We start from the raw sequence: 119587 nt of genomic DNA, 5'->3' as shown, positions 1-119587 counted from the left end.
ATATGTAGTAACCGATGGAATTTCAAGCATTAGCTATCCCTGTGAGCGGGTATGGTACACTCGTGCTTCTATAGGTTGGTAACAATGTTAGATTACGTGGCAGTTTTTTCAAAAGGGCTTTATAAATTAACAGAATGGAATGTTTCGATCTATGTGACGTCATAGGCAAAGATTTTCATATAAATAAACAATGACTCTTTTTTACTTTTGTTGCAGGTTGGCAGCGTTGCGGAACTGAAGATATATCTTGGGTATTTGCGAGACAGATGGAGGCTTGACAGCTGCTTGGGAACAGACAGCGGAGGGAGCTGTGTGACTCTATCGAACTGTTTTTATCGTGATGACCTAATGAGCCTATTGATTTCCATCCCCACATCTATTTATATGCACACTCACACTGTGTTGCTGAAAATACCACCTGAGAAGGCATGGGTCTCTCCTTTGTCTCTCTGTCCATCTCTCTCTCTATGTCCCTCTCTGTCGCTGTCCATCTCTCTCTCTGTTGCACAACAATCTATTTTCCCCACCTCTGGTTTTCCCTCTCCCATATCAGTCTTTCTGTCTCTCACTCTTGTCTTCTCTCCTTCAGGGCTCCCTTAAATATTCCCCTTGGTTGGTTAGTTCTTGTGAATTTTGGTACATTGCCACTTGAGAATTTCTTTTTGTATGTATATTTGAAGGGGAGGGTTTTCCTGAAAACAAAAAAGGGTTTTACAAAATATATAAATCCTATAGTGGAAAGGGGTGTTTTAAAACAGACATATTCATGTAATATAAGGACCCCTGGCACTTATTTTGCCAGGGGTCCTTATATTTGTATTTCAAATGTGGGGTTGTCTTTGTTTTTATATTTAATATCTTTTGTTTTCTATTTGCTACCGGTCAGATGGAAGGAGTATAACACAGGTTCTCTTCAACACAGTGTGAAGGGGAGGCCTTCTACCAAACAGACCATCAATGAGTGCTCTGATGTATACCAACTTTTCCACAGTTTGACAACACAAAGAAAGTCATGACATCACACACACTACTTCTTAACTCATAGTAGAAATGATCCTTTGACATAATGTAATCATTAGTTATATATACTGTACAGAGAGGACAATCCTCAGTCATGTTTTTTTTTAAGCAGTCAAATTAACTACTTTTTGTTTCTTTATTTCTCTTAATCTTTTGCTAATTCATGCCTATTTGCTTTGAATATTTATGCCTTATTGGGATGCAGGTATTTGCGTAGGTGCTTCTCCTCAGTGCCTGAATTCAACTAGTTCTAGTGATTGATCCTATGTAGGTTATGTCAGCATATAATAAGGATTCCCCTTTCTGTACCCATCAAACCAGAAATGTGGCTGCTGTAGCTACAGTAAGACATTTTGGGAATCATTTTCAGTTTACAGGGGGAGGTTTATTTATACTCATGTGTTTTATCTTGTGGAAATAAAAGCCCTCTGATATGAAAATGTGGCTCTACTAATATAATTTCAACACTCAGGAAATGACAGCAGCACAAGCAAACTGATATACTTATTGCTTAGTTTGCAGCATTTTTAAATGTAACCAGGTACCATGTAACCACAACATGGGTTCAATCCATAGACTAGGGTCAACCTGTCTTATTTTGTGATTGATAATTGCTTTAACACATATACATATTTTACTCTTTGCTCTAGTAAGCTCACATACTTCACAGTTCAAACTGTTGATAGTTCTCTGTGATGCTGTGAAATTTCACTGCCTCACATATATTTTGGTTCCTTTTCCTGGTGGACTGATGGTCCTTATATTTGCCAGATAAGGTTATATAACACCAGTGGAAGCTGCTGAGGGGAGGACGGCACATAATAATGGCTGGAATGGAGCAAATGGAATGGCATCAAACACACGGAGTTGATACATTTCCACCTATTTCGCTCCAGCCATTACCACATGCCCGTACTCCCCAGATTAAGGTGCCACCAACCTCCTGTGCATTGTCATGCCGAAACAGGAAAGGGCCTTCCCCAAACTGTTGGAAGCACAGAATCATCTAGAATGTCATTGTATGCTGTAGCTTTAAGATTTTCCTTCAATAGAACTAAATGCCTAGCCTGAAACATGAAAAACAGCCCCAGACAATTATTCCTCCTCCACCAAACTTTACAGTTGGCACTATGCATTCGGCAGGTAGCGTTCTCCGGACATCCACCAAACCCAGATTTGTCCAGACTGCCAGTTGGTGAAGCGTGATTCATCACTCCAGAGAACGCGTTTCCACTGTTCCAGAGTCCAATGGCGGCGGTCTTTACACCACTCCAGCCGACACTTGGCATTGCGCATGGTGATCTTAGGCTTGTGTTCGGCTGCTCAGCAATGGAAACCCATTTCCTGAAGCTCCCGACGAACAGTGCTGTGCTGACGTTGCCTCCAGAAGCGTTTCAAAACTGTGAGGTTCTGTGACTACCACTTCGCGGCTGAGCCATTGTTCCTCCTAGACGTTTCCACTTCACAATAACAGCACTTACAGTTGATTGGGCCAGCTCTAGCAGGGCAGAAATTTGACTAACTGAGGAAAGGTGGCGTCCAATGATGGTGCCACGTTGAAAGTCACTGTGTTCTTCAGTAAGGCCATTCTACTGCCAATGTTTGTCTATTGAGATTGCATGGCTGTATGCTCAATTTTATAGACATGTCAGCAACGAGTGTGGCTGAAATAGCCGAATACACTAATTTAAAGTGGTGTCCACATACTTTTGGTGATGTAGTGTAGCTCATTTTAACATAATTATTAGGCATTGTGTTCTGTTGGCGTTTGACAGGACAGGTCAAATAAAGAGGTGTGCTACACATTACCCAGCAGGTGGCAGTGGATGATCATGGTTGAGGCTGCCTTGGTCCATTACTGACCAAAGGATTTACAACCAGGGGCCAAAATGAGTAGGAGTGCTGATTTAGGATCAGTTTTCCTTATAGATCACAATTAATAAGATTACATGGACAGGGTGGACCTGATCCTAGATCAGTACTCTTACTCTAAGATGCTTGTTACACATAAGCCCCTGAACTTGTTTACATAGGCAACTGAAGTGACTTTTGATAGTACAGTGGGGAGAACAAGTATTTGATACACTGCCGATTTTCCAGGTTTTCCTACTTACAAAACATGTAGAGGTCTGTCATTTTTATCATAGGTACACTTCAACTGTGAGAGACGGAATCTAAAACAAAAATCCAGACAATCACATTGTATGATTAAGTAATTAATTTGCATTTTATTGCATGACATAAGTATTTGATACATCAGAAAAGCAGAACTTAATATTTGGTACAGAAACCTTTGTTTGCCATTACAGAGATCATACGTTTCCTGTAGTTCTTGACCAGGTTTGCACACACTGCAGCAGGGATTTTGGCCCACTCCTCCATACAGACCTTCTCCAGATCCTTCAGGTTTCTGGGCTGTCGCTGGGCAATACGGACTTTCAGCTCCCTCCAAAGATTTTCTATTGGGTTCAGGTCTGGAGACTGGCTAGGCCACTCCAGGACCTTGAGATTCTTCTTATGGAGGAACTCCTTAGTTGCCCTGGCTGTGTGTTTCGGGTCGTTGTCATGCAGGAAGACCCAGCCACGACCCATCTTCAATGCTCTTACTGAGGGAAGGAGGTTGTTGGCCAAGATCTAGCGATCCATGGCCCCATCCATCATCCCCTCAATACGGTGCAGTCGTCCTGTCCCCTTTGCAGAAAAGCATCCCCAAAGAATGGTGTTTCCACCTCCATGCTTCACGGTTGGGATGGTGTTCTTGGGGTTGTACTCATCCTTCTTCTTCCTCCAAACACGGCGAGTGGAGTTTAGACCAAAAAGCTCTATTTTTGTCTCATCAGACCACATGACCTTCTCCCATTCCTCCTCTGGATCATCCATATGGTCATTGGCAAACTTCAGATGGGCCTGGACATGCACTGGCTTGAGCAGGGGGACCTTGCGTGCGCTGCAGGATCTTAATCCATGACGGCGTAGTGTGTTACTAATGGTTTTCTTTGAGACTGTGGTCCCAGCTCTCTTCAGGTCATTGACCAGGTCCTGCCGTGTAGTTCTGGGCTGATCCCTCACCTTCCTCATGATCATTGATGCCCCACGAGGTGAGATCTTGCTTGGAGCCCCAGACCGAGGGTGATTGACCGTCATCTTGAACTTCTTCCATTTTCTAATAATTGCGCCATCAGTTGTTGCCTTCTCACCAAGCTGCTTGCCTATTGTCCTGTAGCCCATCCCAGCCTTGTGCAGGTCTACAATTTTATCCCTGATGTCCTTACACAGCTCTCTGGTCTTGGCCATTGTGGAGAGGTTGGAGTCTGTTTGATTGAGTGTGTGTACAGGTGTCTTTTATACAGGTAACGAGTTCAAGCAGGTGCAGTTAATACAGGTAATGAGTGGAGAACAGGAGGGCTTCTTAAAGAAAAACTAACAGGTCTGTGAGAGCCGGAATTCTTACTGGTTGGTAGGTGATCAAATACTTATGTCATGCAATAAAATGCTAATTAATTACTTAAAAATCATACAATGTGATTTTCTGGATTTTTGTTTTAGATTGCGTCTCTCACAGTTGAAGTGTACCTATGATAAAAATTACAGACCTCTACATGCTTTGTAAGTAGGAAAACCTGCAAAATTGGCAGTGTCTTAAATACTTGTTCTCCCCACTGTGTGTTTCTCACCAGGCTCTTCAGTTGAAGAATGTGGACGTTGCCAGAGTGTATGCAGAGAATGCCATCCGTAAGAAGAACGAGGGCCTTAATTGGCTGCGCATGGCATCTCGTGTTGATGCTGTAGCCTCCAAGGTCCAGACTGCAGTCGCTATGAAGGCGGTGAGTCTATTCCCTCTACCTAATAATAACAACAGTGTGCTGTCATTTAATTGTATTTCACTCATCAGTCAATGTCATCTTTCTCTTGACCCCCAATCTCTACTATCTTCTCTATTGTCTACTTTCATGAGCATGCACTCTGTCCTACTTTCATATGTGGCTCTCTGCTTATCTGATCCTTTCTGGCTTTTTTCCCCCTAGGTCACAAAGAATATGACGCAGGTCACAAAGGCACTCGACAAGGCACTGGGTTCCATGGACCTGCAGAAGGTGTCTGCTGTCATGGACAAGTTTGAGACACAGGTCCAGAACCTGGATGTTCACACCTCTGTGAGTGGCACAAGTTATAGAAAGTATTCCTCATGTGTATAACTGTTGTACTCCTAATCGATTTAAATCATTACTTCACCTACCTCTTATTCACTTGTCACCTTCTTTCCTAAGACCTCTATTTCAATAGGCCTCAACCATTATACTCCTAATTAACTAACCATTGTTGTTCACTTAACCCTCTATCTCACCATGTATTACTGTACCTTTCTGGATAATCATATATGTTGCGTTAATGGTGAAACAACAAACCCACTCACTGTTCCCATCCTGTAGGTGATGGAGGACTCGATGAGCTCGGCCACCACGCTGACCACGCCCCAAGACCAGGTGGATGACCTCATCCTCCAGATAGCAGAAGAGAGTGGTCTGGAGGTGATGGACCAGCTCAGCCAGGTGCCTGCAGGAGCCACCTCACTGGGAGAGAGCTCCTCGCGCTCACAGCACGAGAAGGAGGACCAGCTGTCCCGCAGGTACACTAACAATCCAGCTTTCACTGGCTACTGTGTGATATTTGGCTTGTTTTCTAAAATAAGGAAATGTGATGATGACAAGGCAACCTAAGCTATTCTCAAATGATTTTAGACTGTGAAGTAGTGTAGATTCTGGCTAGATGTGTTGGAGCTTTGATAGACCCCCTTTTTAATTATGCAGGTGATATTCCATGGACTATAGAAAACACTTTAAAAAAAATAATGTTACAATTAATGACTGTTTATAATAAATTATTTATTTGTTTAACCCTTTCAAGCAGGGAGCACTATTGAGACCAAGGTTTCTTTTTCAAGGGAAACCTGCATGACAAGATCAGCAGCAATTACACAAAAAAAGTTACACAGATACTAAAATCAATGCAGGAGCATAGGAAACACACAACAAAAAAACACAATTATAAAAACACCAACATTCGTCATTGAAGAGGTCCTCTATCAAAAAATCTGAATGCGCCGATGTGTTCAACTGTAGGGTATTCTGAAAATTGTTCCATAAGTGAGGTGTGAAGAAACGAAAAACTGTAACTAAATATGTAGTAACCGATGGAATTTCAAGCATTAGCTATCCCTGTGAGCGGGTATGGTACACTCGTGCTTCTATAGGTTGGTAACAATGTTAGATTACGTGGCAGTTTTTTCAAAAGGGCTTTATAAATTAACAGAATGGAATGTTTCGATCTATGTGACGTCATAGGCAAAGATTTTCATATAAATAAACAATGACTCTTTTTTACTTTTGTTGCAGGTTGGCAGCGTTGCGGAACTGAAGATATATCTTGGGTATTTGCGAGACAGATGGAGGCTTGACAGCTGCTTGGGAACAGACAGCGGAGGGAGCTGTGTGACTCTATCGAACTGTTTTTATCGTGATGACCTAATGAGCCTATTGATTTCCATCCCCACATCTATTTATATGCACACTCACACTGTGTTGCTGAAAATACCACCTGAGAAGGCATGGGTCTCTCCTTTGTCTCTCTGTCCATCTCTCTCTCTATGTCCCTCTCTGTCGCTGTCCATCTCTCTCTCTGTTGCACAACAATCTATTTTCCCCACCTCTGGTTTTCCCTCTCCCATATCAGTCTTTCTGTCTCTCACTCTTGTCTTCTCTCCTTCAGGGCTCCCTTAAATATTCCCCTTGGTTGGTTAGTTCTTGTGATTTTTGGTACATTGCCACTTGAGAATGTCTTTTTGTATGTATATTTGAAGGGGAGGGTTTTCCTGAAAACAAAAAAGGGTTTTACAAAATATATAAATCCTATAGTGGAAAGGGGTGTTTTAAAACAGACATATTCATGTAATATAAGGACCCCTGGCACTTATTTTGCCAGGGGTCCTTATATTTGTATTTCAAATGTGGGGTTGTCTTTGTTTTTATATTTAATATCTTTTGTTTTCTATTTGCTACCGGTCAGATGGAAGGAGTATAACACAGGTTCTCTTCAACACAGTGTGAAGGGGAGGCCTTCTACCAAACAGACCATCAATGAGTGCTCTGATGTATACCAACTTTTCCACAGTTTGACAACACAAAGAAAGTCATGACATCACACACACTACTTCTTAACTCATAGTAGAAATGATCCTTTGACATAATGTAATCATTAGTTATATATACTGTACAGAGAGGACAATCCTCAGTCATGTTTTTTTTTAAGCAGTCAAATTAACTACTTTTTGTTTCTTTATTTCTCTTAATCTTTTGCTAATTCATGCCTATTTGCTTTGAATATTTATGCCTTATTGGGATGCAGGTATTTGCGTAGGTGCTTCTCCTCAGTGCCTGAATTCAACTAGTTCTAGTGATTGATCCTATGTAGGTTATGTCAGCATATAATAAGGATTCCCCTTTCTGTACCCATCAAACCAGAAATGTGGCTGCTGTAGCTACAGTAAGACATTTTGGGAATCATTTTCAGTTTACAGGGGGAGGTTTATTTATACTCATGTGTTTTATCTTGTGGAAATAAAAGCCCTCTGATATGAAAATGTGGCTCTACTAATATAATTTCAACACTCAGGAAATGACAGCAGCACAAGCAAACTGATATACTTATTGCTTAGTTTGCAGCATTTTTAAATGTAACCAGGTACCATGTAACCACAACATGGGTTCAATCCATAGACTAGGGTCAACCTGTCTTATTTTGTGATTGATAATTGCTTTAACACATATACATATTTTACTCTTTGCTCTAGTAAACTCACATACTTCACAGTTCAAACTGTTGATAGTTCTCTGTGATGCTGTGAAATTTCACTGCCTCACATATATTTTGGTTCCTTTTCCTGGTGGACTGATGGTCCTTATATTTGCCAGATAAGGTTATATAACACCAGTGGAAGCTGCTGAGGGGAGGACGGCACATAATAATGGCTGGAATGGAGCAAATGGAATGGCATCAAACACACGGAGTTGATACATTTCCACCTATTTCGCTCCAGCCATTACCACATGCCCGTACTCCCCAGATTAAGGTGCCACCAACCTCCTGTGTATAACACGCTTGCCTACATTCATCTAGTGTAAACAGGTCACTGTGTCATGTTGTAGATAACTTTTGAAGTATGTTTAGTCTTTCAGTCAGAGGCAGACATAGACTAATTGTTGTATACTGTACATGCCTTAGTGCCTAACTTCAAAGAAACCTCTAATTTGTCACCATGGCCATACTGGAACAACTGTCTACAGTAGGTGTGGGTGGAAATCTACCCAAGAGCTTTTTCCCTGTGTCTTTTGTGAGTTATATTATAACAGAGCTGGGAAACAAAACACTGGGCTGCCTTGTGGCTCTTAACATCAGTCACTGCTAAATGTCAGGAGAGCTTTCCAGATCAGCAGGTTGTCGGCTGAAATGCTTTCACAGAAGACCTCCCTCTTTTCTTGGAACCTATGAGTCAAAGTGCTGTAGGCCACACTGCACAATAGATGACTGCACTCATCATTAAATTGAAAGTGGCTGCACTCACTATGTATGATAGTTTGAATAGCTGTCTCACTAAAAATACTGACTGGACTCACTTAACCTTTTATAAAGTAGGAGACACATCATGCCATAAACCCATTCATCTTATGTGCTGCACTGGCTGTTCTGAGAGAACGGGTTCCCTTACATAATACAAATGTTGGTATCAAATTTCACAATTGTATTTGTTGTGTACGAATGTCCCATCAGCAGTACTTGGCAGCGACCTGGAACTGGATACCATGCAGTGTGTGTGTGTGTTATTGGTCACTGTGCTTTTGCTCAGTGAGGAAATATGCAGCGGGCAAAAGATCAAGACAATTTGATGTTGTTCCTGCAGTGGCCCATCAAGCTTCTAAAGATAAAATAATAACGGTTACAAAACCTCAAGATGCCTATTAAGTTCAACGTAGATTTTCAATGGAACACAGACGATGTGTTATTCTAGAGCTCACCAGACATCAAACATCTGGAACTAGAACAGACTAGCTTGAACACTTTCCAGTGTTATACAATATATAAAAAAAAAAAATGTTTTTCAATATAACTGTCTTACATATATTTTATTAACAATAACACATTTCAATTAAAACAAAAAACATATGTATTGTTTCATTATCTGACACTTGTAAGTGTTTTTCTTGGTGGTTAAGGCACGACAGGAAAGCCACCATTTTCATAGAATGACCCTGTGTGTGTGTGTGTGTGTGTGTGTGTGTGTGTGTGTGTGTGTGTGTGTGTGTGTGTGTGTGTGTGTGTGTGTGTGTGTGTGTGTGTGTGTGTGTGTGTGTGGGGGTGTGTGTGTGTGTGATGTCAGAATAACTAAATAAGGGAAAAGACCATCCTTCAACCATAGTGAACCGCAGTAACTTTTAATTGTGTGTTTGGACTATGTGTTTAACTTATTCCCCCATTTGGCTTTCATCAACATACTGTAACATGGCCACAGCATTTTGCAGTGGGTCCTCCCCTTTATAAACAAGGCAATAGTAAACATGTCGACCTCCACGAATGACGCAGCGCGTTGTCTGAGATATTGCTTGGGTTAGTTAGATTCACATCCCTGAGCATGTGTGCCAAATTTCAACACTCTGAGTCAAAGAGATCAAGATATATAAACATGTGCCCGTTATAGCGCCACCATGTGGTCGATATGAATGTTCTTGCAGATGTTGAGTCTTGACAGTGTTTGCAACATGTGTACCAAATTTTGTTACAGTTAGAATATCCTTGACTGATATATATGCATATATGTGTCAGTCCACTCCCACGTGAATGTTTATTGGTCAATAGTGGCCACGTTGTTTTAGGTAATAGTCTGGAAAATATTGCGTTGAGAGACTGTTGTCTCTAGATGCCACTTATCAAGTTTCGTGCAGATCGGCCATTTGGAAGAATCTATGTACCGAATTGACTTAAGATCACCCGAGGTGAGGGGCGTGAATTTTCAACATTTACGTTTTCAATCTATTGTTACTGATTGGCCATCATCTGGCCAATCAGTGTAATTGTGTAAATTCCGATCTCTGTCGCAAGACCCCGGTCATATAGGGCCGTCATCAACAGTGTTTCCTCTATGATGCTGAGAATGCGGCCCATATAGGGAAGAAAGAACACCCCCGCTTTCAGATTTTCAAATGTGACGTAGGTGCTTATTTGGTAAGGGAACTAGAGAGTTAACGCTGGGGGCTGCTCTGATTGGATTAAGGGAGGGTTTAGCGAGTGAGTGAGAGGAGAAGCAGAGGAAACGACCGTGGTGACAGTTGCTATCAAGTAAAGACAGTAAAAACCGTAACGTGAGGCGAGGGTTCACCGAGGTAGACATTTTTTTGTTAGCACGTTAAAAGGAATCTTGAATCGATATAAATATGACAGTACATTTTTGCTCGGAATTTAAGTACGGTTAATTTGGATGGGGCGGGTGATGTTTAAATTCCGGTAGAAAAAGAGCAAGAACACGGGTGATGCTAAATGGGTGCCAGAAGAAATTTAGACCGGGCTGCCTACCTAGCTATTATATCAGGGGATCTGATAAGTTTTATCGCATTTTGTAAAAGGGAAGCCGTTTAAGACGGACTGGGGAGGTCGCAGGCTGGGCAAAGGCGTGTATTTGCGGCGCCCCTCTGCCCCCTGTCCGTCAAAACAATGAGGACGCTATTTCTATTCTGTTTTCTCTTCTTGATAAAGAGAGGAGCAGACTGTTCAACGGCGGTCCGGTCCCTGACAGACATCAACACGAACGTGACGGCCGACAGCAGCAGAAGGTATATACAAATCGGGGACGGGACCTCCCAGGAATTTGAGTTTCCCGAAAACACTAAGGGCGTGATTGTAATCTTCAGTCAATACCGGAGCACCGCAAGTAGGAAGGACCGCGAGAGCTGGAAGCAGACGGTCAAGGTACGCTCCCTGGACCCGGAGGTTCTTTCCATTCTGAATGTAAGTGACAGTGGGCATACAGGGCCCTTTAAGAGTTACATAATCAGCATACGGTCTGGGTGGCCAGGTCGGGCACAGCTGCTCATCCAGCTACTGGACTTGGACCAGGATTCTGGTTCGGTCGTAATTGAGGAAAGGACAGACTACTCCATCAAGGTGGCGCCTGGCAGTGATGACCCAGCCGCCCAGCTTATACAGTCGGGCGGGCTGTCCCACTTCTCAGAGAACCCTGTCCTATTTGCCTTGCTGCCACTCATCTTCATCAACAAGTGTGCTTTTGGGTGCAAGGTAGAGGTAGAGGTGCTGAGGGGTCTCCTGCGGAGGCCTGTGCCCCTCATCTTAGGGGTCGCAGGTCAGTTCCTGGTCATGCCACTGTACGCATATGGCCTGTCCAGGCTGGGCTCCCTGCCCAAGGCCCTCTCCCTGGGCCTGGTCATCACATGCTCTGCCCCAGGTGGAGGCGGAGGCTACCTCTACAGCCTGCTACTAGGTGGCGATGTCACTCTGGCCATCTCCATGACACTAGTGTCCACAGTGGTAGCTGCAGCAGCCATGCCCCTGTCCTCTGCCCTGTACGGCAGGTTACTGGGGGTCCACGCTGCCCTCCATGTGCCCTTTGTCAAGATCCTGGGCACCCTTCTTTTCATTGCCATCCCCATCTCCCTGGGCATGCTGGTGAAGCTACGTCTGCCCAAGCTGACCCGCGTGCTGCTGGCACTGATCCGTCCCTTCAGCTTCGTGCTCATCGTGGGCGGCATCTTCATGGCCTATCAGATGGGGGCGTCTATCCTGGCCAATGTGAGACCTCAGATAGTGGTTGCGGGGGTGACTGTGCCCGTGTTTGGCCTGCTGCTGGGGTTTGGGATGGGGAAGCTGGCAGGGCTGGCAGTGCCACAGAGGAAGACGGTCAGTATTGAGGTGGGGGTGCAGAACAGTCTCCTGGCGCTGGCGGTTATGCAGCTGTCGTTCCGGCGGGCGGAGGCTGACTTTGCGTCCCAGGCACCCTTCATAGTGGCGCTCAGCAGCACCTCTGAGATGCTACTCATTGTCCTCGGCCATTTCGCCCATCGAAAGTTCTGTGCCCCGAGTGCTCCAACTGACACCTGATTGTAGGTAGAGTTTCTGTTCTGAACCAAACCTGTAGAGGTCCCACAGATTTGGCTACAAATTACATCGAACAAGATGAAAACAATCAATGACATTGACACTGTACATAGGATAGGGAATGGACATTTACGTTTTCTTGAAACCAAAGGCCTTTCTTTTATGCCATTTTTTTATTAGATTGTACTGATAAGTACCTAATGTAAATAGGCAGAAGAGAAATACCTATAACAGGAAAGATATTTTTCTATCAGATTTCTTTTTTGTAATTGAAATGATTGATTTGTGTCATGTTTACAAGAGGTCAACGTGTCTTAGGAATGGGAACGGTTTTTAAAACGGATGGAAAATGTGTGGTGTTTTAAAGTACTGCTACTGATTGTTTTTTTTTCTGGATTAAAAGGTGATTATCTAAGAATCCATGTACTTGAATTATAAAGAGAAGACAAAAAATAAAAGCATTCATAAAAGGAGCCTTGAGTTTGTCCAAGTCTCTGTAGACATCCGTGTTGCCTCCCACAATTTTAAAATGCTCCGGCTTGTCACTGTTGCATAGGATCTGGTATTCGAGACTAAGTTTGTCCAAGGAGGATTTTTATTTAAAAAAGGAATCTTCATACTGAGCTGTACTAAAGTAAAGATTGTGCTGCAGCACAGCTGAGCAATATAGCCAGTACTTTTGTGTCTGAGATTATTTGCTTGTCATATTTGTGGACTGATTAACATAGGTTTCTTTGTGTGTGCCAATGTGAGTACATCTGCATGTCTCTTTGCAACACCACATGTTATGTGGTTACCTTTTTAAAGAGGGTCAAGATCCAATGTTTATCAACCTTTTTACTGCTGAAATGGAGGTTCTAGTTTACAGGCAAGAAATACTTATTTTTTGTGTGTAGTTCATAGGTCATTGTGTGAGAGCGCATGTTATGACTGAAAGGAACATGATTTTTGGTAGGTGTTGGTCTTGAAATATTCGCATACAGTTAGAATCGCTGTCTATGTACCCATGTTCTGGCTAAAGCAAAGCTGACGCCTGAGGGCAGGGAGAGTGTTTTAGAAAAGGCATTTATCTAGGAGCGTGCTTTTCCTGTTCAGTAAGTATTTTAATTACTTTGTTTGTGTCTGCATTTGTAATGGGAAAACAGCATTGGAGCTTGGTTTTGGCCCAAGTTATGTGAGTGGGCCCTGTAGCGTAGTGCTCAGCTCTATGAACTGAACCCAGTTGTTTGGTGTAAGAAGAGGCTTTGTCAATATTGACCTACTTCAGCTGCTGAGCGAGGTGGATTTTATTATTCTTTCCTGTAAATGAGAAGTGATAGTTACAACAGGAAATTGAGATGACTCAACTACCCCCAAAATGAGCCTTTTTCCTGTCAATTATTGACACCTTTCCATAACAAGGAGTGAAGTTTCATTTTGATTATTATTTTTGTATATATATATATATATATATATATATAGTCAGTTGCAGACAGTGAAAACCTGGAATATTTTTTGTGGCAAGTTCATTTTGTGTTTTTCCATTACAAAATGCACACATACTGAAACCCTTGTGATCCACTGTAAACACTGGCTATTTTGTTTTCTGATTGCAACTAACCCCTAAAACTAATGGAGTAACACATATTAAGCCAAGGGTAAAAAATAACACAGGGCTCTGTACTAAGAGCATGTTCTGGACCCTCCTGTGCAATGTCATAAGCCTTGCATATCATTACGCTCAGATGCGCAACATATCGCCCATTTAATTCATATATCTGCTGTTAGACCTATTTTTAGCTAAAGGTATTTTAAGGATTTTAAGCTTTGTTTGAAAATGATCCACACACTGAGCTACAATCATGAAATTACCAATGGGAGAGTCATCCATTTTTTCAATGCATGTCTCTTTCCTTCTCTCTTTCACTGCCACGCACCCCGTCTGTAATATAAATGAAAGGCTCTAAAGCTGCACAGCCTCACTCTCAATGGTAAGTTGACCTTTAATAACCACAGATTTCATACAGACCAAGACATAGGGCCTACACTATTTCACAGATACACACAATATACCCTCATTTACCTGGTATATTTATCTTCTTGGCATTACGGAGCCATGAAGTTACCATATGAGCTGTGTGGTTTGTAAAATCCGACTCAAACTGTTTGTACATTGTACGTTGACGGACTGCCTAAAGTAATAGTGTCACTTCTATTGGGGAAACATTTGAAAGTACCTGACGTGAGTGCAAGGACAGTGTCACGTCCGCTTGAGCGACAGTTCAGATCGTTTGCCCCAGGTAACTGTGTCCGCTGTACTTTACAGGTTGACTGGTGATTTCCTGACACTGTTCAAGGCAGCTACAGATTTAAACTTCCTATGCTGCGGTTTAGTGACACAGTAGGAAAAAACACTTAATGAGACAGATGGGATGACATTTTAACTAGTTATTTTCACCTCCCATGAGCAGGTTTCCTGCTGCAGTGCCAGGGTGTCCAGGATAACATAAGCGGGAATCCTACAAAATATTTTCATTCATGTGTGCAAGTATCTCCAGTAGGCCTATTCACTTGAACCACAAACAAGGGAAGACTGTCTGAAGGGCATAAAATTCTCAGATCTTACATTAAACCATTTGTGAACCACGACTGGTCTTATCTGGTCCATCGATGGTATGGATCGATGTTCTAGCAGCATTGGTGTTGTTAGGATATATACATTACTCAACAAAGATATGCACACAGAGAAACATTCTGTTCAATGGCAACTTGTTTACTATAAACCAGCGTTTCCTAAACTCGGTCCTGGGGACCCCAAGGGATGCATGTTTTGGTTTTTGCCCAAACACTACACAGCTGATTCAAATAATGAACTCATCATCAAACTTTGATTATTTGAATCAGCTGGGTAGTGTTTGAGCAAAAACCAAAACGTGCACCCCTTGGGGTCCCAAGGACCGAGTTTGGGAAACCCTGCAAGCAATGTGTCTGCTTAGAGTAATGCACTAAAGTACCTCTCATTATTGTTGTTGCAGACACGCATCATCCCAGAGACAGTGTAGCTCTAATTGGACTAGTTGGTGCCATTTACCTTCAATGGATCGATCGTGTGCATTAACACCTGGGCCCCAGATCTGCCAGTCGGCAAGAGAAAGACTGAGACAGTGAAATGTTAGCCTTGCCAACCCTGATATGCATTGATCTGTTTGTCCCCTGTTCTGTCTGAGGATATTGCTCTTTAGATGGTCATTCGTAATGCCTCTTTTTTCTTATTTTTTATTTAACCTTTATTTAACTAGGAAAGTCAGTTAAGAACAAATTCTTATTTACAATGATGGCCTACCAAAAGGCAAAAAGCCTCCTGTGGTGACAGGGGCTGGGGTTAAAAATCAATAAAATATAAATATAGGACAAAATACACATCATGACAAGAGAGACAACACAACACTACATGAAGACAGACATAAGACAACAACATAGCAAGTCAGCAACACATGACAACCCAGCATGGTAGCAACACAACATAACATTTACATTACATTTAAGTCATTTAGCAGACGCTCTTATCCAGAGCGACTTACAAATTGGTGCATTCACCTTATGATATCCAGTGGAACAACCACTTTACAATAGTGCATCTAACTCTTTTAAGGGGGGGGGGGGGTTAGAAGGATTACTTTATCCTATCCTAGGTATTCCTTAAAGAGGTGGGGTTTCAGGTGTCTCGGGAAGGTGGTGATTGACTCCGCTGACCTGGCGTCGTGAGGGAGTTTGTTCCACCATTGGGGTGCCAGAGCAGCGAACAGTTTTGACTGGGCTGAGCGGGAACTGTACTTCCTCAGAGGTAGGGAGGCGAGCAGGCCAGAGGTGGATGAACGCAGTGCCCTTGTTTGGGTGTAGGGCCTGATCAGAGCCTGAAGGTACGGAGGTGCCGTTCCCCTCACAGCTCCGTAGGCAAGCACCATGGTCTTGTAGCGGATGCGAGCTTCAACTGGAAGCCAGTGGAGAGAGCGGAGGAGCGGGGTGACGTGAGAGAACTTGGGAAAGTTGAACACCAGACGGGCTGCGGCGTTCTGGATGAGTTGTAGGGGTTTAATGGCACAGGCAGGGAGCCCAGCCAACAGCGGAACGGGTCACCGCCTTGATGTTAGTTGAGAACGACAGGGTGTTGTCCAGGATCACGCCAAGGTTCTTAGCACTCTGGGAGGAGGACACAATGGAGTTGTCAACCGTGATGGCGAGATCATGGAACGGGCAGTCCTTCCCCGGGAGGAAGAGCAGCTCCGTCTTGCCGAGGTTCAGCTTGAGGTGGTGATCCGTCATCCACACTGATATGTCTGCCAGACATGCAGAGATGCGATTCACCACCTGGTTAATATAACAACAACATAGTAGCAACACAACATGGTAGCAGCACAAAACATGGTACAAACATTATTGGGCACATTACTGTTCATTGTGTTATTTAATTAAAAAATAATTTGCTTTTAGTTTGATTTCTTAAAATAGCTTATACCTAAATATCAGTTATTGCTAGAGGGATTACTGACAGTGTCAACTATTATTTTCTAAATTGGATAGCTGAATCCAGATGGTCTATGATCAATCTTTACACTATCTTAAATATAGATGCCAGCTATATTAGTCAATCATTTAAAAAATAAATAATTTAAGATGATAAAAAAGCTACGTTTTTAGCCTTGAACAAAGCTTTAAATTCAGGGGTTGTTTTTGATTGGCCTGGTATGTCAACAGAATACCGACCGTGGATTGGCTGCGCAAAACCAGACTCAGACCAATGAGAGTAAAGAGCGCGCGGGACATGGAAGTAGCTCGACAACAACATCCGACCATGTCAAAAAATGATTAGCTAGTTAGCCAGCATATCAAAAAACATTCTCAATAACTTGCTAGCTAGCTGACTCACTTTACTAGGAGGTGAAAATGCTTGTTCTTGTTGCATACTAACGTTAATTGCCATAATCATGTCGCTAGGTGCGTCAAGTATGTGTCCCACTCAGAAAAGGACACTCTCGTGTCTGCTCGGTAAGTTGGCTAGCTAGCTAGCGGTAGCTTTGCACCACAACCACAAGTAGCAATATACTACCCCATTCGTAGATGCGAACTGCTTTAGCGCCTATTGACGATAGAAGCGGTGCTAATTAACTATCTGCGTCTCCAAACACCTGTGTGTAAACGGAAGACGGACGCCACAAACGTGTTTGTCATCATTGTCACTGAAAAATACTGTCGACTGCAATGTTAAAACCAGGTGCATTTTGCATTTAAGAAATTATTTTGATGTGATAAAAGTAGAGGGATTTATGTTTCTAGAAACGTACCGCAATTGAGAATCGATTGAGTATTTGGCTGTTTTGGCAAGTTTCAGAGCTAATTCGCCTTTATTTAACAGAACATGTAAGGTCATTGGACTATAAGGAGTAACGTTAACGTCACCTCAATAATGGACTAAATTAGCCGATCTACTTGCCAGGTCTTCCTCTCTCCTCCCGTTCTATTCTAATCTCTTCCATTCTCTAGTTTATCTAACGTTATTCCGTAGCCTCAACTTGATCTTGACCCATGTCTTGACTCAAAACCCTAATCAATCCTTCATTGTCAAAGACTTTACCTGACTTACAGATTCTATGATGATAAAAGAACACAGTGTTGATCCTCTCACAGCAGGGCGTGTTGGGAAGAGGCCAAAGCAGGAGAATGCACAGGATCTGCAGGAGGCAGCAGTCCAGCTGCTGAACAGACACCAGAATCTCTCAGATCTGTTTCTGGAGGTGGGGGTGAGTGAATGATTCAAGTCTAGACTGGGATGGAGTCAGTGGACTGTGGTAGCAAGCGGCACTATAAATAACATTTTGTGCCCTAAATTAGACTTGTCAGATTTAGACAAGTTACTTACTTTATACTTCTTCTAGAGTACAAATCCTTGCAATTTAATTTTCAAGGAGTACTCGGGACAGAAAAAAGCAGCCAGTGAAAGTCCCTCACCTACAATTGGGGGTTCACTTCTGGGTGAGTTTTCAGGATATCTCCTCCATCAAGGTAAATACTCTCAATGTGTCAGTGGAGTATGTACTAGAATGCTACAATGTGTGTGTGTGAGATAATTATGTAGAAATTGATATGTGTGTTTTCAGTGAGTGAGTTGAGGAGGAAGGCTGGGGAGCTGGGGGTCCCGGTGGCAGCCCTGTCAGTGAAGATGGTGGTAGAAAGACTGTTGGACCTGACCGGCCATATCAAAGGGGACCGAGAGCAAGTGCTGCTCAACTCCACTCAAAGGGTTTGTGCTGGGAATAATGTCTGGATATGCATCTATGTCGATGTTTGTTGTCCCCCACAATTAAATTGGCCGTCATTGTAAATAAGAATTTGTTCTTAACTGACTTGCCTAGTTAAAAAATGAAATTATAATCGGGGACAGGTCTGTGGATCTGTCGCCGTACGAAAGTCATGCGATATCTCAGACAGTACTGGCTCAATTTTGACGAAACTTGGGTTAATGATGCATCTTGCCATAGAGATTTGGCATTTACAAAATGACTCTGATTGGCCCAAGGTGGAAGCTATAGTAGTTAACTGAAATTTGTTAGTCACAGGATACCTCAATTGGCCCAAGGGGGGTGGGTGCTGCATCATTTGTGTGGTACGACATGTTTACTGTTGCCTTATTTCAAGTATGATTTTTCATCATCCAACATCTAGGCCTATAGGTAGGGGTGAAAGTAAGCCTGTCCAGTATGGAGTCCCAGCAAAATAAATAGTGGAGGTACAGTGTTCTGGTAAAACACAACCCTATCACAATAATTAAAACAAAGATGTCTGGAAAGCTGTAGGTTATTATATCATAATTTATCATTATCGCTTGTCAGTTGCATGAAACATTTTGGAATGGACTTGAAAACAGGTGGTATACGCTCCAAAATGTGGTGTGGTTCCATGTGAACACTAACATTTTACCAAGGCAGAGATGACTGGCCAGGGCCGAGACGCGCACAGACAGCAGTGGACACATCAATCAATTCAGGTTACAAGTGTATGTATCAATGAAGGGATTCGATTAAACCCCCTGAACTGGGTAAGCGTTGATTGCATTAAATTTGGAACTGCCTCCCGGGTGCGAGCAGGGTGGCTTGTTCTGGCCGACATGGCGAAGACGGCTCGAAACAAAAGTGATGGAGGTTAATCGCATGGAGTAATGAGTACGATTCTGTGTTTTCATGTGCAAAAGTGATAGATTTTGATAAAAACACTTTTTGGCTTTCATAATGATATATATATATTTATATATATATATTTTCATCTTTGACATACCTAATAAACTGTATACCACTCTGTTCACGAAAAAGGATCGCTCCTACAGACAGTCACGTGGCTTTGGCTTGCTATATAAAGCAAGCAGGCAGACAGACATCAAGGCATTCGATTGAACGTTAGAATGGGCTAAAGGAGTGACCTAAGCGACTTTGAGCGTGGTATGATTGTCGATGCCAGGCACGGCGGATCCAGTATCTCAGAAACAACCACCCTGTCATGGGCTTTTCATGCACGACAGTGTCTTGGGTTTACAGAGAATGGTGTGACAAACAAAAAAACATCCGGTCAGCGGCAGACCTGTGGGTGAAAAACAGCTCGTTGATGAGAGAGGTCGATGAAGAATGGCAAGAATCATGCACGCTGACAGACGGAACACAAACAGACAAATAATGCCGCAGTATAACAGTGGTGTGCAGAATCTCAGAAGCACAACTTGTTGATCCTTGCCACTAATGGGCTATTGCAGCAGATGACCACACTGGGTTCCATTCCTATCAACTAAAAACAAGAAGCAGCAGCTCCAGTGGGTACGCAATCACCAATGCTGGACAATTGAGGAGTGGAAAAACATTGGCTGTGCCAACGAATCCCAGTTCCTGTTGCGTCATGCTGATGGCAGAGTCAAGATTTGGCCTAAGCAGCATGAATCCATGGCCCCATCCATCCTGGTGTCAACGGTACAGGCTTGTGGTGTACTGGTGTGGGGATTGTTTTCCTGGCTCACATTAGGTCCCTTGATACTAATTGAGCAACGGTTGAATGCCACAGCATATCTGAGCATTGTTGCTGACCAAATCCAATAGAGCAAGGATGGGCAACTTTGATGGGGGTCAGTGCACTGTTGTAGATGCTGGATTTATTTTAGAATGGACAATCGTGCCTGGTGTTTGAAGTGATTTGTTTGACAATCAGATGAAAACATGCCTGGTCGTGTTCATGCCACATTAAAAGGTTTTACGGTTAAATTATATGTATTTACTACTAGGCCCATAAAAATAATTTGGTGGTCCCGTACCAGGAAGAAATTACATCTAGTTTCAACCCTGCCTATAAGACTATTGTTTGAGATGTTTTACATAGCCTATGCCTTTAGGAATGTTCACTGTCCTCTGTCCAGGTCCAGCTCTCCGTGCTTTTCCAATCAACCCGTGAGCTTCTCTCTCTTGAAGCCTTCTGCTCTAAACTCTTCTGGCAGGAGTACTGGAGGGATCAGGTGAGTGTGTGCACACAAACCAGACTCTTGTCTTTATACTGCCAATGCCATACCTTTGGGTTTTGGCAATTTGAGCCTATTGTAGATTTTTTGTTTCATATATCTGTTTGTGTGTACCTGACAGTTGCCTGACAGTTTTTTTCCCATCAACTTGTCCAGTGATTTTTGTTGTCAACAGTTAGAAAGTTTGCATAGAAAATAGATGCGACAATTGCCTGTTACGGTGTGTTTCCATTGATCTGTCTTGTGTCGATTTAAAAACATCTGGACGTAATGTCACAAAACAAAAGTTTCTGCAAAAACCTAGGACCCTGGAGTGTTTCCAATATCCATTTAGGCAAATTGCACATTAATAAATTGGTGACAGCCTGTATGCCCTCCCACCTATCTGATTCATGTTCTGCAAAAGCTAACATGGATAGAATGCAAGAATTGATTTGCCAAATTCTAATAATTCTCATGTGCCAACGTATCGCCATGGTCCGTGCCATGGGGAAACTTGCATCCAGAAAAGTAAAGCGAACCATTTCATTAATTCTTGAAAGTCAGGACAATCCTTGTCCTGCAAATAAAATACACTTTTTTTTTTTATAGTTTAAAAAACTTATATAGCATGCAGTAGGCATGTATAACTAATGTGAAGTCGAGCTTTATAGTTACGTGATGACATCACGTCTCCTGCGTACCTTCAGAATAATACGAATATTTTTATTTATTTTTGAAATGTTATTTTGTTTCGTCAGAGAAAATATGTGTAGTGATGTCATGTTTTGTTATTGTAATTTATAATAGGAAAAAAAATATACACTGCTCAAAAAAATAAAGGGAACACTTAAACAACACAATGTAACTCCAAGTCAATCACACTTCTGTGAAATCAAACTGTCCACTTAGGAAGCAACACTGATTGACAATAAATTTCACATGCTGTTGTGCAAATGGAATAGACAAAAGGTGGAAATTATAGGCAATTAGCAAGACACCCCCAAAAAAGGAGTGATTCTGCAGGTGGTGACCACAGACCACTTCTCAGTTCCTATGCTTCCTGGCTGATGTTTTGGTCACTTTTGAATGCTGGCGGTGCTCTCACTCTAGTGGTAGCATGAGACGGAGTCTACAACCCACACAAGTGGCTCAGGTAGTGCAGTTCATCCAGGATGGCACATCAATGCGAGCTGTGGCAAAAAGGTTTGCTGTGTCTGTCAGCGTAGTGTCCAGAGCATGGAGGCGCTACCAGGAGACAGGCCAGTACATCAGGAGACGTGGAGGAGGCCGTAGGAGGGCAACAACCCAGCAGCAGGACCGCTACCTCCGCCTTTGTGCAAGGAGGTGCACTGCCAGAGCCCTGCAAAATGACCTCCAGCAGGCCACAAATGTGCATGTGTCAGCATATGGTCTCACAAGGGGTCTGAGGATCTCATCTCGGTACCTAATGGCAGTCAGGCTACCTCTGGCGAGCACATGGAGGGCTGTGCAGCCCCACAAAGAAATGCCACCCCACACCATGACTGACCCATCGCCAAAACGGTCATGCTGGAGGATGTTGCAGGCAGCAGAACGTTCTCCACGGCATCTCCAGACTCTGTCACGTCTGTCACATGTGCTCATGTGCTCAGTGTGAACCTGCTTTCATCTGTGAAGAGCACAGGGCGCCAGTGGCGAATTTGCCAATCTTGGTGTTCTCTGGCAAATGCCAAACGTCCTGCACGGTGTTGGGCTGTAAGCACAACCCCCACCTGTGGACGTCGGGCCCTCATACCACCCTCATGGAGTCTGTTTCTGACCGTTTGAGCAGACACATGCACATTTGTGGCCTGCTGGAGGTCATTTTGCAGGGCGCTGGCAGTGCACCTCCTTGCACAAAGGCGGAGGTAGCGGTCCTGCTGCTGGGTTGTTGCCCTCCTACGGCCTCCTCCACGTCTCCTGATGTACTGGCCTGTCTCCTGGTAGCGCCTCCATGCTCTGGACACTACGCTGACAGACACAGCAAACCTTCTTGCCACAGCTCGCATTGATGTGCCATCCTGGATGAGCTGCACTACCTGAGCCACTTGTGTGGGTTGTAGACTCCGTCTCATGCTACCACTAGAGTGAGAGCACCGCCAGCATTCAAAAGTGACCAAAACATCAGCCAGGAAGCATAGGAACTGAGAAGTGGTCTGTGGTCACCACCTGCAGAACCACTCCTTTATTGGGGGTGTCTTGCTAATTGCCTATAATTTCCACCTTTTGTCTATTCCATTTGCACAACAGCATGTGAAATTTATTGTTAATCAGTGTTGCTTCCTAAGTGGACAGTTTGATTTCACAGAAGTGTGATTGACTTGGAGTTACATTGTGTTGTTTAAGTGTTCCCTTTATTTTTTTGAGCAGTGTATATATATTGATCATAATTTATATGAAAAACACTTTACATTATTTGTCGCGAATAAAGTTAGACAAAAGAGAAATCCAGCCCTGGCAAACAGACAACATTTATCTTTAGAACATTTCTCCTATAGCTACCGTTTCCATTACACATATCTCAATGTTATTTTTTTGTGACATTGACACAGTTTCACTAGACAAAAGCAATCAAAACCTGCCTAGTGATTTCCTTCCCTGTTCCTTGTGTAGAAACAGCCCATGCTGGAGGTGGTGTACCACTTACACACTCAGAATATCCTCTCTCTGGAGTACATGTTGGAAAGGTATCTGACATTCTAGCTGATAGCTACCCACTGTTATACAGTGTATGAGATTCTGTGTGTTGATTCAAAAGCATTTCAGATTGAAATGAGGTATGTGGGATAGAAACACAATCTCTATTAATTGCTAGGCTATTAATCTTCATATTTCACATGGGCTCTTATTGCAGTGAGAATGGGGTGAGGTCATGGTTGATGTCTGAGTTGAAGGCTCTGTGTGGTAGGACAGCTACTGAGGAGGGAGATGGAGTACCTCAGCAAGTTCTATCAAGTAAGCCTTTACAGTAGTGTTTCATCCATCACGTTGAATCAGTACTATGTATACACATCTATTCTTATCTGGCAATCACCTCACCTCAGTCTACCAGTGTTGTGTCCATATGTGCTCTTTCTATACGTGCAAATGTGTATTGTGTTGCAGCTGTGGTATCTGTGTTGGTGCGAGCTGTTTTTGAGGAAACCCAGGACTCCACAGCAGCACCATGCAGGAGGCTGTCCCACGTGTGCCGTTCAGTGCTGGATGACATGCTCTCCTGTGAGTATACAATCCCTCTCATTGCAGCTCAAAGCTGCGTTCAATAGACAGAGGCTCTATCTTGTCCAACTGCTAAGATTCTTTTGTTAACCTTTTGTGATATTATTTTTGTCCATTCTTTTTAAGGGGTACTGGATACTTTGAATTGCAAACAAACCCTGCAGTCTGGTGAAACAACAGCTGAATTATGGTAAAGGAGAAAAGGCTGCCAACCAAACGGAGTTATAGAACAGGCATAATAATCCATATTCACTCTTTTTATGTCTCTCTTTCTGTTTGAAAAGGGTACAGATGTTTGATGCTTCCTTGTGTGGTGTGTCTGTATCACCTGATGCACTGCGCCGTTTCTTCACCCACTCTCTCACACACACTCTCACCTACAGACCGAGACTCAAAGGTAAGATCACAGAACTTATCATTGACATCTCTCTTTAATATAGCTTCTCTTGTAAAACAGCCACTTATGTTGTCAAGTTTTATCTCATCCTGTCATCTGAGTGTTCTCCTCAACCTGTATTGTCTAGTATCTGATGCCATTGCCATGCAAAGAGAGTGGGGCTTTGCTAAAACCTGCAGACTGTTGACCTCCTTGTTTCGTAAGGTAAATGACTTGTGCTTTGCTCTACTCTGTTCTAAAGAAACATGTAGATACCTTTTGTACATCTATAAATAGATTAACCTGTCTGGTTAATGTGAGCTGCTTCTCAAAATATGTATTTTCTTATGTAGTTATTTGTGTGAATGTACATGTACATCAGAACGGGAATGATAATATCCCAGTGGGTGTGATTTATGACATCATGGTGTTTTCCAGGACATTGTGATCTTTTGTGAAAGTACGGTAGGATGTGTTCATTGTATTATTAAGATTGACATTTGAAACATGTACATTTTTCTTTGTGTTAACTGTCAGGAATTGTGAATTTGCCCAAGGTGTGGGAATGCTGGATACAAGGATAAGGCGAACAAATTCTATATTTAAAGGTTTATTAGACAGACATATGCATATGGGGCGACAGACACGTTCCTCTGAGAGGTTCATAGTAATCTGCCAACCTACTCAAGGGCAGGCATAAATACTCTTTCTTATCTGTTCGTTCTTCAAGTGTTCCAGGCCCCTTGCCTGATGACTCAGAGCAGTGGAAGAATTCAGTCTGTTTGCTACATACAGTGCCTTAAAGTATTCACACCCCTTGGCCTTTTGCACATTGTGTTGTGTCACAGCCTGAATTTTAAAATTGATTAAATAAATATTTTTTTGTAACTGGCCTACACACAAAAACCAATGTCAAAGTGGAATTGTATTTTTAGACATTTTACAAATTCATAAAAAATGAAAATCTGAAATGTTTTGAGTCAATAAATAATCAACCTCTTTATTAGGGCAAGCCTAAATAAGTTCAGGAGTAAAAATGTGCATAATAATTTGCAAGGCCTCACTCTGTGTGCAATAAGTGTTTAACATGACTTTTGAATGACTATCTCTTCTCTGTACCCCACACATACAATTCTCTGTAAGGTCAATCAGTGAATTTTGAGCACATATTCAAACACAAAGACCAGACGTTTTCTAATGCCTCACAAAGAAGGGCACCTGTTGGTAGATGGGTAAAAAAAGTCAAACAGATATTGAATATCCCTTTGGGCATGGTGAAGTATTTAATTATACTTTGGATGGTGTATCAATATACTCAGTCACTACAAAGATACAGATGTCCTTCCTAGCTCAGTTGCTGGAGAGAAAGGAAACCGCTCATAGATTTCACCATGAGGCCAATGTTGACATTAAAACAGTTAGAGTTTAATAACTGTGATAGGAGAACTGAGGATGGAGCAACAATATTGTAGTTACTCCACAATACTAACCTAATTGACAGAGTGGAAAGAAGGAAGCCTGTACAGAATCAAAATATTCTAAAACATGCATCCTGTTGTCAAGGCACTAAAGTAATACTGCAGAAAATGTGGCATAGCAATTCACTTTTTGTCCTGAATACAAAGTGTTGTGTTTGGGTTAAATCCAATGCAACAGTGAGTATGACTCCAATTTTCAAGCATTGTGGTGGCTGCATCATGTTAAGGACGGGCATTTTTCAGGGTAAAATGGATTGGAGCTCAGCACAGGCAAAATCCTAGAGGAAAACCTGGTTCAGTCTGCTTTCCAGCATACACTGGGAGATTAATTCACCTTTAAGCAGGACAATAACCTAAAACACAAGGCCAAATCTACACTGGAGTTGCTTACCAAGAGGACTGACTGTTCCTGAGTGGCCTAGTTACAGTTCTGACTTAAATCTGCTTGAAAATCTATGGCAAGACCTGAAAATGGTTATCTAGCAATGATCAACAACCAATTTGGCAGAAGAGAAGAAGGGACAAAGAAGGGACAAAGTGGGACAAAATAAGGACAGAAGAAAAGGGAAAGGGGACATTAAGGTGAAGCAGTCCTCTAAAGACACAAAAGACAATAATACAAGAAACAACACTTCTATTGCCTCTCCCTCTACGATACGCACTTCCGGTTTGGTTTGGAGCGAGTAGTTGCATTCCGCTTTGCTCCACAGGTAGTATTACAGGTAGTATTACATTTCATTTCATTACAGTACAACAGTTTGATTTGTTTGATCTTAGCTGGCTACATAGCCGTCTTTGTATCCAAGATAATTGTGTAGTCTAGAGTAATTGTCGAGGTTACCTAGCCAGTTAGAGGTTACCTAGCCAGCTACACTTTCAAACAAAGTCAACAACGCAGCCACTGCTAGCTAGCCTATTTCACCAGCCAGCAGTACTATATCATTTTAGTCAATAAGATTTTTTTGCAACGTAAGCTTAACTTTCTGAACATTCGAGACGTGTAGTCCACTTGTCATTCCAATCTCCTTTGCATTAGCGTAGCCTCTTCTGTAGCCTGTCAACTATGTGTCTGTCTATCCCTGTTCTCTCCTCTCTGCACAGACCATACAAACGCTTCACACCGCGTGGCCGCTGCTACTCTAACCTGGTGGTCCCAGCGCGCACGACCCACGTGGAGTTCCAGGTCTCAGGCAGCCTCTGGAACTGCCGATCTGCGGCCAACAAGGCAGAGTTCATCTCAGCCTATGCTTCACTCCAGTCCCTCGACTTCTTGGCACTGACGGAAACATGGATTACCACTGATAACACTGCTACTCCTACTGCTCTCTCCTCGTCTGCCCACGTGTTCTCGCACACCCCGAGAGCTTCTGGTCAGCGGGGTGGTGGCACTGGGATCCTCATCTCTCCCAAGTGGACATTCTCTCTTTCTCCCCTGACCCATCTGTCTATCGCCTCCTTTGAATTCCATGCTGTCACAGTTACCAGCCCTTTCAAGCTTAACATCCTTATCATTTATCGCCCTCCAGGTTCCCTTGGAGAGTTCATCAATGAGCTTGACGCCCTGATAAGTTCCTTTCCTGAGGATGGCTCACCTCTCACAGTTCTGGGTGACTTTAACCTCCCCACGTCTACCTTTGACTCATTCCTCTTTGCCTCCTTCTTTCCACTCCTCTCCTCTTTTGACCTCACCCTCTCACCTTCCCCCCCTACTCACAAGGCAGGCAATACGCTTGACCTCATCTTCACTAGATGCTGTTCTTCCACTAATCTCATTGCAACTCCCCTCCAAGTCTCCGACCACTACCTTGTATCCTTTTCCCTCTCGCTCTCATCCAACACTTCCCACACTGCCCCTACTCGGATGGTATCGCGCCGTCCCAACCTTCGCTCTCTCTCCCCCGCTACTCTCTCCTCTTCCATCCTATCATCTCTTCCCTCTGCTCAAACCTTCTCCAACCTATCTCCTGATTCTGCCTCCTCAACCCTCCTCTCCTCCCTTTCTGCATCCTTTGACTCTCTATGTCCCCTATCCTCCAGGCCGGCTCGGTCCTCCCCTCCTGCTCCGTGGCTCGACGACTCATTGCGAGCTCACAGAACAGGGCTCCGGGCAGCCGAGCGGAAATGGAGGAAAACTCGCCTCCCTGCGGACCTGGCATCCTTTCACTCCCTCCTCTCTACATTCTCCTCTTCTGTCTCTGCTGCTAAAGCCAATTTCTACCACTCTAAATTCCAAGCATCTGCCTCTAACCCTAGGAAGCTCTTTGCCACCTTCTCCTCCCTCCTGAATCCTCCTCCCCCTCCTCCCCCCTCCTCCCTCTCTGCTGATGACTTCGTCAACCATTTTGAAAAGAAGGTCGACGACATCCGATCCTCGTTTGCTAAGTCAAACGACACCGCTGGTTCTGCTCACACTGCCCTACCCTGTGCTTTGACCTCTTTCTCCCCTCTCTCTCCAGATGAAATCTCGCGTCTTGTGACGGCCGGCCGCCCAACAACCTGCCCGCTTGACCCTATCCCCTCCTCTCTTCTCCAGACCATTTCCGGAGACCTTCTCCCTTACCTCACCTCGCTCATCAACTCATCCTTGACCGCTGGCTACGTCCCTTCCGTCTTCAAGAGAGCGAGAGTTGCACCCCTTCTGAAAAAACCTACACTCGATCCCTCCGATGTCAACAACTACAGACCAGTATCCCTTCTTTCTTTTCTCTCCAAAACTCTTGAACGTGCCGTCCTTGGCCAGCTCTCCTGCTATCTCTCTCAGAATGACCTTCTTGATCCAAATCAGTCAGGTTTCAAGACTAGTCATTCAACTGAGACTGCTCTTCTCTGTGTCACGGAGGCGCTCCGCACTGCTAAAGCTAACTCTCTCTCCTCTGCTCTCATCCTTCTAGACCTATCGGCTGCCTTTGATACTGTGAACCATCAGATCCTCCTCTCCACCCTCTCCGAGCTGGGCATCTCCGGCGCGGCCCACGCTTGGATTGCGTCCTACCTGACAGGTCGCTCCTACCAGGTGGCGTGGCGAGAATCTGTCTCCGCACCACGTGCTCTCACCACTGGTGTCCCCCAGGGCTCTGTTCTAGGCCCTCTCCTATTCTCGCTATACACCAAGTCACTTGGCTCTGTCATATCCTCACATGGTCTCTCCTATCATTGCTATGCAGACGACACACAATTAATCTTCTCCTTTCCCCCCTCTGATAACCAGGTGGTGAATCGCATCTCTGCATGTCTGGCAGACATATCAGTGTGGATGACGGATCACCACCTCAAGCTGAACCTCGGCAAGACGGAGCTGCTCTTCCTCCCGGGGAAGGACTGCCCGTTCCATGATCTCGCCATCACGGTTGACAACTCCATTGTGTCCTCCTCCCAGAGTGCTAAGAACCTTGGCGTGATCCTGGACAACACCCTGTCGTTCTCAACTAACATCAAGGCGGTGACCCGTTCCTGTAGGTTCATGCTCTACAACATTCGCAGAGTACGACCCTGCCTCACGCAGGAAGCGGCGCAGGTCCTAATCCAGGCACTTGTCATCTCCCGTCTGGATTACTGCAACTCGCTGTTGGCTGGGCTCCCTGCCTGTGCCATTAAACCCCTACAACTCATCCAGAACGCCGCAGCCCGTCTGGTGTTCAACTTTCCCAAGTTCTCTCACGTCACCCCGCTCCTCCGCTCTCTCCACTGGCTTCCAGTTGAAGCTCGCATCCGCTACAAGACCATGGTGCTTGCCTACGGAGCTGTGAGGGGAACGGCACCTCCGTACCTTCAGGCTCTGATCAGGCCCTACACCCAAACAAGGGCACTGCGTTCATCCACCTCTGGCCTGCTCGCCTCCCTACCTCTGAGGAAGTACAGTTCCCGCTCAGCCCAGTCAAAACTGTTCGCTGCTCTGGCACCCCAATGGTGGAACAAACTCCCTCACGACGCCAGGTCAGCGGAGTCAATCACCACCTTCCGGAGACACCTGAAACCCCACCTCTTTAAGGAATACCTAGGATAGGATAAAGTAATCCTTCTAACCCCCCCCCCCCCCCCTTAAAAGAGTTAGATGCACTATTGTAAAGTGGTTGTTCCACTGGATATCATAAGGTGAATGCACCAATTTGTAAGTCGCTCTGGATAAGAGCGTCTGCTAAATGACTTAAATGTAAATGTAAATTTGACAGAGCTTGAAGAATTTTGCACAATCCACGTGTGGAACGCTCTTAGAGACTTACTCAGAAAGACTCAGCTGTAGTTGCTGCCAAATGTGATTATAACATGTTAGAACATTGATTCGGGGGGGTTGAATACTTTATCTAATCCAGATATACGGAACAAAAATAAACTTCAGTCAGCTGAAGACCCTGGTGAGGATGACAAGCACGCAGATGAGCTTCCCTCAGACTGTTTCTGACAGTTCTATTTTTTTATATTTTTTACAAATGTTAGATTTTTTTTCTTCCACTTTGACAGACTATTTTGTGTAGCTCGTTGACAAAAATGTACATTAAATCCATTTTAATCTCACTTTGTAACACAGCAAACTGTAGAAAAGGTCAAGGGGTGTGAATACTTTCTGAAGGCACTGTATTTCAGTCTGAGACTGCCGTCATTGAAGTTGTTTGTGGGGATGTGAAAATGAGGGGTTGGATCAATTCCAACCAATAAAAGTATCAAAGTCGATGTGTTTTCTGACTCTGGCCCAACCCGTCGGTTTCTAGGAACAGGGAGAACAGTTAGAATGTGGTTGTGTTCTAGAAATTGTCAGGAGGTACTCGAATCCAGACTCATTACGGAGAAGAAACTAATGTCTGTGGGTGTGGCTTAGCGTTTGGCCAGAGAAGGGAGTTTGGGTAGCCAGGCAACCCCTGGTCAAAACATGAATCAAGGTTGTCGGGTCCACTTGGGTAACAGAGTGAGCCGTATAATAGATGTGTATATCATTTGACACCACCGATGACAGAATTTACAGCTATTTGCCCTTGGTCTCAGGGAGGTCACCTAGGATACCAGGTTCTGCTTTTTGGTGATTCCTAACATCTTGGAAGTCACTCGGGCTGAGTTCAGATTTAAGAGGGAACATGGCTCCAGTCCATTTAGTAATTGACCTGTAAAACCGGTCTATAGAATAACAAGTGTAAACTTTTTCTTTTGCAGAGATGTGACTTGACTGTCTCTGTGGTGTAATACAACATCCAGCCCTTTCTCTTTGTCTTAGTTGGCAGTGATATTCAAGGTAGAGGAGCTTCTCTCTCACCTGCAGCAAGTATTGGAGACGCATGAGGTCAACTGGCAGCATGTGCTCTCCTGTCTCTCCACCCTGCTGGTGTACAATCCAAACACCCAGCCTAGCCTAAAAGGTACGCACAAATCAAAATAAAAGTTTATTCATCACGTGCACAGGATCCCCAGTGGGTGTAAATGGTACACTGAAATGCTTACTTGCAGCTCTTCCTTAACAGTGTAGAATAAATGTAAAGTAGCAGCACACACACACACTTAAATGTCATAGGAGTGTTGTTGGAAATAATTATTTTTCTCTGTACCTCAGAGCTGCTGTCCAGGCTCCTAAGCTCAGCGTTTGAGGGGTATGACTTGGAGAACATGATCACTGCCTTCCTCCTGGCCCGTCAGGGTGCGCTTGAAGGGCCTGGTGTTTTCCCCTCCTACAGCGAGTGGTTTAAGGCAAGTCCCCTCAGCTTAGTCAGTGGCTACTAGAATATTATTTATTGGTCCCCTTCTTATGTTTGGCTCTTTTCAATAAAGTTGGCTTCTCTCCTGTCTTCCTAGATGTCTTTTGGTGGTGCTAGCAGTTACCACGGCAACAGTAAGAAGTCTTTGGTGTTCCTGCTAAAGTTCCTGTCGGACCTGGTGCCCTTTGACCCCCCACAGTATCTGAAGGTCAGGTGACAGACACTGTTTAGCTCTACTTTAACACTTTACTGCTGGTCTGGGCCCAAATCTAAGTGTTTCTGAATGCTAATGTCTCTGGATTGTCTGGTCTCTCAGGTCCACATCCTCCATCCACCCTACGTGGCAGTGAAACACCGGGCCCTACTGCAGGAGTATGTATCCCTCACCAAGACCAGACTGGCTGACCTGAAGGTAGGGCCTAGATTCGCTGAACCAGTATTTGATGGTACATAGACAGACTGAGAGACATAATACAGTTATTACAATGTAACTAACTCGTACTGGTTGATGTGTCATACCACAAACCCTCTCATCATGCAGCCCATTAATCTACTCTCCTACAGCTGTATAAACAGGGTCGCCATGTCTCTGTCTGCAGGTCTCAATTGAGGAGATGGGCCTTTATGAGGATATCTCTGGAGCAGGAGCCTCAGTGCAGGTTAGAGTGCCTTCTGCTGGTTGTTTATGCATTTGTGTACTGTCCCTTTTCAATTGTTTTTTATATGTGCTCATGAATGTGTGTATCACTCTTTGTATCTGTTCAATATGCCTTCTCAGCCCCAGTGTCAGGCACGTCAGGATGTGGAGAAGGCAATCTCGTTGTTTGGGAGCACAGGAAGGATATCTGCCACTGTCATGGAGGCCAGGTACACTACAGCATGCTACATAACTCTCACAAATCACCTATTGAGATCAGTGTACTGCATGACCTACTTATCCTGTTGTCCTACACTGTCTTTATGTTTTAAAACACTCATACTCTTTTCCTACTCCAGCATTTTCAGAAGGCCTTATTTCCTGTCTCGTTTCCTCCCTGCCCTCCTAACCCCACGTGTGGTAAGTGTTATGCTCTCTTGCTTTAGATTGCATGGATTTGACTGAATGGTGTGTTTACGGGGTCTGTCCAGATATTGTATTCTTTGTCTCTGTCCATTTCAGCTTCCTGTGAAGCCTGACGCCAGGATGAATTTCATAGATTCTCTTAAAAAGTATTTTCTGGCATTCACACTCAGCCATACAACCACTCACCACACAGTTTTCTGTCATATCTTTGAGACTGATACAGATGTTTTTTGTATATTGATTCCAGTTTTGTTTTCTGCTGTCTACTAGAGCGGAAAAGATCCCAGCTGCCCAGCACTCCTCCTACATAGAGTCATGTCAGAGAGAGAGACAGAGGCAACAGGACAGTGTGTACCATCACATTATACCATGTTTAACACCCTACGCATTTTAATATAATCATATATTTAATATTAGCTTATTCCACCCTAAGCACCACTGTAGTCATATATTTCTGTGCTTTTGTCCATGATTGAAGAGCTGTGTTTTACTTGTGTGTTATCAGGTAAAGGAGTCACTGTGGTGAATGATGATGATAACCCACAGGAGGTTCTACAGGTCCAACTACAGGAACATAGAGCCCTGCTAACAGAGGGGGGCAGTGACGGAGGTGAGCAGACTGTAACACACACACACACACACACACACACCAAAGCAAACCTAACTTATCTCATTCTCTCTGGCTTTACAGAGGTGTCAGCCCAGCTGGCCAGGATCTCTCACACTCTGAGTATTGTGTTCCCTGAACGTGCTGAGGAACTGGTCAGCCAGGCAGTCATCAAGCTTCATGTAGATGAGTCTACTTTCTCTGAGCTGCACAATAAAGTAGGAAGGAATGCGAGGAACTTCTGTATTTCTTTCTTTCTTCTACTGTTTTCCCCCTGCTCTGTCTCACCTTTTCGTTCCCTACTCTATTTGTCTGTCTGTCAGGTTATTTGTGCTGGCCACGCTCTCTGTCTCTCTCACACTGTCTGCTTATCTGCCCTGTCTTTGTTCAGGTGGTGAACATGATCCTGAGGAGCTTCTGCCAGAGCCTTTTGAACGCCTCCAGAATAAGCCCACCAAATAAGTGAGGAACTAATCATGTCACTTAGTAAAAATCTGAGAGATGTATGGAAGAGTGAGATTGTTTTTAAAGTCTATCAAATCAAATGTTATTAGTCAGATTGTCGTGTGTATTATGTGCTTGTTAAAGGCGGTGTGTATGTGGTCAATCTGACGTCTGCATTGGGTGTGCAGCATTTACAGTGGTACGGCCTCTGCAGAAGTCAGGGTATTCATACTTCTTGCGCTTCACAGAGCAGCGCAGAGCTGTTGAGCAGAGCTGTTGTGAAGGAAGTGAGTTTGTGTTTATACAGGACCTCCTGCCCCTACCTACCGTCAACCAATCATGACAATGCGGCACTATACGGAGCTCTCCTCATTGTTAAAAAATGTGTGAGGCACATGGCAATGCGGTACGGAGCTCAATTTGGCTTCTGCGTACCTCCGGATTTCCCGCAATTGCATCATACCCTCCATACGGAGCCTCCGACCACATTTTCGGATCAGGCGTAAATGGGCTCTTAACCTCCCAGTGTAACTAACACAAGTCAGCATAAAACTGCACTACTCTCATTTGAGTTTAATGTGACCTGTGACCCAAGACAGAGCCCCTGGGCATCCCAGTTTGTCAATATCCTGCTGGGACACAGACAGCTACTCACTGCCCTCCTGCACCGCATGTGGGACCTGCTTCACAACCAGGTATCCATCTCCATTTAATTTTTACTGCCTCTTTCTTTCTCTCGCTCTCTCTCCTTTTTACCTCTTTCTTACCCCCCCTTTTCTAACTACAGTCATCTTCTGTCCTTCTCTATAGGGGGTATCATTGAGTGCTGCACATGTGCTTGGACTGGCAGCCTTTGTTGTGCACCTTCATACCTCCCAGGCACAGTGCCCCAAGGTGCAGCTGTGCCCACCCCTGCTGCCCGGCCCTGTGTCAGTACCAGAGGCACTGACCACTGCTCTACCCTGCACCACCCAAACCAACATGCTATTCTGTGTTAGGTGGGTGAGACTGGAGAGGGACCCTCAGCATCTAGGATTACATAAAATAATTATACAGTATATTATAAACAAAAAGGCACAGTTAACTTTAGTTCAATAGGACAGTGTTATCATAAGATGTATTTATGTGGACAGCTTTGTTTTTGTTTGCCAGGTTCTGCGTGGCTGCAGTTTGCTATGGTCTCTGCAGGAGTGAGTCACTGTGTGATCAGCCGCAGCAGTATAATCCCTGCGGCCTCTATAAAAAGGTATGCACGTTATTCTTTCAGTGTCACTGAAATTATGCTCTCTCTTATCACCCAGCCACACTCTGAGATGCCCTTTATGCAAGCAGCAGGGGGCTGGTGTTTGAGCAGAATGTCACATACAGTAGGGCTGCAGTTGTACCTCTCTGCTTGACTGCACTGATCACTGTCCTGCGTATTCCTGAGTGTGTGTGTGTGTGTGTTTTTTGTATTTGGTATTTGTAGCTGCTGTACCTAATTCCCAGACTAATGCCAGATATGAGGAGGTTGCCCATTGAAGCGAGTGGGGAATCGGAGTATGTGGGGGCAAACAAACAGGGTGAGGAGGAGAATCGTGGGTTGTGGAAGAGTGTTACTGACACAAATACGACCTGGAAGAAGTCAGCCTGGGCGCTATGGAAACACGCCCCCTTCCGTCTCCTAGGAAAACTCCCAGAATACCAGGTGAGGATAACTGTCTATACATTGGCGTAAAGCTCCACCAGCCATCTCAGCACATTGACATATCTGCTTCTCATTTTCTTGGAGAAGTTCTAATTTTCTTCTTTTTCTAGTTCTCATTTTCAGAGTGGCTGGCAGCTGAACTCAGAGTTCAGAGGAGTGAGGATGCCCTGTCTGACCCAGATAGGTGAAGCACATGCCTAAATATGCAGCGCATACACACATTAATATAAAAGTTTGGTACATGACCAAAAGAATGTGGACATTTGCTTGTCTAACATCTCATTCCAAAATCATGGGCATTAATATGGTGTTGGTCCCTCCCTTTGCTGCTATAACAGCCTCCGCTCTTCTGGGAAGGCTTTCCACTGTATGTTGGAACATTGCTGCTGGGACATGCTTCCATTCAGCCACAAGAGCATTACAGGCTAACTACACCGATCGCGTTGCAAAATAAATGTCAATCTTTATTATTCAGTTATTGCACCCCCACTGCTCGTGCGCGCCAACGAGCGTCTGCATTGCCAAGGACTAAAATAGAAGTCAGTTCTATTTGTGACGCAGATCGCGCTGCAAGTCCTGCCTCTCCCATCTCCTCATTGGTTTATAGAAGCAGGTACCCACATGCCATCTCGTCATTGGTTATACCCACGTGGGTGGCTGAAAGACGAAAAAGGTCGGTGGAGGTAATGCACCTAATTTATGAAAGTTGCCAATCGCAATATAAAGTCAAGAGAAGAAAAGGCCTGGAAGGAGGAGAGATGACTAGAAACGATTCGGTTGAATGTTTTATGTGTGGATTAATTGGTGGAGTGGAGGACCTTGTGCATTTCAGGTAAAATAACAACTCTGTTTATATCCCAGAACAAATTAGCTAGCAACAGCAAGCTAGCTAAATAGGACAAATTAGCTAGCAACAGCAAGCTAGCTAAATAGGACAAATTAGCTAGCAAGTGCAAGCTAGCTAGCTAAATTGCCATAAATGTTTAATGCTTTTCGACCTGTCTGGTTCCACTGGTTGATAAGGACTTCTTTAATGAACACTTCACCGGTGATCTTGTATCGTTTCAGGTACAGGCCTTGGGTCAAGGAATATTGCTGCAACTTCAGACGATAGATTCATCATAACCTTTAATGAAGGAAACAAAAAGTGAAATTAACATTTCCTGGTTTCAATAAATGTTTTATTTCACATAGATTTCCCTAAGTAAGCATGTCCCTATTATTTTTTTTTTTTTTTAAATATATATATTTTAGTTTTTAGGAAAAAGCTGGATATTTCACCTAGATATCCATAATATGACAACTAGAGGTCGACCGATTTATGATTTTTCAGCGCCGATACCGATTTATTGAAGGACCAAAAAAAAAGGACACCTTTTTTGGGGGGAATATATATAAATTTGTAATAATGACATTTACAACAATACTGAATGAACAATGAACACTTATTTTAACTTAATATAATACATAAATAAAATCTATTTAGTCTCAAATAAATAATGAAACATGTTCAATTTGTTTTAAATAATTAAAAAACACAGTGTAGGAGAAGAAAGTTAAAGTGCAATATGTGCCATGTAAAAGCTAACGTTCAAGTTCCTTGCTCAGAACATGAGAACATATGAAAGCCGGAGGTTCAATATTCCCAGTTAAGAAGTTTTAGGTTGTAGTTATTATAGGAATTATGACGTGTCGACAATTTCTCTATACCATTTGTATTTCATATACCTTTGACTATTGGATGTTCTCATAGGCACTTTAGTATTGCCAGCCTAATCTCAGGAGTTGATAGGCGTGATGTCATAAACAGTGCTGTGCTTAAGCATTGCTAAGAGCTGCTGGCAAACGCAGTAAAGTGCTGTTTGAATGAATGCTTACGAGCTTGCTGCTGCCTACCACCGCTCAGTCAGACTGCTCCATCAAATATGAAGTCATAGACTTAATTATAATATAATAAACACAGAAATACGAGCCTTTGGTCATTAATATGGTCAAATCCGGAAACTATCATTTTGAAAACGAAATGTTTATTCTATCAGTGAAATAAGGAACCGTTCCAAATTTTATCGAATGGGTGGCAACCCTAAGTCTAAATATTGCTGTTGCATTGCACAACCGTCAATGTTATGTCATAATTATGTAAAATTCAGGCAAATTAGTTCAGTTTGCAATGAGCCAGGTGGCCACTGAACGCAAGAGAAGTGACACAATTTCCCTAGTTAATATTGCCTGCTAACATGAATCTTTTAACTACATTTGCAGGTTTAAACAAATATATACTTGTGTATTGATTTTAATTAAGGCATTGATGTTCATGGTTAGTTACATTATTGCAATGGTTGTGCTTTTTTCGCAAATGCGCTTTTGTTAAATCATCACCCGTTTGGCGAAGTTGAAGTAGGCTGTGATTCGATGATAAATTAACAGGCACCGCATTGATTACTAGCAACGCAGAACAAGCTAGTTAACCTAGTAATATCATTAACCATGTTTAGTTAACTAGTGATTATGTGAAGATGGATTGTTTTTTTTTTAAAGATAAGTTTAATGGTAGCTAGAAACTTACCTTGGCTCCTTGCAACAACAAGGTCCTTTTGACGCAGGTGGACAGCCTGCCACGCAGTTTCCTCATGGATTGTAATGTAATCGGCGTCCAAAAAGGCAGATTACCGATTGTTATGAAAACTTGAAATCGATACTAATAAATGAGCCCTAATCAGTCGACCTCTAATGACAACTGCGGTGTACAACATGGAAGCTTATCAGGTTCTGATCATCTTACTATGCTTCTTCACCCGAGATTTGCCCCGACTGCTAATCAATCAGCTCTTTATTCTCCAGGCTCTGCTTTGTCATCAAAATGGACAAGCTTGCAGTGAGTGACATGTATCCATTGTGATTTTCCCTGCTGACCTTGTTATGAGCAAAACTTGACAAGGACCTTCCCATTTTGGCCCTGATGTGTCTGTAGGGTAGGCTTCAACCCATCATGAGAAACAATCAACAACGACCAGAACATCTTCCTTTCCTTTACATTTGGGCAGCGTGATGTAGTCAAGCTGTAGATGTCTGAAGGGTCCTGATGGGGGAGGTGCTCGTAGTGTATGTACTTTCACTCATCCCTTGGTGGTGTTTTCCATACAAATGTTGCAATTTGCCACGACAGCCTCAGCCTCTTTCTGCTTCAGGATTCCACCATTTGCCCACAAAACGATAAACTATCTTGTCCACACCAATGTGTCCCAAAGAGTGGATCTGTGTCACCACGTAGGGTAAGAGTGCATTTGGCGCTACACATCTCAGGCTGTATTTCCACACACCTTCTTGATTGAGTTTGCACCCTGCAGCCATCCATTCCCACACTTCATCTTTTGGAGCTCTGCTTTGCATGTCTCTAATGTGTTACAATGTATCCACGGTGTATTTCCTAATCAGTTTAGGTGACAGAGGTGTTCTCTTGGCAGCCGCCTTGGCAGCTCTGTCAGCCAGGTCATAACCTTTACTCTCGTCTGTGCAGATTTTTTCCATGTGATTTCATTTTCAAGATTGAACTTGTCCAGGTAACTGGAGAGCATTCAGTAGAGCCATCACTTCTGGTCCATTCTTCACAGGAGCTCCCAGTGATGTCATGAATCCTCTGTTTTTCTATATTTTTCCAAAATCATGGGTAAGGCCGAAAGCATACCTTGAGTCTGTGTAGATATTAGCTGTTTTTCCTTCAGCCTGTTTACATGCTTCTGTCAAAGCCACCAATTCCGCCACCTGTGCTGATGTTCCTGCAGGTAACGAGTCTGTCACTATCACATTGTCCATTTTAGTAACTGCCCAGTCTGCCTTCCTCATACCCCCTTCCACAATGCTTGAACCGTCTGTGTATAAGATGTACTCAGGGCTTTCCAATGGATGACTTTTAGTAAACCCATCAGAGAGCTGATCAAAAACCAACTCACAGCAGTCGTGTTCAAGTAATGTAGTATCTGGATTACATGGTGTGCCACGTTGTATGATGATGTTAGGAGCCTCCAACACAGTGGACCACTTGTTCCAACGAGCCGCTGCGACCTGTGCAGCTCGATTCATTGTCAAAAGAGTATGAACAGCATGTGGACACTTGATGGTAAGATGTTGGTTGAGAACAAGCGATGCCACCATCGACACAGCGACGTAAGTAGCCTGCATAACTCTGTGACAGGGACCCCATCCTAATGCCTCATCATCCTGTTTTTTCGAATAGTAGCCTACAGGTTTCTCTTCTGCTGAATGAGTAATGTTGTTGGTTTCACTTGGAACCTGCACAACTCAGATAACAGCAGGTTTATTATGTTGATTGATGTCTATCCATTCGAGACAGCATGTCGACGATGTCGCCGTAGTTTTGTCTCTCCCAGTCAGTAGTTGTGGAAACAAAAGTGTTGCGCTAATCATTGTGTATGGATTGCATCAACTAATGTGTGATTGCCCCATTTTTGGAGGAGGTGAGTGCATCACCATCTTTCATGATGGGTAACCCAATGTCTAACCTCCTCTGCTCTGAACCTTTCTTCAAATTCAACAAACGACTCTTTCTGTTTTTGAACACATTTGGTTATCTCTCCCCAATTGGTGGTAGAATTGGTCAGACCCTTAAGGAAAACATGTATTGCTCTCCATCCATCGGCCACATCTTGCTCTTCACCACCCACAGCTCCCTTTACCATTCAAGTACGCCATGTTCACGGTTGTTCAAAACAAAGGCTAATAACTCTAACCCATCATAAGGATGTAGATTGTATAGTTTCTTATCGCTTTAAATGGTCCCACGTCTTCATACCCACATCTCGTGGATGCTTCAAAGTCTTTGACAACTCATCCAACTGTTTTGGAGATGCTGATTCATGTGATTACTGTCACCTGGGGTTTCTTTACTCCCTTTAACAGCCTGTGTTCTGGTTGGCATAAGACATCGTTTGTCACCGCTGTCAGAATCTGTTGACTCAAAGCCAGGCAGTGCTGATCAGATGCTTGAAACCTGATCATCTTGCGTAACTCAGCATGAGGGTAGATTGAGGGAACAAAGGGCCCACAGGTGGGGGCAAACTCTGCCACCCTTGCCTCCTGTAATTGTTGAATTTTGCCTTTTTAAGGTTTTTCAGTTCACCAGAGCCCTCACTCACTTTATCTCTCTGCAATGTCCTATCATGATTATGAAGAAAGAATTTCTCATCTCGTTTTATTACTTTGTGTCCATCGTGTCTTTGTTAATGAGTTAGACATTCTGTATTTTCCCCCAATCTTTTGTATATCAGACAGATTCCATGTTCCAGCTTTGTCAACAATAACGGAATATTTATTTATCTCTTGCCTACACTTCAATCCAAGGTAACGCCAAGTAATTTAGTCTCCTCAACTTGTTCAACAGCCACACCATTCATTACCATATTCAGCTGAGGTCTAGAGCTTAGGGAATGATTTGTACCAAATACCAGTTTTATTACTGGCCACCCATTCCAAAACTGACTGCAACTCCTTTTATTTATTTTTGTATTTTACCCCATTTTCCTCACAAATATCCAATTACAATCTTGTCTCATCGTTGCAACTCCCCAACGGGCTCAGGAGAGATGAAGGTCGAGTCATGCACCCTCCGAAACATGACCCGCAAAATCGCGCTTCTTTACATCCGCCCGCTTAACCCGGAAGCCAACTGCACCAATGTGTCGGAGGAAACACTGTTCAACTGACGGCTGAAGTCAGGCCGCAGGCTCCCAGCCCACCACCAGGAGTCGCTAGAGCATGATGAGGCAAGTGAAGTCTCCCCCGGCCAAACCTTCCCCTAACCCGGACAGCACTGGGCAATTGTGCACTGCCCTATGTGACTCCTGGTCACGGCCAGTTGTGACACCGCCTGGGATTGAACCCGGGTCTGTAGTGATGCCTCAAGCACGGCGATGTAGTGCCTTAGACTGCTGCGCCACTCGGGAGGCCCTGCAGCTCCTTTTTAAGAGTTTCAGTGACTTCCTTAACTGTGGTTGCCGACACGTACAGTGGGGCAAAAAAGTATTTAGTCAGCCACCAATTGTGCAAGTTCTCCCACTTAAAAAGATGAGAGAGGCCTGTAATTTTCATCATAGGTACACTTCAACTATGACAGACAAAATGAGGGGAGAAAATCACATTGTAGGATTTTTAATGAATTTATTTGCAAATTATGGTGGAAAATAAACTTTTGTTATTGACCAAATACTTATCTCAATACTTTGTTATATACCCTTTGTTGGCAATGACAGAGGTCAAACGTTTTCTGGAAGTCTTCTCAAGGTTTTCACACACTGTTTCTGGTATTTTGGCCCATTCCTCCATGCAGATCTCCTCTAGAGCAGTGATGTTTTGGGGCTGTTGCTGGGCAACACGGACTTTCAACTCCCTCCAAAGATTTTCTATGGGGTTGAGATCTGGAGACTGGCTAGGCCACTCCAGGAACTTGAAATGCTTCTTACGAAGCCACTCCTTCGTTGCCCGGGCGGTGTGTTTGGGATCATTGTCATGCTGAAAGACCCAGCCACGTTTCATCTTCAATGCCCTTGCTGATGGAAGGAGGTTTTCACTCAAAATCTCACGATACATGGCCCCATTCATTCTTTCCTTTACACGGATCAGTCGTCCTGGTCCCTTTGCAGAAAAACAGCCCCAAAGCATGATGTTTCCACCCCCATGCTTCACAGTAGGTATGGTGTTCTTTGGATGCAACTCAGCATTCTTTGTCCTCCAAACACGACGAGTTGAGTTTTTACCAAAAAGTTCTATTTTGGTTTCATCTGACCATATGACATTCTCCCAATCTTCTTCTGGATCATCCAAATGCTCTCTAGCAAACTTCAGACGGGCCTGGACATGTACTGGCTTAAGCAGGGGGACACGTCTGGCACTGCAGGATTTGAGTCCCTGGCGGCGTAGTGTGTTACTGATGGTAAGCTTTGTTACTTTGGTCCCAGCTCTCTGCAGGTCAATCACTAGGTCCCCCCGTGTGGTTCGTTTTGCTCACCGTTCTTGTGATCATTTTGACCCCACGGGGTGAGATCTTGCGTGGAGCCCCAGATCGAGGGAGATTATCAGTGGTCTTGTATGTCTTCCATTTCCTAATAATTGCTCCCACAGTTGATTTCTTCAAACCAAGCTGCTTACCTATTGCAGATTCAGTGTTCCCAGCCTGGTGCAGGTCTACAATTTTGTTTCTGGTGTCCTTTGATAGCTCTTTGGTCTTGGCCATAGTGGAGTTTGGAGTGTGACTGTTTGAGGTTGTGGACAGGTGTCTTTTATACTGATAAGTTCAAACAGGTGCCATTAATACAGGTAACGAGTGGAGGACAGAGGAGCCTCTTAAAGAAGAAGTTACAGGTCTGTGAGAGCCAGAAATCTTGCTTGTTTGTAGGTGACCAAATACTTATTTTCCACCATAATTTGCAAATAAATTCATTAAAAATCCTACAATGTGATTTTCTGGATTTTTTTTTCTTCTCATTTTGTCTGTCATAGTTGAAGTGTACCTATGATGAAAATTACAGGCCTCATCTTTTTAAGTGGGAGAACTTGCACAATTGGTGGCTGACTAAATACTTTTTTTGCCCCACTGTATATGGTTGAATCATCAGCATACATGGACACAAAGGCTTTGTTTAATGCCAGTGGCTGGTCATTGGTTAAAATAGACAAGAGTAGAGAGCTTAGTGAGCTTCCCTGCGGTACACCACACCCTACATGTTTGACATTAGAGAAGCTTCCATTAAAGAAAACCCTTGGAGTTCTATTAGATAGATATGAATCTACGATATGACTGAGGTTGAAAAGCTATAGCTCTCTCAACAACCGGTTATGGTCAATAACATCAAAGGCTGCACTGAAATCTAACAGTACCGCTTCTACAATCTTCTTAATATCAATTTCTTTCAATCAATCATCAGTCATTTGTGTCATTGCAGTACATGTTGAGTGCCCTTCCCTATAAGCATGCTGAAAGTCTTGTCAATTTGTTTACTGAGAATTAGCATTGTATTTGGTCAAACACAATTTTCCCCAACAGTTTGGTAAGAGCTGGCAGCAAGCTGAAAGGTCTGCTGTTAGAACCAGTCAAGGCCGCTTTTTTCTTGGGTAGTGGAATGACTTTGGCTTTCCTCCAAGCCTGAGGACAAACACCTTCCTCTAGACATAGATTAAAGATGGGAGTGGCCAGAGTTGTCAATGCCTGGAGGTTTGTCATTATTGATCGATAACAATAATGTTGCTTACTGGTATGTAACAGAGCTTGCGTGTGTATCAGACAGGAGTATCAACAGTGGGCGTGTCAGCAGCAATACCTGCCATCTCCTCTGGACAAGGGGGGCTGTGCAGGAGACTTAAGGACAGCCTGCTCACACATTCTCAACGCTGTCATGGACCAGAAGACAGTATGGTCAGCATGATTTGGCTTATGGCCTCCTGCACCTCAGATCATCCTGATTATTTGAATAATAGACATTGTTGAGTTGTTTAGTCTTTATTGCCTCTCTTTGTGTCCTTAGTGCTCCGACCCTGGAGAACACTGATCACAGACCCTCGGAGGCAGGCACCTGTCTCCCAGACATTTTCTCCAGACTTCAGGTACAGTACACAGGCCTTTTGATTGATTGGGTATGTTAGTTTGTTTCTGTACATGATTCCTGTTAATGCTTCGTATTTCCTGCATATGTTTTGCACTGATTTTCATGTGTGTGTGTCCTATGATGTCTTTATAGGAGATTGTCTATGAGATGGAGCTCACTAGTCGCTCTCAAAGGACTCAAGATAAGGGACATTTCTTATTGGATCTGATTTCACATAGATGCTCTGTGACCTCTGACCTGCGGAGTATCAGCAGTGAGCTTAGCATTCAGCTAACATTACATACATGGAACAGGTAATGTACAGACATCCTCTATACTAGGGCTTTGGCGGTCATGACATTTTGTCAGCCGGTTAATTGTCATGCAAAAGAAACATGACAAGAAGAACATGTATTTCAGAAGAACAGAATATGAGTTGGCCTACTATATGTTATCTGGCTATGTGTCCTGCTGTAGGCTTGTTCACTTAGCAGACAAGATATGCTTATAAATCCCGTCCCATTATTTTATATTACGATTTTATAGTATGAATATAAGAAGAATATTATTTTCCTCAGGCTGCACATGCTGTTCTCTCACCAACTGATCATATTTTCACCCATCAGATTATTCTCAATTTAATCTCGTCTTTACTAATATGTCAAATTTATTTAGATTTAGAATGTGAAAAAATAAATTTAATCTGTATGCACTCGGAAAGCAATTAGAGGCTGCTTTCTCGACGGTTGGTTTTTCAATCATGCCGTAAGCTACTCTGGTGATTTCATTCCACACATCAACCACTGTTTGAGGAGCATGGAGCCTCTTGCGATATTTCGCCCAAACTCTGTATGCCATGGGCTCTCCAACCTCGTCCTTCCAGCTACCCAGTGCTTAATTTGGGAAACCAATTCATATCTGTTTTGGAACATTGATAGTAACATGTTTTCACAAGGAAATAGGGATAGGATATTTCAATAAACTGTTGACAGCTCCTCTCTGTGCGCTGAAGAAAGGAATGAAGGAAAGAGGGGAGGAGATTGATACGTGCGGTGGTGAGATTTTCTGTAGCTAAAGGTAATGTGTCAGCCTATTAATTCTGAAAATATAAAAAATACCCTATTGCTAGGCTATTGAAAGTCAAATACAAATTCACTATGATTGTAGACTAACTCTGTCAGCTGTCCGGCTAGACCAAATATGTACCAATTATGTACCATCTTAAATATTTTTTTTAATGTTTTTTTGCCATGCATAATATGCGGGTAGGCTATGTATTTTATAACGGCACAATCATTATTTGAATTCAGTTTTTTGGGGGGCGGGGTTCATGTATAGGCCTGTGTGTATTTATAAGCTCTAATATGCGTATGGTGTTTAGAATTTATCATCACCTTAAAGAAAGCGCTGTCCATTTCGTTGTTAGGCTTTGAAACAACATACCGTACACAACGACCATGTTTTCCACTAAGTTTCAAACTGTTGTTGAACTTCTCTCTTCAAATTGATCAATCACAATGAGCACAATAGTCATGAGTCTTGCCACCACTACTGTCACCACAACAGCCCTACTCTACACCAGTGATTCCAACAGCCCTACTCTACACCAGTGATTCCAAACATGGTCACCCCAGGGTTGCATATTTTTGTTCTAACTTAACTCACTGAACTGATTTAACCCTTGATTAGTTGATTTAGGTTTGTTAGTGCTGGGCTAGCAAAAATATGCAACACTGGGTGGGTCTGAGGACTGCTCTACACCATAGAGATCCACTGTACTACAGTGTGAACGTGTGTGTATATTAACTTTAACAAAACGTGTGTTTGTGTATCATAGGGTGATACTGGCACTCCCTGCAGTCATGTTGGTTACAGTGAAGACTGGCGGAGGGAAGAGGACTCTGGACTGTGAGACCCTCATGGAACATATCAACCAGTATCAGGTATGCCACAATGGGGGTTGAGAGAGGGAGGTTAGATTAATGAATCATTCATTCAAGCTAATGTATTGTAGCTACAGTCTGTGTGAATCAATCTGTAGTTCACTTCTCATCTTGACCAAACCACCTACTATAGATGCGTTTTCCCAGATTTGATCATTATCGTTATACAATATCTCTTTGTGTATCAGAGGAAGGGCTGTTCCCCAGCTGGACTGCTGCCCTACCACCTCACAGCACACTTCTTAAGAGTAAGTTCCACTCACAGATTATTAACTGTACTGCTCTAGACCTGGGTAGACAGTGTTAACAACATATTGTGATGTTTATCATATGAAATAATTTCTCATAGGCTGTGGTCATGGCCAGTGTGAGCTGTGACTGTGCATCAGGAGAAGTGAATAAGGCCATGTCCCTGATCAGTCTTCAATGTCCACTGCTCCTCGTCTCTGCCGGGGTACCGTACATTATACTTCCAGGATCACTTCTGATTTGTTTATCTGAGAGTTTTAATGTATGATGCTGACTCAGTGTAATTTGTGTGTGTTGGGCAGCACTGGTGGGGCCGTCTCTCCCCTGTATTGGTGTGTCTCTGGCATCGCCTCACTGACGGACAGCCCCTGCCTCAGCAGCTGCAGGTCCTGGCTGATTGTCACTTGTGGGTCTGCAGGTAAAACAGGATAATGCATATATGCCTGTGTATATAGACAGCATTTACTGATAATACTCCTTTACAAACTAAATATGTTGACTTTCATTTCTGTAATTTTTTTGCTCAATGATTGATTGTGTTTTTTGTCCTGTCTCCTTGGCAGTTCAAAGGATGGAGTGTCATGCCCTGTCCCCTCTGCCCCGCCCCTGCTCCTGGCAGCTTGTCTGCACTGTGTATGGGAAGGCCAGGCGAGTGGCAAGGGCATCAGGACAAGCCTGGAGATGTTGGGACAGCTGACAGAGCAGCACAGTCAGGTAAGTACACTTTCCCTATCACCGAGTGTTTCAAACTCAACCTAGATGTTTGTTCAAAAGGTTCACTAGCCATGTTTGTAAGCTTTGATGGAGTGGACACAACACCGCCAATTGAGAAAATATATTTCACACCACATAAAGGAGGTCAAAGTGCACAGAAAAAAAATCCCCATTTACATAGGTTTCTTGGGATATATAGGTTTCTTGGAATATATTATTGGAATGTATTGGCAGTTGTGACACATTAGTAAGACACTGACACTCGCATGCTCAGAACTAACCTTTGGCCTCACACAAACACAGTTTCTTGTTCGTGATTCAGGAGTAGAGACACTCAGATGATTAGGGAACCAACTTAGCAGTTTTCTATTAGAGACGTGATCATTGTCACTAGACTCCATTTTGTCATTAGTTAGTAGACACCAGGGAAACTGCCATGTAACCTCAAATAATTTGTGCTGCCATTTGTCCCCAGCTGCTGGTGTTTCTGCTGTTCCTCTCTGTGACTGACCTCCTCACAACTTTTCTCACGCCCCAGGTACATTTACATTTAGCAGACGCTCTTATCCAGAGCGACTTACAGTTAGTGCATTCATCTTAAGAAAGCTAGGTGAGACAACTACATATCACAGTCATAGTAAGTACATTTTTCCTCAATAAAGTATTTATTAGCCAAGTCAGTGCTAGTAGGAAAAGACAAGTACAAGTTTTTTTGTGGGATAGGGGGGGGTCGCTGTGGGATTTAGTCAAGATACTGAAGAGGTGGGTTTTCGGAAGATGGGAAGGGACTCGGCTGTCCTGACGTTAGAAGGAAGCTTGTTAAACCATTGGGGTACATCATTCCTACACCTTAAGGCCAGGAGTGTTCCTGGCTAGGGCACATGGGAACTCCTAGCCCAGTGGTTCCCAAACGTTTTTTGCCCGCGACACCATTTTTTAATTAATTGTTTTTGTTGTTGCCCCCACCATGTAAAAAAGTTGTTGTCAACTGTCAATGTTTACTTTTTTAATTAGGGCTATGACAGTCTATTACAAATCAGTCAGACCGTACTTTTGACAGTATTTTAATCTGAAGGAAGTATGGTTTGAAGTGACAGAAATGCATCAAAGGTATTGGCAAGTTCAGAAGATCATCAGGCAATAATTTTTTATGAACTTCTGTGTAGAAAAGAACATCATCATTGATGTTCTGTTTCCTCTCCAGTCTGTTCTGAGTCCTGCGTGGCTACAAGTTCCTGGGAGTCTTATCTTTCAGTGATAGGGCCGTATGTTGTAGCTTAAGCTGTTGAAAAGATAGAGCCACATTTGTAGGAAGAAAACAGAAACCGCTCTGTTTATTACAACTGCATCTAGCTGCTACTGGAGTGACGTAACCCCGGTTCTATGAACCAAACGTGTTTAAAAATAATAATAATTTCAGAGTTTCTCTTGCGATCCCATTTTCAAATCAGGCGACCCCTAGTTTGGGAAACGCTGTCCTAGCCCTACATACTCAACAGTGTAACAGTAACGTATTCAACAGACTAAAACAACTTTTCTGCTAACAAAACATCACAATTACAACGTTTCATACAACTTTTGTGTGACATGCTACATAGAGGGTGAAGGGCCTACAGAGAGCTCAGGAACTCTGTAACGATATCCTGACTGTCCTTGTGGACTCTGCTGACTGGCTGCTACTATTCAAGTCACCTTGCTCTGGTACAGTATATAACTTGCTTATTTACAGTAGCCTCTAGCTTTGAATATGTCCTATTTTGTGTCTCTGTGATGTTATATTTGGTATTTTATAATATTTTGTTTTTCCTATTCAAGAAAAAGGGCTATACCAGCCTGTGGCCATGGTAACATCAGATGAATACACAAGACTGATGCCTTTAGCCTTTTACAGGTATATTTACTTGGTGGTCAAACTGTCAGTGTTGTCATCCATTTTCTTGTTTATATGTGAGTTCTGTATGTGTATTGTGTTTCCCTGCCAGCCTGGTCCCCCATCTTAACTTTGAGGTATTGGAGAAAACATTGAAGGCCCCAGGGTTCCTCCACACTGCTGTGCACTGCTACTCCTCCCTTATCAAGCTCTTTATGGACGGCCAGACTCCCTGCCCTGTGACCGAGCATCTGACTGACCAGGTGAGCTTATTTTGATATGCAGAAAAAGCAAAGATAATCATGTTTATTCATCACACTGTCACTGTGGTTGACTGGTATGTGGTCACCAAACTACTGACAGTGGCGTTTTTCTGAATCCGGGTTTTGGTCTCGCAGATGGACCCCTCATATATTCTGACTAGGGCCCAGCAGGTGCTTCTGAAGACTATATCTCTGACATCCCCAACCTCACTCTCTCAACATCAGCTGAACCAGGTAACACATTTGTGCACTGACCACCCAGAGTAAGGCTGATCTCAGTCTGTATTCCATAGAGTAGGACTGGGTTGTGTAGTACTGGGTTGAAATCAGATGAATATGATACATTTATTTGATTTTCACATACATCACACAACTACAGTCTATGATTTCTTTCTGGGCTTTACCTCGCATCAGACTCCGTTTTTTACCAATGGCTGTCAAAACCCAAAATAATGATATACCCTGATACTTCCTTTTGAACTACACAATACCCTACCTGTGACCCTTTCTCTCTACTGTTCCTAGCTGGAGGCCTTATGTGTTGATCTGGACCCGGAGGTGGCAGCAGCTCTGGTCTTTCACCTCAGCTCTTCCAGCCTCAGCCCAGAGCTGGACTTCCTGTGAATGGATGGATATGGGGCTACAGGCACACCACAGACTGTTAATGACACTAACTTGGCTTCCTTCATGAACAAGATGTATAAAGATGATTAGTATGGGTGCGAGAGGACTTGGTCTTTGTCCTCCAATGAAGAATATACTTGGATAGCTACATTATAATGTTGCCTTTAGGTTACGTGGTTGGCAGTTGTATTTTAATTCTGTGTGAGTGGAAGGGATTGTGGTTTTGGGAGCGCAGTGTATATTCAGCATTGTAGAAAGATACCTGTACACAGAAGAGCCTGATCACTTGTATAGCTGTTTAAGTTTCACCAGCCCTTATGAATGTTGTAAGGAATAAACTTCATCAAATATCTTAATTTAAAAAAAGCATTTATCCATTTTCCACTATCAAGTATGCTGTGGGTTTAGAGCAGGTATGGGAAACTGGTGACCCCCCCCCACATTTTTAGGAACACTGGGGTCTCAACATACTGAGTTAGAATAGTATTATATACAAGGTGCAATTTTGTAATTTGGTTGTGCATCAGCAGTTTCTCTAGTTATGTCAGTCACACAATTAGCCCATGTCAGCAAAAAATAGAATGTGCTGGCCGCTAGACCAATCTAAATGTGTGGTAATCATGGTCGATTTACCGACCGGGGGGCCACTGTTGATTTTGTTGCTCACTCAGATATTTCAAAACTGCAAAAGTTTCTCTCAACCCTATGGCAAAATGGGTGGAATTGTAGGAAATTAGCTGTAAAACACAACATTTTTCTCTACGCCTCATGGCAAAATGTGTAGAAATGCACTCAAACTTCTCATTTTTGCATATGTGGGTACGCAGACCTGCGAGTCACTGCAGCCCCTCATGAGAGGTGGTGGAAAAAGTAAAGATACCTTTTAATAGATAATGACTCAAGTCAGTCACCCAAGTATCAAAAGTAAAAGTACAAATATTTAAGAAAACCAGATGGCGTTCAAAATGTAACGAGTACTTTTGGGTGTCAAGGAAAATGGATTAAAAAGTACAATATTTTCTTTAGGAATGTAGTGAAGTAAAAGTTGTCAAATATAAATAGTAAAGTACAGATACCCCAAAATAACTACTTTACACCACTGATGAGTTCATATTTTTCTGTGGCCCCAGTCAGTTTCCTATTCCTGGTTTAGAGCATGAGCAGTACAAGTCAAATCAATTGTTATTGGTCACACATATTTAGCTGATGTTATTGTGGGTGTAGTGAAATATTTGTGTTCCTAGCTCCAACAGTGCAGTAGTATCTAATACTTCAACAATACACACACATCTAAAAGTAAAATAATGGAATTAAGAAATATAAGTTAGGATGAGCAATGTCTGAGTGGCATTGACTAGAATACAGTATATACAATCGAAATGAGTATGTAAACATTAAAAGTGACCAGTGATTCCATGTTCTGTTCAATTAGTCACTACCCATTACCATTCTATATCAGACTCCTTATATAGAGGCTCAAGGGACGTTGTGGTCTTCGCAGCTCCTTGTTGGTCACGGACCTAATCAAGTCTATCAACCGGTGTATGGATTCAGTTCCCCAGTCTCTGATGGTCCGTATGTTGGTTGTTGGAGGGGCTGTCAATGTTTCCTCTGACAGCTGCTAGTGTGAGGGGATGCACCTTGGCTGTTGAGGTTGTGGGCCTTCTCAAAGCGCTCCCCACACAGTTCACATGCAAATTCAAGATCAGCCTCTGCCTTGTTTGGCCATCTTAAAGTAAAGACAAAAAGGCTTAGTGAGGGTGCCAAATACAAGCTTGCATTCTTGTGCCCCTATCCATCCCTTCCATTATTACAGACTCACCCAAATCATACCACATAATCAAAGGCTTGGCTAACTCCTGACAGACTCACCAGTGCTTGAGCCCCTCACAACACAAATCAGCAGAACCTTGCCTCCTGATATGAGCTTAATCTCCCCCTGTAGTGGCTTAACCCCTGAGTGGCACATCCAGGTGTTTCCTCTGCTTGAAGGTCTGACCACATTGGTCACAGATGTAGTTCCCCAACTCTATAAAAAGGAGAATGGTCTAACTTAATACCAACACACTGGCAGCATCCCAAATGGCAACCTATTCCCTTTATAGTGCATTACTTTTGATCAGGTGACCAATCAGGCTTTCTAAAGTAGTGCACAATATAAGAACTAGGATACCTTTTGGGACAGACACATCTCTCTGTCTCCAGTAAAAGCGCTGTGTCCAGTCCAAACCTACCCGTGTGAATGAGTTGGACCTGTCGCTGCAGGTAGCGGTCAATCATGAAGACTTTGTTGCAGCCTATGGTGAGGGCAGGGCCGCTCGCAGACCTCTTCATAGTGCTCCTTAATTTGTTTCTGTACCCCAGAGACAAAACGGTAATGTACCAACAGACATGTTCATAAGAGGATTAACAGTGCTGTAAGGAGCACTTGAATCTGACCTTCATGCCCTGCTCCTTTTTTTACAGATAAGCAGCCTGGGTATGGACATTTGTAGATATTGGGCAGCTCCTCTCTGAAAAACAAACATGGATGCCCCTTTTCCGATAGTAATAAGAGATCTTTCTGTCCACTGATGTGTTACTATGTATTATTTTGGTTTGATATGCAAAATAGCTAGAACCAGGGCATCATGCACCCCAAAAATATGCAGGGGGCACAAAGTACTTGGATGGCGGGGGGATACCTCTATCTAAGCATACCTCTTGAGCTGTCTGTATCCTCCGGACTGGTGGGTAAAAAAAACTACAAAACTAAATATGCTTCTCTGCTAAATTCTGGGTAAAAGATTGAAAGGAATGTCAGTTTTATTCAGTACATTTAGCTATTGCTTGCTTTTCTAGTCTACCAACCTTGCCAGCAGGCATGCCAGTTAAGATAGACAAGCTAGCTACTCTAACTTGATTGATAGCCTGAAATGTCATCTTGGTAGCTAGTTATGAGGTTGGGAGCCTATCTGGGCTAGCTAAAGTCAGCTTCATAAAATTGCTAGGTGGCTAGTAGTATTACAGAGAAACCACAATTATTTTTAAACAGGACAAATCTGAAGGGGCACGTGACCCTGTGCCCCCTATGGGCATGTCGCCTCTGGCTAGAACCCACATCAATCCACTCGCTACTTCTCTAGGTATGGCTCAAATAATTCATCAGAGGATACACTTTTCCTTTTCTCTTCAAACTCATCCTCGCTGGACACGTTCCTAAGATTTGACACAACAGCCTATAGTTTAACCAATCTTAACTTTCCAGCACTGTATAACTTGAACCATGTTTTTCATTGTTGATTCACCTGGCCTGTCCATGAGCAGGGCTGGTGCAGGAGAGGGTGTCTCCTCACCAAAGAGAATTTCTAGGGACAAGAGGGTCAAACAAATTAATTTGAACTGGCAACAGACAATAAGATGGTAACCACCTGCAAAGAGCCATACATGTCAATGCAGTCAAGACTATACTTCAGTAAACACTGAAATGTAATACTGAGTGTTCTGTTTCCCAGGGTAACTTTGGAGGTACCAAAAGCTGTCTGACCATCTGCACTGGTGGTGGTAGTATCAGTGTGGACGGCGCTCTGAGTCTGTGGGGTGGCAGCTGGACTGGGCTGGGACATGGTGGTGTTGGTTCCCTCTAGGCTGCTCCTCACCTTCCAGTAGGGGATCACGCTCAGTGTGTCCAGGGTTTGCTCTGGGCTTTGTGGTCTGTGTGTAACTATGTCCATCCACACACCCCCAGACGGCACTTACTGAGCCCCAGCACTGCCTCTCCAGCACTTCTTTCAGCTCAGGGCAAGAGCGGCAGTCCTCTGCATGGTGGTGGGCCCAGGATACCAGGCTGTGGAGACACTTGGAAAGGAGGGGATGGAGGGTGTTGGGTTGGAGGTAAAAGAAATGGGACAATTGGTAACAGTGGTTATAACTGTGAAAGCCATCTCTGCCTATCAAAATCTGGTAATCATCTTGTCCTGATGGAATGTATCCACTTACACAACAAGATGGGATCCACTGTTCATTGAGAGCCCTCTGAACTCTTCCTGAAACCAAAATCAATATCATGTTATAGTTTCACTGCTGTTTTGGGCCAGATTTGCAGACTAGCTCATTGTTGACCCTCGTAGTTTTGCAATCGCCGCTCTCTACATTGTGACATTACAGTTGCTTGCAGTTTCTCATCTGTCTCTGGTGTGCACATTCAGAGGGCAAGATGTTAACCCTCTGCATAAATGAGCAAGCAGTATTGTGTGGCACTTGTAGCATTTTGTGTGGCAGGTCTTGCAGACAAACCGAGTGACGTGGATCACGGTTCAGTGGCACACCATCTATGCCCTGAAAGTCTATGTATAAAAACAGTGGCGACTGGGCTGGCTCTGTCTGGATCCCCTGGCCACTTGTCGAAGGCATGCCGCAGCCTCCGAGGTGAGAACTTTCCATGACAAAATGCAGTGCTGAGTCTGCCCATACCTGTAGGATCAGTCAAGGAAGTAGGTTGCATTTTAGAATGTTTAACAGCTGATACTTCACCTTATGGAGGTAAAACACCTGACAACAACCTATCATTGACCTCAAAATCTAGACTGCTTGTCAAGACTTTTGAAGGGGAATCACAGGATTTCTTTGATCTATGCTGTGGACGCTCCTCCCCTTCTGTCGCCACAGCTGACACTGCTGTGCTCAATTGTAATATTGTAGATCTGTCACTGATGGTGAAGTTATCTTTGCAGCATTATTATTGGTTCTTCCTCGCCGCCCAAAATGTTTCTTGACCCCCGCAACTAACTGAGTCTGGCTTCTCTGTCCTGCTGCCACATCGGAAAACCGCGCACGCCTCACTCTCTTCTTCATAACACAGTCCTAAGAGAATACGGAGGATCCTAAAGGAAAATCCTATCAATAAAATGTGGCAGTAGCTTTCAAAGTAACTTGAGCATTAAATGGGAGCTATTCATAAAGCTGTTTATTACCAAAGTTGGTTTGAAAGCTGCAGCTGCGACTTCCAATGAGGAGAACACTATTCGCCTCAAATTCTATCAGTCATATGTAGTTTAACCACTTCGTTGGTGGTTTAGTAAAATATACAGTCTTTTTAACAGTAACACAATATCGTTAAGCACGAACTGGTAACGGTTTATATTGTAAACAACAAAACCCGGAAGTAGTACGAAAATAATAAACATCAAAGAACCACCAGACTTCAGAGTGCATATCCGGAACATTGATTGGCCGCAGTTGGCGTTGCGTTGCTATGAAGCCCCTTCAAAATGCCATGAAAATGGCTAAAGTGGCTATACAACTGGACGCGGGGAACCGACAAAAGGTATTATAATGTCTATATTTCAACAGATTTACAATTTCAGTGGCAAACGAGTTATATAGCCAGGAGATATATGCTTTATCGTTGATGTAAACAATCCACAAAATAGGCGGGGCTATCCGATGCCAGCTGCAGTCTATAGTGTGTGATTGCGGCCTGAAATTCGGAGGTTTCTTGCTTGTGGGCATTCCTGCATTTGCAGGAACTTCCCATTGGTTCCTGCTTGTGTTTAAGTAAGTTTTTATATTCTAGATTTCCCTGATTGCCCATGGGATTAAAATGGGGGTGAAGAGGGAAATAAACGTTTTTTTTTCCCGTTTAGGCTATGCCATCGTTGTAGTATTATACATGTGCAACGTTTTATCTTAAAATGTATGTGTAATCTGATGCGTTGGAGAACAGATGGGTGCTTTTAGCAACGCGGGTGTATTTGCATACACTAGTGTAGCCCATTCTAGATGCTTAGAATGCCTGACCTTAGATTTTAGCTTGTTTACACCTAGCTGCACTGGGGTCGGGAATGCAATTGTGGTCACATTAAAACACCTGTAATCAGATTACAGATACTTTTGAAGAAATGTATTACTTTATTTTATCTTTATTTAACTAGTTAAGAACACATTCTTATTTACAATGACGGCCTAGGAACAGTGGTTAACTGCCTTGTTCAGGAGCATAACGACAGATTTTTACTTTATCAGCTCGGGGATTTGATCTAGCAACCTTTTGGTTACTGGCCCAACGCTCTAACCACGAGGTTACCTGCCGCCACCGAGAAAAAAATATTTGTTCCGCCTTAGCGAGGATGACCACTATGATTATGAGCAGGAATATCCTTTTGTAGGTATGTCTTCCAATGGCAAGGGTTTGGCCTACAGTCGATACGCATATCAAGTTATTTATCTGCATAGCGCATTGATGTTTATCACACTGCTGATCTTTCGTTTAGCTATTTGCGCCTTACAGATTGTGGTTGTTGTGGATGGCTGTTCATAAATGGATATGGCTATTTTTAACTAATAATGGTTGAATTTAATAAGTTAAAGCTGCCTATCAATCATTGTTTTTGCGACCAGCGGGCATCCAATGAAAAATGACCTCTTGCAACAAGTTTGAGGGAGTTCAGCTCAGGTAAAACAATTTTGCTAATATACACAGTACCAGTCAAAAGTTTGGACACACCTACTCATTCAAGGGTTTTTCTTTATTTTACTATTTTCTACGTAGTAGACATCAAAATTATGAAATAAGACATGGAACCATGTAGTATATTTGAGATTCTTCAAAGTAGCCACCCTTGATGACTGCTTTGCACACTCTTGGCATTCTCTCCACCAGCTTCACCTGGAATCCTTTTCCAACAGTCTTGAAGGAGTTCCCACATATGCTGAGCACTTGTTGGCTGCTTTTCTTCCACTCTGCGGTCCAACTCATCCCAAACCATCTCAACTGGGTTGAGGTCGGGTGATTGTAGAGGCCAGGTCATCTAATGCAGCACTTCATCACTCCCCTTGGTCATATAGCCCTTACACTGCCTGGAGGTGTGTTGGGTCATTGTCCAGTTGAAAAACAAATGATAGTCCCACTAAGCGCAAACCAGAAGGGATGGCGTATCGCTGCAGAATGCTGTGGTAGCCATGCTTGTTAAGTGTGCCTTGAATTTTAAATAAGTGTCACCAGCAAAGCACCACCATACCTCCTCCATGCTTCACGGTTGGAACCACGTGGAGATCATCCGTTCACCTACTCTGCTTCTCACAAAGACACGTCGGTTGGAACCAAAAATCTCCAATTTGGACTCATCAGACCAAAGGACAGATTTCTACCGGTCTAATGTCAATTGCTCGTGTTTCTTGGCCCAAGCAAGTCTCTTCTTATTGGTGTCCTTTGTAGTGGTTTCTTTTCAGAAATTCGACCATGAAGGCCTGATTCACGCAGTCTCCTCTGAACAGTTGATGTTGAGATGTGTATGTTACTTGAACTCTGTGAAGCATTTATTTGGGCTGCATTCTGAGGTGCAGTTAACTCTGCTGCAGAGGTTAAGTTCATTAGAGTTAACTCTGGTTCTTCCTTTCCTGGGGTCCTATCTTCTGTGTACCTCCCCTACCTTGTCACAACACAACTGATTGGCTCAAACACATTAAGAAGTTAAGAAATTCCACAAATTAACTTTTAACAAGGCACACCTGTTAATTGAAATGCATTCCAGGTGACTACCTAATGAAGCTGGTTGAGAGAATGCCAACAGTGTGCGAAACTGTCATCAAGGCAAAGGGTGTCTACTTTGAAGAATCTCAAATTTAAAATATATTTTGATTTGTTTAACACTTTTTTGGGGGGGGGGTTACTATATGATGTGTAATTTCATAGTTTTGATGTCTTCACTATTATTCTACAATGTAAAAATAAAGAAAAACCCTTGAATGAGTAGGTGTGTCCAAACTTTTGACTGGTACTGTACATCCATATTTCCAAGTCCTATTCTTGAAGGTCAAGGGGTATTACATTAATTGGAATGACTGGAAATCTGACAGACTTATTGCACATCGCGTTGAACAACAAAGGAGCTAATTGGCTGTGGTGGTTACTGCTAGCTAGCATGAGGACGAAAAGGGCAGTTTTCCAGGAAAAAGAGCAGTATTTCAGTTTTTTTTCTATGTATTAGTGTGGATAAAATGTAAATAGTCCGGGTGTATTCATTTTTCAGCAGTCTTATGGCTTGGAGGTAGAAGCTGTTAAGGACCCTTCTGGTCCTAGACTTGGCACTCTGGTACCGCTTGCCATGTGGTACCAGAGAGAACAGTCTATGACTTGGGTGACTGGAGTCTTTGACAGTGATGTACTGGGCCATACACACTATCCTCTGTAGCACCTTACGGTCAGATGCCGAGCAGTTACTATACCAGGCGGTGATGCAACCGATCAGGATGCTCTCGATGGTGAATCTGTACAATGTTTTGAGGATCTGGGGACCCATGCCAAATCTTTTCAGTCTCCTGAGGGGCATAAGGTGTTGTCGTGTCCTCTTCACAACTGTCATGGTGTGTTTGGACCATGTTAGTTTGTTGGTGATGTGGACACCAAGGAACTTGATACTCTCGATCCGCTCAGTCCCATCGATGTTAATGGGGGCCTGTACGGCCCTTCTTTTCCTATAGTCCACAATCAGCTCCTTTGTCTCGCTCACATTGAGAGAGGTTGTTGTCCTGGCACCACACTGCCAGGTCTCATCGTTGACTGTGATCAGGCCTACCACTGTTGTGTCGTCAGCAAACTTAATGATGTGTTGGAGTCGTGCTTGGCCACACATCATTTGCGCCAACGTTTTGGAAACATAAGGAACGTGTCTTTTATCATCGAAAATGAATACAAAAAATTACTACACACCTTTATATGGTTAGGGTTCCCAGCACGGCCATGTTTCCATGTTCCAGCACTTGTTTATGGAAGACAGTCGACTACCTGTGCTAATTAGCTATCTGCGTCTTCGAACATCTTTGTGTAGACGGAAGATGGACGCCACAAACGTGTTCTCACTGAAAAATACTGTCGCCTGCAACTGTGTTAACCTTAAGTGTATATTTTGCCATCGTGAAATTATTTTGATGTGATATGAAAGTAGAGGGCTTTATGTTTCTAGAACCGTACCGCGGTGCATAAAAATGATGGCCCCCATGCACTTACCACAAATGCCTTGTTGGCTAATTTTGCCGTATTACACATTGCTCTCGGTAACACTTTTTTTGTGGACCTCATTCATCTTTCAATCACCCACGTGGTTATGAGCCTAAAAACCAATGAGGCAGGACTTGCAGGGCGTCTAAAATAGAACCAAGTTATTTTTTTAGCCCCTGGCTACGCAGACGCTCGCGAGCAGTTTGGATAAAATTATTGAATAACGTGTACATTTTTTTTGCAATGCTCGCGCACGCAACACGGCCGGTATGGTCAGCATTTAACGTTAACAAAACTGCAGGAAAGCAGTGCATAGCTGGTGGTGAAGGACACTGTCTACCGGTGTCCTAGCTAGCTAGCTACCGGTGTCACCCCGTCACCTGTCTGTGTAACGTTTCCGCAGCGCTAGCTAGCACTCAGTGACCGCGTTTACATGCACACAGTATTCCGGATAGTAGCTCATATCCCGCTTATTCGGGATAAGCTGTTTACATGCACCTTTGATATCCTGCTCATGAGTATCCCTGTATCCATGAACAGAATATTCCTTATAAATACAGTGCATTCGGAAAGTTTTCAGACCCCTTTTTACGCATTTTGTTATGTTACAGCCTTATTCAAAAATGTATACAAACTTTTTTTTTCTTCATACATTTTTCTTGGTCACTTCCCTTGGTCAGGGAGGTGACCAACAACCCGATGGAGCTCTGTCAGGGTGACCAGAGTTCCTCTGTGGAGATGGGAGAACCTTCCAGAATGACAACCATCTCTGCAGCACTTCACCAATCAGGCCTTTATGGTGGCTAGGCAGAAGACACTCCACAGTAAAAGGCACATGACAGCCCGCTTGGAGTTTTCCAAAAGGCACCTAAAGGACTCTCAGACCATGAGAAACAAGGTTCTCTGGTCTGATGAAACCAAGATTGAACTCTTTGGCCTGAATGCCAAGCGTCACTCTTGGCGGAAACCTGGCACCATCCCTCCGGTGAAGCATGGTGGTGGCAATGTCATGCTGTGGGGATGTTTTTCAGCGGCAAGGTCTGGGAGACTAGTCAGGAATGAGGCAAAGATGAACAGAGCAAGGTACAGAGATATCCTTGATGAAAATCTGCTCCAGAGCACTCAGGACCTCAGACTGGGATGAAGGTTCACCTTCCAACAGGACAACGACCCTAAGCATACAGCCAAGACAATCAAGGAGTGGCATTGGGACACGTCTCTGAATGTCCTTGAGTGGTGTAGATTGATGACAAAAAAAACAATTTAATCCTTGTCAGAATAAGGCTGTAACGAAACAATGTGGGAAAAGTCAAGGGATCTGAATACTTTCCGAATGCACTGTATATGGGTTAAATGGAATAGTAACTGAAATATGGACACTGACCGTAGGCCTTTAACCTGACATGTAGCGTAATATATTATTAGCTCCTGCAGAATTATGCATTTCTTACAGTGAATTTATACAACAAAAATGTATTTTGTCTCAGGAAAAGGAGTGGAGAAATATGATTTCTTTCTTTCAGCATCTCTTGCGACAATGCGAGGGTAATGTGTTATCTTTGAAGCTGTTATCCAAGCAGACAGTATTTCAACCACAAAATATGCACCCAAGACTAACTGCAGTCTTATCAGAAATGTCTTGTCATTTTTCTCAGCTTTGCTATTCCTATAAAACCAACCCATTAAAAATAGTTTTCTTCACATTTTCCAACAAGCTGTCAGGCATTCCCTTGGCAGCAAGAGCCTCTCGGCGGATGCTGCAGTGTACCCAAGTGGCGTCGGGAGCCATGACAGAAAGACATAGTGGAGTGGTAACGCGCGTGCAAGCAGTTGCTCCCGACACCACTTGGGTACACTGCAGCATCCACTGAGAGGCTCTTGCTGCCAAGGGAATGCTTGAAAGATGTTTTGAACACTATAGTGAAAGTGATTAACTTTGTTAAAGCAAGGCCCCTGAACCCTTGTGTATTTTCAGCACTATGCAATGATATGGGCACCGACCATATAACGCTTTGCAACATACAGAAGTGTGCTGGTTATCAAGGTTTTTTTAAATTGAGAGATGAGCTTAACATTTTCTTTACTGACCATCATTTTCACTTGTCTGACCGCTTGCATGATGACGAGTTTCTCACACGACTGGCCAATCTGGGTGATGTTTTTTCTCGCCTGAATGATCTGAATCTAGGATTACAGGGACTCTCCGCAACTATATTCAATGTGCGGGACAAAATTGAGACTATGATTAAGAAGTTGGAGCTCTTTTCTGTCTGCATTAACAAGGACAACACACAGGTCTTTCCATCATTGTATGATTTTTTTTTTTGTGTGTGCAAATGAACTCAAGCTTACGGACAATGTCAAATGTGATATAGCGAAGCACCTGAGTGAGTTGGGTGCACAATTACGCAGGTACTTTCCCGAAACGGATGAAACAAACAACTGGATTCGTTATCCCTTTCATGCCCTGCCTCCAGTCCACTTACCGATATCTGAACAAGAGAGCCTCATCGAAATTGCAACAAGCAGTTCTGTGACAATTTAATCAGAAGCCACTGCCAGATTTCTGGATTGGGCTGCGCTCAGAGTATCCTGCCTTGGAAAATCGTGCTGTTAAGACACTGATGCCCTTTGCAACCACATACCTATGTGAGAGTGGATTCTCGGCCCTCATTAGCATGACAACCAAATACAGGCACAGACTGTGTGGAAAATGATTTAAGACTGAGACTCTCTCCAATACAACCCAACATTGCAGAGTTATGTGCATCCTTTCAAGCATACCCTTCTTATTAACCTGTGGTGAGTTATTCACAATTTTTAATGAACAAATAAGGTTTTATATGTAAGATGGTTAAATAAAGAGCAAAATTATTGATTATTTTTTGTTACCTGTCCTATAAGAGCTCTTTGTCACTTCCCACGAGCCGGGTTGTGACGACAAACTCACCCTCATTCTTATGTTTAATAAATGTATCGTATAGTGTGTGTGTGGCAGGCTTACAATGATGGTAAAAAAAAACATTTGAGAGTGCGCTGACCCTGGTGCTAGAGGGGTTACGCAGCTGGAGGTCGAATGTTTGAAGGGGTATGGGACTATAAAAAGTTTGGGAGCCACTGTTCTAGGGCAACAAGTTATGACAAAAGAGACACTGCATGTATCACACTATAGTTGACAAATAAATGGCCTACCAAATGTCGGAAATTATAATATAGCTTACCAAATGTCGGAAATTATAAGCATAAACTTTAATTTAAATGTAAGTAGATTAATTATGGTCTGCAAAATGATTATGGTGGATCGAACTGCACAGGTAATTGCGGGCTGCAATCACACCCTTCTCTGCAGTGGCAACATGTAACATTTTTTTTCACTGTGTCATCATCACTGTAAAATTAAAAAATTAACTGCTGCAATATCATTTGTTACAGTAGTTGCCCTGTTGGTATTGATAATGTTCTATCTATACGTTTTAATGCTATTATGTTTCAACTGTTGGAAGTTTACAGCTGACTTTTTCTCTCTAGGAAGCTTACTGTGAATACTTGAGGAGTATCAACTTCATCTCCCACGCACTTCTGGAGGATGCTGAATCAAGGAGTAAGATGAGACCTGGGCTATATTCCATTATGCAAAACTAAATAAAGGACAATTCATACATCTCCTTTCATTCAAGATGTGCTCTGTAAATGAGTTGTTGTGATGCTTTCAAGATGGGACTGCAACTACATCTTAATGGCAGTCACTGGCTGTGTTTATTGATCATTTCTTCACTAACTGCTATTTTATTTTCTCTTTCCTCACCCAGAGGAGGAGGAGATGGTAGCAGTAGAGGTGGAAAAGATGTTGAGGCTAGCTGAGCAGTGTTTGGAGCGAGTCAAGTCCTTCGTAGGAAAGAGAGATGAACCCCCTACCCCTCCCTCTTCCACCACCACACCAACCAACTCAGCAGCACTCAGCCTGGCCACAGCCTTAGCCCCATCTGTTGCAGTAAACCCTGGAAAGATTGGTAAATATATTTATCCTCAAATTTTGCTATGTTTTTCTTATGACTTTTCCCAGAATGTATCATCCTCCTGTCCCTCCAGTTTTGCCACAACCACAAGAGAAGATCATTGACTCTTGGCCTAAATATAACCCCAGGCCTGGACACCGCAGAGTTCTCTCTGAGGGTGGAGGGGATGTCTCCCTCTTCCTGCCCCCAGAAGTCTTCCAGAGGTTGCAGACAGTGGAGTCACAGGACACCAGGATGTGAGTTATCATAGAAACTGAGGACTAAACAATCAGGGTGCAAATGGGGAAATATAAATAGCCCTTCAGTGACAGCCTTCATCAGAAGTCAATTGGAGAATGGTTGTCAATGTAGAACGTTTTTACATTGTCAAAGAGGCAGGTGATTAAGTAATCTACATGTAGAATGCGGCACCCTTGTGAAAACTAAGCGAATTGCAACAACACTGCCTGAATTCAAACAATTCTCCCCCTCTCCTAGCTTTACTCCCCTCACCCACTTTTTTGTCGCCCCGTCCCCTCCCACGTTTGCATCTTTTTACTCTCGGTTTTGAACACCAGCTTCAAACATCTGAAAATACAATATTTTTGGTTATTTAAAATATATTTCACATCGGTTTAGATGTACAATGATTCTCTACACTATACTTGCTTGTTTTGTCACAAACTGACATTATTAAAACCAGGAAATGGCAGAGCGAATTCTACTACCCAAGTCTGCCATTGTTGATTCTGCTCCTGAGGAGATTACCAAGCCTCTGTGAGACACTGATGGAAGAGAGGGAGGGTGCAGCTTTCAGAATGCAATTTTGTATCGGTCCAAAATATTTGTTTTGTGAATAAAATTCCACTATTACTGCAGAGACACTGAGTGCACAAAACATTAGGAACACCTTCCTAATATTGAGTTGCACCCTCTTTTTCCCTCAGAACAAACCCATGTTGACTCCAATGCTTCCCACAGTTGTGTCAAGTTGGCTGGATGTCCTTTGGGTGGTGGATCATTCTTGATACACACGGGAAACTGTTGAGTATTCAGACCCCTTCCCCTTTTCCACATTTTGTTACATTACAGCCTTATTCTAAAATGGGAAAAAATTATCCTCAGCTATCTACACACAATACCACATAATGGCCAAGCGAAAACAGCTTTTGGGACTTTATTTGCAAATATATTACAAATTAAAAATATCTCATTTACATAAGTATTCAGACCTTTTGCTTTGAGACTTGAAATTGAGCTCAGGTGCATCCTGTTTCCATTGATCATCCTTGAGATGTTTCTAAACTTGTTTGCAGTTCTCCTGTGGAAAATTCAATTGATTGGACATGGTTTGGAAAGGCACACACCTGTCTATATAAGGTCCCACAGTTGACAGTGTATGTCTGAGCAAAAACCAAGCCATGAGGTTGAAATAACTGTCCATAGAGCTCTGAGACAGGAATGTGTCGAGGCACAGATCTGGGGAAGGGTACCAAAACATTTCTGTAGCATTGAATGTCCCCAAGAACACAGTGGCCTCCATCATTCTTAAATGGAAGAAGTTTGGAATCACCAAGACTGATCCTAGAGCTGGCTGCCCGACCAAACTGAGCAATCGGGGGAGAAGGGCCTTGGTCAGGGAGTTGACTAACAACTCGATGGTCACTCTGGTAGAGCTCTGGAGTTCCTCTGTGGAGATGGGAGAACCTTCCAGAAGGACAACCATATCTGCAGCACTCTACCAATCAGGCCTTTATGGTAGAGTGGCCAGACAGAAACCACTCCTCAGTAAATGGGACATGACAACCCGCTTGGAGTTTGCCAAAAGGTCCTTGATGAAAACCTGCTCCAGAGCGCTCAGGACCTCAGACTGGGGTGAAGGTTCACCTTCCAACAGGACAACCAGCCTATGCACACAGCCAAGACAATGCAGGAGTGGTTTCGGGACAAGTCTCTGAATGTCCTTGAGTGGCCCAGCCAGAGCCAGGGCTTGAACCTGATCAAACATCTCTGGAGTGACTTGAAAATAGATGTGCAGCCGCGCTCCCCATCTAACCTGACAGAGCTTGAGAGGATCTGCAGAGAAGAATGGGAGAAACTCCCCAAATAAAGGTTTGCCAAGAAGACTTGAGGCTATAACCGGTGCTTCAACAAAGTGGTCCTGAATACTTATGTAAATGTATTTAACAATTTTTTTAATGTTTTAATATAAATTGGCAAACATTTCCAAACCTGTTTTTGCCTCGTCATTATGGTGTATTGTGTGTAGAATGAGGGGGAAACAATTTAATACATTTTAGAATAAGGCTGTAACATAACAAAATGTGCAAATCCAAGGGTTCTGAATACTTCTGAAGGCACTGTCTCAAGGCTTAAAAATCCTTTAACTTGTCTCCTCCCTTTCATCTACATTGGTTGAAGTGGATTTAACAAGTGACATCAAGGGATTATAGCTTTCACTTGGAGTTACCTGGTCAGTCTGTCATGGAAAGAGGCGTCATGTTTTGTACACAAATCCATAATATAGACTTTCTTAATTACTTAAATACAGACTTGGTTCGTGCAGAGTATTTTAATACTGCAGAACTGAAATGTACATAGTGTGCCCACCCCAGTTGTAGTCTTGATACTTTTTAAACCTTTGGTAAGATGTGACTAACATTTCTGTATGTTTTTGTGTATATGAAAGGGAGCTTACACCCATAGAGGAGGCATCACGGTTGAACCAGAAGTTGAAAGCAAATTGTGAAGCTCGTCTGGCCCGACTGCCGCCTGCACAGGCCCGTACACAGAAGACTTCTCTGGTCAGTCTTTGTGTTATTATGTCACTTATACCAAACAGACACCATATTCAGTTGAACAAAGTTTGTGTGTGTGTGTCAAACTTTTACATAGTGGATATAACGTCTGTGTGGATATCACAAACTTTCTTTTTAGCTTTGTTCTACTGTAATATGACACACAGTATTAAACTTACTAACAAGATCCCTCAATTTATCACAATTGAAATGTCATCCAAAGTAAAGAAGAAAGGTTGTGAAATCCACACAGCTGTTATATTCACTACACATATTGTGCACGGCACACACACTTGAGTACCTGATGTTGGTATAAAATCAAAGATGGACACAACAAGAGCTCAGGAGGGAAGATGGTGGAAGTGCAGGTTGATTCTGATGGTGCGCGGTTGAATTAATTAATTGAGAATGAATGGAAGACGGAATGAATGGAAGACGGAAGAACTTCTGTTTCTGGTAGGAGTGCAATTCGTCAACAATGATCAATTTGAGGTCACAAATATGTTAAAGGAGGCATTAAGAAAGATAGTCAGAGGGACCAGGAGTGGTTTTGTTTTGATTTCCTTTGTCTCAAAAGAGGAGGAGAAGGCATTGTGGCTCTATAAATTATCAGAATCTGAAATGGATAGCTTTTATTTTCGGCTCAATCAAATCCAATTGTATTTGTCACATGCTTCGTAAACAATGGGTGTGGACTTACGGGCCCTTCCCAACAATGCAGAGGGAGAGAAATATTAGAAAAGTAATAATACATACACAATGAGTAACGATAACTTGGCTACATACACAGGGTACCAGTACTGAGTCAGGGTGTGCAGCGGTACAAGGTCATTGAGTAGATATGTACATACAGTACCAGTCAAAAGTTTGGACAAGTTGTTTTGCATTATTGTTTTCCTTTCTCTTTGTCTTTTGTTCATTTTGCTTGTTGGTACATTTGGAGGTGGGGTCTTGGGGGTGGGGAATGGAAGTATGTATATATTTTTTAAATAAAATAAAAAAATTCTCAGGGGGGCGGTGGTGGGGGTCTTGGATGGTTGAGGGGCAGCTCTTGAGGAACTGTGGGGGTGGGGATCTTGGAGGGCTGGTGGCCTGGCGGTTGGGAGCTTGGGCCAGTGGCTGATGGATCGCTGATTCGGGTCCCCGTTTTTGTGGGAGATCTGTCGACGTGCCCTTGAGCACGGCGTTGACCCTGGTTGCTTCTGTGTGTCACTCTGGATGTGAGTCTGTTAGATGACTAATGTGATGTAGTTGTTGAGCGGCTTCACTGCAAGTATATTGTATGTTCTAAATATTCAATTAAAAAAGACAAAATAAATATGAAAGAAATTAGCATACAAAAATATTTAAAGTAACTACATTGTAAAATAATAGTGTAGACATCAGAGTGTGCAAAGCTGTCATCAAGGGAACGGTTGGTTACTTTGAAGAGTCTCAAATATAAAATATATTTTGATTTGTTTAACACTTTTTTTCTTTTTTTAGTTACTACATGATTCCATATGTGTTATTTCATAGTTTTGATGTCTTCACTATTATTCTACAATGTAGAAATGAGCAGGCGTGTCCAAACTTTTTACTGGTACTGTACAACTAGGAATAAAGTGAATAGTCCACATGACAGATAATAAACAGTAGCAGCAGTAGTGTATGTGATGACTAGGGTGGCTGGAGTCTTGGAAAACTTTTAGGGCCTTCCTCTGATACCGTCTGGTATAGGGGTCCTGGATGACAGGGAGCTCGGCCCCAGTGATGTACTGGGCAATACGCACTACCCTCTGTAGCGCCTTGTGGTCGATGCCATGCCACACGATGATGCAGCCAGCCAAGATGCTCTCAATGGTGCAGCTGTAGAACTTTTTGAGGATCTGAGGGCCCATGCCAAATCTTTTCAGCTTCCTGAGGGAGAAGAGGTGCTGTCGTGCCCTCTTCACGACTTCGTTGGTGTGTGTGGACCATGATAGATCCTTAGGGACATGGACACAGAGGAACTTTAAGCTCTCGACCCGCTCCACAACAGCTTTGTTGATCTGAACTGGGGCGTGCTCAGCCCTCCGTATCCTGTAGTCCACGATCAGCTCCTTCATCTTGCTGACGCTGAGGGAGAGGTTGTTGTGTTGGCACCACACTGCCAGGTCTCTGACCTACTTCCTATAGGCTCTCATCGTCGTTGGTGATCAGGCCTACCACCGTCATGTTGTCAGCAAACTTAATGGTGTTGGAGTCGTGAACTGCTACGCAGTGGTGGGTGAACAAGGAGTACAGGAGGGGACTAAGCACGGCGGATGTGTTGTTGCCTACCCTCACCACCTGTTTGCGGCCTGTTAGGAAGTTCAGGATCCAGTTGCAGAGGGAGGTGATCAGTCCCAGGATCCTTAGCTTCATGATGAACTTGGAGGGCACTATGGTATTGAACGCTGAGCTTTAGTCAATTAACAGCATTCTTACATAGGTGTTTCTCTTGTCCAGGTGGGAAAGGGCAGTGTGGAGTACAATAGAGAGAGCTTCATCTGTGGATCCGTTTGGGTGGTATGCGAATTGGAGTAGGTCCAGGGTGTCTGGGATTATGGTGTTGATGTGAGCCATGACCAGCCTTTCAAAGCATTTCATGGCTACAGATGTGAGTGCATCGGGGCGATAGTCATTTAGACAGGTTACCTTGGTGTTCTTCGGCACAGGCACTATGGTGGTCTGAAACATGTAGGTATTACAGATTGGGTCAGGGAGAGGTTGAAAATGTCAGTAAAGACGCTCTGAGTACGTCTCCTGGTTATCAGTCTGGCCTTGTGATGTTAACCTGTTTTAAAGGTCTTACTCGCATCGGCTACGGAGAACGTGATCACACAGTTGTCTGACAGCTGGTGCTCTCAATTGGTTCAGTGTTTCTTGCCTCGAAGTTAACATAGAAGGCATTTAGCGTGTCTGGTAGGCTCACGTCTCTGGGCAGCTCGTAGGCTGGGTTTCCCTTTTGAAATCTGTGATAGTTTGCAAGGCCTGCCACATCTGACAAGTGTCAGAGCCGATATATTAGGATTTGATCTTAGTCCTGTATTGAAGCTTTGCCCCTTTGATTGTTCGTCGGAGGTCGTAGCGATATTTCTTATAAGCATCCGATTAGTGTCCCGCTCCTTGAAAGCGGCATCTCTAGCCTTTAGCACAGTACGAATGTTGCCTGTAATCCATGGCTTCTGGCTGGGATATGTACGTACGGTCACTGTAGGGACGATGTCGTCGATGCACTTATTAATGAAGACTGATGTGGTTAACTCCTCAATGCCATCAGATGAATCCTGGTGCTATCGAAACAGTCCTGTAGTTTAGCATCTGCTCCATCGGACCACTTCCATATTGAGCGCGTCACTGGTACTTCCTGTTTGAGTTTTTTTCTTTAAGCAGGAATCAGGAGGATAGGGTTATGGTCAGATTTGCCAAATGGAAGACAAGGGAGAGCTTTGTATGCGTTTTTGTGTGTAAAGGTGATCTACAGGTTTTTTTATTTATTTTTTCCCCCAACTCTAGTTACACAGCTGACATACATGCTGGTAGAAATGAGGTAAGACAGATTTCAGTTTTCATGCATTAAAATCACCGCCCACCTGGAGTGCCGCCTTTGAATGAGCATTTTCTTGTTTGCTTATTGCCCTATACAGCTTGTTGAGTGCGCCAACATCGGTTTGTGGTGTTAAATAGACAGCTATGAAAAATATAGATAAACTCTTTTGGTAAATAGTGTGGTCCACAGCTTATCATGAGGTATTCTAACTCAGGCGAGCAGAACCTCGAAACTTCATTAATATTAGAGGTTGTGCACCAATTGTTGTAAACAAAGACATACCTCCCCCTTGAGCTTACACAACGCTGCCGTTCTGTCCTGCTGATACATAGACAAACCAGCTAGATGTATATTATCCATGTCCTTGTTCAGCCATGACACTGAGAAACATAGGATGCTACCGATTTTTTTTTTTTTTTTAAAGGTGTCATATCTGGAGTCTTGTTGGACATTGCGATTAGTTATCTTACACAGAAGATTCCAGGAGTGGTTAAAGCATGTCGACTAAACCGTGTAATAGATGGAGGAAAGTCAATCGATTTTACTGATGTTTGAAGTATCATCTGCCTACACGAAGCTGGGATATGTAAGATACGCAGTGAGAGCGTTTGTGAAAGCCGTTGCAGTGCCGAAATTGCAAAAGGTATGGTCATGTGTCAAGTGTGTTCAGATGAAATCAATAGGTTGGTGAAGAATGGGATGATCTACAGAGTTGCAATTGTGGTAGAAATCACGAAGTGGTAGGCCACAAGCTCACACAGAACGGGACCGCCGAGAGCTGAAGCTCATAGCGCATAAAAATTGTCTGTCCTCGGTTGCAATACTCACTACCAAAAAACTGCCTCTGAAAGTATCGTCAGCACAATAACTGTTTGTCGGGAGCAGTGTTGGCTCTGTAGCAGTGGAAACGTGTTCTTTGGATTGATGAATAAAGCTTCACCATATGGCAGTTCAAGGGACGAATCTGGGTTTGGAAAATGCCAGGAGAACGCTACCTGCCCGAATGCATAGTGCCAACTGTAAAGTTTAGTGGAGGAGGAATGATGGTCTGGGGCTGTTTTTTATGGTTTGGGGCTAGGCCCTTAGTTCCAGTGAAGGGAAATCAGAATACAATGACATTCTAGACGATTCTGTGCTTCCAACTTTGTGGCAACAGTTTGGGGAAAGCCCTTTCCTGTTTTAGCATGACAATGCCCTGTGCACAAAGCGAGGTCCATACAGAAATGGTTTGTCAAGATAGGTGTGGAAGAACTTGACTGCAAAGAGCCCTGACCTCAACCCCATTTAAACATGGGATGAATTGGAACACCGACTACAAGCCAGGCCTAATCGCCCAACATCAGTGCCCGACCTCACTAATGCTCTTGTGGCTGAATGGAAACAAGTCCCCGCAGCAATGTTCCAACATAATGTGGAAAGCCTTCCCAGAAGAGGGAAGGCTGTTATAGCAGCAAAGGGGGGACCAACTCCATATTAATGACGAACAGATGTCCACATACTTTTGTACTTATTATATCCAGGTACTTTAATTGTTCCAATGATGCGTTATGCACACTAAGCGATGTAGCACAGACTTCCTCGTATATACTCGCAGGGTGGTTAGTTCTCCAGTAGCCTACTCGAGTGCGATCAATGACAACCCTTAAACTATGACGTTTCATTGTTCAGACCCTGATAAGCCATATATAATGCAATCGGCCAGCAGTTAGCCGACCTCAGGCTAATACTGGTTGTAGTGTTGAGGTGATGATAACCTTTTTATGTTTACCTTTCAACAAGAATTCTGACTCCTGGAAAATATTGCTTGTCTTATTTACTAATTACATTGTGTGTGAGATATCTGACATGCATGCTTTTAACATCTCTAGAAAGGGTATAGAAATCTAAAATATTTATACATTTTCTTTCAGACTCTCTCTCTTCAGAGGCAGATGATGGAGAACCTGATTATTGCCAAGGCCAGGCAAGGTGCTGTATCCTTCGTTTCTGATATTTAATGTGGACTTTCAGTTGCCTGGCTACCCAGAGTCCTTGCTCCAGCCAAACACTAGGCCACACCCACGGACGTTAGTTTCTTCTCCGCAGTGAGTCTGGATCTGAGTACCTCCCTGACCCTTCACCGAATACGAACACATTCGGGACCGTCTGATTTGTGGGTTGGGCCGGAGCCAGAACACACGTGGGTAAAGCAGCGGTTTGACATTGTCATTGGCTTTGATACTATGATTGGTTAGAGACGATCCAATCGCTGATGACTTTGTTTTGTACAACGCCCCGCGTCATCACAAACAATTTCAATGATGGCAGTCTCAGATTAAAGTGTGTAGGGAATGACAGAGCAGCGGAAGAATTTGGTGTGAGTTGTCGACTCGTCAGGCTAGACTTTCGGGGTCAGATTATTGTTATTATATAAGTCTAGGGGTTATTGGGTAAGACTGTCCACTTGAGTAAGACCAGGATCCTAATGATGGTGTCTTGGTTCAAGGATCCCTACGTGTCACCCTTGGAACACACATTCCAGACATCTCATGCACTTGCGTACCGGACACCCCTGCAGACCACGCAAGGAGTAGCCTAAAGGGTTACATCATCTATTATAGTGATCGACCTATTGGTGTTTAAAGGTAAACACCTTCTGAGATAATGAATGCTATTGGTTGTCCATGGTGGTAGGCATATAGCTTTGGGGTGAGCTGCTATATTATGTTTAGAGCCAGTGGACATTTGGGAAGATTTCCTTAATGTCTGTGAAGCTCCAAAGGAAGATGGAGGAAAGGAGACTGAGGCTGCAGGAGCAGGCCAACAGGTGAACATTCATCCACTCTGACAGTAGAGCTCGGTACACATCACAGTACAAGTCTCACAGTTGTATGGCCTTACAGGCTAACAGCATAAGAAATGTCGGAAGTATAACTGTGTAGGGATTAGAATCAGAACAGAAAGCTGATACTTGTGTGCTTGCAGTTAAGTATAGAATATTTCCCAACGATTTCCTTTCATTGACCACTCAATCCACCCATGAATGAAAGTTATTGAATGGTGTTGGAGCTGAGCTCCAGTTACATCCATATATCAGATTAGTAATCTGTCTGTGCTGTATGCAGGAGGTTTGCTGCATCTGGAACAATTACTGGAGAAGAACAGGAACAACGTGTTCTGTACACAAATATTTTGGAATATGAACAAGATCATGTGAGTTCAGAGTTCAGCGACAACTTGACAAGCCTTTGTGTTGATAAGTGAACTTTAGTGTTTTCAGAGAATCAGATGGTTATTGGCTAAGTGACTGCTGTCGAGTTGTGTCCTCATCCTGTGTATGTGTTTAACTTACAGGACTGGCCCAAGCTTTGGAAAGCGAAACTCAAGAAAAATCCTGATGATGCCACCTTAGTCACCGGCCTTGTTTTATGTCTTCTCAGGTACTGAACACGAGGCAGCACAAGGCAGTCATATATTTTGCCAAACATAATGTTACTTAATTTCCATTTCAATAGAGGAGTAACTTGTGTTGTGTGCTCTCTGTATCCTAGCTGTCCAGACCACCCTGTGATTAAGCTACTGAAAAGGCTCCAGTACAGAGTTTACAACAGGCTCTATCCAATCGTAAGCAAGAGACTACCTGCAAGTCCTGCCCTGCCCATGAAACCCTCCCGCAGCACTCAGAGCTTGTTGATCTCAGACTCTCATCAGAACGTTTCAAAATCTGGCACGGGTCACAGTCAGTCCTCTGACGCCTCTCTCAATATCTCCTCCTCCCATGACCATAATACCAACGAGGCGGAGTTGGATAGTGATGGGCCCCATACTCTGGACAGGGAGAATTTGTTTGAGGATATGGAGCAGTTCCTGACACAGATGGACCGGGCCCCCTCTCATAGGGACCCTGACATGATCTTTGAACCATCACAGTTAGATCAGGAGTCCCTTGTTCAGGACTTGGAAATGCATGCTCTCAAAAAGCACCTGAAGGCTATAGTGAAGGACATCCATATTGCCATTGGTTAGTAGTAAACCTCACTTTGACAGGAAATGTGTTCTCTAATGGAAAATATATAGAACAAATGATAAACATATTTGTTTGTGTTCCAGATCAACTGCTGTCTCTGTGTCTGCTCTCATTTGAGTGTCTGAACACAGCCAGTTCTAAGGACCTGTGTGTGGCCAGCATAGAGGAAGCCTTCTTCACTCCCCTCTGGAGCCCTCTGTTGACCCTCTTCAGGTAAAGCAGCTTCAAGTCTTATCCCCTCGTTTAGCTTTTTTACAATTTTCTAGTCTTTTAATTTACAGTCAGTGCTTATACGACTGCGTACATTTTTATGGCCAATATACTAAAACCCAGTCCAATACAATGTATTTTGCTGCTCTGATCACATTTACATATTTTGTGATGATGATGATTGAAACGTCTTGCATGCAGAATGAGTCGGATGTCAGGCAGTGGTCAATAGATGGCGTCAGTCGGCTACAAGTAGAAACTGTTCCCTCTTCTCCTATTGTTGATTTATGCTATCAGTTTAGTGAGATGATTTCTAGACCTGTTACACGTTTGTTGTGCAACCATTTGTTGATCTATTCAATCTAATGCCCATTTAGAAAGTAGTTCAGTATGACAGCTGCTGTCAGTCATGTCACAAAACCTGTTGATTGGTCATGGGTAACCCCTTGTATCTTTGTGTGTCCTGGACTATGCAGGAAGGTCCACAGAGAGAGGGAGCTGTCCTTTGAGTCCAGTATGAGGCTGTATCAGGACGCCTCACCTGGTGACGTTGGTGTCGCATCGAAACTGTACCCCCAAGACCCTGTTGTGCTGCATGGTTCCTACCCCTATGAATCAGCAGTGCAGGAGCTTCGCTTGCTGTGCAGAGATTGCTGTCCCCAGAAAAAGCTGGAGTGCATTGGTGAGTGAACCCCTTAAAACCCTTACTGGACAATGATAGTGTGGGACGTGTTCTTCAAATTGCTCATACAGGGGAAGCATTTGATCTCTACTAGCACCATTGTTTATTGTGCTGAATGAATGCCATGGGGGGAAAAATCTATGTCTCTCTGGCACAATAACATCTAGTACACTTTATTTTAGACATGCTGGAAGCTGAATTGACTTGTTTGGTCTAATTGTGTAATGTTATTGATGTTGTTTTCCATATGCCTATCTATTAGTCACCTTTGTTTTTGCTTTCTGTTCTGTTGCAGTTCGGACATTGCGTCTGATCTGTGCTTGTGCTGAGGACTACTGCTGCCTTCATGAGGCGGATTCCAAAACAGCAGCCATGTGAGTCTAGTACTGCGACATTGCTTTTATGAATATGAACATGCTCACGTGCTAGACCATGCTGATTTCTCTCTCTTTCTCACTCTCTGACTCACATTTCAAATAGCGTTATTTATATTTCAATGTTTTTCCTCATTCTTCTGTTTGTGCTTTATAAAGACTAGGACTTACGGTACAGATAATTTTTTGTTGTTGAGGGGGGGGGGGGTGTGTATCCTAATATAATTTAGGACCTCTTGCCTCAGTCAGTGGTCGCCTTGTCAGACTTCATCAGGGCTCACTAAGGCCAGACGCAGTAGGGGTCTGGCCAAGGATCACCGCCCCCCGCAGAGTGCCTCATCCTGGCTGACCCTCAAAGTGGGTCGCCTTGTCTGGAACTTACTCAGGCAGGTCCCAGCTAGCATAGGAGCCATGGGAGGGAAAGCAGCTCTACTGAATAGCAGAAAGAGCTATAGATCAGAGACCATCTGAAGGGAATACAGAGTGTAGACGCTAAGTCATGCTTGAGGTTTGGGTGGGGGGCCAGTAATATAGTGAGGAAGTTTACTGGGTTGTTTTCTTGATTTAGGGGACTGCTACTTGAGGATTTAATGAGGCTTGCCAGTGTAGGCAGGAAACTGATGAGGTAGATCACAAACATTTAAGAGCCAGTCCACAAGCTACCTAAATGACACCCAGTAAACGGCTGTCTGCATCGTAGCCCATTGCATGAGGCGCCTTTAAAACTAAACTGTTAGAGGATGTGGGCTCCAATTCTATGCTCCCACGCCCAACAAAAACAAATCTCTGTCCCTCATTTTCTCTCTGTCTCATATTCATGTTTTAGGGGCATTCAGAGAAAAGCTCATGCTCTGTATCTGTCTCCTTGTTTCGATGTAGTCGGAGCTGAATTCCACAAAGCCTGGTCTCTGCTCCACTCTGTTGGTGGAGTACATCAGAAACTTCCTTCAGTATGGAGTGGAGTTTAGTCAGCTAGGTCTAGTCAAGATATTTTGGGGTGTGTGTGATGTTTGGTTTTGAATATGGCATACTGTTTCCAACAGTTTCCATTTTAGGGGGTAATATCTTTTCTCCATTGCTTCAAAATGTAAAGTGTGTTTCACTTTAAGCAAAAGGTTGCCCACACTATTGAAAGAAGTGCTTCCTATTCTGAGGAGTCCGTTTGAGACTGTAGAATGAATGGGTTCAATGTGACCATTATTCTCACTAATTACTTTCTATTGTGTTCACATGAAAGTATGAATGCAGTACGCATGTGTGAACATTATCAATCTATTTTCCCTTTTTTCTTGTCACCTTAGTTTCCTTTTTACACACACACACACACACACACACACACACACCACACAGTCCGCAGCCAACTTCCTCATTCATTGTTCGTCTCATTCTTTCTTTTGTTTCTGACCAGGTGGGGGCTCATTTTGTTCTCTCCATCCTCTTTTGTCTGAACAAACTCCCATTTCGATTTATTTTTCTCCCTCACACTCCTCTACATCTCTCTTCACTTTGTCTTTTTCTTTTTCAATATCAAAATGTTTTTCTCAAATTGACCGTTTCATTTTTGATTTCAATCTGATTTGTCAGATAACACTGTAATGGCTTTTTAATTATGTCAACTTTGTCTATGACTGGTTGCATTATGACGCTTCATGTTTGACCCCGAATTTGATATTTATGCTAAAACTGGAATTTATAGACACTAATTTGAAGGTTCTAGGAATGTATGTGTCTGTGTGTATTTACAGTTAAGGAGGGTGTGATTTATTTATTGGTTTTGATTATGGGTGTGAAGTGTGAGCCCTGGCTCTCTGGGGTTATATGACACGGTCCACACCTCTTTCACTTGCATGCCAGGGATTTGGTTACCTCTGGCTGGGTCAGTAAGGGGACAGTCATCCACCTTCTCACGCAAAGCAATCTGTGATTGCGTGTGATGGGTGATTAACAAGGGTCACTGGACCAGTGGACATATTATCATTAGTGAAAATGTGTACCACAACAGCTTATACTTTGTTTAACAATTGAATTCTAACACAACCATTTAAAATATTATTTGATTTCATTTTTAACTGTTTGTAATTACTTGGCTTCTTCTCTGTTTCTTTGTTAGTGGGGCAGATGACTTGTTGCCCATCCTCTCCTATGTGGCTCTGCACTGTGAGCTGCCTCAGCTGGTGTCAGAGTGTGCTGCCCTGGAGGAGTTCATTCATGAAGGGTAGGTCTCCAACTTACACACACACTTTTAAAGTTCACCTCACAGAAAACATGTCCCCAACTCCATTGTACCTCTCCCCCTCCAATCTCAACTCCTGACTCTGGAGACTGTCACCCTCTGGCTTAGTCTGTATCAGTTTCCCCTTGCGTGTCAGCTCAGACCACACCCGAGAGCTCTATTTATCTTAGTAAAAACAGCCTTTAATAGGCTGGTTAGATTGGCAGTGATAAAGGAATGTGGGGATATTCTGGTTTGGTTTTCCTTTCCAATAAAAATACAAATAAAAGCCTACTTGATGTTTATACAGCTCAGTGGTTTGGAAGAGCAGAGTGTAGGGAAGGCTGGGCTCACTGGGTCCAAGGCCCTACAGAGGCGGGCCCCCCATGTAGGAATTATTGCTGTGATTTCCAGAATGACAGGTCAAAAAGTAAAGAGGATGGGGTGATGTTATTTACATGCCTATAAAAGCACGTGCCCCCGGCCCACCCCCACCATAGAAGCTTATGGATAGATATCTTTCAATCTCTCTTTCTCTCACTCACGCACTGTCACACATAGCCCTGGCATGAGTTGCTCTCGTGTCTTGGTCTCATTAGCTTAAGGTCACCCAGAGTTGACTTGAGGCTCAGGCCTTTCACTGCTCCCTTAAGAAAACCTCCACCCTGCTTACTGTCCTGCCTTTTCATCCTCCCCACAAATCTGCTCTTCCCTCCCCCTTTTATATACAGATGGGCCAGGAAAAAAACTCTTGTTTTACTGGACCATTTGCCTTGTTTAGTCATGGTATGGTCTGATATGAGGAGGGAAGTTGTTGCATAAAACCATCTTTATGGTAATCCTCAGAAGGAAATGATGTGAGCGTTGATTTGTTGTCACGGGCAAAATGGAATAAATGAATAACATATCAGGTGTTGGTATTCAATCACTCAATCTACAATGATGATTACCAAGATGAGGTTATGTTGATTTTCTTTTATTGATCTGTCTGTAAATTGTACAACGATGGTGCAGAGAGTTCTAACAGTTCTTCTCTATCTCAGGTATCTGATTGGAGAGGAGGGCTACTGCTTGACCTCTATGCAAAGTGCTCTGCAATATGTGGAGTCATTGCACACAGGAGGTTTTCAGTTGCACAACACTAAATCCGCCTGATACAGGTAATATACGTCCAATATGATCAAAAGTCACACTGAGTACAAACAAGATCTTTCTCAAATGCATCCTCGTTTAGAGGCAATTCTTCAATATTATTTAGTTTTTAATCTCAATTGTTTTGATGTTACCCTTAACAATGGTAAAATTAAGTGAAATGTTAAGTTGAGAATTCTATGATAACATTGAGATAGGGCCCAACTAGAAGTGATTGAACTGATTGAGGTTGGAGGGTTCATTGTTCTCAGTATCTATGAAGTTGGATGAGTCGTATAGTATAGCGGGCCATTGAGCAGTCTTCCCAGAGCTGGAGAATTTACACAGGGATTAATTCTATGTGACATCATCAAACAGTCCCACCTAAACTCCCGGTGACATAATTAATCCATGCTAACTAAACATTTGACTAAAAAGTGTGCTCTGTCTGCAGATCTGTCAGTTATGCAAGGCTGTTCAGTTATGAGAAGGAGTCCTCTGTTTCACATTTCAGATGGAATAACAGATTTAGTTTAAACGTCAATCCGATCTCCCAATTCATGCGTCCTAAATGGAACAGTCCATTGTCGCCATGGATATAAAGGGGGGTGATTTGGAGTGTCCCTGTAGCCTTTTCTCATTGAGTGGCCAATCAATGTTTTACAGAATTTAATCAAATCATTTTATTGGAATTTGGGGATTATTGGCATTCTTAGTTCAGCTCCTATTGATTTGAAATGATTCTGTATAACTACACACATGGGCTCGGTAGTGCACTTCTACATAACATGGAGGTGCAGGCTAGTGCTGTAGTATGATTCTCTCCCCTTCTCACATGAAGTGTGGACTCTTTCACCCCTTATGGATGTCAGAAGGAATGGACTGGTGTAAAAGGGAAACTCCCTAGCCCATGCTTACACTAATCCAATGCTTTTAACTCCATGAGGGGGTGTAAGCAAGTGTACACTTTGGGTAGAAGGGTAAAGGATCGGAATGCAACCCTGGACCAAGTGAATAGCAACTTTTCTACACCTAAGAACATTCAACCCACAAGTTAATTGATTGAAAGGGCATCCATGAAATACAGTAACAGGACATTTGAGCACATTGTTGGTCTCACATTGTGTATCTGGGTGTTGGGTACCAATGAATTGAGTGCTTATTGTTTGCTGTTTCAGGGTGCTGCTTTGAAATGGAAACCAGCATTTCCCCTTGTGGCAGTGCCTGTTAGCTGCAGACTGGACCACCATTCAACTTAATTCAGATGTTCTGCGCAAGAAAGGATCCTATACTTCGGCTTTCAAATACATTTTCTTTTTTTAAAGTGATCCCTATTGAACTGTAGTTTCTATGCAACAATGGTTCTGATGGGCTGGACATGATTTCCAAGTTCTGTTTGTGTTCAGCCATGTTCAGCCAAGTGATTTGACATGGCCTGTTGATTGGTACTTGGACTAGCTGCCATGTGGAATGGTCTGGCTGGACTACAGCATCTTTGGTTATGAGTCCCCTTATTTGAGGGGCATTTAGGTCAAGTGCTTGAAGCTTTGTCATAAGTCACTGAATTCTGGAAAATATTTTATCGCTATTGTCCAATATTGCTCATTTTTATTGCTTTAATTTATGAACTGACCCTGTCATTTAATTCAGTTCATGTCTGAAAAAGCACTATGTACCACCATAGAGCAAAATGTGTACATTTTTGAAACTCTAAAAAAGCATGGATTGATAAATGATTGTGTAGATGCTTACAGTATATTATGATAAATTACTCTTATTTTAGGAGAGGAGATGTGGAAATGAAGACCCGTATGCCTTTAGATGTATTTAGATTCTAGTTTAATTTTAATCCTTGCATTCAGGAGATGTTTTAGGATAATGCTAAAGAAAATAACTAGGTTGGTATTTATTGTGCTACCTGAGAATGTGTGTGCGTGCAATAATGTGTGGGAACAATTCCTCTGTGTAAAAGTACATGCAAAATTGAGATTTGGGGCCCCCATGTGACAATGATTAAAACACATTTACTGTTCAAATTAGTTAGTAATAACTTGTTGGCAGATATTTAGAAGTAATCTTTTGTATTTTGTGCATTTGGGTGGATGGCGTTATAGAGGGGATTCACAAGGGGGGGTGTTTAATTGCTCTTTAGCAGCATCTTAGAACAGAAATTGGAAATACTTACATTTTAATTTAATTATAACTTTTGCACTTTAGGTTTGTCCCACTTCTGAAATCCCCATCACTTAAACAAAATCACTGTAATAGCGTGCGAGCAAGCATGCACTTGCAGATAAAATGTTAACGCAGCAGGGACTGCTAAGATATGAAAGGCATTTTGACATTGTTTTCACAACAATAGTGTTTTATACTTACAGAATTTAACATGAATTTATCATGAACTGGTGTTATTACAGTATTAAGTTGAGGCATGTTAATTAAAGAGACGGACAAAAACAGGTTTCGAAAATGTATTTTAAAAAAAACGGAAATATCGCATTTTACATAAGTATTCAGACCCTTTACTCAGTACTTTGTCGAAGCACCTTTGGCAGCGATTACAGCCTCGAGTCTTACTGGGTATTACGCTACAAGCTTGGTACACCTGTATTTGGGGAGTTTCTCACATTCTTCTTTGCAGATCCTCTCAAGCTCTGTCAGGTTAGATGGGGAGCGTGGCTGCACATCTATTTTCAAGTCACTCCAGAGATGTTTGATCAGGTTCAAGTCCGGGGTCTGGCTGGGCCACTCAAGGACATTGACACTCGTCCCGAAGCCACTCCTGCATTGTCTTGGCTGTGTGCTTAGGGATCGTTGTCCTGTTGGAAGGTGAAACTTTGCCCCAGTCTGAGTGCTCTGGAGCAGGTTTTCATCAAGGATCTCTCTGTATTTTGCTCCGGTCATCTTTCCCTCAATCCTGAATAGTCTCCCAGTCCCCGCTGCAGAAAAACAACCCCACAGGATGACGCCGCCACCACCACCACCACGCTTCACCGTAGGGATGGTCCCAGGTTTCCTCCAGATGTGACGCTTGGCATTCAGGCTAAAGAGATCAATCTTGGTTTCATCAGAACAGAGCATCTTGTTTCTCGGTCTGAGAGTCCTTTAGGTGCCTTTTGGAAAACTCCAAACGGACTGTCATGTGCCTTTTACTGAGGCGTGGTTTCTGTCTGGCCCCTCTACCATAAAGGCCTGATTGGTGGAGTGCTGCAGAGATGGGAGAGCCTTCCAAAAGGACAACCATCTCTGCAGAGGAACTCTGGAGATCTGTCAGAGTGACCATCAGGTTCTTGGTCACCTCCCTGACCAAGGTCCTTTTCCCTTGATTGCTCAGTTTGGCCAGACGGCCAGCTCTAGGAAGAGTCTTGGTGGTTCCAAACTTCTTCCATTTAAGAATGACGGAGGCCACTGTGTTCTTGGGGACCTTCCATGCTGCAGAACGTTTTTGGTAGATCTGTTGGTAGATCCTTCCCCAGATCTGTGCCTCAATACTATCCCGTCTCGGGTCAATTCCTTCGACCTCAGTGCATGTCAGAGCAAAAACCAAGCCATGTCAACTGTAGGACCTTATATAGACAGGTGTGTGCCTTTCCAAATCATGTTCATCAATTGAATTAAAAAATAAACATTTAAACATTTTAGTTCATCTTTATTTAACCAGGTAGGCCAGTTGAGAACAAGTTCTCATTTACAACTGCGACCTGGCCAATAAAAAACAAAGCATAAAAAACAACACAGTTACCAAACGTACAGTCAATAACACAAAAGAAAGAAAAATCTATTTATGTACAGTGTGTGCAAATGTAGAAGAGTAGTGAGGTAGGAAATAAATAGGCCATAGAGGTGAAAATAATTACAATTTAGCATTAATACTGGAGTGATAGATGTGCAGATGATTTGCAAGTAGAGATACTGGGATGCAAAAGGGTAAGTAATACTATGGGGATGAATTTACCACAGGTGGACTCCAATCAAGTTGTAGAAACAGGATGCACCTCAGCTCAATTTCGAGTCTCATAGCAAAGGGTCTGAATACTTATTTAAATAAGGTATGTTTAAGAAATTGGCAACAAAAAAAAAATGTAGTCACTGTCATTATGGGGCAATGTGTGTAGATAAGTAATTTGTTTTCCTCATTTTTAGAATGAGGCTGTAAAGTAAAAATGTGGAAAAAGTCAAGGTGTCTGAAAAATGTCCGAGAGAGGAGCTGTGTTGGAGAGGCCTATGCTGCCACCTACTGAAGTAACAGCAGAGGGGTAGGCATCCTGATAAATAAGAACACCTTTTTCCTTCATATTCCAGCACACAAATCAACAAGGCCATTTTCTAAATGTTGAATTGTACCGTACATGATGAAAATTACATTCATTTCATTGTAAATCCCCCCAGGGCAAATCATGTATCTATATATATATACACATACACAGTTGAAGTCGGAAGTTTACATACACTTCGGTTAGAGTCATTAAAACTTGTTTTTCAACCACTCCCCAACTGTCTTGTTAACAAACTATAGTTTTGGCAAGTCGGTTAGGACATCTACTTTCTGCATGACAAGTCATTTTTCCAGCAATTGTTTAGACAGATTATTTCACTGTATCACAATTCCAGTGGGTCAGAAGTTTACATACACCAAGTTGACTGTGCCTTTAAACAGCTTGGAAAATTCCCGAAAATTATTTCATGGCTTTAGAAGCTTCTGATAGGCTAATTGACATAATTTGAGTCAATTGGAGGTGTACCTGTGGATGTATTTCAAGGCCTACCTTCAAACTCAGTGCCTCTTTGCTTGACATCATGGGAAAATCAAAAGAAATCAGCCAAGACCTCAGGGGGAAAATTTGTAGACTTTCACAAGTCTGGTTCATCCTTGGGAGCAATTTCCAAATGCCTGAAGGTACCACGTTCATCTGTACAAACAATTGTACGCAAGTATAAACACCATGGGACCACACAGCCATGATACATGCTCAGGAAAGAGACGTGTTCGGTCTCCTAGAGATGAACGTACTTTGGTGCTTAAAATGCAAATCAATCCCAGAACAGCAGCAAAGGACCTTGTGAAGATGCTGGAGGAAACAGGTACAAAAGTATCTATAGCCACAGTAAAACGAGTCCAATATCGACATAACCTGAAAGGTCGCTCAGCAAGGAAAAAGCCACTGCTCCAAAACTGCCATAAAAAAGCCAGACTACGGTTTGCAACTTCACATGGGGACAAAGATCATACTTTTTGGAGAAATGTCCTCTGGTCTGATGAAACAAAAATATAACTGTTTTTGCCATAATGTCCATCGTTATGTTTGGAGGAAAAAGGGGGAGGCTTGCAAGCCGAAGAACATCATCCCAACTGTGAAGCATGGGGGTGGCAGCATCATGTTGTGGGGGTGCTTTGCTGCAGGAAGGACTGGTGCACTTCACAAAATAGATGGCAGCATGAGGAGAAAAATGGATGTGGATATATTGAAGCAAATTCTCAAGACATCAGTCAGGAAGTTAAAGCTTGGTCGCAAATGGGTCTTCCAAATGGACAATGACCCCAAGCATACTTCCAAAGTTGTGGCAAAATGGCTTAAGGACAACAAAGTCAAGGTATTGGAGTGGCCATCCCAAAGCCCTGACCTCAATCCAATAGAACATTTGTGGGCAGAACTGAACTGAAAAAGCCTGTGCAAGCAAGGAGGCCTACAAACCTGACCCAGCTACACCAGCTCTGTCAGGAGGAATGGGCCAAAATTCACCTAACTTATTGTGGGAACTTGTGGAAGGCTACCTGAAACGTTTGACCCAAGTTCAACAATTTAAAGGCAATGCTTCCAAATACTAATTGAGTGTATGTAAACTTCTGACCCACTGGGAATGTGATGAAATAAATAAAAGCTGAAATAAATAATTCTCTCTACCATTATTCTGACATTTCACATTATTAAAATAAAGTGGTGATCCTAGCTGACCTAAGACAGGGAATTTTTACTAGGATTAAATGTAAGGAATTGTGAAAAACTGAGTTTAAATGCATTTGGCTAAGGTGTATGTAAACTTCAACTGTATGTACACACACAAATTGGGTTTGGCAGACACCAGGAGAATGCTACCTGCCCGAATGCATAGTGCCAACTGTAAAGTTCGATGGAGGAGGAATAATGGTCTGGAGCTGTTTTTCATGGTTCAGGCTAGACCCCTTAGTTCCAGTGAAGGGAAATCTTAATGCTACAGCATACAATGACATTCTAGACAATTCTGTGCTTCCAACTTTGTAGCAACAGTTTGGAGAAGGCCCCTTTCCTGTTTCAGCATGACAATGCCCCCGTGCACAAAGCGAGGTCCATACAGAAATAGTTTGTCGAGATCGGTGTGGAAGAACTTGACTGGCCTGCACAGAGCCCTGACCTCAACCCCATCAAACACCTTTGGGATGAATTGGAACAGCGACTGCAAGCCAGGCCTAATCTCCCAACATCAGGTCCCGACCTCACTAATGCTCATGGCTGAATGGAAGCAAGTCCCCGCAGCAATGTTCCAACATCTAGTGGAAAGCCTTCCCAGAAGGGTGGAGGCTGTTATAGCAGCAAAGGAGGGACCAACTCATGCCCATGATTTTGGAATGAGATGTTCGACAAGCAGGTTTCCACATATTTTTGTTCATGCAGTGTAGAAGTGCAGAGAAGAGGCAAGACATTGGTCGCGGTCCAGGCTGACTACATCGCAGATGTTGCATCAACCAATGGTTGCGTGCTTTGTCATCAACTGTGAAGTTGGGCATCAGATTGCAATATCATATGTGGTTTGCAGATATGTTAAACACCTATCCAGTTGTTGTGAGATCTGGCATGGGTCTACAATGTAGTCAGCCTGGAACGTGACCATTGCCTTTATCTCCAGTGCTGTGAGTGACTGTTAGAAACAAACTAGTCACCTCTCAGCACATGTCCCCTAGACACTATAAAACAGATAGAAATAGAATCCAAATATCCAGACAACTGGATTCTATTTCTATACATCTGTTACGCACACCTCTTGGAGGAGGGGACGCAACACACTGCTACACTCAACTCCCCGTGGAGTGAAAGAGGTATGGGATTGCAGGTGCGGGTAAGGATGACAGAGGCAGAGAATTTGACCATTAACAGGGAATTTATTTCCTTCACACGGTAATTTGGGGAAAAGGGGCAGAATGGAACCAAAGCAAAGAAAGTTAAAGGTTAAAGAGCCCCCTCTCCTACCTTACCTACCCATTACTTACCTATCTTAGCACTACCTGGCACGCCAATACAGGGGATGGTCCGCCCAGGTCTTACCTAGTGTGCATAGACATAGTAAATACTACGGGTATATGTATTCCCGCAGGCCTCTTGCTTAAGCAATCCCAAGGTGCCTTCCCCTTCCCCCCTGGGAACAAAAATAGAATAATTACTAACGTAAAGTGAACCATTTCAATAATCAAAAGTCCTTTTGATATACACATACGTCTGCAGGACCGGCTACAAAATACTTCACAACAATTATACGAAACACAGGACATACCAATAAGCTCTCTCTCCTAACAAAGGAATACTGGCTTTTATCCAGCTGAGGAAGGAGTTTGTAATTGCCGAAAGCTGTATCTCCTGATGAGTGTATATATCTTTTTACGTCTTTCTTCGCATATCTTTCAAAAATATTTTCCTTAACAGCAACTTCTAAATACTCTCCTGCAACCCGCCTCACCCAATGTGGCGTGGATCTGCTTTTTTCCTAAAGTATTTCTACTTACTTCGGATCTGGAATCCCTCAACTGAAGATAGCCAGCTAACTACCTACCAGCTATCAGTTAGCAAACCATTGCTAGTGGTCATCAGCTAACCTTTAGCTCGGAAAGGTCTTGCCAGTTCGAACAACGTGACTCAAACCAGAGCATAACGGACCTATTTCTCTCCATATCCCCGGATTCCTACCGCAAACTCTGAACATTTTCATCTGGATCTTCACAACTAGCTAACTGCAATCCTGGGTGACCACTCCTGGCTAGCATTTCCATCCCGGAGCAAGCACCAATTAGCCTGAAGCTAGCCCGGCCAGGGCTCCTGTGCTACCACCGAAGCCCACTCCTGGGCTACAATATCCGGACCTCTTCTACTGCCGGTACGGGGCACGGAACCCCGACGATCCTCTACGGCTGGAATACCGTTATAATCTGCCCGAGGACTCCAACAGGCCCCTCAGGCGCGACGCCCACTGAAGGCCCATTCTGCTAACCTGCTAGGCCTGCTAGCTACCTAGAGCTACCCGAAACCCTGCTAATTCCACGACTGGTCTATCGACGTCACCGCACGAAGAGGCAAAAACAGACTTACCCCCATCGCGACGTTCCCGAAAGGCTAACTTGCTAGCCCCGGTCTGCTAACTGCTAGCTTGCCTGCCCCGGTTTGCTAACTTCTAGCTTGCCTTCCCCGGTCAGCTAACTGCTTGCTTGCTAACCCGGTCTGCCAACTGCTATATTGTTTAGCCCCGGCCTACTAACTGTTAGATTGTTAACATCGGCCTGCTAACTGTCTGAATCGCCGTGCCCAACCACTCACTGGACCCATATGTTCACTTGGCTACGCATGCCTCTCTCTAATATCAATATGCCTCGTCCATTACTGTCCTGGTTAGTGATTACTGTCTTATTTCACTGTAGAGCCTCTAGCCCTGCTCAATATGCCTTAACCAACCATGTTGTTCCACCTCCTACATATGCGATGACATCACCTGGTTTAAACGTCTCTAGAGACTATATCTCATCATTAATCAATGCCTAGGTTTACCTCCAATGTACTCACATCCTACCTTACCTTTGTCTGTACACTATGCCTTGAATATATGCTATCAAGCCCAGAAACCTGCTCCTTTTACTCTCTGTTCCGAATGTGCTAGACGGCCAGTTTGTATAGCATTTAGCCGTACCCTTATCCTACTTCTCCTCTGGTGATGTAGAGGTTAATCCAGGTCCTGCAGTGCCGAGCCCCACTCCCACTCCCCAGGTGCTCTCATTAGTTGACTTCTGTAACCGTAAAAGCCTTGGTTTCATGCATGTTAACATTAGAAGCCTACTCCCTAAGTTTGTTTTACTCACTGCTTTAGCACACTCTGCCAACCCGGATGTCTTAGCCATGTCTGAATCCTGGCTTAGAAAAACCACCAAAAACCCTGAAATCTCCATCGCAAACTATAACATTTTCCGCCAAGATAGAACTGCCAAAGGGGGCGGTGTTGCAATCTACTGCAAAGATATTCTGCAGAGTTCTGTATTACTATCCAAGTCTGTAGCCAAACAATTCGAGCTTCTACTTCTAAAAATTATCCTTTCCAGAAACAAGTCTCTCACTGTTGCCGCTTTCTATAGACCTCCCTCTGCCCCCAGCTGTGCCCTCAATACCATATGTGAATTGATTACCCCCCATCTATCTTCTGAGCTCGTGCTACTAGGTGACCTAAACTGGGACATGCTTAACACCGCGGCCATCCTACAATCTAAGCTTGATGCCCCCTATCTCACACAAATTATCAATGAACCTACCAGGTACAACTCCAAATCCGTAAACACGTGCAGCCTCATAGATGTCATCCTAACTACCTCGCCCTCCAAATTCACCTCTGCTGTTTTCAATCAAGATCTCAGCGATCACTGCCTCATTGCCTGCATCCGTAATGGGTCTGCGACCAAACAACCACCCCTAATCACTGTCAAGCGGTCCCTAAAACACTTCTGCGAGCAGGCCTTTCTAATCGACCTGGCCGGGGTATCCTGGAATGACATTGACCTCATCCCGTCAGTAGATGATGCCTGGCTATTCTTTAAAAGTGCCTTCCTCACCATCTTAAATAAGCATGCCCCATTCAAAAAAAAAATTGAACTAGGAATAGATATAGTCCTTGGTTCACTCCAGACCTGTCTGCCCTTGACCAGCACAAAAACATCCTGTGGCGATCTGCATTAGCATCGAATAGCCCCCGTGATGCAACTTTTCAGGGAAGTTAGGAACAAATATACACAGGCAGTTAGGAAATCTAAGGCTAGCTTTTTCAAACAGAAATTTGCATCCTGTAGTACAAACTCAAAAAAAGTTCTGGGACACTGTAAAGTCCATGGAGAATAAGAGCACCTCCTCCTAGCTGCCCACTGCTCTGAGGCTAGGAAACACTGTCACCACCGATAAATCCACTATAATTGAGAATTTCAATAAGCATTTCTATATACGGCTGGCCATGCTTTCCACCTGGCTACTCCTAGCCCGGTCAACTGCCCGGCACCCTCCACAGCAACCCGCCAAAGCCCCCACCATTTCTCCTTCACCCAAATCCAGATAGCTGATGTTCTGAAAGAGCTGCAAAATCTGGACCCCTACAAATCAGCCGGGCTAGACAATCTGGACCCTCTCTTTCTAAAATGATCTGCCGAAATTGTTGCAACCCCTATTACTAGCCTGTTCAACCTCTCTTTTGTATCGTCTGAGATTCCCAAAGATTGGAAAGCTGCCTCGGTCATCCCCCTCTTCAAAAGGGGGTGAGACTCTAGACCCAAACTGCTACAGACCTATATCTATCCTACCCTGTCTTTCTAAGATCTTCGAAAGCCAAGTTAACAAACAGATTACCGACTATTTCGAATCCCACCGTACCTTATCCGCTATGCAATCTGGTTTCAGAGCTGGTCATGGGTGCACCTCAGCCACGCTCAAGGTCCTAAACGACATCATAACCGCCATCGATAAGAGACATTACTGCCCAGCCGTATTCATCGACCTGGCCAAGGCTTTCAACTCTGTCAATCACCACATTCTTATTGGCAGACTCAACAGCCTTGGTTTCTCAAATGATTGCCTCGCCTGGTTTACCAACTACTTCTCTGATAGAGTTCAGTGTGTCTGTTGTCCGGACCTCTGGCAGTCTCTATGGGGGTGCCACAGGGTTCAATCCTCGGACCGACTCTCTTCTCTGTATACATCAATGATGTTGCTCTTGCTGCGGGTGATTCTGATACACCTCTACGCCATTCTGTATACTTCTGGCCCTTCTTTGGACACTGTTAACAACCCTCAAGGCGAGCTTCAATGCCATACAACTCTCTTTCCGTGGCCTCCAATTGCGCTTAAATACAAGTAAAACTAAATGCATGCTATTCAACCGATCACTGCCCGCACCTGCTCGCCCGTCCAGCATCACTACTCTGGACGGCTCTGACTTAGAATACGTGGACAACTACAAATACCTAGGTGTCTGGTTAGACTGTAAACTCTCCTTCCAGACTCACATTAAGCATCTCCAATCCAAAATTAAATCTAGAATCGGCTTCCTATATCGCAACAAAGCATCATTCACTCATGCTGCCAAACATATCCTCGTAAAACTGACCATCCTACCGATCCTCGACTTTGGCGATGTCATTTACGAAATAGCCTCCAATACCCTACTCAACAAACTGGATGCAGTCTATCACAGTGCCATCTGTTTTGTCACCAGAGCCCCATACACTACCCACCATTGCGACCTGTACGCTCTCGTTGGTTGGCCCTCGCTTCATACTTTTGCCAAATCCACTGCCTACAGGTTATCTACAAGTCTCTGCTAGGTAAAGCCCCGCCTTCTCAGCTCACTGGTCACCATAGCAGCACCCACTCGTAGCACGCGCTCCAGCAGGTATATCTCACTGGTCACCCCCAAAGCCAATTCCTCCTTTGGTCGTCTTTTCTTCCAGTTCTCTGCTGCCAATGACTGGAACGAACTGCAAAAATCTCTGAAACTGGAAACACTTATCTCCCTCACTAGCTTTAAGCACCAGCTGTCAGAGCAGCTCACAGATTACTGCACCTGTACATAGCCTATCTATAATTTAGCCCAAACAACTATCTCTTCCCCTACTGTATTTATTTATTTATTTATTTATTTTGCTCCTTTGCACCCCATTATTTCTACTTTGCACATTCTTCCACTGCAAATCTACCATTCCAGTGTTTTACTTGCTATATTGTATTTACCTCGCCACCATGGCCTTTTTTTGCCTTTACCTCCCTTCTCACCTCATTTGCTCACATTGTATATAGACTTATTTTTCTACTGTATGTTTTGTTTATTCCATGTGTAACTCTGTGTTGCTGTATGTGTCGAATTGCTATGCTTTATCTTGGCCAGGTTGCAGTTGCAAATGAGAACTTGTTCTCAACTAGACTACCTGGTTAAATAAATCAAATAAAATTGTCATTATGGGGTATTGTGTGTAGATTGAGAGAAAAAAAAACAATTTAATAAATTTTAGAGTAAAGCTGTAACGTAACAAAATGTGGAAAAAGTCAAGGGGTCTGAATACTTTCCGAATACACTAACTATTGCAGGACAATGGTACAGCAAACTCTTAATACCAGTTTTTTTTACTGAAGTTATTTTTATATTTTTTCTATGTAATAATTTTTATGTTTCCAATGTGTTTGACATACTAAAATAACTGTGCCACCTACTGTCAGGATTCTGTCTTTTGAAACCTTCTGTGACAATTGTAACATTTTTGTTCGTTATTTGGCTCTTGAAGACTTATGAACATGTAGGTTAGTTTGAGTCGGAATCAATATCAAATTTATTTATATATATATATATACCTTCTTACAGCAGCTGATATCTCAAAGTGCTGTACAGAAACCCAGCCTAAAACCCCAAACAGCAAGCAATGCAGGTGTAGAAGCACGGTGGCTAGGAAAATCTCCCTAGAAAGGCCGAAACCTAGAGGAACCAGGCTATGAGGTCAATATGCTATTTTATTGGAGAAACCACAATAAACCTTCATCTTAATTTGTGTGGAGTGTCTTGGACTGGGTGGTTATTATGAATGTGTGTGTGACAAGTCCTATACAGTCGTGGCCAAAAGTTTTGAGAATGACACAAATATTTATTTTCATAAAGTCTGCTGCCTCAGTTTGCACGATGGCAATTTGCATATACTCCAGAATGTTATGAAGTGATCAGATGAATTGCAATTCATTGCAAAGTCCCTCTTTGCCATGCAAATTAACTGAATCCCCCAAAAACATTAGCACTGCATTTCAGCCCTGCCACAAAAGGACCAGCTGACATGTCAGTGATTCTCTTGTTAACACAGGTGTGAGTGTTGACGAGGACAAGGCTGGAGATCACTCTGTCATGCTGATTGAGTTCGAATAACAGACTGGAAGCTTCAAAAGGAGGGTGGTGCTTGGAATCATTGTTCTTCCTCTGTCAACCATGGTTACCTGCAAGGAAACACGTGTCGTCATCATTGCTTTGCACAAAAAGGGCTTCACAGGCAAGGATATTGCTGCCAGTAAGATTGCACCTAAATCAACCATTTATCGGATCATCAAGAACTTCAAGGAGAGCGGTTCAATTGTTGTGAAGAAGGCTTCAGGGCGCCCAAGAAAGTCCAGCAAGCGACAGGACCGTCTCCTAAAGTTGATTCAGCCGCGGGATCGGGGCACCACCAGTACAGAACTTGCTCAGGAATGGCAGCAGGCAGGTGTGAGTGCATTTGCAGGCACAGTGAGGCGAAGACTTTTGGAGGATGGCCTGGTGTCAAGAAGGGCAGCAAAGAAGCCACTTCTCCAGGAAAAACATCAGGGACAGACTGATATTCTGCAAAAAGTACAGGGATTGGACAGCTGAGTACTGGGGTAAAGTAATTTTCTCTGAATCCCCTTTCCGATTGTTTGGGACATCCGGAAAAAAGCTTGTCCGGTGAAGACAAGGTGAGCGCTACCATCAGTCCTGTATCATGCCAACGGTAAAGCATCCTGAGACCATTCATGTGTAGGGTTGCTTCTCAGCCAAGGGAGTGGGCTCACTCACAATTTTGCCTAAGAACACAGCCATGAATAAAGAATGGTACCAACACATCCTCCAAGAGAAACTTCTCCCAACCATCCAGGAACAGTTTGGTGACGAACAATGCCTTTTCCAGCATGATGGAGCACCTTGCCATAAGGCAAAAGTGATAACTAAGTGGCTCGGGGAACAAAACATTGATATTTTCGGGCCATGGCCAGGAAACTCCCCAGACCTTAATCCCATTGAGAACTTGTGGTCAATCCTCAAGAGGCGGGTGGACAAACAAAAACCCACAAATTCTGACAAACTCCAAGCATTGATTATGCAAGAATGGGCTGCCATCAGTCAGGATGTGGCCCAGAAGTTAATTGACAGCATGCCAGGGCGGATTGCAGAGGTCTTGAAAAAGAAGGGTCAACACTGCAAATATTGACTCTTTGCATCAACTTCATGTAATTGTCAATAAAAGCCTTTGACACTTATGAAATGCTTGTAATTATACTTCGGTATGCCATAGTAACATCTGACAAAAATATCTAAAGACACTGAAGCAGCAAACTTTGTGGAAATTAATATTTGTGTCATTCTCAAAACGTTTGGCCACGACTGTAGGTTCTAACTATAAAGAAGTTGAGGAAAAATGTTTCCTTTTGAGAATGTGTTAATTCCCATTCAAACTCACTTCTCCTGATACGATATGCCCAATCAAAATTTGAAACCGTCAGCCAAATCCTTACACAGCCCTGCTACATGCCCCTCCCTTCTGCACAAAGTGCGTCGACTGACTCTAGAGGGTAATGCATTAGGATGAAGATTTGTTTAGAAAAGGAAGACTTAGCCCCAGACAGTGGTTGGGGCAGTGTAAACCTGACAGAGCTGTGTGCTGGAGGCTGGGCAGGGAGAAGGAGAAGACTCTGTCGGGCAGATGGCTGGACTGTTCAGAGAGTTTCCGGACCAGAGGAGAAAACATGTCACTCTGAATCAGGAGGAGTCTGTAGACAACCTCCCCCAACCCGGAATACCCTCTCCCTCGCCTGTGGAGAACATTAATAACTTTAATGCAGATCTCTTGCTCACTGCAAGTCCCGTTGAATCTCTTCCAGTCCACTTACCTTGTCACCTACATAAAAGCTGAAATCCCTGTCAGAGCCCGGGTCCTATCAGGGCCCATTATGCCATAACAGACTGTACTCAGTCCAAGCCTTCTCTCCTTGCAAGACACAATCCCTGCAGCATTCCAACAATCACTGCTCCAACATTTTGTCGGCCCCCCTCTTGACAACGGAGAGAAAAAAAGTGTCAGAGTTAATTTCCTTACAACAGGCCTACAATCCCTCAGTCCAGCCTCTCTCAGCCTATTGCGGACAGTCTGAGCACTGATGGAGGGATTATGCGTTCCTGGTGTAACTCAGGCAGTTGTTGTTGCCATCCTGTACCTGGTGTGATGTTAGGATATACCAATCCTGTGCAGGTGTTACACGTGGTCTGCCACTGCGAGGACGATCAGCTGTTCGTCCTGTCTCCCTGTAGCGCTGTCTTAGGCGTCTCACAGTACGGACATTGCAATTTATTGCCCTGACCACATCTGCAGTCCTCATGCCTCCTTGTAGCATGCCTAAGGCACATTCCCGCAGATGAGCAGGTACCCTGGGCATCTTTCTTTTGGTGTTTTTCAGAGTCAGTAGAAAGGTCTCTCTAGTGTCCTAATTTTTCATATATGTGACCTTAATTGCCTATCGTCTGTAAGCTGTCCGTGTCTTAACGACCATTCCACAGGTGCATGTTCATGAACTATTTATGGTTCATTGAACAAGCATGGGAAACAGTGTTTAAACCCTTTACAATGAAGATCTGTGAAGTTATTTGGATTTTTACGAATTATCTTTGAAAGACAGGGTCCTTTCTTTTTTTGCTGAGTTTTATATATATATATATATACAGTGGGGAGAACAAGTATTTGATACACTGACAATTTTGCAGGTTTTCCTACTTACAAAGCATGTAGAGGTCTAATTTTTATCATAGGTACACTTCAACTGTGAGAGAAGGAATCTAAAACAAAAATCCAGAAAATCACATTGTATGATTTTTAAGTAATTAATTTGCATTTTATTGCATGACATAAGTATTTGATACATCAGAAAAGCAGAACTGAATATTTGGTACAGAAACCTTAGTTTGCAATTACAGAGATCATACGTTTCCTGTAGTTCTTGACCAGGTTTGCACACACTGCAGCAGGGATTTTGGCCCACTCCTCCATACAGACCTTCTCCAGATCCTTCAGGTTTCGGGGCTGTCGCTGGGCAATACGGACTTTCGGCTCCCTCCAAAGATTTTCTATTGGGTTCAGGTCTGGAGACTGGCTAGGCCACTCCAGGACCTTGAGATGCTTCTTACGGAGCCACTCCTTAGTTGCCCTGGCTGTGTGTTTCGGGTCGTTGTCATGCTGGAAGACCCAGCCACGACCCATCTTCAATGCTCTTACTGAGGGAAGGAGGTTGTTGGTCAAGATCTCGCGATACATGGCCCCATCCATCCTCCCCTCAATACGGTGCAGTCGTCCTGTCCCCTTTGCAGAAAAGCATCCCCAAAGAATGATGTTTCCACCTCCATGCTTCACGGTTGGGATGGTGTTTTTGGGGTTGTACTCATCCTTCTATTCCTCCAAACACGGCGAGTGGAGTTTAGAGCAAAAAGCTCTATTTTTGTCTCATCAGACCACATGACCTTCTCCCATTCCTCCTCTGGATCATCCAGATGGTCATTGGCAAACTTCAGACGGGCCTGGACATGCGCTGGCTTGAGCAGGGGGACCTTGCGTGCGCTGCAGGATTTTAATCCATGACGGCGTAGTGTGTTACTAATGGTTTTCTTTGAGACTGTGGTCCCAGCTCTCTTCAGGTCATTGACCAGGTCCTGCCGTGTAGTTCTGGGCTGATCCCTCACATTCCTCATGATCATTGATGCCCCACGAGGTGAGATCTTGCATGGAGCCCCAGACCGAGGGTGATTGACCGTCATCTTGAACTTCTTCCATTTTCTAATAATTGTGCCAACAGTTGTTGCCTTCTCACCAAGCTGCTTGGCTATTGTCCTGTAGCCCATCCCAGCGTTGTACAGGTCTACAATTTATCCCTGATGTCCTTACACAGCTCTCTGGTCTTGGCCATTGTGGAGAGGTTGGAGTCTGTTTGATTGAGTGTGTGGACAGGTGTCTTTTATACAGGTAACGAGTTCAAACAGGTGCAGTTAATACAGGTATTGAGTGGAGAACAGGAGGGCTTCTTAAAGAAAAACTAACAGGTCTGTGAGAGCCGGAATTCTTACTGGTTGGTAGGTGATCAAATACTTATGTCATGCAATAAAATGCAAATTAATTACTTAAAAATCATACAATGTGATTTTCTGTATTTTTGTTTTAGATTCCGTCTCTCACAGTTGAAGTGTACCTATGATAAAAATGACAGACCTCTACATGCTTTGTAAGTAGGAAAACCTGCAAAATCGGCAGTGTATCAAATACTTGTTCTCCCCACTGTATATATATATATATATATATATATATATATTATTCTTTTTAAACAAGGACATTTCTAATGTTTTTTGAAAGGAAAAACACATTTTTCCTCATTTTTAAAATAGCATCAAATTGATCAGAAAGACAGTGTAGACATTGTTAATGTTGTAAATGACTATTGTAGCTGGAAACGGCAGATTTTTTATTATTTTTATTCTATCAACCAGATTCATTAGGTAGTCACCTGGAATGCATTTCAATGAACAGATGTGCCTTGTTAAAAGTTAATTTGTGGAATTTCTTTCCTTCTTCGTGCATTTGAGCCAATCAGTAGTGTTGTGACAAGGTAGGGATGGTATACAGAAGATAGCCCTATTTGATAAAAGACCAAGCCCATATTATGGCAAGAACAGCACAAATAAGCAAAGAGAAATGACAGTTCATCATTACTTTAAGACATGAAGTTCAGTCAATACGGAACATTTCAAGAACTTTGAACGTTTCTGTAAGTTCAGTCGCAAAAATCATCACGCGCTATGATGAAACTGGCTCTCATGAGGACCGCCACAGGAAAGGAAGACCCAGAGTTACCTCTGCTGCAGAGGATAAGTTCATTAGAGTTACCAGCCTCAGAAATTGCAGCCCAAATAAATGCTTCACAGAGTTCACGTAACAGACAAATCTCAACACCAACTGTTCAGAGGAGACTGCATGAATCAGGCCTTCATTGTCGAATTGCTCCAAAGAAACCACTACTAAAGAGCATCAATAAGAAGAGAAACAAGCAATGGAAATTAGACCGGTGGAAATCTGTCCTTTGGTCTGATGAGTCCAAATTGGAGATTTTTGGTTCCAAACGCCGTGTCTTTGTGAGACGCAGAGTAGGTGAATGGATGATCTCCGCATGTGTAGTTCCCACCGTGATGCATGGAGAAGGAGGTGTGATGGTGTGGTGTGCTTTGCTGGTGACGCTGTCAGTGATTTATTTAAAATTCAAGGCACACTTAACCAGCATGGCTACCACATCATTCTGCAGCGATACGCCATCCCATCTGGTTTGCGCTTAGTGGGATTATCATTTGTTTTTCAACAGCACAATGACCCAACACACCTCCAGGCTGTGTGAGGGCTATTTGACCAAGAAGGAGAGTGATGGAGTGCTGCATCAGATGACCTGGCCTCCACAATCACCTGACCTCAACCCAATTGAGATGGTTTGGGATGAGTTGGACCGTAGAGTGAAGGAAAAGCAGCCAACAAGTGCTCAGCATATGTGGGAACTCCTTCAAGACTGTTGGAAAAACATTCCAGCGAAGCTGGTTGAGGGAATGCCAAGATTGTGCAAAGCTGTCATCATGGCAAAGGGTGGCTACTTTGAAGAATCTCAAATATAAAATATATTTTCATTTGTTTAACACTTTTTTGGTTACTATAATATTCCATATCAAATAAAACTTTATTTGTCACATGCACCGAATACAACAAGTGCAGACTTTACCGTGAAATGCTTACTTACAAGCCCTTAACCAACAGTGCAGTTCAAGAAGAGTTAAGGAAATATTTACCAAGTAGACTAAAATAAAAAGTAATAATATAAAAGTAACATAATAAGAATAACAATAATGAGGTTATATACAGGGGGCACCGGTACCGAGTCAGTGTGCGGGGGTACAGGTTAGTTGAGGTCATTTGTACATGTAGGTGGGGGTGAAGTGACTATACATAGATAATAAACAGCGAGTAGCAGCAGTGTACAAAAGGGGGGGTCAATGTAAATTGTCCGGTGGCAATTTTATTAATTGTTCAGCAGTCTTATGGCTTGCGGGTAGAAGCTGTTGAGGAGCCTCTTGGTCCTTGACTTGGCGCTCTGGTACCGCTTGAGAAACAGTAGCTGAGAAAACAGACTATAACTTGGGTGACTGGAGTTTCTGACAATTTTATGGGCTTTCCTCTGACCCTCTGTAGCGCCTTACGGTCAGATGCCAAGCAGTTGCCACACTAGGCTATGATGCAACCGGTCAGGATGCTCTCGATGGTGCAGCTGTAGAACTTTTTGAGGATCTGGGGACCCAAGCCAAATCTTTTAGTCTCCTGAGTGGGAAAAGGTTTTGTCGTGCCCTCTTCACGACTGTCTTGGTATGTTTGGACCATGATAGTTTGTTGGTGATGTGGACACCAAGGAACTTAACTCTCGACCCGCTCCACTACAGCCCCGTCAATGTTAAGGGGGCCTACTCGGCCCGCCTTTTCCTGTAGTCCGCGATCAGCTCCTTAGTCTTGCTCACATTGAGGGAGAGGTTGTTGTCCTGGCACCACACTGCCAGTTTTCTGACCTCCTGCCTATAGGAGGCCTACCACTGTTGTGTCATCAGCAAACTTAATGATGGTGTTGGAGTTGTGTTTGACCACGCAGTCGTGGATGAACAGGGAGTACAAGCCATAGTGTAGCACTATGTGTTATTTCATAGTTTTGATGTCTTCACTATTATTCTACAATGTAGAAAATAGTACAAATAAAGAAAAACCCTTGAATTAGTAGGTGTGCCCAAACGTTTGACTGGTACTGTATATATATATTCACATATAGTCATACCCCTTGACTTTTTCAACATTTTGTTGTTTTACAGCCTGAATTCAAAATGGATTAAATATACTTTTTTTTCTCACCCATCTACACACAATAACCCATAATGACATTGTGAAAAATGTTTTTAGAAATGTTTGCTGATTTATTGAAACTGAAATACCGAAATATTTAATTGACATTAAGTATTTACACCCCTGAGCCAATACATGTTAAAGCACCTTTGGAGGTGCAGCAGCAGAATTCATGATGGGGGACACTGAGGGATTCCCTTTAACTAGAATGGGGGGTGGCTGCTGCTATAACCTGGAAAGATAACAATCCAGACCCCAAGGACTGCACCACTGGTTGTCTGTTATATCAGCTTATAACCGTGTGTGGGGTGTAGTGCCCTTGCTCTATTGTGTGATCTATACCAGCGGGAGCAGCAATAGGAAGCCCTAGGATGACATTGTAGGGCTTGACTTGACCATGGCCAGTGCCCTGGAAAGCATGAATGACAGCTACCCAGTGCATTTGTCACTGCCTGCTGACATCTACTGTTCACGTCAATATTGGGAACTTACCTGATAAACTATGTGTGTGGCCACGCCCTGATGATGGTTGCATGCAATTAGCTGCCATTTCCATCTCCCTCTGACCTCAGAGCTGGCCACAGATGTGACAAATGTCTCTGGAGTGTGTAAACCTATCACTGGTTTCCAAAAACACCAAATGACCATCTGTTTTTAATAGATACAGAATTAAACAGATCACTCTGCTCTCTCTGTCATCACACTACTCTAGGAGTTGTTCCCCTATCTGTCATATGTGGGACCACACACACACGTCATCGTAACTAAGATTAATTGTAACTAAGACACACACAAACACTTGCATGTGCTTAAATGATACACACGCACACATGTTCTTATACGAAATTGAAATGGTATTTTCCCAGAATGTATCAAGTTAATCTGTTGTCTGTCTGTTTGTCAGCCTGATTGTATGTTGTGGTGTCTTTTGGCCTGTGAATGTGAGGCATGTGTTTTTAGAAATGTTAAACTAAATAAGCGTTTTGGTAAGGACTTGCTACACTCGCACGGAAAGGGGAGCATGATACGGCCAACGTCTCATATTTGTTTTTCCGTCCGTTTCAATAGTTCAATCCCTCAGCTGATTCCTATGTTTTGAGGAGTGTGGGTCAGTCCAATTTTTTTCTCAAAACCAGAGGGGAAATTTGACGCCCACTTTAACTGTTCTGCTTTGCTTTGCTCCTTACCATGGCTTCAGCCTGTCCTAAGTGATTTGTTGTGTCATCGGGTATAGGCCCAGCCCAGGCATTAACATATTACACTTAAGTAGTGCAATTAATCAGCTGCATTTGAATCAATTTCAGTACTTTTTGAATTACATCTGTAGTTATGTCTGCTCTGTCTACTGCAGCTTGAATGCCTCTTAATGATATGTCAAATGAGGTCAGGTGCCATAGAACCATCATAATACTCTTTCTTCTCCTTAAAATGTTACCTTTGTCCTTTTCCCATACATTCAAAAATCCCTTCTCGCCCTCTTTTAGAGGCTGATTCCCAATTTGACCTGCCTTGTAAGAACTTGTAAGCCCACTACCATCCCTCCTTGGTCTCTCCCTACAAAATATTAATATTTTTCTATTAGAATAAGAAAGGGCATCATAGGAGGGTATGTAGGCATTAGTGTATGTAAATGTTTTGTGTGATGGAGTGAGAGACTGGCGGATTCTCCCCCGCTGTTCTTTCAAAGTTGGCCTAATTGAGCTGTCAGCCGACACGGTCAAAACAAAACCACTGCCAACAACCTCTGACCCAACTGCATAAGCCCCCCTCATTTAGTTAGCGTTGCCTTGACACAATTCAGGTTTCTTTATTGGCATAACAAATATACATTCTTGTTGCTTAAGCATGTATGCCATTAACAGAACAGTAAAACAAAGACAATGCACTCTGTGATATTTATTTTCCCTCTATCAGACCTCCCACCGCATTGTTTATTTATGGGATGTGCTGTCCCAGATAAAGGGGTTGGGTGGAGGGCGCCTGTTAACAGGACAGAGAGTCACGCTAGGGGGACAGAAATGTGCCACCCCCCCAGTCTACCCTCCCTATCCCCCCGCCGTCTTTTGCTGCCTCATCTCAGAGTCATCCTGCACTTCCCCAATAGAGCGCATCTAAATAATCTACTGTGCACCTGCACAGTTCCATTGACATCCAGGAAGGTAGTGCATTATGTGGTTATTAGTGCATGAACACTGGAACAATTAAGGACTATGCAGAATCTGGCATGAATTCACAAAGCTTGGCATCTTCCTTACAGGGTTAGGGTTATAATATGACATGCAAAGAAAATCACATTACTGACTATACAGTAAAATGGATGTGGAATGACTCAAGCACTATAGTTGAGTCTGCAGGGACTTATGACAGAGCAGGGAAGCCTTAAAGGTTACCCTCGAGAATGACGTTTTTTAAGTCTGCCGGGGAGTTGACAGGGAACACTGTGTGGGTGGTGTTCCTTCTCTCCACCAACGTGGCCACAGCCTCACCAAGGTCCAGGTGGTTCAGATAACCAGGAGCCATGCGCTCTGCAGGAGCCACACCTGTGTTGATCTTTACCTGAGAGAGCAAGTGAATGGAAGCCAGTTGGCATTGGTTAACAGTGGTGTAAAGTACTTAAGTAGTACTTTAAAGTAGTTTTACTTAAGTCGTTTTTTAGAATCTATTTACTATTTATATTTTTGACTCCACAACATTCCTAAAGAAAATAATGTGCTTTTTCCCCTGACACCCAAAAATATTCGTTACATTTAGCAGGACAGGAAAATTGTCCAGTTCACGCACTTATCAAGAGAACATCCCTCGTCATCCCTACAGCCTCTGATCTGGCGAACTCACTAAACACAAATGCTTCGTTTGTAAATTATGTCTGAGAGTTTTGTGCCCCTGGCTATCCATAAATGTAAAAAATTGCACTGTCTGGTTTTCTTAAAGAATTTGAAATTATTTATACTTTAAAAAAAAGTATATTTTAGCAAATACATTTACTTTTGATACTTAAGTATATTTAAAACCAAATAGTTTTAGACTTTTACTCAAGTAGGATTTTACTGACTTTCACTTCTCATTTTTCTTTTAAGTATGAGAACTGGGTACATTTTCCACAACTGTTGGTTAATGATAGTGTACAGCAGATTGGCTGAGTGTACAAAACATTAGGAACACCTAATATTGAACTGCACCACTTTTTGCCCTCAGAACAGTATCAATTAATCGTGGCATGGACTTATCAAGGTGTCAAGTGTTCCACAGGTATGCTGGCCCATGTTGACTCCAATGCTTCCCACAGTTGTGTCAAGTTGGCTGGATTTCCTTTGGGTGGTGGACCATTCTTGATACACTTGGGAAACTGTTGAGCATGAAAAACCCAGCAGCATTGCAGTTCTTGACACAAACCGGTGAGCCTGGCACCTACTACAATACCCTGTTCAAAGGCACTTAAATATTTTGTATTGCCCATTCACCCTCTGAATGACACACACAATCTGTCTCAATTGTCCCAAGGCGTAAACATCCTTCTTTAACCTGTCTCCTCCCCTTCATCTACACTGATTGAAGTAGATTTAACAAGTGACATCAATAAGGGGATCATAGATGTCACGTGGATTCACCTGGTCAGTCTCATGGAAAGAGCAGTTTTGTATACTCAGTGTATATGAACCAACAAGACAAGGGAAGGGTGTATTCAGGATCACAATGTTGCAGACAACTTTTACTGGCAATTGCTATTTGGGTAGATTGAGACAAGTTCTGCAAATGATAGCTAGTGTATATTAAGGATCATGCTAGCATACCACCCTGCATACCACTGCTGGCTTGCTTCTGAAGCTAAGCAGGGTTGGTCCTGGTCAGTCAATGGATGGGAGACCAGGTGCTGCTGGAAGTGGTGTTGGAGGGCCAGTAGGAGGCACTCTTTCCTCTGGTCTAAACAAAGATCCCAATGCCCCAGGGCAGTGATTGGGGACACTGCTCTGTGTAGGGTGCCGTCTTTCGGATGGGACGTTAAACGGGTGTCCTGACTCTCTGAGGTCATTAAAAGATCCCATGGCACTTATCGTAAGAGTAGGGGTGTTAACCCCGGTGTCCTGGCTAAATTCCCAATCTGGCCCTCAACCATCACGGTCACCTAATAATCCCCAGTTTACAATTGGCTCATTCATCCCCCTCTCCCCTGTAACTATTCCCCAGGTCGTTGCTGCAAATGAGAACGTGTTCTCAGTCAACTTACCTGGTAAAATAACGGTAAAATAAAAAAAATATAAAATAAAATAAAAATGCTAACTAAACAATAGGAGTTTACATTATAGAACTTGGCCACACCTGGTTGAGTTTACAAGGCACTTCTGGGTACTCCTCTCGTAGTACCTGACAAAATGCCAGGGTGCTGGCGGCACCAACAGTCAGGAACCCTGTACCTGGCATCAACAGCTTCTCTCCAGCACCACCTGCAGCACAGCACACATCACTGCCCAATAACCCCCAAGCCATACTCAGCATAATGTGCAAGGATAAAATCTTGTGTTATCAAGCGGGGAAGAAAGTTGTTCCTCAAGACGTGTACTAACAGGTGTTGCCGATGTCGCTCAAATGGTCCAATCACTTTCACAGAACACACACTACTGTACTGGCTGGGATGAGGAAGGGACGTGTGGGAGACTCACCTGTGATAAAGGTGTAGGTGCAGTTGGGGTCGTCTCTCACCAGCGGAAAGAAGACCTTCCATGATACAAAGGTGCTAAACAGCAATGTCTCAATCACCTATGGGTGGATGAGAAGTATTAAAATAGATTAATACAGAATAAAGTAGTGAGAGAGGAATAATTCAAGACGAGAGGGAAATCTAAATAGATGTGGAACTAACAGAAAAGAGAGGAAGGTTGTGGAGTGCAGATTTAAAACTATGAAATCATGACAGCTTAACAGATAATGGGGATGGTAAACTCTGGATCATGGATTAGTCAGTGAGGTGTGTTGAAGACTCACCCAGTGTAGTTCTTTCAGAGTCTGGGTATGTGGAGGTCCACCCTGCCACCAGCTGAATCCCAGAGATGACACAATGTCTGTCACCTTGCCAACAGACTTCAGAAGGGCGTGCTTGACCACCTCTGCCCCCTCCTCTGAACCTGAGACGAAGAGTAACAGAGTTTGAGAGGTGTTTCCGTACATTACTTTTTGGGGATATGGGATACATTCAACAATACTCTCATTTCTAAAATATGTCTATGTCAAATGTTGTCACCTGCCAAGGAGTGTGAATGGGTGCTCTTACCAACATTCCCGACTAGGGTAGTGAGGTTGTCTCGGGCAGAGGGCGAAACAAACCCCCTGAGCTTCTCTAATCTGCTGTTGTCTCTGGAGATGACAGCCACCTTGAAACCTTGAAACATGGACAGTACACAGTCACAATCAGAAGGGTAATTTTGCTGCAGTAGATGGGTTTGCTTATTGCTAAATATTTTATTTAACATTGTAGAGTGTCATGGACAATATATTATATTATTCAACAAAACACAATTTTCAAGAAACCAGAATGTTCACTTGACAAGTGATGGACACTTAAGGCAACTTGTCACCTGAGGAATGACATTGTGGTATAAATTTAAAAAAGGGCTATACCAATCAATCAACTCGTCGTGGTATTTCGATTCACCATACATTTTATTATCTATCGCAACCTATGTGAACGTTAAACCAAGATGCACAGGCTTATGCTAGGCTACCAGCACTTTTGAAGAAATACAACAATGTATTCACATTGCTCCCGATGTTAACTGCTAGTTGGAGTTCAAGACAACATCAAGTTTTTGGACATTCTTAGGAGAATCACAACTTGAAATCTGTGCGTAAAGGAGAGGCCGGTTATTTTACGCGCGGTGACAATTCACCTTGGCAACGAACGGTAGCCTCATCCTTTTTTCCCCTCAATTACTCAAAAATCGTTTATCTATTACCCAACATCACTTGAGAAACACAACCAAAACAACTACTTCCCAGCAGAGCCAATTTGATCCACCCAACAACGACCAATGGCAAGTGGCGCACACAGCATAAGATTTATTAGACCTCTTCATATATCCTACATATTTTGCACGCAGGAAATGATAGATTATGTTGCAATATTTAATCCTGCCCATTAACCGTGGGCGGGGGAATTGTCTTGAGGCAGGTGTAATGGTTTCAAGACTCCATATGCTCCTTATCTCAATAAGGACATCTTACCTTTGTCGAGGAGTGCTTTAACTATTCCAGAGCCCACTGTTCCTGCTCCACCGAGAGCTAACACAACTCTGTCCGCGTTTGACATGCTGAATAGGTCCAAAGGACTGTACAAAGGAATTTAAACACCGCTGACAGTCTGAGTCTATGGAGAGTACTTTGTACCACCCGGGACCTTTAAACAAATAACAAGGGCCACAGTTCCGCCCTTTTACCAGTGTCACTGAAGCCACGCCCGTATCAGGTGAAAGAACAACGGCAAAACCAAATTGACCTCCCATCTCCCCTCTCCCCTTTCACTTCTCTCTCTCTGTCTCTTTCTCTCAAATATTACAGATATTTAATATATTAAATTCATAGGCTGTATTTTGAGTATGTATATTGCTTTAAATTAACATTTAAATAAAAAATGCAAATACATTTCTTATTAATTAATGTAGTATGAATATTCATAATTTTTTTGTTCATTCCGATTCAGTGGGTCTTCACTAGTTAACACAGCCACAAAGGAATAAACCCCGCCCAGAGCCATGTATTTAGCGAGTTGGGCCAAGGCAGTTTCAACATTATGATGCATTAACATGACACTTCAACATTCTATGTCAGACATGTTAGCTTCCCATTAACATTAGGCTACATGGAGAGTATTAAAAAATATACTATAAAACTGAATGTCTACAATGAGCATTACAATGCATTTACATGACACTACAACATTCTATGGCAGCCGTCATTAACATTAGATGGAGAATGTTTAAACAATGGTATGTAACTGAATGTCTAGAATTAGAACAATATTCAACATTCTAAAAGTTGGCCTAACTCTCTAAATATATGGTTGTGACCTTGCCTATTTCTAAAAATTTTATTCTTAAAATCATATTTTAAACCTAACCCTAACCTTAACCCTAACCTTAATCACACTGCTAACCTTATGCCTAATCCTAACCTTAAATTAAAGGGCAATTGCACCCCTTTTCAACCTCATTTTCATTATCTCCAGCACAATACCAGTGTCTACATATGTGAAAATGACACATTTCTATGTTTTGTAGAAAAACATGTAACTTAAAAAGTTCTACCCAATGACATTATAAAAAGTTAATTATTTTAAAAACAGTGATTTTCAAACTTTGACGTGGGGAGCAAGAAAATACCCCCCTGGCTAGAAAGTCGTTGCAAGCTTTGAAAATCACTGTTTATTTTTTTATTTTAATCCTACCCTGTGATTTCTCATTATTAAAAAAAAAAAGATTTCTTCTCATCTTTTCAACCACAGATCATAGAAACGCTGTGTTTTCACATATGTAGACACTGGTTTTGTGCTGGAGATAATAATTATGATGTTGAAAAGATGCAGATTTTCACTTTGAGACCAAAAAGCTTATTTTTGTTTTCATAATTTTTCCCACTTTACTTTATGGCTGTGCTATAGATTGGTTAGCTGAGAACTTCTCGAATATGACAATACATGTAGGGAATAGAAGGTGGCTAGTTTAATGTTGTTCTTGATACCATGTCTTGTTTTGAGGTGTTTTGACTGATTTCATGTCAATGCCAATATGGCTCAAATTCACTACCTAGATAACCAAGAACTGTAATGCTGTATTTGAGAGACAACAAGTGCTCATTGTGCAAATGTATTTATGTTTCAATAAACATTAGAGACAAAATATAGTTTAGGCTACATGTTGTCAACAATCTAAGCCAACCCATCTGTTTTAACCCATAATTACTCATGAATCGGTTTTGAGGCTAGCCTAGTGGTTAAGAGCATTGGGCCAGTGATTGAAAGGTCGCTGGTTTGAATCCCCAAGCCGACTAGGTGAAACATCTGTTGATGTGCCCTTGAGCAAGGCACTTAACCCCATTTGCTCCTGTAAATTGCTCTGGATAAGAGTGTCTGCTAAATGACAAAAATCTAAACAAAGATGGGCTGGGGGCTGAGCTAAATCGAGTGCACCCACATTTTTGAGCTGTTTACGTGACAGTTAACTTTTCTGAACTTTTGGTTGGGTTCAAACATTAAAATCACGCTCATCGATGTTACAGGTTTAGGGTGAGTAGCTACAGAGATACCATAGATAGAACAATGAGACAGATATTTTACTGGACGTATAAATGTGAAGAATCCGCTTGGCGTTTCCACTCACTACCAAATATGGTAGTGAGAGGAAGCACATTGGCCAGCAATGGGAGAAGATGGACATTCTGCACATTTTCTCATCAATGAAACATTTGGTCTCAATTCTGTTTCCTATTCCCAAAACTAAAATCTGTTACGAACAGAGTGGATAAAGTTTTGTAGACTTTACCTTTTGCCAAAAATGTAAAAAATTGCTATGTTTCGAAGGAGTGCAAAAGTGAGTTACTGCGCAAGCGCATTTGACAGAGTAGACGTTCCCTAAAAAAAAATGCAAATGTTCTCGGAACGCGCTAGGCTCTCTCTAGCTCGTGCTTGACTCTTCCCACTATGACTCATTTGTTCCCATTGGAAACGAGAGGCTATGGTATATCTTAGTTATACAAATATTTTGAAATTATTTTGAGGAGATGTGAAACTCCATTGGAATCGTATTAATGCCCATTGTGTACGTTGCCCGTGCGTCGGGAATGGGCCGCGCGGTGCATTCTGATCTATTCTGGTACAAGGCGAGTTCTCCAAGGAGTTGAATGGGAGTCAATTGGGCGCTAGCTCAACCCCAACATTAGCATGAATTTCGTGAACAACAAGTATAACATTACAAATATTTTCCGAGATGTGAGATAATTAACGTGTTCTCTGTAATATCGTATAGCTTTGGATTCGTGACATTACGTACTTTCGAGGAAAATAGGCAAATTTCTCGATTCATACCCTGACTTTGAGAAGGTAATCGTGACGTTAGTTTAGTAACGTGATTCTGATTCGACAGTCTTCTGGGTGGGGTGTAATACCAAAGATTTTTTATAACTAAACCAAGAGACCACAGCCTGTCATTTCTTCTTCTTCTATGTTCTTCTATGGTATATTGGCGATCGCACAATGTAATGTGCATTCCGCCATCTACTGTGCGGGATGGAAAAGGATTCCCCAAAAATTGAACAAAATACTTTTTTAAAACCAAAATACAAAAAAAATTATAAATAAATCAAACAAACTAAATCAAACAACTTTTTGGTGGAACCTGGGAAGGCATGTATTCCAGCGCTAGTACCCCTTGCAAGTCCCAAAACCTTTTCTGCCGCAGCCACAATAATATCAATTTTATTTATTTATTTGAGACTTGTGTCATACAGTTTACAACTGTGGCAATGAATGCCACAAAATGCACCCTTTTAACACACAGGGTATGTTTTGACTGGTAGCAAACATTTACTACATATCTACTACCATATCTTCACTTGCATCACTTGTTTTCTCAATTCTTTTAACCCTTGTGTGGCGTTCATGTTTTTGTTATTCACCCAATGTTCACGGGTCTGATGGACCCACAACAATATTGGGTTTTTAAAACAACACAGCCATAACAATTTACTTTAAAATACTTAATACTTAGATATTGACATATCATTTTTCTACACACCGTTCTTCAATATACTCTGTCCGTCTGCACACACTTGAAACATCAATTAATCAATCAATCAATCAATCAAAGTATTTATAAAGCCCTTCTTACATCAGCCAATGTCACAAAATGCTGTACAGAAACCCAGCCTAAAACCCCAAACAGCAAGCAATGCAGATGTAGAAGCACAGTGGCTAGGAAAAACTCCCTAGAAAGGCCGGAACCTAGGAAGAAACCTAGAGAGGAATGTTAGGATTTGTGTTTATTGCACTATAACCCAATGCTATATCACATGTGATATAATATTAGCAACTGTTAGCCTGGGTGTCTGTGTGTGTGTGCTGGAAGTAACAGTTAGCCCCAGATAAGTGTGCTGGGAAGCTGTGGTTAGCCTTGAGCGAGAACAGTGTGCTTTGTATGCAGGTGCAAATAGCTCAGACAATGTTGCAGAGCTGTCTGACCTCAGCCTCTGGGGTGAGGGAGCGTAATCTACACAGCAACAGCGCCGGGACACCAAAGAGCGCCAAGAGGCTGTGACTAGCCTGAGCGCCGGCGATAGGCTGAGCAGAGTTTAAACCACGCTCAGCCTCTACTGTGATAGGCCAACAGACGGGTTGGAACTAGTCTGTCACAGTATAAGAACAGCTGTTTACTTACATCCTGCCAGTTCTCTGTTCTGCCCTGCGAGGTGATACAGAGAACCCGTATATACGAAAATTGCATTTACCATTTATCGCTTGAGTTTAATAAAAATACTTCAAGTATATTCGGTGACTCTGAATCACATTTTGTCCTGATACCAGATTGAATTGACGCAAATCCCTTATAGGAACGAGGCTCTGAGGGGTGGCCAGTCCTCTTCTGGCTGTGCCGGGTGGAGATTATAACAGAACATAGCCAAGATGTTCAAACGTTCATAGATGACCAGCAGGGTCAGATAATAATAATCACAGTGGTTGTGGAGGGTGCAACAGGTCAGCACCTCAGGAATAAATGTCAGTTGGCTTTTCATAGCCGATCATTCAAGTTAGAGACAGCAGGTGCGGTAGAGAGAGAGTCCAAAACAGCGGTCCGGGACAAGGTAGCACGTCCAGTGAACAGGTCAAGGTTCCATAGCCGCAGGCAGAACAGTTTAAACTGGAGCAGCAGCATGACCAGGTGGACTGGGGACAGCAAGGAGTCATCAGGCCAGGTAGTCCTGAGGCATGGTCCTAGGGCTCAGGTCCTCTGAGAGAAGAGAGCGAGAAAGAGAGAGAGAAAGACAGAGAGATAAAGAGAGAGAGAGAATTAGAGGGAGCATACTTAAATTCACACAGGATACCGGATAAGACAGGAGAAATACTCCAGATATAACCGACTGACCCTAGCCAACCCGACACAAACTATTGCAGCATAAATACTGGAGGCTGAGACAGGAGGGGTCGGGAGACACTGTGGCCCTGTCCGACGATACCTACGGACAGGGCCAAACAGGCAGGATATAACCCCACCCACTTTGCCAAAGCACAGTCCCCACACCATATTTTCAACCACCCTGAGACAAGGCCAAGTATAGCCCACGAAGATCTACCCCACGGTACAAACCCAAGGGGGCGCCAACCCGGACAGGAAGATCACGTCAGTGACTCAACCCACTCAAGTGACACACCACTCCTAGGAAAGACATGGAAGAGCACCAGTAAACCACTGACTCAGCCCAGAGAATCCCAGTGGAGAGAGGGGAACCGGCCAGGCAGAGACAGCAAGGGTGGTTCGTCGCTCCAGTGCCTTTCCGTTCAACTTCACACCCCTGGGCCAGACAACACTCAATCATAGGACCTACTGAAGAGATGAGTCTTCAATAAAGACTTAAAGATCGAGACCGAGTCTGCGTCTCTCACATGGATAGGCAGACCATTCCATAAAAATTGAGCTCTATAGGAGAAAGCCCTGCCTCCAGCTGTTTGCTTTGAAATTCTATGGACAGTAAGGAGGCCTGCCTCGTGACCATAGCGTACGTGTAGGTATGTACGGCAGGACCAAATCCGAAAGATAGGTAGGAGCAAGCCCACATGGCCAAATCCTTTACAATTATTACACTGCAATGGTTTGGGGACCTAAGCTCCTACAGCGTATCTTACATAACCAAGCTTCACATGCATATGTATTTTATCAAAAAAACAACAGGACCGACAGACCATCTTCTTTTTCTCCATTCACCCAGTGGGTAAGTCGCCAGGGACCAACCACACCAGGATTATTTTCAGGGATTCAACCTGAACATCTGTCGTCAACCCTGAGATTACTCTTTTGACGGGTGTGTCTGTTTTCGATACTGCTGTTGTCCATTCAGAACATTCGTCTTCACCTTTGCTTGACGTGCTGCTTGATTCAAACTCATCATCCACTTCTGCCATCTTTCCCAAGCCGACCATCCATCCACTGTCCCGTTCAGCTGGCCGTTTCCAAAGGGAACAAATGAGTCATAGTGGGCAGAACAAGCAAGGCGGTGGGCAGAGCCAATCACGAGCTAGCGAGATTCTATTGGTCCGTTGTAGCAGTCATCTGCATATTTCCGTTAGGGAACGTCTACTCTGAAGTGCTTGTGTGCAATAACTAAACGATCTTGTCTCATTGCTGCAAGTCCCCAATTCACTCGGGAGAGGCAAAAGGTTGAGTCATGCTTCCTCCGAAACAATATGTTGGAGGAAACAACATTCAACTGATGACTGAAGTCAGCGTGCAGGCGCCCGGCTCGCCACAAGGTGTCGCTAGAGTGCGGTGAGCCAAGTAAAGCTCCAAGTAAACTGAATTTTAATTAAAAACGAGCAGTATTTCAATCTTGTCGATATATTATTTTGTATTAGGAGTACAGGGCTGGATTGAGGTACATTTTCTGAGCCATATCTTGCGCAGTGTCTTGATCATCATTGCAGCGTAAGCTATGGTTCCGACCTTACAGGGAAGACGTAGCAAGCTATCTTCTTACAATATAATTTACAGTCAGCTACTGTAAAGTCGGAATCTTTAGGCTAACGTTAGTGATCAGATGAACGCGCTGTCATGTGCTTGAATGTAATAACTAAAATTGTTACTTCAAACACTTTCCATAGTGTCAGCCGAATAGTTTGCGCAAACTAGCTAATTGGCTAACACTTGACAGCTGTGTTTTTTGACACACACTTCACTCACTGGTGTTGCTTTTTGACCTCATTGTAAGTTAGTTGACTAGCTAGCTCAAATACACTTGTAAATTGAAACATTTTGCCAGCCAGCTAACCTTTATATCGCGCAAGCTACTACTATTTTTGTTAGAATGCTAACTAGCTAATTAACTTAACAATATCCGTGCTCGAATACCCATACTATACTATACTTAATTAGTATATACTGTAATGAAACAGCAGGGGGCAGGTCTCGAACCCTCGACCTTCTAGCCCGAGGTCCGGCGCGCTATCGACTGTGCCGCAAAAGCATGCTCCAGCGGCAGAGTCGATTTCCGCACTTATAAACCCAGGGTCGTTACAATACTATTAGCTCATTTTAGTATACTGTAAACGAACGGTATCTTTTCAGTTTAGTGTACTAGCTTGTCAGCATAACAAATGACTAGTTAGACATTTTACGATTTCAGGTGTGTTCGTAAATTAAATGTGGAGTGTCTGAGTGCGCTTGTAAATGTAGAGCGTTGTCAGATTGTCCGTTTGTAGATTCAGAGCGTTTCGCTCTTGGTATGCCGTTGGCAACTGCTCACAGAGGGTAGTGCGTCCTGCCCAGTACGTCACCGGAGCTAAGGTTTCTGCCATCCAGGACATATATTAGGCGGTGTCAGAGGAAGGCCCAAAAATTGTCAGATTCCAGTCACCCAAATCATAGACTGTTCTCTCTGTTACCGCATGGCAAGAGGTACCGAAGCGCCAAGTCTAGGTCCAAAAGGCTCCTACCCCCAAGCCATAAGACTGCTGAACAACTAATAAAATGGCCACCTAGACTATTTTCCTTGATACCCCCCCTTTGTTTGTACGCTGCTGCTACTCGCTGTTTATTATCTGTGTTGTTATGTGTTAATAACATTTAGACTACGTTACCCAGCAGGCTATGCGGGCGCGGGAGATGGTTAAAGAATGCCTTGCATGGCTAAACATGGAGTTTTCTAGCTGAAGTATATGTTCATTAAAAGTAGTTAAACCTACTCCCCGGTTTGTCATTATATAAGGAACAAACATAACATTATCTATGCAGTCACTTTACACCTACCTACATGTACAACTTACCTCGACTAACTTGTAACCTCCACTAACATTGACTCGGTACCGGTACCTCCTGTATATAGCCTCGTTATTTTGTGTTATGTTTTATTTTATTTAGTAAATATTTTCTTAACTCTATTTCTTGAACTTCATTGTTGGTTAAGTAAGTAAGCATTTCACGGTAAGGTCTACGTATTCGGCGCATGTGACAAATAACATTTGATTTGAGTGTTAAGAGCGCACACTGGATGCTCTGGCGGAGGAGTAGTGTTGATCTGAGCGTTCTGACCTCACAACGGCAGTCAAGCACCCAAGCTAACTGTCTAATGTTGGCTAGCTTGCTAGTTACTTCCAGACATGAGAGAACACCTCAATCTGATAATTTTACTCGCCCTAGCAGAGCTGGTTAGGCTGTTTTCATGTTATCCAGAGCGTTGGTAACTGTGCTGCTAGCAACAATGACGTTTTATGCCGATGTTTACTGACACTAGCCATAATCAACGGGTGTCATAAATTAATCGGTTATTCTGCGCTCTGGCACACTGTGTTCTGAAATCGGAGTAGATAGCCAGAGTAAATTAACAAGGTCCATTGTGAACGCACAACTATACCACTTAGCTAACAATGACGTGATAATCAAGGCAATAAACGTTGGGTAGTTAGCTAGCTAACATACCGGTACATACTGCTGTAATGATATGCTATGCGGTTCGTAAGGACAGCGTAGCTAACAAATTGTCAGCCAACATAACATGTAACTTATTTGAAAAGTCACTACTTTATTAAATTATTAACATTTGTCATAATTAGTCAAAGCAATTAATTTGTATCTGCTCTTGTGAGACTTCGGCTGCATATTTTCTTCAAATCTGAAAAAGTTGTGAAGCCACGCCCATCTCCTGAAGAATTGCATTACGGGCCCTAAAAGCACGAAAATAGTTGTTCTTCGATTAGCTTTAACAGCGGTTGGCATCTAATAAATGTTGCATTACCGCCACCTACTAGACTGGAGTACAACTCCCTTATACTTTGCCAGAAATAAATAAATAAACAAATACCCTACCATCTAACAGAAAACTCACAAAAAATACAAATAATAACACCACCCTACTCCACTGTTTAAATATATTTATTCCTACCTCAGGCCAACAACCAGAAAGGATGGGACACTACCACTTAACACACCCTGTAACTCTTCTGATGTTAAGTCTCGCACACCTAAAAACCTCTCTGCAGCTGCCACCACATCCTCAATTTTCTGTGACTTATATTCCATCCATGCAGTACAGTTGATAACCATTGCTATAAATGCTAAAAATCCAATCTTACTGAAACATATATCACCTGTTGGCCTATCCCTCTGTTCTGGTACAGATCTACTACTCACACCACTCCTGTCAGGATTCCTCCCCATTGACCCATCTTCGTCTACTTTCTTCAATGCCTTAGCATACGACAACTTCTGCACTACTCTAACCCTGGAAACCTCAACCTGCCTCTCTCGCACGTGACATATCTGATCTCCAACCCCATGGGCACCACTACAATTAACACATACCACTACTTTCCCCAATGCTACACATTCCTTTGTCTCATGCCCTTCTGCACACTTCTCACACCTAGGAACCTTCCTCCTACACACTGCTGCCACATGCCCATAAGCTTGACACCTGTAACAATGTAATGTATTCAGCACAAAAGCTCGTACAGGATAACTTATATATCCTAACATCTCTTTGCCAGGCAAAGACAACATCAAAACTGAAAAGAACAGACAATGACTCTTCTGTTTCACCACTCATGCCACCCTGTCTGTGTCGCACCAAACGACGAGCACCACAAACACCGGGAATCTTCCCCTTCAGTTGGTCAACTTTTACATTTACTGCTACCCCAGTAATCACTCCCTTCAATGGCGCCCTTTTCTTGGGAGCAAAACAATTCATATTTCTTGCCCCCATTCATTTAACGCGGAGCACCATCTCCCTCTGATCAGCAGAAACACAAACATATATCACAAGAACACTTCTAGGTTAGCCTCACCGATTCCACAGCACCAAACTCTGTTTTCACCCACCCTGAAACCACAAATGTATCAGCCAAAAGGCAAAGGTCCACTTTTTCCTAAAACTTCCCTCCTACTATCACCTGACTCTCGGTGCAAGCCTCGGGCTCCGAGAACTTCACCACACCTGCCACCTCCGATACTTCGACCTCATTCACTTCCATTTCTCCTCTTGTCTTCAGCTCACTCTGCTTACACTGTCTTCCATTCTTCTTTAACAAACCATCCCTCTCTCTCTTTGACCTCCCCTGCCTCTCTTTTTCCATCCATTCCTCCACCGTATTCCAAGTATATGTCTCCTTATGATAATACTGCACTTCTCCTGACATACATCTTGATCTTGCCTTCTCAAGGGACACCATTTAACCGGCTGTCACAATCTCCGTACAATCAGCACGCACCCCTCAGGATGTAGCGCTCAACAGTGCATCCCACTTATAAAGCAACTGCTTCATCTTGATGTTCTTCTTTATCAAAAGCTACCGCAACACTTTTCTATTTCAAACAAGTGTACTCTTTCAACCAACATCCACCGTCTCGCTTCATCCCCCTACCATTTTAGAATCCACGGAAATATCAAATCAAAATCAAATTTATTTATATAGCCCTTCGTACATCAGCTGATATCTCAAAGTGCTGTACAGAAACCCAGCCTAAAACCCCAAACAGCAAGCAATGCAGGTGTAGAAGCACGGTGGCTAGGAAAAACTCCCTAGAAAGGCCAAAACCTAGGAAAAAACCTAGAGAGGAACCAGGCTATGAGGGGTGGCCAGTCCTCTTCTGGCTGTGCCGGGTGGAGATTATAACAGAACATGGCCAAGATGTTCAAATGTTCATAAATGACCAGCATGGTAATAATAATCACAGTAGTTGTCGAGGGTGCAGCAAGTCAGCACCTCAGGAGTAAATGTCAGTTGGCTTTTCATAGCCGATAAATAATGTCCACATCGTATTTTGGCAAATTTAGTACAATATCTGGGAACATTTGGCATACTAACTGTATCCATACTATGACCAATAAGCATACTACATCCTCAATTTACATCACAAATAGTACTGTTAGTGCTGTTAGTATTCGAACACAGCTAATGTTATCTTGTCACTTTTTGCTTTAATTTAGGGAGGGCGAAATTTTCACTCCTATTTTTATGTTATGGGAGCATAATATTCTTATGGGAATGTCTGATAAACAGATGTGTAATTTATAAAACGTATAAATCAACTAAGTCCAATTGTAGTGGAGTAGGGTCAAGAGGTTTCATTGATAAAACCTGTGATTTTCCTATTTTGTCCTTGTTTTCTATGTAGCTGAGGTGAGTGTTCCTGGGAAGAAAGCCAGGGATCTGGTGGAACTGTACCGGGTCAGCCTGGAGTACCGGATTGAGCAGGGTGACTGGAACCTGATATGCAGAGATGAGGAACTGTGTAAGGAGGTAGATGGACTGCCTCAGGATGGCTGTGCTCTGGACACACACTCCTTATTGGGCTGAATCCCCTCAGTGTGATGGAGGACTCAAGACAGCACCATCTGCCTCAGGTCAAGTCGGATTGACGGGCTGACTAGAGCTTTTCAAGTGCCGGAACTGGCAGCCTGCAATCTGTTTTTGTATCCCTGGAGGAAGTAATAAAGAGTGGTAAAGGTATGCTAATTTGCAGCAGCTGTGTTGGATATATACCTGACTGATGAGCAATGTATAATCTTGATTTTCATCACTAATGTTGTTTTTGCTTCAATTGTGTGAAAGGGACTTTGCCTTTGTCCAGAAAGATAATTTGTACTGTCTACATTTTAATAGCAATAAATCCTTCCTCCTTCCAGATGTTCTCAGACATGTTCACACATTACATCAAGCCCGCTCTGTCCATGCAGCAAGTGGCCAATCTTTTTGTGTTGCGTGGATACCATGCTTCAGAGGTCAGACGGTGTGAAGAGCTTAGGCTGTGTTCCCCAGCCCTCCCAGTGGACATCCTCCTCCATCTGTCCTGTGGTTTCTTCATTGCACACTGTGAGTGCCTCTTCCTGCAGTCTGCCATAGAGCCCCAGGCCAGAGGGGTGGAGTGGGAGCTCAACCTGGTACAGGAGAGACAGCAAGGTCACAGCCTGCAGATAGCGCTGGATAACACCAAGAGAAGGTTAGAGACCATACCACTGGAAGATGACATTCTGGATTTGGATCTGTACACAGCAGAGGAGTTTAATGGGTATAAAGATGTTGGGTTTGACAGAGATCCTCTCTGTTCACCAATCGGGGTGGCCCGCGGCAACACGACCCCATCCATTACAAGGGACAGCAATGGGGTTTCCTCTCAAAGCGAGAATGTCTGTCTCCACACTGAGCTGCCAGTTAATGCCAACCAGAAACGCCAGCTAGCAAAGTCCAAATAAAGAGTTGGCCAAATCAGTGTTGGATAGTGTGGATTCACACTCGCTGTCTGCACAAGCATCAGGGAATGCCTCCCCTGTCTCCAGGGGACAGTCAGATCTGCAGCTGCATGAAGTCCTACTCTAGTCTTGGAATATCTGTCCAACATTGCAAGAATTGCAATATCTTTCATAGCGTGAGCTGCCCCCTTCTGGATATGTGCAAATAAGAGGGCCATAAAGTAAACTTAGTGATGGTGACAGTCCTACAGGAGCAGAGCGAGAGCAGTGGATTATTACCAAGGCGAGGAAGCCATAGAGATGGAGGTGTCTCCACCTCACAAGGATCCACTTGATGACTTTGAAGCAAGAAGCTCTACCCCTCTGCCCATTCATTTTAATGGCTGTTGCAAAACTGCAAATCCAGACCCTGAGGTTTTCTGCCTCACCTGCAGGGTCTTCCACACTAGTGCCTGCGAAGAGGTGGAGATGTGCCAGGGAAACGATGTGATCCTTCAGTTGGGTGTCTGCACAAGTACGACAGTGTGAAAAAGGGTCCCTTTAATCCTGTGTAGGTACTGCAGTGCTGAGTACTGCAAAGACTGTTGGTATAGAACACCACTTAATTATGCTTGTGCCCAACATTTTCACCAGTCATCCTCAGTTTAAATGTAGAAATACATTGAAAGGCACTTGATGTACATTGGGAAAAGCACTGATTTAAAACAATGCCTAAAAGGCTCCTTAGAATCATTATCCCTCCATAAAAATAATAATGGAAATCACGTACACTTACAGTGCCTTCAGAAAGTATTCACACCCCTTGACTCTTTCCACATTTTGTTGTTACAAAGTGTGATTCAAATGGATTTAATTGTCTTTTTTTGTCAATGATCTACACCAGGTATTCCCAAACTGGGGGTAAGCGCGAAATACCAACACAATGTCAAATACAGGTAGCCTAGTCAAATAATTAACATCCAATCACATTAACCATTACTCTCTCGGGGAATTCCACTAACGGTCCGTATGTAGCCAAACGTAGCTGCTGCTCATGTTGGTATATGTACTGATGGCGCAAAAGCCATGACAGGGAGACATAGTGGAGTGGTAACGCGCGTGCAAGCAGTTGCTCCCGACGACACTTGGGTACACTGCAGCATCCACCAAGAGGCTCTTGCTGCCAAGGGAATGCCTGACAGCTTGAAAGACATTTTGGACACTACAGTGAAAATGGTTAACTTGGTTAAAGCAAGGCCCCTGAACTCTCGTGTATTTTCTTCACTATGCAATGATATGGGCAGAGACCATTAACGCTTTTATAAAATACAGAAGTGCGCTGGTTATCAAGGAGCAAATTATTGACCCGTTTTTTTAAATTGAGAGCTGAGCTTAAAGTTTTCTTTACTGACCATAATTTTCACTTGTCTGACCGCTTGCATGATGGCGAGTTTCTCACACGACTGGCCTATCTGGGTGATGTTTTTTCTCGCCTGAATGATCTGAATCTAGGATTACAGGGACTCTCTGCAACTATATTCAATGTGCGGGACAACATTGAGGCTATGATTTAAGAAGTTGGAGCTCTTCTCTGTCTGCATTAACAAGGACAACACACAGGTCTTTCCATCATTGTATGATTTTTTTGTGTGCAAATGAAGTCAAGTTTACGGACAATGTCAAATGTGATATAGCGAAGCACCTGAGTTTGGTGCGCAATTACGCAAGTACTTTCCTGAAAAGGATGACACAAACTTGATTCGTTATCCCTTTCATGCCCTGCCTTCAGTCCACTTACCGATATCTGAACAAGAGAGCCTCATCGAAATTGCAACAAGCGGTTCTGTGACAATTTAATCAGAAGCCACTGCCAGATTTCTGGATTGGGCTGCGCTCAGAGTATCCTGCCTTGGAAAATCGTGCTGTTAAGACACTGATGCCCTTTGCAACCACATACCTATGTGAGAGTGGATTCTCGGCCCTCATTAGCATGACAACCAAATACAGGCACAGACTGTGTGTGGAAAATGATTTAAGACTGAGACTCTCTCCAATACAACCCAACATTGCAGAGTTATGTGCATCCTTTCAAGCACACCCTTCTCATTAACCTGTGGTGAGTTATTCACAATTTCCGATGAACAAATAAGGTTTTATATGTAAGATGGTTAAATAAAGAGCAAAATTATTGATTATTTTTTGTTACCTGTCCTATAAGAGCTCTTTGTTACTTCCCACGAGCCGGGTTGTGACGACAAACTCACCCTCATTCTTATGTTTAATAAATGTATCGTATAGTGTGTGTGTGGCAGGCTTACAATGATGGTAAAAAACATTATTTGAGTGTGCGCTGACCCTGGTGCTGGAGTGGGTACACAGCTGAAGGTTGAATGTTTGAAGGGGTATGGGACTATAAAAAGTTTGGGAACCACTGACCTACACAATACTCATGTCTAAGTGGAAGAAAAATTCAAACATTTGTAAAAAGATATATAATATGGAAAATAAAACACTAACATATATTGATTAGATAAGTATTCAACCCCCTGTTAGAGTACAGGGGCTTCAATACATGTTATAATCAACTTTGGCAGTGATTTACAGCTGTGAGTCTTTCTGGGTAAGTCTCGCTAAGAGCTTTCCACACCTGGATTGTGCAACATTTGCCCATGATTCTTTTCAAAAAATTTCAAGCTCTGTCAAATCGGTAATTTATCATTGGTAGACAACCATTTTCAGGTCTTGCCATAGATTTTTAAGCAGATTTAAGTCAGAGCTGTAACTCAGCCACTCAGGAACATTCACTGTCTTCTTGGTAAGCAACTCCAGTGTAGATTTGGCCTTGTGTTTTAGGTTGTTGTACTGCTGAAAGGTGAATTCATCCCCCTGTGTCTGCTGGAAAGCACACTTAAGCAGGTTTACCTCTAGGATTTTGCCTGTGCTTAGCTCCATTACGTTTCTTTTATATCCTGAAAACCTCCCCTTAACTTAACGATTACAAGCATACCCATAACATGATGCAGCCACCACTATGCTTGATTATATGGAGAGTCACACTCAGTAATGTGTTGTATTGGATTTGCCCCAAATATAACAGTTTGTATTCAAGACAAAAACGGAATTGCTTTGCCACATTTCTTTCAGTATTACTTTATAGGGCCTTGTTGCAAACAGGATGCATGTTTTGGAATATTTTTATTCTGTACAGCCTTCCTTCTTTTCACTCAATTAGGTTAATATTGTGGAGTAACTACAATGTTGATCCATCCTCAGTTTTACCCTATCACAGCCATTAAACCCTGTAACTGTTTTAAAGTCACCATTGGCCTCATGGTGAAATCCCTGAGCAGTTTCCTTCCTCTCTTTCAACTGAGTTAGGAAGGACACCTGTAGTGACTGGCTGTATTGACACACTATCCAAAGTGTAATAACTTCACCATAATCAAAGGGATATTCAACGTTTGCTTTTTTTTTTACGCTTCTACCATTAGGTGTCCTTCTCTGCGAGGCATTGGAAAACCTTCCTGGTCTTTGTGGTTGAATCTGTTTGAAATTCACTGCTCGACTGAGGGACCTTACAGATAATTGTATGTGTGGGGTACAGAGACGAGGTAGTCGATTAAAAATTATGTAAAACACTATTATTGCGAACAGTGAGTCTATGTAACTTATGTGAATTGTTAAGCACATTTTTCCTCTTGCCATGAAATGTGGTTGAATACTTGACTTGAG

The 119587-nt window shown here is 43.2% G+C and overlaps 6 protein-coding genes across 7 annotated transcripts in view; 5 read left to right on the top strand and 1 right to left on the bottom strand.

The window, feature by feature from the left end:
- The window catches only part of LOC139530074 (charged multivesicular body protein 1a-like), an 11427-nt gene extending 9967 nt beyond the window's left edge, over window positions 1-1460 (top strand). Inside the window, exon 7 of the mRNA XM_071326140.1 lies at window positions 217-1460. Coding sequence (XP_071182241.1) covers window positions 217-238 — 22 coding nt within the window. The 3' untranslated portion in view covers window positions 239-1460. The remainder of the gene's footprint in view (window positions 1-216) is intronic.
- A 3198-nt stretch (window positions 1461-4658) lies between these two features.
- Window positions 4659-7657, top strand: LOC139530073 (charged multivesicular body protein 1a-like). Its single transcript, XM_071326139.1, has 4 exons — window positions 4659-4844; window positions 5046-5174; window positions 5451-5647; window positions 6414-7657. The coding sequence occupies exons 1-4, from the start codon at window positions 4785-4787 to the stop codon at window positions 6433-6435; spliced, it is 408 nt and encodes a 135-aa protein (XP_071182240.1). The 5' UTR covers window positions 4659-4784; the 3' UTR covers window positions 6436-7657.
- A 2610-nt stretch (window positions 7658-10267) lies between these two features.
- LOC139530072 (P3 protein-like) lies at window positions 10268-12650 on the top strand. Its single transcript, XM_071326138.1, has one exon. It carries the CDS (start codon window positions 10780-10782, stop codon window positions 12178-12180), a length of 1401 nt encoding a protein of 466 aa, XP_071182239.1. The 5' UTR covers window positions 10268-10779; the 3' UTR covers window positions 12181-12650.
- A 4319-nt stretch (window positions 12651-16969) lies between these two features.
- On the top strand, window positions 16970-49879 carry LOC139530070 (Fanconi anemia group A protein-like). Its single transcript, XM_071326134.1, has 42 exons — window positions 16970-17202; window positions 17842-17954; window positions 18090-18216; window positions 18312-18454; window positions 20606-20701; window positions 23318-23391; window positions 23559-23659; window positions 23810-23923; window positions 24050-24113; window positions 24208-24320; window positions 24448-24524; window positions 30981-31122; window positions 31314-31447; window positions 31553-31663; window positions 31772-31867; window positions 32055-32114; window positions 32234-32322; window positions 32452-32512; window positions 32615-32664; window positions 32789-32865; window positions 33024-33128; window positions 33210-33343; window positions 33517-33587; window positions 34165-34264; window positions 34380-34567; window positions 34722-34815; window positions 35038-35256; window positions 35367-35440; window positions 43550-43681; window positions 43791-43869; window positions 44004-44164; window positions 45688-45793; window positions 45982-46041; window positions 46143-46247; window positions 46345-46460; window positions 46606-46756; window positions 47232-47294; window positions 48355-48457; window positions 48572-48647; window positions 48739-48889; window positions 49025-49123; window positions 49415-49879. The coding sequence occupies exons 1-42, from the start codon at window positions 17142-17144 to the stop codon at window positions 49511-49513; spliced, it is 4389 nt and encodes a 1462-aa protein (XP_071182235.1). The 5' UTR covers window positions 16970-17141; the 3' UTR covers window positions 49514-49879.
- Window positions 49880-54694: 4815 nt separating this feature from the next.
- LOC139530071 (VPS9 domain-containing protein 1-like) lies at window positions 54695-81630 on the top strand. Of its 2 annotated transcripts, none has more exons than XM_071326135.1 (16): window positions 54695-54818; window positions 62019-62091; window positions 62300-62500; window positions 62580-62742; window positions 65175-65289; window positions 70747-70809; window positions 71590-71642; window positions 71941-72028; window positions 72170-72255; window positions 72367-72836; window positions 72926-73055; window positions 73529-73734; window positions 74030-74108; window positions 76219-76323; window positions 77364-77480; window positions 78630-81630. In XM_071326135.1, the coding sequence occupies exons 1-15, from the start codon at window positions 54747-54749 to the stop codon at window positions 77473-77475; spliced, it is 2016 nt and encodes a 671-aa protein (XP_071182236.1). In that variant the 5' UTR covers window positions 54695-54746; the 3' UTR covers window positions 77476-77480; window positions 78630-81630. The 2 variants fall into 2 exon arrangements, with proteins under 2 accessions (XP_071182236.1, XP_071182237.1); XM_071326136.1 differs by lacking the exon at window positions 54695-54818 and adding an exon at window positions 54926-55048.
- Window positions 81631-99229: 17599 nt separating this feature from the next.
- Window positions 99230-103922, bottom strand: LOC139530069 (uncharacterized). Its single transcript, XM_071326133.1, has 6 exons — window positions 103655-103922; window positions 102705-102812; window positions 102419-102558; window positions 102097-102193; window positions 101756-101880; window positions 99230-99994 (listed from the first exon to the last, which is right to left on the bottom strand). The coding sequence occupies exons 1-6, from the start codon at window positions 103737-103739 to the stop codon at window positions 99818-99820; spliced, it is 732 nt and encodes a 243-aa protein (XP_071182234.1). The 5' UTR covers window positions 103740-103922; the 3' UTR covers window positions 99230-99817.
- Window positions 103923-119587: the final 15665 nt, after the last annotated feature.

Source organism: Salvelinus alpinus, chromosome 9 (genome assembly GCF_045679555.1).
Source record: "Salvelinus alpinus chromosome 9, SLU_Salpinus.1, whole genome shotgun sequence".
NCBI lineage: Eukaryota > Metazoa > Chordata > Actinopteri > Salmoniformes > Salmonidae > Salvelinus > Salvelinus alpinus.
This window is presented reverse-complemented; position numbering and strand designations above follow the sequence as displayed.

Coding starts and splice junctions, on each gene's coding strand:
- LOC139530073 (XM_071326139.1), top strand. CDS start 4,785: ATGGCATCTCGTGTTGATGCTGTAGCCTCCAAGGTCCAGACTGCAGTC. Junction 4,845..5,045: donor CTGCAGTCGCTATGAAGGCG/GTGAGTCTATTC, acceptor TTTTCCCCCTAG/GTCACAAAGAATATGACGCA. Junction 5,648..6,413: donor GAGGACCAGCTGTCCCGCAG/GTACACTAACAA, acceptor CTTTTGTTGCAG/GTTGGCAGCGTTGCGGAACT.
- LOC139530072 (XM_071326138.1), top strand. CDS start 10,780: ATGAGGACGCTATTTCTATTCTGTTTTCTCTTCTTGATAAAGAGAGGA.
- LOC139530070 (XM_071326134.1), top strand. CDS start 17,142: ATGTCGCTAGGTGCGTCAAGTATGTGTCCCACTCAGAAAAGGACACTC. Junction 20,702..23,317: donor AGGAGTACTGGAGGGATCAG/GTGAGTGTGTGC, acceptor TTCCTTGTGTAG/AAACAGCCCATGCTGGAGGT. Junction 31,123..31,313: donor CACCCAGCCTAGCCTAAAAG/GTACGCACAAAT, acceptor TCTGTACCTCAG/AGCTGCTGTCCAGGCTCCTA.
- LOC139530071 (XM_071326135.1), top strand. CDS start 54,747: ATGAAGCCCCTTCAAAATGCCATGAAAATGGCTAAAGTGGCTATACAA. Junction 62,743..65,174: donor GAGTCACAGGACACCAGGAT/GTGAGTTATCAT, acceptor TGTATATGAAAG/GGAGCTTACACCCATAGAGG. Junction 70,810..71,589: donor CCAAGGCCAGGCAAGGTGCT/GTATCCTTCGTT, acceptor ATGTCTGTGAAG/CTCCAAAGGAAGATGGAGGA.
- LOC139530069 (XM_071326133.1), bottom strand. CDS start 103,739: ATGTCAAACGCGGACAGAGTTGTGTTAGCTCTCGGTGGAGCAGGAACA. Junction 102,813..103,654: donor TAAAGCACTCCTCGACAAAG/GTAAGATGTCCT, acceptor CCATGTTTCAAG/GTTTCAAGGTGGCTGTCATC. Junction 102,194..102,418: donor CTCTGAAAGAACTACACTGG/GTGAGTCTTCAA, acceptor ATCCACCCATAG/GTGATTGAGACATTGCTGTT.